General features: G+C 40.7%; 1 protein-coding gene and 1 long non-coding RNA gene across 3 annotated transcripts; both read left to right on the top strand.

Moving 5' to 3' along the window:
• The first annotated feature begins 5189 nt into the window (after nucleotides 1–5189).
• Nucleotides 5190–76714, top strand: LOC132404801 (uncharacterized). 2 transcript variants are annotated; one of them, XR_009515677.1, is made up of 3 exons: nucleotides 5190–5290; nucleotides 5453–5612; nucleotides 75708–76714. It is a non-coding gene; the product is annotated as an uncharacterized LOC132404801 (long non-coding RNA). The 2 variants fall into 2 exon arrangements; XR_009515676.1 differs by lacking the exon at nucleotides 75708–76714 and adding an exon at nucleotides 8938–13238.
• A 20701-nt stretch (nucleotides 76715–97415) lies between these two features.
• Nucleotides 97416–100614, top strand: LOC132404482 (uncharacterized). Its single transcript, XM_059988638.1, has 3 exons — nucleotides 97416–97667; nucleotides 98461–98682; nucleotides 100419–100614. Exons 1-3 carry the CDS (start codon nucleotides 97432–97434, stop codon nucleotides 100612–100614), a joined length of 654 nt encoding a protein of 217 aa, XP_059844621.1. The 5' UTR covers nucleotides 97416–97431.
• Nucleotides 100615–144179: the final 43565 nt, after the last annotated feature.

The raw sequence follows: 144179 nt of genomic DNA on the forward strand, positions 1-144179 counted from the left end.
ATGCTGGAAGATGGAATTAGGTTGGGTAGACGTAATGGGCTGAATGGAGTTCCATGTCATAATCGTTCTATGATTATAGGTTCCAACCTTTAGCTACCTTGCACTTCATTAAGTTATCCTGTTGCCCACTGGTGGAGTGAGATTCTGTGGCTCTTGACTAGGTGTGTATGAAAGTTAGAAAGAGAAGCAAAAGCAGCTTAATCACAGTACTCACCGCATCAGCACAATTTTTCTAAAGAGAGAACCACAGAGTATGAATCACTCTTTTTTTTTGGTTTTGTTTGAACCAACAAGTTTATCTCTTGTGAGAGTACTGCTTGTGCTTGGATTCAGTGGAAAGAGTAATAATTTCCACAGCCAGAAACTGGAAGGAAAAGATGTTCTATTTTAGTGTTCAGATTTGAAACTCATATCTTTTTCAATCCCTTACTTGCCATTGGAGATACCCACATGTATGACAAGTTATGTTGAATAATTGTGGCAGACAATGGTGTGTAGATGAGAAGCCTCATTTAGTTATCTCAAAGACTTATTATCTTATTGGATGCATAAATAAGCTCTGTTTACAAAATAAAAAGGAGGCCTTTATGGTCTTTTGGAGACCTTTTTACATACATTGGCAATTTTATAATAATACAGTTCTACCATAAATGGAAGAAATGAAATTCAGTCCTGGGTCCAAAGAATTTTCTAATTCCACTGTATTATTTAGCATTTACTATTTGTTACCGATATTTCAGTTCTATAGTTTGACAAGTTGCCTTGTATACTGTTTTATGTGTGAGCTCCATGCAAACAAGTAATTTCACTGCACCCTGGTGTATATGATGACAAAATAATCTGAACCTGAATGTTTTATGAGAGCATAATTTACTTGCTTTAAGACTGTGATAATTTTATATTGAAAGGTATGCGGCCCTATTTAAACATATCACATACTTAGGCAAAAGAGAACTGTAGAATGTAGAAAATCTTTAAAAAATAAAAGAGACCGCTGGAAATATCCAGCAGGTCGGGTGGTTTCTGGGTAGAGAGAAAGAGTTTCAGCTTGATAACTTTTCTCTGAAATAAAAGAAGGGATATTTCATATTGCAGAGAGGGAGGAGGATGTAAAGTACAAAAGGATACAAAGAGGGACCTAACATACAAATATTGATCATTACAGATGGAAGAGGATCACAAAGGCTTGTTCGCTACAACTGAACAGTCTGAAGAAGAGGCAAATCAATGGAAATGAATGAAGATGGATGAGAGAAGACTGTTGGAACTATGGAACAACAGGAATAAAATTCTGGAAATATCATATCAACTATGACAGGCAATAAGAGAAAAAAATCCGTTACCATTACAATCTGATGATTCTTTTTTCAAATAGTCCAGTTCCAGTTCAAATTAGAAATGCTGACTCTCTGAAGTTGTTGAATTCAATGCTGAGTTCTTATAATGTCTGACTGGAAGAAGATGGCACCAGTGAACAATGCGACCAAGGATGACATCTTCCAGATGATTCACAAAACTGCTCCTTTCACTTCTTTTACATCTTACTTTCCTTTCAAATGTGGTTCTGCTACGACTGGAACCTATGATCTGTGGCTTGTTTTCAGGCCGATCGAGCGATCTGGCACATTGCTGTCTCCAAGGATGTTCAGTGAGGTTTTGAGTGAAGTTCGCGGCCTCGAGATGAAGCACAAGCCCACAAAGAGCTCGATTTCTCACTGATCATGCCAACTAAACATCGATGAAGACTGAAATCATCTAAGTGAGAGTGGAAGGCAAACAGGTATTCTGCGCCATCTACCTGCCTCTCTCTGTCTGTTGCCAGAGGAAGGTGTCTGCGTGTGATAGTCTCTCTCTCTTCCTCTTGCTTGCCTCTCTGGGAGGAAGGTCCCTCATTCAAATGACCCTTTCACTCAAAGCTGGATGATTGTGCTGGAGTCTTGGGTCTTGGACAGGGTTTAGCTGATGCAGTTTATGAATTGCACTCTGTAATTCACATTATGAAGTGTTTCTTGCTTCTGGTCACTCTTTTATTGTTGCTATTTTGGGTGATTTTGATCAGGGAGGCCTGCAGAAAACAAATGACACAGTGCTGGATTGAAGTGAACCGAATGGCATTGAATATGCCTGGAATCTTTCGGTTTTGTGTTTTATCTTCTTTCATTTGTGTCATTTGCATGATTTTTTGGGGTGCATGGGGGGTAGGTTGATGTCTCCCTTTGAATGGGTTCCATGGTTTTCTTTGTTTCATGGCTGTCTATGGGAAGACAAATCTCAGGGTTGTATATTGCATACTTTGATAATAAATATACTTTAAATCTTTGAATCAAAATCTTCTAAAGTGAAATGTGCTTCTTTTGGAGTACTGGAAGAGGCCAAAGATTTAGGCATAGTTCCCTTTGCCAATTGAACATGCGAGGCTCTGTAAAGCAGCATTGTGAGGCTTCAGAGAGTGCTCCTGTGAAAGGATGTGATTGTACTGAGTAGGTGGAGTCTACATGTCTTCTTGAGGGATCTGCTATTTTCACAAGGGATTTTCCTGGGTGCTCCTGTTTCTTCACAAATCCAAAATATGTTCTTCATATTAGGCTTGTTAGCTACACTAAATTGCTGCAAGTGTAGGTCTTTTGATGGGAAAATTACATGCTGTTAATGGCATGTGTGAGAGAAGAGGTTGCAGGCAGGAAAGGAAGAGCAGGAATGGGATTGATGGGATTGATCTGAGAGCTGGTATAGACTCAATGAGGCACAAGGCTTCCTTCTATGTTGTAAGGAAATTCAAGTTCAAGTTTATTTTTATTCAGCCATACAGCTAAATGAAACATATTATTTAGCTGTACCTTGAAACATTGAACCTACAGCTAAACAAACAGGCGGCATGGTAGTGTAGCGGTTACTGTGACACCATTACAACTCTGCTCATTTCCAGAGTTAGGAGTTCAATTCCAGCACCTTTCTGTAAGGGGTCTCTGTACATCCTCCCTGTGGAGTAGGTGGGTTTTCCCAGGTGCTTCAGTTTCCTTGCACAGTCCAAAGACGGATCAGATAGGTTAATTGGTCATTGTAAATTTTCCAGGTGATTAGATTAGGGTTAACCGTGGTTGTGGGGTTGCTTAGGCAGTATAGCTCAAAAGGCTAGAAGGACCAACTCCACACAGTCTCACTAAATAAATAAATTAAAATAAATAAATAATAAAAATAACCAAATCTGCATTTGCTTTTCTTTTAAAAAAGTACATTTCCAAATGTGGATCTGTTAAAATGTTTTATAAAAATATTTATTAAACGTTGTTATTCTTTTTAAGATATTTTATTTTAATTACTGGTTAATTGATTTGGAAGATGTACAGAATTTACTTACTTCACTCAGTATAGATACATACTGTGTGCTCAGAATTTTCTGATTTAGAAATACCTGCTTTGTAGTTTTCCTAGTTCTGTCACTCTTTATCAAAAGACTGGAAGCAACGAAGTCATGAAAATTGTTCAAAGCACCTGTCATAAAACAGCAGTCAGAGCTGCTGAACTTAAATAAAGTGTTTCACTACTCAAGCAATGATTGAGGAGCTAAGTTGTTAGTATTTCTGAATGAATCTGTAATAAATACTATGACTGCTTTCAGCACAAATTATTAACTTATGATGTTAACAGTTTTTTGTTTACCAAAGATGCTACCATAACTGAGGCAATTCCAGGATTCTCTTTTGTGTCAGAATTCTACGAGACCATAAGATATAGGTACAGAATTAGGCCATTCAGCCCATCGAGTCCACACCACCATTCCATCATGGCTGATCCCACTCAACCCCATACACTTGCCTTCTCGCCATATTCTTTGATATCTTGACCGATCAGGAAACGATCAACTTCTGCCTTAAATATATGCATGGACTTGGCCTCCACCGCAATCTGAGGCAGAGCATTCCACAGATTTACTACTTGCTATTTAAAAAAAAAAATTCCTCCTCACCTCTGTTCTAAACAGTCACCCTTCAGTTTTGAGGCTGTTCCCTCTAGTTCTGGATACCCCCACCATAGGAGACATCCTCTCCACATCCACCCTATCTAGTCCTAACAGGAATCGTCCTAGTAACAGGAATGTTCCATATTTCACTGAGGAATATCAACATTATTTTCATCTGAGCGAAAATGTTCTAACAAATCAATTTTAAAGAGTGTTTTGCTAAATTTGAATTCTACATTCTATCACAAATGCTTTATTATAATGAGTAGACACAATATGCTATGTGTATAGAGCATGCACATCAAAGTGATCACAATCCAATATCCCTGCACATGTAAGTACAATGCATAAAATGGTGGTGATTTTACAGCCGTTCTAAAACCTGTCTTGCCATGCAGCATCCACCTTGCCTAAGCACTTTGCCCGGGCATGCCTGGGCAAGACAGAAAACTTTTCAGCTTACGTTGTGGGCAACATTTTAGTTGACTTATGAAATGAAATAACAAATATTGGTGATTTTTAAAAAATGGTGTGTGATAGAGAAATTTCATGATGATTTTCATGATCAGCAGCCCAAAATCCATTAGCTATACTCAAAAGTATTCAGGAAGCAAAATCCTTGTCCAGAGTTATTTGCAACAGCATAGTCTTAATTTTGCGAAGCTTCTGAGCTGGCTCCAGTATTACTTTTATCTATAGAGCAAACATTAATCTCTTTCTTTTTCCCTCAACCTGCTGTGCATTTCCACCAATATCTGTTCCAAAATATTCAAATTTATCTGAAATAATATCACATAAACAGAAAATAGATAACTCTTCAAATAGGGTCAGAGTTTAATCCATAAAAGGCTTTAAAGAATGTCAGTCAATAGAGATTATAACTCCAATCCAAAACAATGCCTTTCATCAAAGCATTGGCATTGCCTTGTCTTCCTTTCCTTTCATAGCAGACATACCACAGCCTTACTGATGTGTGAGGGCTGGTGGAAAACTGGAACTGCATTGAAGGTGACCTTGAATTTGTGTTAGTTCAAAGTTCAAAGTAAATTTATTATTAAAGTATGTATATGTTATATAATATTTTGAGATTCATTTTCTTGTAGGCATTTACAAGAAAAATAAAGAAATTCAATCGAGGCTGCAAAACTGTACCTGAACAGTCAATGTGTGATAGAAAACTCACTGCAAGTAAAAAGAAATACTGAGAGCATGAGTTCACAGTGCACTGTGAGAAAACAATGACTACCATGCTAGGGGCTTAAAGATGTAGTACATGAACAGAAGCACTATACCAAAAATACCTTTTGATTTATTTAGTGTAGATTGCATGTAAGGAAATAAAATATACAAAAGAGATTATGGATATTCTGGCAAAATTTCTGTCAAATCTGCTCAAATATTAACTGAAGATGTAAATCATTTGACAGTAATTGCTTAATTTTCAAGATCTAAATACAAATCATAAGACTACCTTGTTCTTACTATTAACAGGTTTTGAATAAGAATATTTGTTCCTTTTGGACTTGATGTATTAAGTCAGGATCAGCACGTCTTAACACAACATGAACCTGGAGCTAATTCAAGATCAGACTTGTGCAACCCACAACCTTCCATTCTCGGCAGTGGTGGTGTGACATAAAAGTACATTTCGGTAGGAACCTCTTCTAACTGTATTGATAATTCTTAAGTGCAGGAAAGTTGTGACAGACCGTACTTATCCCTTAAACATAATGCAGAGACAAATGCCCTTAAACAGAAGAATAAACCTTTGTTAGAACAAGTAGCTGTCAGCTTGGAGTTTCTTAGATCATTTCATTAAGCTGCATTCTGTGCCTTGGGGTACAAGGCAATTTGTAGACAATACTTCCAGTATAATTCATTGACTTTCATCTCTCATTTGTTGAATAGGAGTAAAACCGATAAATGTGTTTTAAAAATTTTAAATGAATTATACTGAACAAATAATTACATTTGTATACATAAATCAGGAAAATCTATCATATGAGAGATGATAACCTCACCCAATTAGGACGGCAAAACTTGTTACATGGGAAGATTTTGAAGATATCTTTCAGCAGAATAAACCTTTGAAACACTTGGTTAGACTTGAAAATATTATGTCTGTACAAAAATCCACCCATAGTCCTGCGATCTATTTTATAGTACACTAGATAGGTAATTAAAAGTTATGGATCTGAAATAACACTCTGCTTCTCCTCTCCTCATTGATGTCACCTGAACTGCTGTACAAACAAAATCAGATATATATACACCTTCTTCACAATTAGTTTTAAAACAACTTTACACATTTTTTGAAAGATCATGTTACTGCAGCATCAGAAAAGTAGCAACTGAGGAATATGGCAAACATGTAAAGCATATTCAAGAAAATAGAAATCCTCCCAATGGCGGCAACACAAACTGATTGAACTTGGTTATTCTAGGCGTCTATAGTCCTGTAATTATTAAGCACTTCAAGGAAATATATCTGTGCATGTATGTTATAACATGTGTCTATTCAAAATGTCACGCCAAATGTTTTAATCCATATAACATTTCAGGAGAAGTCAGCAAGGCTTTGTGTGTGAGAAATCGTTTTTGAGAAACCTTTTTTTTTGAAGTAATCAAATTGGTAGATGAGGATTCAGCAATAGATGTTGTCTATAGGGACTAGCAAGACTTTTGACAGGGTTTGGAAGGTTAGGTGCCCTGGAATCCAGGATGAGCTGCTTGTGTGGATTCACAGTTGGCTCAGAAGTAGGAAACAGATGGTGGCGTTTGTAGGTTGTTCCCCACAATGGAGCCATTGACTAGTGGTGTAGAGCAGGAGCTGATGCTGGGACTCTTGTCATTCATTATTTTTATAAATAATTTGGATGCAAATGCACAAGACTTGATCAAGACATCTGTGGAAGTAAGGATGACAAAATTAGGAGCTGTTGTTGATAGTGAAGGAAGTTATTGTAGATTACGGGGGGGGGGGATCTTGATCAGATGGGAAAGTTGGTTGAGGAGGATTTCAAAAACAGAAGCAAATGAATTTCAATACAGATAAGTGTGAGGTGATATATTTTGAAAAGTCAAAGGTGCTTCGGACTTACAGTATGTATATTATGAATGAAAGGGCTCTAGGGAGTGTAATGGAACAGGAGCACAATGTAAGGGTCATTGAAAGCCTAGGTAAACAGGACTGTGAAAAAGGTATTTAATGTACCGGCTTTCAAGGTACAACTACGATGCTGGGTTAGAAGGCTTTTCCCTGAGTCCTGATAGAATATTGCAACTGCACAGAAATTCTGGGCTTAGTAACAAAAGCTGTGCCAAAGTTCTAATTTCTGATTTGCTCTGCGGCATTTATTGAGTGCTAACTGGATCAGATATAAATGTGGCATTGAAGTGTAGATAACAAGGTTGGATGGTCTGATCTCAGGAGTGTACTTCTACTCCTGGTGTGTAGTGGAGACTGAGGACTGTACCACCAGTAGTAAGGACTGTAAAGATATCATCAAGGGAGATGGAAGACCACTTACAGGGCTGCTCTGAATTAGAAGACGGGACTATATTCATGGATTCATCTTCTAGTCTGAATGACCATGCTACAGTCATCACTGCTTTCATCAAGACCTGCCTGGATGAATATGTGTCTTTGTAAACACTGTAAGTACCAAAACCAGCAGCCATGGATAAATCACGATATCCACAGTCTGCTGCGGAGTATATCTGTGGCATTTAAGGCCAGCAATCCAGTGTCCTATAAGAGGTTAAGTCCAACCTACGGAAAACCATCATGAGAGCAAAAGGCAATTCTGTGTGAAGCTCGAGACGCAATCAGATGCACATCAGCTGTGGCAGAGTATGCATTCTATTACTAACAGCATAATTGTCAGTGATGGCTCACTCCCTGATGAACTCAATGCCTTTTATGTATGCTTTGGAAGGGAGAATAAAATTACATCTGTGTGAATCTCTACATCATCTGATGAACCTGTGATGCCCGTCTTGGAGGCCAATGTCAGAACATCCTTCAAGAGGGTGAACCCACACATAGCATCAGATTCTGATGGTGTGCCTGTTCAGGGTGTGGAACACTTGAGCCAACCAAATGGCTGAAGTTTTCAAGCACATTTTCAAACTCTCACTGCTGCTGTCAAAGTTTCCACCAGCTTCAAAAGGACACCAATTACCCTGATGTCCAAAGTGATCAGTGTCAGCAGTCATATCTATGGTGATAAAGTGCTTTGAGAGCTTGGCCATGGTTATGATGAATTCCTGTCTAAGCAAGGACATGGACCTGCTACAATTTGCCTACTGCTACACCGACCAATCACTGGTGGTCTATTTAAACCCAGCTCTCATTCACATTCCTTGTTCATCTATTGAACCAGCCAGCCTTCAGTTACCTTGCTGCTTTGCCTTGTCATGTTAAATATCTGTTTTCTCTTGTTTTATGGACTCTCGGGGCTTGTTCTTTTACAGTTTATTAGTTAAATCATCTCCGCTGCTCTGCTTCTGAATCAAATCTCCTCTACATTTTCTGACAAAATTAGGAAGAATGACAGTGAGAATATTTTGGAATGGGGGTACAGATGTCCGTTTTGCTTTACATTGCCAATCTAGATATTCCTTCTGCTATGCCTGGAATCACCTGGTCATGGTTGTAGTGATGCCACAGAAGAACATTGCTCAGAACATATAACCTCTTTACTTCTTTCAGGCTGTTGAGTTTTTTAGATCTATAACAGAACAGTACAGCCCTTCAGCCCACAAAGTCTATGCTGAGTATGTTACCAGATTAAACTGAATGTGATCTGTATCTCTCCATTCTCTCCATGTGTCTGTCTAAATGTGCTCCCTTGTCTGCTTCTCCCACCACCTCTGGCAGCATGTTCCCAGCACCCATCACTCTCAGTGTAAAAGAAAACTTATTGAATCTGACCTGAAGACTGAAATTAACTTCTGCCTTCCTCTCTTCATAGTCATGATCCTCCAGTTAGAACCCAGATTGGTTTTCTGGTTCTGAACTACAGGCCTCACTGGGGCACCATCTGTATTGTGTGCTTTGGAGAACTGTTCTGAGAGAAGTTTCTGCTGGAAATGTGAAGAGGCTGACCCTCCGTTGTGGCAAAATTGAAAGATCAAACAAAATTTCATTGGGAATACAATGATGACAGTAGAAAGAGAATATTATTACTGAGTGATTAAGATAACAGGCCATGAGTCAATAAAAAGATGAACCAAAAAAGAACAGATTTCAATTTTAAACATTACTGACGAATTTTGCATTTGTCATGCCAGCACAGGAATATTTGCTTCTTGTTTGTCTGCAGTGCAAGATCAGATTTTTATTCTATATATCATCAGTTACATGCAACATAAAATGCATGCCATTAATGCTCTTACAACATTCCTTTAAACTAATCTCACCAGAGCACTGGATCACTTTTTTTTTTAAACAGTAAGCATTGTCTGATTCCTGTGACAATCCAATTTTTGCTGAAGGCTGTTCTATTTGGTTAAAGTCATGTCCAAAAGAATCAAGCTTCAAATTGCTCATACTTGTGAATTTCTCAGTCAGGAAGTAACTCTTATCCCATCATTGTGCATTGGATTCCACCCAGGCTCTGAGTAAAAAAGGACAATGTACTGACATGCAATATCCAGTCACATTAATCCCTTTAGATTTTTGAAAGGCCCATAACGGTGTGCAACCAGCATCTTGCAAACCACTTGTGGTTTTTCTCTTGACTCTTTGAACACTTTGTTCAGATGCCCTGCCAATGACTCAATGAATGAGAAAGAAATACATCAAGCAGAGAAAAGTAAATTAGCCACTCCTTATAATGACATAAGGGAGTTACTTGGGTTTCAATGTGCAGTTAAATAAAATCAATCTTCAGGAAATATATCCTTTCCATGTCACCGCCACAGTTGCCAGGTTAATGTTAAACCTAGTGTGAGTGCAAAGTTCTCATCCTTTTATCTCAAATGATGGTGATCATCTTTATTTCAACATCACAAACTGTTTGCAAAGTTAAACCTTTGCCAAATACTATTTCTTAAACCGACTTTCTGCTGAAAAGGCATGGCGGGTAAATAATTAATTATAACTATAACATTTAATAAAATTATTGTGTGGCCAAGATAAGCTTCTGCCTCTTCTTCTGTTTTGTGAGCTGTGCCCCAGCACATCCAGAATCCTGTCAATTGCTTTCCCACTCATTAGCAATTGCATGCCTTCTCTCACTTCTTGCAGCTGGATCATTCTCATCACATAAAAATATAAATAAGATAATTTACACTTTGTTGCATTATGTAAAGAATTTTTTCACCCAAATTTCTATCAGAAGTTGATAAACGCCTGAGGTCTATGTGGAGAAATTAAGGGCGAGATTTTCCTTCTTACTGCAATAGTGGCACATTTTCCTGATCCCCTGCATCTCAGATGAGTCTGGATAGAATAGTTTGAGTATTGGTTGTGAAGTCTATTCCTTTTTCTATATATCTGTTCATACCCCTTCACCCCACCTACTGAAACTTTTCAGTCTCCCCTTATCTTCAATACTTCTATCTTTCACAAGCGATCATCTTCTGCTTTTTCCAGCATGAATTCACCACCAAGCTCTTTCCTTTCCCCTGTCTGTTCAGCAGTCAAAGGGCTCATTTCCTAGGAACATCTTGATTCCCTCTTCCATCAGCACAAGCATCCCTCCCTTTATCATGGCCCCATCCCATACAACTGCAGCATCAGTCCTTATAATTCCCTCTAGGGATGCAAACATTTTTCCAAAAGGAGCAGTGAATGCTTCTTTCAATGAGATTTACCCTATCTTCAATAATGGGGCATTCCAGAAGTAAATTGATGACTTGAGCTACTTCCTTTCAGCATTGAACTCTGATTATCATGCTCTAGTCTATCATAACTTTAGGCCACTATCCCACTTTCCTTGTGTGCTCTTGGCATATGGCCATCAATGCTGTTTCACTGAACCTCTATGTAACCTCAGAGTACAACAATTCATCTTTCAACTAGCTCCAAGCTGGGCATGTACTGTAATCTGGTGAATACATGTCTTAATCCTTCTCATTGATCAGAGGGCAGCCATGCATTACAACAAATTCTTTAATATTTGCAGTCTTTGGAAAGTTTAACATTTGCTTCATTATGCCTTAACCATTTGTTGCCAGAGGCTGGAACTTGTGACTTTTGTACTTCTGATTGCAATTCAGATCCACATCCTTTTCATGGGAAAGCAAATGATCAAAGTCCCATAGTATGGGAGAATTGAGAGGAGAATAATTTGCATAAGAAACCAAATACTGTGCAAGCCTCAGCCACAAATGCAAAGGAGGGCCCTGAAAAAAGGGGAGCAAGAACATTTTTTTGATATCAAGTAAATAGTTGGAAGCAAACCATTACACATATGTCAATGGTTTTGAATTGCTCAAATTGTTTAATTGTAATCACAATAGGAATACTGGAGTGCATGCCCAATGCCATATTTTAAAAGCAAAAATATTTTCATCTGTGTACAGTTCTTCCTATGGCCCTTAAAATTTGAAAGGTTCCAACCTTGACATATTAGAACAACTTACCTAACCCAAGAATAAAACCCCAATTGTACTGTAGCTGATTTATAGAAACCAATCAGCACATGAGTGCCATTACAAAGGCACAACAATGCCTCTACTTTCTTACTAGTGTGCACAGATTCAACATGTCATCTAAAACTTTGACAGACTTCTATAGATGCACAACAGAGTATCCTGACTGGTTGCATCATGGCCTGGTACAGAAACACCAATGTCTAGGAATGGAAAAGCCTATGAAATGGGATGGATTCAGCCCAGTCCATCACAGGTCAAGCCCTCCCTGCCATTGAGCACATCTACAAGGAGCACTGCCCTGTCACAAGGGGGACATGGAGACTGGACCCAAATGCAGGACGCAGGCACTGAAGTACTAGGGACAGGACAGGAACAACTAAAGGATAGAACAGATGGGGAGCCCATGGCATGCAACAGTGATGCTGGGGTTCAGGGAGTTCATGGCAAAGGCAGGACCTTGGCTAGGCTAAAGGATGGGTCTATGGGACAAGGAATACTGGGATAGCTCCCTGGGCAGGCCACATTACTTCTGGGCAGGGCCCAGCCTCCCAAGCAGAAACACAGGGGCCTGAACAGGATGCAGGGCACAACCCATCAGAAGCAAGGGGTAGGAAAGGGTCAGTCCTCAGGGCAGGCCACATAGCTCCTGTACAAGGCCACCTCCCAGGCAGGAACACAGGGACCTGAGCAGGTCAGAGGGCACCTGGGCAGGTTGCAGGGCACAACCCATCAGAAGCAAGGGGTAGGAAAGGGTCAGTCCTCAGGGCAGACCACATAGCTCCTGTGCAAGGCCACCTCCCAGGCAGGAACACAGGGACCTGGGCAGGTTGCAGGGCACAACCCATCAGAAGAGGGGTAGGAAAGGGTCAGAGCCCCCCACCAGGCAACAGCAGTCCAGCCTGCTTACCCAACAGAGGCAAGGGTTCAGATAAAGCTCAGTCCAGGGTGACTACGAGAACAGACTTACAGAACTAGGTGATTAACAGTGGGTACTCCAAGCCAGGGTCAAAACAGGATAGCCAGGCCAACAGCACAGCCAAGGCAAACCAGACAGAGCAGCAGGTGCATGACAAAACAGACCAGGACCAAACTCAGTCCCAGAGTCCCTTATATACACCTGCCAGCCGATAGGTCTCAGGTGCACCTCCTTAAGCCAGGATGATCCTATTTGGGCTTAAGGGTGAAAGGAGGGACAGCTACAAGACCCAGAGTCCGGAGTCTGTGGACCGGATCAAGACCCGGAATGTGGGCTCCGGACCGGACCATAACATGCCCCAAAAGAGCAGCATCTATCATAAAGGATTCACACCACCCAGGCCATACTCTCCTCTCACTGCTACCATTGGGAAGGAGGTACAGAAGCCTTAGGTCCCACAACACCAGGTTCAGGAACAGTTATTACCCATGAGGCACTTGAACCAGTATGGATAATTTCACTGAGCTCAACATTGAACTGATCACTGAACAAGGACTCTACAACTTACATTCTCAGTATTATTTATTTATCATTATGATGATGATTTTGTATTTGCACGTTGTTTGGTTGTCAGTTGTATGTTGTTTATCATTGATTCTGTTGTATTTCTTTGTTCTACTGTAAACACCTGCAAAAAAATGACTATATGGTGACATGTACAATATGTATTTTGCTAATAAACTTACTTTGACTCTGTCAGTGAATCATCAACCACTGAAAGAGCAAGATTTGCTGTTGAATTACTATACATCAAATTTTTGCTCACTAAATCAAATTTTTGAAGGGAAGGTTATATTGAACCAATGATCACAATAGATAAACATTAGGATTAATTTGCTTTTAACATATTTAATCTTCCCAGAGAATTCACTGTTATTCACCCCTTAAAAACAGGGATTCTTGTGCTAGCAGTCTATTAAGTTGCTCATTTGATGAGTCTATTATTGCTTCATCTACAGACACACTATTTATAACAAATCTGCCTTGATGACTTCATGAAGCCCAAATCTGCTCTTGGTGTGACCATGTTTGTACATATATTGGGTGTCCAGGTCACCAACTTCGATGTCCCCAAATCAGTGCAGGAAGATAAAATAAACTACTGAGCTCAACAACAGGTACTAAATAAAAAAGAACAGATTTAAGGCAAATTCAAGCATTTGAAAAAGGCACTCAGGCTTTTAACTGATGCAGTGGCAGGCACTGTTGGGATCAGGGTGGCCAATATTACTTTGTCTAAAAGATGTCATATTGCTCTAAAAATGGAGCTGGTAGTTTTTGGCATGAGAAAGCCTGCTATATTGAAATGACCATTTCATAGGGTGGCCATGATTTCAGTCCGGAGGTGTTTTTTAGTATGTTAATCCCCATTGCCACGTTGAGACAACTGAGGGGCTGTACAGTTAAATAGCTCATGTTAAACAGCAAAATTAAAGAGCTGAGTGTGGACCTCAGGAAGGGAAAGGAGAACATGTGCCAGTCCACACTGGGGGATCGATGGAGGAAGGAGTCAGCGGCTTTAAATTCCTGGTATTAACTTTCCAAACACAAGATGCCCTTCAGCATCTTTACTTTCTTAGGAGGTTAAGGAGATTCAGCATGTTACTGTACAGATATACTGTTGAAAGTGTCCTGACTGGTTGCTTCATGGTCTGGTATGGCAATTCAAGAGCAGTAGACTGTGGTTAACTCTGCACAGTACAGGACAGGCACATCCTCCCCACCACTAGGGAGCGCTGCCTCAAGAAGGCGACATCCATCATCCAAGATACGCAACATCTGGGCCAAATCATTTTATCACAGCTTCTGTGAAGCAGAACCCTGAAGTCTCACACCACTAGGTTCAAAAACAGCAACTTAACTTTTTACTGGAGTTTAGTAACACAATGACCACTTTGCACTAAAATGGACTTAGTCTAGTTTTTTTTTGTTCTAGACACTAGAATACTACAGCACAGTACAGGCCTTTCGGCCCTCGATGTTGTGCCAATGCATATATTCCTTTAAAAAAGTACTAAACCCAAGCGCTTTTCCCCAGGGCTGAAATGGCTAGCACGAGAGGGCATAGTTTTAAGGTGCTTGGAAGCAGGTACAGAAGAGATGTCCCTGGTAAGTTTTTTATGCAGAGAGTGGTGAGTGTGTGGAATGGGCTGCCAGTGGCGACGGTGGAGGCGGAAATGATAGGGTCTTTTAAGAGACTCCTGGATGGGTACATGGAGCTTAGAAAAATAGAGGACTATGGGTAAAGAGCAATCATGAGGAAATCTGCAGATGCTGGAAATTCAAACAACAACACACACAAAATGCTTGTGGAACACAGCAGGCCAGGCAGCATCTATAGGGAGAAATTTAGTTGTTTGCCTGTTCTCCATCTCCCTCTGGTGCTCCCACCCCCTTTTTTCTCCTGAGGCCTCCCTTCACATGATCCTTTCCCTTCTCCAGCTCTGTATCACTTTCGCCAATCACCTTTCCAGCTCTTAGCTTCATCCCACCCCCTCCAGTCTTCTCCTATCATTTCGCATTTCCCCCTCCCCCCACTACTTTCAAATCTCTTACTATCTTTCCGTCCGGTTAGTCCTGACAACGGGTCTCGGCCCGAAACGTCGACAGCGCTTCTCCCTATAGACGCTGCCTGGCCTGCTGTGTTCCACCTACATTTTGTGTGGGCTATGGGTAAAGCCTAGGTAGTTCTAAGGCAGGGACATGGTCGGTACAGCTTTGTGGGCTGAAGGGCCTGTATTGTGCTGTATGTTTCTATGTTTTACCAGTGAGTTTTACATCAGTAGTTGGTAAATTGATGGAAAAAATCCTAAGAGGCAGGATTTATGAATATTTGGAGAGGCATAATATGATTAGGAATAGTCAACATGGCTTTGTCAAAGGCAGGTTGTGCCTTACGAGCTTGATTGAATTTTTTGAGGATGTGACTAAACACATTGATGAACATAGAGCAGTAGATGTAGTGAATATATATTTCAGCAAGACATTTGATAAGGTACCCCATGCAAGGCTTATTGAGAAAGTAAAGAGGCATGGGATCCAAGGGGACCTTGCTCTGTGGATCCAGAACTGGCTTGCCCACAGTAGGCAAAGTGTGGTTGTAGACGGGTCATATTCTGCATGGAGGTCGATGATGTGCCTCAGGGATCTGTTCTGGGACCCCTTCTCTTCATGATTTTTATAAGTGACCTGGATGAGAAAGTGGAGGGATGGGTTAGTAAATTTGATGATGACACAAAGGTTGGGGGTGTTGTGGATAGCGTGAAGGGCTGTCGGAGGTTAAAGTGGGACATTGATAGGATGCAAAACTGGGCTGAGAGGTGGCAGATGGAGTTCAACCCAGATAAGTGTGAAGTAGTTCATTTTGGTAGGTCAAATATGGTGGCGGAATATAATATTAATGGTAAGACTCTTGGCAGTATGGAGGGATCTTGGGGTCCGAGTTCATAGGACACTCAAAGCTGCTGCACAGGTTGACTTTGTGGTTAAGAAGGCATACGGTACATTGGCTTTCATCAACCGTGGGAGTGAGTTCAAGAGTTGAGAGGTAATGTTACAGCTATATAGGACACTGGTCAGACCCCACTTGAAGTGCTATGTTCAGTTCTGGTCACCTCACTACAGGAACAATGCAGAAACCATAGAAAGGGTGCAGAGAAAATTTGCAATGATATTTGATTTGGGGAGTGTGCCTTATGAGAATAGGTTGAGTGAACTCGGCGTTGGAGGATGAAAGGTGACCTGATAGAGGTGTATAAGATTATGAGAGGCATCGATAGTGTGAATTGTCAAAGGCTTTTCCCAGGGCTGAAATGTCCAGCATGATATGGCACAGTTTTAAGGTGCTTGAAAGCAGGTACAGAGGAGACGTCAGGGATAAGCTTTTTAATGTAGAGAATGGTGAGTGTGTGGAATGGGCTGCCGGCAACAGTGGTGGAGGCAGATATTATAGAGTCTTTCAAGAGACTCTTGGATAAGTATATGGAGCTTAGAAAAATAGAGGGCTGTGGGTAACCCTAGGTAATATGCTATTATTTGGGCATACATCAATAATTCAAGGTAAGGAGTATTTATATCTCATTGGTGCGTTCATGTTTGGAGCTGATGGAACGCCGATGCTACATGAGGTAAGAGGTTTTGTTATATTACTGAGAGCAGCTCCCTCACTGATCTCAGCCCAAGTGATGAAGTGATTCTCATGGTTTTGATTCCACAATGGATCTAACTCACGACAGACTTCAAGAAATCTGCAATTTAATCCAGCTGTCGAGTTCCTTGGCAAAACTCGATATTGGTTACCCTGAAATTTGAAAAGAGGCATGGACTGTTCAAGCACTCTTGCCTTTTCTCCCATTCACTTCACCCATGGCTAACCCTCATTTCATTTCTAAATCTGAATGAATCCCATCTGTCTGCACATGATCTGATCTCTGTATTCCCTGTTTGTTCATGTGTCTCTGAGATGTTTCAATTGAATCTGCTTCTACCTCCTCCTTTGGCAGCTCATGCTAGACACCTAACACTCTCTGTCTCAATTTTATTTACTTCTATTAGGTTGTGCCTCAGCATCTTTTTTCTTAGAGAAAACAGTCCAATTTGTCCAACCCTTTCTTCTAGCTAATACATTTCAATGCTAGTCTCCAACTTTAATTGCTGAATCTTGTTTGTCTCTGAATTGGTCCACTCCTGATTTTTCAGAGATGAGGGTTTTAGCTTCAAGTGATATCTGTGTGTAAAAGTATTTCCATATTTCCTGCATGAAAGACATTCTGTAAGTTTGCAGCTAAAATTATTTTACCTGTTCCGGTTTCTTCACATTTGGAAATATTTCTTTCTGCATCAGATCTTTTATCCTTCTAATTACCTTGCCTGGGTTAGAGTGTAGATGACTAGAAACACTTGGTTATTCTGCTACATACCCAGCATCATATCTTATCCACACACATGACTGCATCTCATTTTCTGTTGCTGATAAGATGGCTAAAAGAGAGACACGCTGGAACCAGTTCTATTTCTGCACTGCCAGACACTGGCATCACTTTATTTCCAGGCTACAGATAATTTTTTTCTTGAATATTTATCCAAGATTACAAAGAGAGATTTCATCCTTGAAGTCAGTGGAATGGAATGTGGGGAGGTGAATATAACAGCTGCTGATAATATCACATGCATATAGTATTAGTTATCAAAGGCAACTTCTTTCATTGCCACTGAAACTAATATTTAGGTGCCTAAATTAAAAGAAAAAAGAACTTTAATCCATTGCTATTTATGTGTTTTCTTTTAGATTTCTAAGGTTATATTCTCTGCTATGGGATATCGCTGGGAACCTGGCTCCCCTTGTAAAATCAGAAGTAATAAGCCAGGGTGTCATCCTTGATTCCGATTTGAATTTTAAATTCCACATAAAGAAAATGACCATTTCTATACTTAAAAAATATTGCAAAGGTACATCTGTTTCTATCACATAACAACACTGAAAAACTAATTCACAACTTTATATCTAATTGACTAGATTACTGCATTGCACATTTTACAGGTCTTCCAAAGCAACCTATTGACAAACTGTGCAGTCCTGTGCAGGTCTGCAGCCTAGTGCAGTTTTTATTTTGTTTTACATAGTCTAGTGTAGTTTTGTTGTTGTTTCATGTAGCACCAGGGTCCTGGAGGAACATTGTTTCATTTTTACTGCGTACTGTAGCAGCAGTTTATGGTTGAAATGACAATAAACTTGACTTGACTTGAACTTCAACTCATTTAGAACACCACTGCTGGACTTTTAACTAAAACTAGAATGAGAGAACATATCACTCCCATCCCAGCTACTCTGTATTGGCTTCCTATCTCTTTTAGAATTAAATTTAAAGTTCTCTTACTCATTCTTAAAACTCTTAATGGTGTATCATAGAATTGTTTTCATTTTATAATCCTGCTCGAGCACTCAGGTGTTCATCCACTGGTCTTTTAAAGTTAAAAAATCTTCCTCAAAAGATAATTCGCATGTCAGCTTTTTTGAACTGTTCTCCTAAAGTGTATAATTAAATTCCTACAACAATAAGGGAGGCAGACTCAGTTACACCTGCTCAAAACTACTTATTTAACCTTCCTTTTAACTAACAACTTTTTGTCTTTTATTTTCATGTTTATTTTTTAAAATTTTGATCTAATTTTCATCTTTGCATTTTATTCCACTGTAAAATACTTTGAACTACATCGTCTGCATGAAAAGTGCTCTATAAATAAGTTATTATTGTCATTATTATTATTGTTATTTCCTAACCTTGAGTTATTTTGTACCTTGATGATTATTACTTTAATGTCCTCTTGGTTGGCCCCTCAATGACATGCTATTATTTTGAACACGACCCGGTGATTAGATTAGATTAGATTAGATTTAGATTTATTTATTAATCATAAGCACTTCAAAGCTTTTAGTGAAATATATAGTCTGTGTAAACAACTAACACAATCCAACAATTACTGGAGTAGCCCACCAATGCCACCACGTATTCTGACGCTAACAGTAGCATGTCCACAATGTTCAGCAGAACAACATACAGCCAACATACAACCTGCAATAACAACAAAACAAACCATTTCCCCAGCCCCCACCCACACACACAAATTGCCCTCCAAGCCCAGGACAGGCCACCTCCAAGCTCCCAACTATATTGTATCCCTGGGCTCAAAAACATTGGCCCTTTAATCTCCTGGCACACCAACACCAACCTATGGGCTTCAATCTTCGGGCTTCGGCCAGCAGACCTGTCAGCCTCCAGCTTCGACTCCCAGACTTGCTGATTTCGGGGCAATGACCTGCATATTCAACCTCCACACTGACTGACCTCTGGACTTTGAACCCAGGACTCGCCAGTCATGGGCCTCTGACCTCAGGACTTGCCAACTGATCTCAGGCCTCCAATCCCAGGACTTGCCGAGCTCGTGTCTCTACCCTTGGGAATTACTGGCCTCTGACCTTGGAGTACTCCATGCTGAACTCTGACATCTGGCTCCCTCCTCGAACTCATCACTTGTTACCACTATTCTCTCACTCCCCTCATTCCTGTCCCTACCCCTAACCAGATCCCAAACTTCCCACATAGTCTCCAAAAACAATCCCTATGAACCCAAAAAGCCAAGCCTGTGCCATGGTCCCGAAGGAGATTGTAGGTGACTGCCATCTTGGGTATCGGATTGGTATTTTTGAAGGATTACTTAACTAATAGAAGCTATTTGCATGACATCTTTAAGTTATTTATAGCAACTAGGCAATATTCAAAAAGACTAGAAGACAAGCTGGAATTTATTTTGATTTCTTTGAAGGTCAATTTATTTGCTTGTTTCCGGGTCACTGCAAAATCCTTCATGCATTTTCTTTCCAAAATTGCATGTAATCTAACAGAACATTGATATTTAATGCAGAAAATAGCTAGAACGCTGCTGAAGCAGGTAGTGTCAGATCTTATATTTGCAATTGCCTGATCTGATTCGTGAAATACTGGTACTGTTTAAAGGTTATAGTGATTACATAATAAAAGTCAATGCATTGTAAGGTGCTGGGAACTTCTGTACTTCAGTGAGTGAACAATGCACCAAAATCTACCCCGGGAGTACATATGGTGGGTGAACCTTCAGAATCAATGTTGCAGGGGACCGGCTAAGCCTGAAAGCATTTATTGGTAAATTAAACTGGTAAATTGGTTTACTGTTGTGACATGTACTGAAGTAAAGAGAAGAACTTTGTTTTGCATCCCATCATTACAACAACAAATTGAAGTAGTACATGGGAAAACAATAATAGAATATGAGTCAATTCAAATTGTTCATTGTCATTTAACTATATACATGTATATAATGTATATAATCATATAATGTATATATAAATGAGACAACATTTCTTCAAACTAGTGTATAAAGCACAGTAACACATGTAACATGTACACATGTATACATGTATAAAACACACGTAACACATGATACATGAAGGTACAGAGAAATTGTGCATAAATAACAAAACTGAAGTAGACTAATATTAAATATTGTAAGGTACAGAATAGATTAACCAGTGACTCTTTTAACTCACTGCGGCCAGGAGTTCAGAAGCCTAATGGCCTGGAGGAAGAAACTGTTTCTCATCCTGACCATTCCTGTTTTAATGCATCGTAGGCTCCTGTCTGATCATAGAAAGCCAAAGAGGATGCTGGATGAATGGGTGGGATCCTTAACAATACTAAGGGCTCTGTGTACACAGCGCTCCTGATAAATGTCCCTGATGGATGGTAGGGAGACCCTTATGATCCTCTCAGCTTTCTCACAGTCCTTGTAATGACTTGTAGTCCGATTCTCAGCTGCTCCGATACCGGATGGAGATGCAACTTGTCGGGATGCTCTCAAAGGCGTGCTTGTAAAACACAATTAAGATGTGGGGGGGGGGGGTCTTGCTTGCCTCAATCTTCTTAGGAAGTGGAGGCTGTGCCTTCTTGTTCAGGGAGGTGATATTAAGCGACCAAGTGACGTCATCTGTGATGTCAACTCCCAGGAACTCAATGCACTTAACTCCCTCTGCGGAGGAGCCATTCGTTCACCGAGGGGGATGGTTTGTATGCACCTTCCTTCAGGCTTAGGTTGTTCTTCTCACACCAATCACAGCTCCGGGGGCAGTGCTGTGTAATAACATGCAAAGCCATAACTAGGCAGATTGTGCGGGCTAGAGTCCAGCTTCTCATTCTAGGGGACTATTGACTAGTCTCATACACGAGCTTGATGCTGCCTGCTCTTAGGCTTTTGTACTTTCTGGCCGATGGGAATGAGTAGCAAGAATATCCAGGGAGGGGTCTTTAGTTATGTCGATGGCTTTACCAAGGTGGGGAAAAGTGTAGACAGTGTTCATGGAGGGGAGGCTGTTTATTTTAATGATGTGCTGAGTTATGTCTACAACTTCTTGCATTTTCTTGCAGTCATGGTCTGAGCAGTTGCCAAACCAAACTGTGATGAATCCAGATAGGATGCTGTCAATGGTACATTGATAAAAAATAGGTGGCAAGAAGTGTAAACAAAGTACACCAGACCAAAATTCCAAAAGATATTCATCGGTGTATGTGCAGAGGAGAGGGGCATATCTAGTAAGATGGCTAGTCTCTGGAGATTGTTTGTAAACTGTAATGCCACCTGATAACCTGAAGCTTTCGATGATATTGCTCTCTTGAACTAGTAGCAGAGCACAGAAACAGAGAAATACATTGTTGAAACAATATCAATAATGGAACCTCATCTGTAAGCTCTTATTGAGAAGATTTCCACTGAGAATGAATCATCAATGCAACATGCAGAGACCAGTATAACCATCAATCTCTCGAAATCTATGGTGAATATGTAATCTTATTGTATTGCTTGGACATTATGTTCAACCCTGTTGAGATAATTCAAAAAGTATGCCTTTGTGGCATAAAAATTATATCAACAAGAGACTCAGATGCCAGCTGGGAGTGGAAAAGGGAGCTGAGCCTTATTTGAGCATCCTTAAAGATAAAGAACAGTGCAAAACTTCTTCTCAGACCAAAGGGAAACATCATTTATAACAGCTTATGTTCAGTATCTTATATGCTACCTTAAAAATATGACCTCTCAATCACAAGAAGTGAGGGATGTGGTTCCCTGGTCAGTTACTAGGAGATATGCCTCATTTAATCATGTGGATTGGCCTCCAACACTGGAGGCGGAAGAGACTTGATGCTGGAATCTGGAACACCACACAGAACGCTGGAGGATCTCAGTGGGTCAGGTAGCATCTACAGAGACAAATCAACAGCCGACATTTCGGGTCTGTACTCTTCACCTGGATTGAAAAATAGAGGCTGCCAGGATTCAGTTCACAGTGAGGAGGAGGAGTGAAGAGAAAGGGAAGTGTATCGAAGTATTAAGTGCTATTCCATGATCTAAGCAATCTCACCGCCTCAAAGAAGAGCATTTTTACTCAATGAAGAATTCTTGTCTCTTTGACATTTTTGAACATCATTCGTCAGTACTTGTGCACACCCAGCATTAATTCAATTATCAGTGATTCACTCACAAAAGTAGCCATAGGCCAGTGAGGCACCAATGCAACAGAATGTTTCATAATGAACAGTATTGAGATTCCTTCCAGTTTTTGGACCCAAATCACCCATGCCCAAGTGGGGATGGATTTCTTTTTGAGGAAACTGGAAATCCAGCCATCAGTGCACTTGAATTTTCTTGGGGCTACTCCCCTGGAAATCATTACCCTTGGCAGGCTTGGCCAGTCCTTGGGCTGACAACGCTCAGTGGAATTGTAGCTAAGGACCCAGTGGCAGAGTGGAGGTGGTGGCATAGAATCTATATGATAGAATGAAGTTCTAATCTCTACGGGCATCATTTTGATATATGTGTAACAGAATATAGAATTTCAGTTAAACCCTATACTAGACATTCTAGTTGTTCTTTCACAAGACAGAGAGACCATTTTCAAGGTTTGCATTTACTGCTCAATATTTATTGCCCTTGGGACAGAAACTGTGAGCTGCCTTGAGTTTCTATCAACAGCGGAATGAAGGTTCTCCCATCCTGTTGTTAAATAGGGATTTATCTACAGTGAAGGAATAGCAAATTAATCTTTTTTTTCTGGGTGAAATAGAACTTGCAAGTGGTAGTATTCCCATGGCCTTGTCTCCCTAAGTGGTAGAAATTATAGACTTGAGAGTCGCTGTCAAAGAAGAATTGGTGAGTAACATTTTGCTGACTGCAATACATGTTATGGATTGTGCACACTGAGGCAATCATTCTCTGAAGATGGAGGACTGAGTGTATAAAGTTACAGATGGGCTGCTAATTAAACAGGCTGCTTTGTCCCAGATGGTGTTGAAGTTGCAGTTATTAGTGCAGATGGAGTTTTTAATAATATGTCTGACTGAGCAGAATTTGAGAAGGTAGGAGGAAGGTAACTCACTGTAGAATACCAAGTTTCAGACCTGTAGCTGAGACTACTCAGTTAAGTTTCTGGTTAATAGAGAGGCTCCAGGATGTTGATGATCGTGTGTTCTACCAATGACAATGCAAATGATGTTAAGGGGAGGGGGTTGGAAATGGTTATTAAAGATTAGCTTTATTTGTCAGATGTACATCAAAACATTGAATCATACAATTCATTGCATCATTTTGCAACAGATCATATCAGTGGGGATTATGCTGGGTAGACAGCAAGAATCATCACGCTCCCGATGCCAACATACCATGCCCACAATTCACCAACCCTAACCGTACATCTTTTGAAATGTGGGAGGAGACCAGACCCCTCAGAGGAAACCCACGAAGTTGTGGGAAATATGTACAAACATCTGTGGGAACGGTGAGAATTGAACCCTGATCTTACAGTCGGCATGGTAATAGCATTATGCTAACCTCTACAGTGCTACTTGCGACATGTTAGCATTGACTACTAAATTATCTGCAGAGCTACAAGTAGAACTGAACATTCTGCTATCTGTGAAATCGCGATTTCAGAAATAAAAACAAAAAATGCTGGAAATAGTCATTAAGACATCTGACCTTTCATCAAGTTAAAATGTTAATTTTGTTTCTCTGCAGATTTCTTATGACATATTGAATATTTCCAAAAGGATCTACTTTGATTTTGTATTTATAGCATATGAATTTTTTTAGCACAACTGGCAGGTGTGTTTACAGACATTTTTAATCTCTCCCTCTCCCAGTGCAGAGTGCCCTCCTGCTTCAAAACATCCACCGTTGTCCCTGTACCAAAAAATACCAAGGTAATGTGCCTGAACGACTGGCGTCCTGTCGCACTCACCTGAATAATAAGCAAATGCTCTGAGACGCTGGTCAAGGATTACATCTGCAGCATGTTACCACCCAAACTGGATCCCCTACAATTCCCCAACTGACACAACCGATCGACAGATGACGCAATAGCCACTGCTCTACACACCATCCTTGGACCACAGTTCAGCATTCATCATCATATTTCCCTACAGGCTCACCAAGAAGCTCAGAGACCTCGGCCTTCACCCTGCCTTGTGTAGCTGGATCCTGGACTTCCTGCCAGCAAATTGCCAGCTTGTGCTAAGAGTGTGCTCCCTCACCTCTGCTCCTCTGACACAGGTGCCCCTCAGGGCTGTGTACTAAGCCCCCTCCTTTACTCTCTGTATACCCATGACTGTGTCGCCACCCACAGCTCTAATCTGGTAATTAAATTTGCTGATGATACTACACTGATTGGCCTAATCTCAAATAATAATAAGGCAGCCTACAGAGATGAAGTCATCACCCTGACACAGTGATGTCAAGAAAACAACCTCGTCCTCAATGTCGCAAAAACAAAGGAGCTGGTTGTGGATTACAGGAGGAATGGAGATGGGCTAATCCCTATTGACATCAATGGATCTGGGGTTGAGAGGGTGAACAGATTAAGTTCCTCAGCATACACATCACCGAGGACCTCACATGGTCTGTATATACTGGGTGTGTGGTGGAAAAGGCACATAAGCACCTCTTTCACCTTAGACAGTTGAAGAAATTTGACATGGGCCCCCAAATTCTAAGAACTTTCTATAGGGGTACAATTGAGAGCATCCTAACTGGCTGCATCACTGCCTGGTATGGGAACTGTACCTCCCTCAATCCCAGGATTCTGCAGAGAGTGGTGCGGACAGGTGAGCTTCCCACTATTCAGGACATTTACAAGGACAGGTGTGTAAAAAGGGCCCGAAGGATCATTGGAGACCTGAGTCACCCCAGCCACAAACTATTCCAGCTGCTACCATCTGGGAAATGGTACTGCAGCATAAAAGCCAGGACCAACAGGCTCTGGGACAGCTTCTTCCACCAGGCCATCAGACTGATTAATTCAGGCTGACAAAGCTGTATTTCTAAGCTATATTGACTATCCTGTTGTATATAATATTTATGATAAATTACTATAATTGCACATTGCACACTTAGACAGAGACTGATCATAAAGATTTTTACGCCTCATATATATGAAGGATGTAAGTCAGTGGTCCCCAACCACCAGGCCATGGACCGGTACTGGGTCGTAAACATGTGCTACTGGGCCACGAGGAAACTATACGATTTGGCGATATGAAACGATATGAGTCAGTTGCACCTTTCCTCATTCCCTGTCACGCCCACTGTTGAACTTGAACACATGCAAGGTCATTACGCACGTGAAGTCATTACCCATGTGAGGTCATCAATCGCCTTAACGCAGTGACACCCTTGCGCCAGGGATCACTGGTTGGCCTTGGGAACTGGCCGCCTCGTGCGGACTAATGTTACTGGCCTGGAGTGCGGACAGATGGGCGCCGCCTCTAAACCTGTTTACCATACCGAATGTTCATGTGGAACCCAGTGCTAAAATATTCACAGATGACCTAATTCAGGCTCAGGGTTTCGTAAGTTACCTCACTACGATCTACTGAAAGTCATCCCTCGAGGCAAACTTTTGTCGGCCGATAGATCCTACCTACGGGGGGGGGGGGGGGGGGTGGCGGGCATGCGCCCTGTCACACTCCTTGCTCGATTGGTTGCTCTCTCTGGACTGCGACCGCCGCGGCCCCAGTACGGGGATCTCCGGCCCTTACCTTGTCCTCTCACTGTGTGTTGCAATGATTTTATATGTTCATACAAGGAAAATATGCACTGTGTGTTTAATATCCAAACGTTACTTAAAATGTTATGATGCTATTGACTTATAAGTGAGTTATAATTGACTTATCACTATATTCATGCAAGGAAAATATACGCTGTGTGTTTAATATTAAATTTGTTAGATAAACACTTTTAGAAACAAAATTGAGTGTATTAGCCACTTATAAGTGACTTATAGTTGACTTATCACCTATATTCTGGTCATGTTTAACACCCCTATACCCCCCCACCCCCGTCAGCTGGTCCACAAGAATATTGTCAATATTAAACTAGCCCACGGTGCAAAAAAGTTTGGTGACCCCTGCTGTAAGTAATAAAGTCAATTCGATTCAATTCAATTATACACTCCTTTCTGAAGCGACTAAATGGAGCTGACCGAGGGAATTGACCAGAGGAGATTCTGCTGAGTTGTATAAGTTTACAGATTGTTGCCCTTCAACAACATCACCATTTTCACTTGTGGAAGATATGCTACTAATCAGAAGAGAGTTTTCCTCATGGATTCCACTGACTCTAATTTTGCAAGGATTGCCTGCAGAGAATTGCCAGCAAGATTGCCAGCAAGAACTGTGGTAAAGTAAGACTACAATAGGCTCAATCTGGGTGGTCCTGGTAGACTTCAAACATCATCAATGAATATATTATTAGCCAGTGAGTACTGAATATTTTTACACAATATTTCTATCACTTTGCTCACAGTTAGCAATTGGGCAATGCTATTTGAAGAATAAGATATATTTCAGTTTGTCAGCTAGTAATGTGCTTATAATGGTACAGCTTGAATTCATTGTGGCTATTTCTGGAGCAAAAATAAAGTCATAGAGTTGTAAAAGGTAGAAGTGGCTTACCACCTATATTTGCCATCATACCCTATTATAACAATCCTGCTTGCCTGAAATAATTTCATATCCACCTATGCTTCAGTCATTCAAGTACCTATCCAGATGTTCTTTTACCATTTCTGCCTACATCGCCTACTTTAGCAGCTTATTCCACAAATCAACTACTCTTTGTATGAAAAGTTTGCCCCTCAGATCTTGTTAAACCTCCCCACCTTCTCATCTTAAACCTATGCCCTCTCGTTTTGGTCACACCTACCACAAGATATAGACTCTGGCCTTATCTGTGCCTCACACAAGTGTATCTAAGAATCTCAAAGGTTTATCTCTCAGCTTCCTTTGCTCCACGTAGAGTATTCATTCAAGACCTCACACACATCTTCTTCATCTAAGAAAGTATTCCCACATTTATATGTAAGTGATTCTCCTCCTCTCACCAGTTATCTTCTTGTTCTTTATGTATGTATAGAATGCCTGAGGATTTTCCTTAATTTTCCAAGGACTTTTCATGGCCCCTCTTGGATTTTCTAATTTCTTTCTTGCGTCCTTTTCAATCTATGACACACATCTTGGGAGATAAAAGCTGAACGTCGATCAATAATAGTTTCCCTTCTGACGCAGGCAACTTCTTATTTGCACCAACATGAGAAAATATGCAGATGCTGGAAATCCAAAGCAACATACACAAAATGCTGGAGGGGCTCAATAGGCCAGGCAGCCTCAAAAGAAAAGAGTAAACAGTTGACATTTTGGGCCAGTCTTCATGAATGGCTTTGGCCTGAAACGTCAACTGTTTATTCTTTTCCATAGATGCTGCCTGGCCTGCTGAGTTCCTTCAGCATTTTGTGTGTGTGATTTACTTGTAATACTTTCCTCTGCATGGCTTGGCGCTAATTCTGAACTTAATGGTCGTTTTTAGATAAGTGCATGAGTTATTATGGAATACATAAAATCTACAATTGGTACACCTTGAAAATCTCCACAAAATGTCTTCTTTAATGTCTTCTTTAAATATTACCATATTTAATAATAAGTTCAGTTACAGGTAGCAATAAAAACCTGTGAATCTTAGAAATAAACTTGATCTAGCCATACAAATCAAGCCAATAGTGAAGAATTTAGAAATCAGTATAGACTCTGAGCTAAATTTCAAATCACATCTTAACCATGTTATTAAGACTGCATACTTTCATTCAAGGAACATTGCAAGAGTTCAATTTCTTATTATATCACAAGATGCAGAAAAATTGATGCACACTTTTGTTTCAGCTGATTAGACTACTGTAATTCTCCTTTTTCATGATTTCTAGGAAAGATATAAATCAGATGCAGCTTGTTTAAAGTGTAGCAGCAAGAATCTTAACCAAAAAAAACGAAAATCTGAGCACATTTCGCCAGTTTTTGCATCATTGCATCATTTTTGCCTGTGTCTTTTAGGATTAATGTTAAGATGCTCTTAGATGTATATAAGGCTCTGAATAATCTAGCTCCTCTGCATATTTTGGAGTGTCTGTCCCCTTACATCCAAAATCGTAATCTTACATCTGCAGATATTGGTTTGCTTAGTGTTCCTAGAGCCAAACATGTAAGAACTGGTGATGTGGCCTTTTGTTCTTAATCACCAAAAATCTGGAATACTCGACCTACTAAGATACACCAGGCTAGTACTGTGGAACATTTCAAAACACTTCTGAAAGCCTGTTTTTTTAATTTGGCCTTCATATAGAATTACTTAAAGCTTATTAACATTGATTACAATAATATTCAATTACATTTTATTTTACATAATGTTTGTTTGAACTTACGATTTTTTTATTTTGTCTCATTTTTATGATTATATTGATTTATCTTTACAATCTAAGTACTTTGAGCATACATTTTAATATATGAAAGGTGCTGTATAAATAAAGTTATTATTATTAATATTAATTTGCTCTGATCACTTGAGCATAAATACTTATTTGTATTGTATATTTAATGAGTCACGTCTCCTAGTGCTGGAATCAATATATGTAATGTAGTTTCTTCTCAAATATTTTCCATCATTTTCTTATCATCCTCTGATTACAATGAGTTTCCACAGAAATTTTCTCACTGCTATTCAGATTTTCTTTGCTCTACAATAACATATAGATCATATTTTTCCCTGTTGAATAAATAGCAGAATCCTAACAAGGAGCAACAAGAGATTATGCCCTGCTCCTTCTTTGAGGTCAGATTCAAACATCAAGATAAATTTCTGAAAAAAAAATGAAGTGTGAGAGCCATTTATGCCCTCATGAAAATTAAAATAAAATGGTGGCCAGTTGTAATTCCAGTGGGGAAATTCTAATTGTGTACAGAATTTCTCATCACTTAGCTGCCTGTTCAAATATGTCATTACAACTGATACCAAAGGATGGAAGATATTAATTCTTGATATTTTGTGTGTGGTCAGTGATGAGAATCAAACTTAAGATCTGTCTCATGATAATTTATATAAATTCAGATTAGCTGTCCTTTGTGAAAGTGAGTCATAGCTATCCCACATGGCTGGTTCTTACAAGACTGTTGCACTGTGCTTTTGGACAGCCTGAGCTTACAGACAGAAAAAATATATTAAATGTGCTTACCATGTGAAAATAGCTGCAAAATGGAAATTCAGGAACTGGATGTGAATTTCAATATAATTGGATTATTCTTTTGTGTTTATAATTGCCAAAAACAAATAATGAATACGGAACAAAAAGGAATCGAAGGCACAGAGGCCCTAGGGTAGAAAGTTAGAAAGCCTGATAATAAACTTTCCACCCCTAAGCACCTTCTCCTAATCTTGTGAGAACACATTGAAGGGAGTTGTCCCTTTAAAGTTGTTGGAAGAATATTTCAAAATTTTCTCAACTATTAGCCACAGGGGAAATAGTAAACTTTGCCTGTGATCTCTGTATAGATTTTTACCCCCTTCACCTCCGTTGCTCCTGATGAGGTTATTGAGGGGGCAGCTAAGGCATTCTACAGTTACAAGAGTTAATCAGGCTAAACGTCAGAATTCCATGAGCATATCTTACATAGGGCAAGGTTCTTGAGGAACATAAAGGAATCAGAAAAGAATTAAGCAAGGAATTAGGAGGCCTAAAAGATGCCATGAAAAATCCTTGGTAAGTAAGATTAAGAAGAATCCCACAGTATTTTATACATATGTTGGTAGCAAGAGTATAGCTTGGGAAGTGGCACATTTGCTTGAGGACAAGGAAGGGAATTTGGGCAAGGTTTTAATGAGTATTTCACATTTGTATTCCCAGAGGAGAAAGAAATTGAAGATGATGAAGATCATGGAGGTATATGTTGATATTCTAGGGCATGTCAGTATCAGGAAGTAAGAGGCATTGCTTGAAAGGTATTAAGGTGGTAAATTCCCAGAGCCTGATGGAATATTTCTCAGGATACTGAGAGAAGAATGGAAGGATATGCGGTTTCATGAAGATATGGGTGGATATCTTGTTTAGCCATGGGCAAGATCCCAGAAGACAGGAGAATAGTCAACATTTTCTTTTATTTAAGAAAGGTGACAGGGATAATCTAGGAAATTGTAGACTAGTTAGTCTACATCAGTGGTAGGCAAATTATTAAAGAAGATTGACGGTGGCAGGATTTACTTATATTTAGAAAGGCATGAACATTTTAGGGACGGTCAACACCATTTTGTGCAGGAGATATCCTGTCTCGTAAGTGTGACTGAGATTTCTTAGGACGCGACAAAGATGATTGACTGAGTATGCTAGTGCATGTGGTTCACATGGACTTTATTAAAGCACTTGACCAAAATCCATCATGGTGGGATTAGGTCACAAGTCATCCATGCTAAATTGGAAAATTGGATGAAATATTGGCTTAGTCATAGAACATTGAGGAGAGTGGTGGAGGGCTGCTTTTTTGACTGGAAGTCTGTGTGACCTGTAATGCTTTGCATGGATCACTGCTGTAAACCCTGTAGTTTCCATCATATATTAATGATTTCAATGAAAATGTGGGTGGTTTAATTAGTAAATTTGTAAATTACACAATGATTTGTGGGATTGTGTATAGCGAGAAGGGATGTCAAAGGATACAGCAGGATTTAGATCAGTTGAAATTTTAGGCAGAGAATGGCAAATGGCACTTAATCAATTACAGCCTCCCAGCTTCTGACAATATTCCCATTCTCCCCTGTCTCTCAACTGCCCATCACCATTTCCTCCTCCATCTATCACCTGCCAGCTCCTGCTCATCCCTTCCAACTATCTTTTTATCTTCCCTCTTCCTTCCAGTCCAGATGAAAGGTCTTGACCTGAAACATCGACTGCCCCTTCACAGATGCTGCCTGACCTGCTGAGTTCCTCCAGTGTTTTCGTGTATTGTAACACAAATCAATAGTGTGGTCAAGAATGCATACAACATGCTTGTCTTCATAGGTCAGCATTCAGCATAGATTGCAGCTGTATAAACTATTGATTTGGCCATATTTTGGAGTATTATGTGCAGTTCTGACAACCACATTACAGGAAGGATGTAGAGGCTTTGGAGAGGGTGCAGAAGAGGTTCACTAAGACATTTCCTGCATTGGAATGTACTAGCTACAAGGAGAAGTTGGATAAACTTGGATTGTTTTCCCTGGAGTACCTCATGAGTACATAAATTACAGATAGGGTAGATAATCAGAGTTCCCTTCCCAGGATGCAATTGTCAATCACTAAAGGGCATAGCTTTAGGGTGAGAGGGGAACATTTTAAAAAGATGTGCAATGGAAGCATTTTTACAGAGAAAATGGAATCTGCAGTAAGGGGAAGAGTTAGAAGCAAATACCACAGCAACATTTGAGGGGCATTTAGACAGAAAGACAGACAGACAGAGAAGAGAGGGATACAGCCCATGAGCAGGAAGATGGGATTAGTTAGATTGACTTCATTATGTGATTGACTAGAGGGCATATTCCTGTGTTGTACTGCTCTTTGCTCTATGTTCTATCTCTCAGTGCAAAGTAGACTGTGATTATCTCTGTGGAAATTTAGAGATTGTGTTTCTCTGGTAATGATCACCACTATCATTGTTTCAAAGATGGCATAAAGATGTTTTACATAAATCAATATATTTCAAATGTTTTATCCCCTCTCTTCAAGGAGTAGAGAGAAGATAGCTGCATAAATGCATTAAATGTCCAACTAATTCAAAAAAAAGTACTAGCCATATATCTGCACTGAATTTTAAATAATTGTACCGGATTATCTTTGTTTTGTACTGAGCTGTGCACTGCTGATTTTCCCTTGGGACTCTAAATATTTGAATTAATATTTTAATCAAAATATATCACGTGGTAGCTGCAACCTTTTTTATTGTGGATGATCACAATATAAATTTGATATTTAATGGTAAGGTAATGCAGGCCAAGATATTCTTTTGAAATGCTTTCATTTCACTGATATTGCTTTGTTGGATCTGCAGAGTAAATACACACATAAATAGAGTTACTGTGCCTCTTCTGGAATGTGATACAGAGAAAGAATGACACTGAAGAAATTTACAAATTTAAATTTGGCACTCAGCTGCAAAGATAGAAAAGTTGAAAGTCTAGCTGCTTTATTTTTTTTATTAATGGTTAAAATTAATTCACGCCATTAACCGCCAAATGGTGAAAAAGCCAAATGGAAAAAATGATAATGTACATTTGATTCTCAGTTACTAAAATCTGAGTGAATTTATCAAATATTTGAAATAGTGATATTTGTTCCCTCAGTTAGCAATAAAATCCAATTTACTTTTCTGCCAGGAATTTCATTACCATTGTTAGTTCTTATTGGAAGGGACTTAAGGCTGTCAAATAGGATGTACAATACATTCCTTAATGGTAAGTTTCTCACCATCCAACACTGACAGATTTCTTTGTAGCAAATGGAGGAACTCAACAGGTTGAGCAACATCGGCAGGAGAACAGAAAGCTTGTTGGCCTAGAAATTTGAGTTAATTTGATTTTGCATAACTTGTTGGAAAATTGATCTTACTTAACTCTTGGCTAACCCTTGGTTAATGCCTCCCAAGGCAGACAAATGCAACCAATAGCACAACTTAGTATATTTCAATCAAAGTGTTGGGCTAGAATCCTAGTCAGCTCTGACCCATTCCTATCTTCAATCCATCAGTTCACACTGTCTCCCAGATAATCTCCCGTAATCCCCAGAGAACTTTGTTAAGAAGACAGGGGCTATCATCAAGAATCCCCACCATCTGGATAACACCCTCTTCTCACTGCTACTATCAGGCAAGAGGTATAAAAGCCCAAAATTCCATACCACTAGGTTCAGGAATAAATTCCTACAAACATGAAGTTCTTGAACCAACCTGCATAACCCTAACACCACCTCAGTAGTAGAACTCCTCTTGCACTACCATGGACTTGAACTTTTTTGCACAAACTACTTGTTTTGCAAAGTCCTTTTCTTCTTCACTCTGTTGTATGACTAAATTATCATTTATGTTCTGTGTGTTGTTGTCTGAATCTATGTGTCCGTGATGCTGCTGTAAATAAGCTTTTCATTGCACCTATAATTGCTGCACTTCTGCACATGACAATAAACTTGACTTGTTCTTAAGCACCAAACCTATTTCCTTCTGAAACCAAAACCTTCTTCCACCACTTTCTACCCCATCCACCATCACCCGTTCCCACCATCACTCCAGGACTTCAATCTCTGAAACCTTGAGGAATCTGATTCCCACTTCTCTGGCTACTTATCTGATCACTGCCCCTTACACAAGGCCGGTGTTCTTCTCTCTGTTCCCCTTCACATTGCCTGCTCTCATTTACAAACCCCATTTCCAGAAAAGTTGGGATATTTTCCAAAATGCAATAAAAACAAAGATCTGTGATATGTTAATTCACGTGAACCTTTATTTAACTGACAAAAGTACAAAGAAAAGATTTTCGATAGTTTTACTGACCAACTTAATTGTATTTTGTAAATATACACAAATTTAGAATTTGATGGCTTCATCTCCCTGCTTTGGGAAAGGAATAGTTTCATATTTCAGACAAAGTGATCAACACACAGAATCAGCGATGGCAGATTAAACTCCCACAGTCTACAGTACACTGCACTGTAGTGCTTTTGATGAACTCAGCAAACACGCCAGGGAGCAGTCTGAAGCGTCAGCTTGTAATGAACTTGAAACAAGGTCGTAGATTTAACCTGAACAGTGCTAATTGCCAGTAGGTTAATACGCCTGCAATATATGTCATGTTTGGATCTTTGCACATTGACCCGATGATATTCTGCAGTGAGTTATTAAGATGTGATTTTTGAAATATCACGGCCATCACTGAAACATAAGTGCTCTGATGAGAAAATGACCAGATTCCAGGAACACAATAACAAACTGGTGGTCTTACAGATTCTGAAAAGTACTGCTGAGGATGTGAATATATTCAAAGATTGTTCAGTTCCCTTTCACTGCCTCAGTTATTAACAGGAACTGAGTAACCACTTTCCCAACTGAACTGTAAAGGTGGTGGGTACTCTCGGCATTGAGTGTTCTTCACAATAACTGCTGCATTCTGCATAGGTCACCAGTTTGTAAAGATTGATTCCTTTTTGATTTTTTTTCCTTGAACAGAATGCAGACTGAATAAAATTTGAACGCAGTTACCATGGTTCTGAAGCAATCACTGCATCACCTTTCATATTTGGATGACAACAGATCACTTTAGCTATACTGTCAATCAAATCAGAATAATTCACTAGGCTGACTTCTGAAAAAAAACAACAGTTTGTCTTTGTTTTCCACAAGGCTGTGACACAGTTTTTTTTGCTACTGAAAAATCATTACTCACTTCTGTGAACGTTGAATCTCACAAGCTGCATGGCTGAAGTTGAAACTGGACCCTTGACTTCCTGTTTCACTGGCTCCTTTACCTTTACTTTTCAGAGAAACTGTTTGTTTGGTTTGTTAGTGAACTACAGATAGAATAGAGTTTATATGTTTAGGAGAGGGCAACCAAAACTGGGGTTTGATCTCTCCTCTGCATTAGACATAGTTTGAATACATTCTTCAAGATAGAAGCAGGGGATTAAGACATAGGAGCAAAATTAAGGCATTCAGCCTATTGAGTCTGCATGCACCGTACACCTGCTTTCTCGCCATATCCTTTGATGCCCTGACCAATCAGGAAACTATCAACTTCCACCTTAAATATACCCACGGACTTGGCCTCCACTGCAGTCTGTGGCAGAGCATTCCACATATGCACTGCTCCTGGCTAAAAACAAAAATCTCCTTACCTCTGTTCTAAAAGGTAGCCCCTCAGTTTTGAGGCTGTGCCCTCTGATTCTGGATACCCCCCACCATAGGAAACGTCCTCTTCGCATCCATCCTAGCCTGGTGAATGATGCACTTTGGACTGCAATTTGTGCACCCCCCCCCCACCCCCGCATGAGTTGGTAACATTACAGGGAATTTGTTGGCAAAACAAGAGATCCTGCAGATGCTGGAAATCTAGAGCAACACACATAAAATGCTGGAGGAACTCAGCTGTCAGGCAGCAGCTATGGAAATGAAGAACGTCTCGCTCCAAGACTTGTTCAGGAATGGAAAGGAAGGGAGAAGATGCCAGAATAAAAAGGTGGGGAAAGGATGATAATTGAAGATGATAAGTGAAGCCAGGTGGGTGGGAAAGGTAAAGAGCTGTAAAAGAGGTAACTTGATAGGAGAGAAGAGTAGGTCATGGGAGAAAGGGAAAAAAGAGGGGGACCAGGGTTAGGAGTCAGCCAGATGAGGAAAAGATATAAGGGGCCAAAGTAGGAATAGAAGAATGAGGAAGGGGAAATTTAAAAAAATTCTCAAAGAAGAAATTGATGTTCCTGCCATCAGACTAGAGGGATTATGAGGTGCTGCTCCTCCATCCTGAGAGTGGCCTCATTATGGCAAATGAGGAAGCCATGGACTGACATGTTGGAACAGGAATGGGGATAGGAATCAAAATGGATGGCCATTGCAAATTTCCACTTTTAGCAGATGGAGCAAGGTTGTTCAAAAAAAGCGGTCCCCCAGTTTACGTCGGGTCTCACTGAAGTAGAGAAGGTCGCATCAGGAGCCCCGGATACGACAGACGACCCCAACAGATTTGCAGATGAAGTGTTCCGTCACCTGGAAGGATTATTTTGTGCACTGAATGGAGGTGAGGGAGGAGCTGAACGGGCAGGTGTAGCGTTTCTGTCAGTCGACGCAGGTCAAGATGGCACCTGAATACACTGCTCCTTCGGTTGACATGGTTAGACCATGAAATCATATATATTACACTTCTTCTCTCATCTTGGATGTGATTCTGGGAATGTTAGAGCATGTAATTTGCTATTGGGAGATCATTTGGGTGTTCCGGAACTCTGCAGTTGAAACATTGAGGCAAATTCCAAAGGTAATTGTTCTGCTACTGGGGAGGGGAGAGCCTGCTGGTGTGCCCGGAGAATGTTACCCTGCTCTTCTACAGTTTGGATAGCAACTTGGACTGATGACTTTTTTCAGTCTTAAAGTTTTTTTTATATTCTGTATGATCCACCCAATCTTTCTCCTTTCTTTTTGTGCGGGAGGAGGGATTTGGGAGTCAATGTGTCTGTTCCATTTTGGTTATTTTTTTTGTATGGGGTGGGGGGATTTGGGGGTTGATTTGCCTCTCTGCTTTTGTTCATTTTTTGTGGGCGGGGGGCGGGGTTGGATTTGAAGGCTGATGATTGTGCTGCCTTTCTTGGTTTCATGGCTACCCAGAGAAGTTAGAAATTTAGAGTTGTATACTTCGATAATAAATGAACCTTTGATGCACCATCAATAACTCTCGGAGATGGGAGGTGAATGATAGGCTTTTATTAGCAGCAAAACAGTGCACGGCATCTCAGATACTGAGGGAGGAGCAGTGCCCCAATCACCTTTATACAGGCATCTGTGGGAGGAGCCACAGGAGCAGTCAGCAGAGGGGTATGTCCAGACAGGTATACATAGTTTACCACAACCTTTGAACCTTTGAACTTACAGGGATAAATGCCAGGAGGGAGATCAGTGTGGAAGGTTGAAAGGACATGGAGGGAGCAATCCCTATGGAAAATGGAAAGTCAGAGGGAAGAAAAGATGTGTTTGGTGGTAGGGTTCCATTGCTGGTGGAAGTTGTGGAGAATGATATGTGGGATGGAAGAGGCTGACGGAGTGGTAGGAGAGGACAAGAGGAACTCTATCCCTGTTAAGATGGCAGGACAATGGGATGAGAGCAGATGTCCACGAAATGGTGGAAATGTGGGTGAGGCCAGCATCAATGGTGGTCAATTTGTTGGAACACTTAGAAGTAAGAAAGAAAAAAAAGTTAAAACACAAACAATAAAATTACTTCCACTGCATCTTTGAACTGTGCCTTGCCAATGCCAGAGTGCCTCATTTACTTTAATATGGCATCTTTTGGGGTCACAGGTCAGCCCAATGCTCCTTATGAAGAGTTTTGAACCTTGTCATCATGCTTCTGATGCAAGAGCTGCTGTATCCAGTTGATGCAGAGCAAATTCCCAAAAATAGGAAATTGATATTTTCCTACATCTTGGTTATTGTTGATTTAATTTGAGAGTCATTATTAGACAGGAGAGCAAGGGTAATTTCCTGCTTCTTGAAATGTGCTAAGGGATTAGTTAATATGCTGTATCTGAGAGAACAAATGGAGGTTTTGGTGCAATGTCTCATCTGACACGTTTCAACATTTCCTTAGCATAGAGGCATAAATTGTTGTGACTAACTAAAACTGGACCACACAGAAGCTCTAACTTGGAAATATCCGAGTCTTTATTCACACACAGACCTCCAAGAGAGAGCTCGGGAGCATTCAAGAGAATCCCACTCTCCTGACATGAGGTTTTATGCTTCTTTAACACAAAGATAACAATAAATGATTTGCAGGAATTACTATAATCACCTAATTAACTTTAATATTTTGAATATAGTTCGAAGTTCAAACTTCAAAGTGAACTTTTTATCAAAGTGCATATACATTACCATGTACAAACCTGAGATTTGTTTCCTTGCAGGCGTACTCAGTAAATCCAAGAATGATAATAGAGTCAATAAAAAAATCGTAACCAACTAGGCAGACAAATAAACAATGTGCAAAAGACAACAAATTGGGCATATACAAAAGATAAATAGTAATAACATGCAATAAATATGAAGAACGTTAGATGAATCGTCCTTCAAAGTGAGTCCATAAGACCATGAGATTTAAGAGCAGGATCAGGCTGTCTGGTCCAGTCATGTCTGATCCTTTTTTCCCTCCTCCGCATCCTATACCTTTCGGTAACCTTTGGTGCCATGTCCAATCAAGAACCTTTCAAAAGTCCATAGGGTGTCGAACAGATCAGTGGTAGGGCAAGTAGAGCTGAATGAAGTTATCTCCGCTGGTTCAAGAGCCAGATTGTTGAGGGTAATAACTATTCCTGAATCTGATGGTGTGAGTCCTGAGGCTTCAGTACCTTCTTCCTAATGGCGGCAGTGAGAGGAGAGTATGGCTTGGGTGGTGGAAGTCCTCGATGGTGAATGCTGCTTTCCTGTCACAGCACTCCATGTAGATGTGCTCAACGGCGGGGTGAATTTTTGCCTGTGATGGACTGGGCCATATCCATTCCTTATTGTAGGATTTTCCATTCAAGGGCATTGGTGTTTCTATACCAGGTTGTGATGCAACTGGGCAATATACTCTCTACCACACATCTACAGAGGCTTGTCAAAATAGTAGATGATATGATGAATCTTTGCAAATTTCTAAGGAAGCAGAGGCACTGCTATGTTTTCTTTGTAATTGTGCCTACCTGCTGTGCCCAAGACGGGTCCTCTGAAATGATAACACTGAGGAATTTAAAGTTACTGATCCACTCCACCTTTGATCCCACTGTTATGTTTTGTAGCTCCAAAGATAAAGATGGGAGCCCAGGAGAATATGTCTTAGTTCATCTTTACTTTAAGTGAGGAGCATACGTATGATGTGGTGGTTTAATGATACACAAAATGCTGGAGGAACTCAACAGAGCAGGCAGCATCTACGAAAAAGATTAAACCATCAATGTTTCAGGCGAAAACTGTTCATCGGGACTGGAAAGTGAAACTGGGAGGACAGGAGGGGTGGAGTAAAGAGCTGGGATTGATTGATGAATGATAAAGAGCTGGAGAAGGGGGTGTCTAATAGGAGAGGGCAGAAGGTCATGAAAGATATGGAAGGGGAAAGAGCACCAGGAGGGTGGTGATGGGCAGGTACGGAGATTAGATGAGAGAAGGAAACGGGAATATGGGATGTCAGTCCACCAGAAAAAGCGGGATTGCCTAGTGGCCACCCATTTCAATTCTACTTCCCACTGCCATTCAGATATGTGAGTCTAAAGCCCCCTCTACTGCCACAATCAGCTTGGAGGAGCAACACCTTATATTCTGTTTGAGTAGTCCAACCTGATGCCAGGGACATTGATTTTTTAAACTTCTGGTAATTGACCCCACTCTTCTTTCCCCCCCCCCCCACCACCGTGTATGATGCAAAGCGTTTCCAGGGCTCTCTTGAGTAGAGAATCCTAAGGTTCAGCATCCCCTTCCCACCTCTGTTTTGAAAAGCTAGCCCTCTTTAATAATTCTGACTCCAAGATGGATCTTGAGCCATTGACGTTCCTGACATGGAGTGACTCCCCATTGACAGCAGAGAGGGTGGCTGCAATGCTTTCTGTTCCTCACCCCAGGAGAAGCAAAACAACTTGTCCTTCCTTTTCAAAGGTTAATTTTATTATCAAAGTGTTCAACTCTGAAATTGTTCAAATCTCTGAGTAGCCATGAAACCAAGAAAGCAAAGAAAGGCAGCGTGATCATCAATCCCCAAATCCCTCCTTCCGCACAAAGAAAAACAAAACAAATCAGGCACATTGACCCCCAAATCCTCCTCCCCGCACACAGATAAAATGAGAAGATTGGGCAAAACGAACACAGAATATAAAAACTATAAAACTGAATAAAAGAGTCTATACTCCAACTCCACATGTGAAACATAGAAAAACCTGGGCAACACTCTCCAGGTTCAGCGACAGGTTCTACTCTCTCTGGTACTGAACAACCGATCAAAAGGCAAGCAACTGGCTCTGCATTCACTTCAATGCTTCAACCTCCCTCCTCGCTTTTATCGGCAAACAATGGAAGCACTGATCGACAAAATAGAGCTCTTGCACTTCATCCTGCCGCTATGAGGTTCTGCCTCCTGGAATCAGAATCCTCACGGAGACTGCAGAGCGCCGGAACACCCAAACGTTCTCCAAACTTCCGTACTTGCCTTGACATTTCATTCACCCTCGTCACTTTATTCAGAGAACAGAGGAAGCTATAATCACCGAGATGGGGTCAAACATGGGCTCAGGTGCCATCCTGCAGCCTTCTCGCCACAAGGCTCACCCACGCAGCCACCCTCTCAGAGACTGCAGAGTGCTGAAACACCCAAACAATCTCCAACCAGCAAATCACAGACTCCAACAGTTCCAGAACCACATTCTAAACCATATATAACTTCTGACCATATTATAACTTCCAATACAACATTGTCTCCCACAGAACTTACTAAACCAATGTCTGCTTATAACCTGAGCAAACTTGCTTGTACCTTGCTTGAACAAACTTCGACCTCAAAAAATATTAGAAGTCTGATATGCAAGTTCCTCAAGCAGACTTACAGCGAACAATTACAGAAAACAATGGCAGTGAGGATGTAGCTCTGCTTTGTACAACAAATCATAGTTCATTTCCAAACTGCTTTAATTTTTTTTCATTTCAGAAGCTCCATGAAAAGATTAAAGCGGATCTTGCTCTGACTTTCAAGTTGACGCTTGACTTTCTCCAGTTACATGGATGATATTCAAGAGCTGTCACTTCCAGTGTATTTTTACTGCAGCCATATTTTCTTTAAACTGGTATAAAGATAGGTAAAAGATATACAATATTTAATATGTTACTAGGTGCAGAGAACCTCTATCCTATAAGGGTAAAGCTTCTGGTTTTCTTCCAGGCTAACACTGATACTTTATGGAAATGCTTAGAAGAAAAGAAAGCTATATATATTGTTTGAACTGGTAACCATTACAATTCCATCACCACACATCTCAATCAGAGATTTTCTTCATGGCACAGCACGTAACATAATCTGAAAACTGTAACTTTGCAACTCATTAACACCATTCCCCATAATGCCTCGCCCAGCTGAAAAATGACATTGATGTAATTAGAGAGAACAGACAACACAGTTTTAGAGTTGATACTGATTTGTAAAGAGAACATGCCATATCTTCATGAATTCCATTTGGTTTTCAATATCGATCTGTCATTTCCTGTAAATTTAATTGCATTGCTTTCCATTGTGTATGTTACAGTGCTTTGAATTCTGTTTTAAAACTAATGTAATATAACCACATCCTCCATATACTTACAGTGACAGCTCTGAGAAGCATTATGGGACATCTTTGCTGGAATCACGGTCTTTTGAAATTGAAATCAGTTTGAATTTATTTCAGTTTCAGAGGGTATGGAGTTAACAGTAATGGTTTGTTGGATAAGGAAATGAAAATATATGATTATGAGAGATATGATATTTATGTATAATTGCCAAAGTAAAGCAGAGCAACAGGAATGTGCCAAATCTGTTTTTAATACTTTGGTTTGTGAAGTATAGTATCAGTACATGCTATGCACAATTTAAAAAAATAATTTAGTCCACAGTTCCATTGCTCTTTGGTTCATTGATGGTAAGTGTTTACAGTGATAAATAAATACCCAGTTCAGGCTGCTCTCTGCACTGTGAGGCTAACCTCTCAATTATTTTGCCTAACAGTTGGAGAGGCAGCAACTATTTCTCAACTTTGGGAATGAGATAGAATTTAGTCTGCTGAGGTTTACCATATACTAATGTAGCTCTTTGTTATTTCAAAGAAAACAGTGAACAAATGATTGCTAAAATAGGAAAGGAACACTTTATCTATGCACAAACCTATCCAGTATTCCACTGCTAACTTTGAAATTTATTTTTACTGCATTTACTTGTTTCCCAAAGAAAAAGTATTAACTTTCTGTGCATGAAGACTCCTCTATTGTTATTGTGTTAGCAAACCTTGCAAACAGATAGAGCAAACACTCAAGCTGATAGACAAGATCATTGCAATCTTTCTCTCCTGCTCACAGTGAGCTCCACCACTTAACTCCATCAAACCAAACATCAATCACATCACAATGTGGGCAACTGGCATCAGCTTCTCTTTGCCGAGGACTTAATGGATTAAAGGGGTCTTGTGTAAATTTCATCTGACTGGATGGCATAGAATTATGAGGTACATCATGGAAACATTCTCTTCTGTCAACTGAGTTTGGACAACCCCGATTTTATATTAATCTATTTTATTTTTTTTCTTCTCTCACTCAACTTACCACACATCCAAGAAGGGGTATAGCATACTTGTCTCCATCGATGGGTGCACTGAGTATATGAATCAGGAATTCATGTGGCAACTAAATGAGGCCTCACTTGGAGTATGATGTACCATTCTAGTCACCATCTTGCTGGAAGGATGCGTTGGCTTTAGACAGCATACAGGAGAGGATTACCAGGATGGTGCTTGGATTAGAGGGCTTTTGCTCTAAATGAGAGGGTGGACAAACTTGAGATGATTGTTTTGTAATGTCAGAGACCAAGGGGAGACCTGATGGATGCTTATAAAATTCTGAAAGCTGTAATAGAATCATAGAAACATAGAAAACCTACAGCACAATACAGGCCCTACGGCCCACAATGCTGTGCCAAACATGAACTTACTTTAGAAATTACCTAGGGTTACTCATTGCCCTCTATTTTTCTAAGCTCCATGTACCTGTCCGGGAGTTTCTCAAAAGACCCCATTGTATCCGTCTCCTCCACTGTCACCAGCAGCCCATTCCATACACTCACCTTTCTCTGTGTAAAAACTAACACCTGACATCTCCTCCGTACCTACTTCCAAGCACCTTTAACCTGTGCCCTCTCATGTTAGCCATGAGTTAGATAGGGAAGGCAGTCTGAATCTTTTTCCCAGAGTAAAGTGTCAAATTTTAGAGGATATTTATTTAAGGAAAGTTTATAGGTGATGTGTGGGGCAAGTTTTCTTTTACAAAGAGAGAAATGGGCTGCCAGGGGTACTGGTGGAAGCCGATATGATAGTGACACTTAGGAAAATTTTTGGTAAGCACATGAATATGCAGAAATTGGAAGGATATGGATCATATGTAAAGAGAAGAGACTTACTTTAATTTAGGATTGTGTTTGGCGTAGACATCATGGGTTGAAGGGCTTGTTCCTGTGGAGTAATGTTCGATAATTGGTCTCCCTGACAAGGAAAAGATGTGTACTACATTGAGGGAGTGTAGCAAATATTCACTGGACTGCTTTTGGGGATTGTTGTTGTGTCGTATGGGAAGAGATTGAAGGACTGTGTTCTGTACTCTCTGGAGTTAGGAGTAATGAAAAGTGATCTCTTTGAAATTTCTGGGATTCTCACGTGGCACTATGGTGTGGATGCAGGGAAGGTGTTTCCCCTGACAAAGAAATATGGATCCAACAGTCACAGACTTGGAATGGAAGAGACCATTAAGGATGGAGATGAGAGGATTCTTCACTTCAAGGACCATGAATCTTTTCAATTCTCAACCTGGGACATCTGTGAAGGCTCCTTAATTAATTTCATTTAAAACTGGGTCATAGGTAGCTTCAGCACAGAAGCAGCCACTTCAGTCTATCTGGACCTTGCGAAACAGTTATTCAGCCTAGTCCCATTGACATGCGCTTGGACCACAGCCCATCATACCCCTCCATGCATGTAATTATCCAAACTTATAGAGTCATAGAGAGAGATCAATAGATTTAGGAGATTATGGGAAGTTCAGGGATAGTTATGGAAATTTGGCATGAGGTAAATGATCAGCTAGTATTTTGATAGATAGCATAAAAGACAGCCAGGGTAAATGGTTTACTTTTCCTCTTGACGCTTTCCTCTGAAGTCTCTTGCAGGGTTAAGAGAGGAGATAGAAAGACATTTAGAATAGGTGAGCAAAATGTCCAGGGAAAGGAATAATATTTTCCTGCAGCATAAGTAGCTGCTGTTTGGTTGGCACTCCATGGAGGAACACCTATGGAGTCAGGATATCTTGCAGCTTTCCCTGCCACGGTCAGGCAGCCTGGAAATCATGTTGACATGAATGAATTGTGTTGATTTATGAAAGCAGATATGAATCCCCATGGCTATAGGTCGTGACAGTTTCTCGGTTAATGCACCACCAAATCCCCAAGGCTGCCTGGAAGGATCTGGGTCTGTAAACAATGATGCCTGTCAGTTTAATTGCCACAGATAAAGTGGATCTGTGAAGAGAACTGATTCCACATGCCGCAGTGCTGCAGCTGGCAGGGGCGCCCAAAGGCAGCTTCAGAGAAACTCAACCATCAGACATGTAAGTCCTCAAAGGTCTGCCCACAGAACCCAGGGTGGGCATATATCCTCTACCCATTTCCTGATTCTGATCTCAAAATGCTGTGTTGCTGTACATCCATAGTGATGGCACTAAGTGTCATTTCCATGGACAAAGTCACGCCTTGCCCATGGTTGTCTGACTGTGGACTTGTAGATAAATAGTTCAAGCACCGTAACAGAAAACAAGAGGGAAGGGAGAAAAATTATAAAGGAAAGCTCTTACATTAATTAAAAAGTTTAAAGGTTTAAAAATTCCTTCAAATCCAGTGAGCAGTAATTGATAAAAAAAATAGTAAATGCTGGAAAAGAACTCAGCTGTTGATCTTTAACTACAGCTTGATGAAATGGCAACATGTCGTTTTTCAGAGATTTGGAGGGATACAGTTTTGTAAATGGGTTCTGATGGAACATGGTGTTATTGATCAAGTGATCGAAGAAATCAACTTTCAGTGTAACAAGCAGTGAGATCCGCTGAGCCAGAAATTTCCTTCACCTTTTTCAGAGCAAGGACGCTGTGTGCTGAAGATAACCAGGTAATTCAAGACTGAGGTGGATGTAAATTCAGATTTCCAGTGTTAATTTCCATTTCTCTTTCTGACTCATGGAACAAATGCATAAAATTGATGACGGATGATTAGGAATCTGTTAGACGAAATGAAAAACCAAGATTCCAAACTGCTGAGCTAATATTCTTACGAGGATTTGTCTCATAAATGTCTACAGTGGAGTTGCATATAAAAACAAGACAAAATAATTTGTGGAATGTCACAGGTTACCAAGCGCTTCAGACTTCATCAGGCAACTTAACCCATATTTGTCCAGTTTTTCAGTGCAGCAGGAAAACAGACACTGGTTGAAGTTTGTAAGGCTTTGCAAGTTTTATTCATCCCCATGTTACTTTGCTACATTATTACAGTTCAATTCAGACAGAATCTGATACACTGATAGACAGACAGACAGACAGACATACATACTTCATTGATCCTGAGGGAAACTGGGTTTTGTTACAGTTGCACCAACCAAGAATAGTGTAGAAATATAGCAATATAAAACCATAAATAATTAAATAATAATAAGTAAATTATTCCAAGTGGAAATAAGTCCAGGACCAGCCTATTGGCTCAGGTGTCTGACACTCTGAGGGAGGAGTTGTAAAGTTTGATGGCCACAGGCAGGAATGACTTCCTATGACGCTCAGTGTTGCATCTCGGTGGAATGAGTCTCTGGCTGAATGTACTCCTGTGCCTAACCAGTACATTATGGAGTGGATGGGAGATATTGTCCAAGATGGCATGCAACTTGGACAGCATCCTCTTTTCAGACACCACCTTCAGAGAGTCCAGTTCCACCCCCACAATGTCACTGACCTTTCGAATGAGTTTGTTGATTCTGTTGGTGTCTGCTACCCTCAGCCTGCTGCCCCAGCACACAACAGCAAACATGATAGCACTGGCCACCACAGACTCGTAGAACATCCTCAGCATCGTCTGGCAGATGTTAAAGGACCTCAGTCTCCTCAGGAAATAGAGACGCCTCTGACCCTTCTTGTAGACAGCTTCAGTGTTCTTTGACCAGTCCAGTTTATTGTCGATTCGTATCCCCAGGTATTTGTAATCCTCCACCATGTCCACACTGACCCCTTGGATGGAAACCGGGGTCACCGGTGCCTTAGCCCTGCTCAGGTCCACACCAGCTCCTTAGTCTTTTTCACATTAAGCTGCAGGTGATTCTGCTCGCACCATGTGACAGTTTCCCACCGTAGCCCTGTACTCAGCCTCATCTCCCTTGCTGATGTATCCAATTATGGCAGAGTCATCAGAAAACTTCTGAAGATGGCAAGACTCTGTGCAGTAGTTGAAGTCCGAGGTGTAGATGGTGAAGAGAAAGGGAGACAGGACAGTCCCCTGTGGAGCCCAGTGCTGCAGACCACTCTGTCTGACACAGTGTTGCAAGCACAAGTACTGTGGTCTGCCAGTCAGGTGATAGTGCATCATCCTTAGCTCTCTTAAATGCAGGTGAATTTTAAGACGTTTAGTTAAACAAATCCAATTAACAGGACTGCTGCAGACCCCATTAGATAAGGATCTAGAAATTCTGTGCCACAAAAATGCACCTTGAAAGACATACTGACATTCCTTACAATCATTAAATGTTTGTATACTGAAAGCAAATGTGTCAACACATAACTAGGTTAGAAAAACAGGTTCTATTATAATTAATGATGCCACTTATTGGAGTTTTGCACATTTTACATTTGAAATAGCAAAGCATCATTAATAAGGATGTTAACTGTTGGGAACTGTAAGAAGATAGTATTAAGTGTATTTTCTCTGGTTGAGAAGTTTATATGCAGTTATATTAACGCTTGTCCATTGTGCAAATATCATCATTTGCAACATGTTTCTGTCAATTTTGTCAAAGAAAGTTAAAATAAAAGGGCCCCATTACCAGCAGGAACTCTTTCATCCTTATTATTTGTGAAATTGCATAGCCCTGTACGATACTTCCATTCTGTGGCATGTATATGATAAAAGCAATATCTGTTTTTTTGGCCCAGTAAGCTCTTACAACCAGCAAGGGGATTATGACAAGATAAGTTTCTCTTGCTGATGTAGATTGGGGAATAAATATTGAAATGACAATACAAAGCACCACAGTTGCTCTTCTTTGAAGTAGTGCTGAGAGATCTTTTAACATCCACCCGAAAGATTGTTCTTCGTCAGGAAGAGTTCCTGCTGATTGGAGGGTGGCTAATGTTGTCCCACTTTTCAAGAAAGGAGGGAGAGAGAAAACAGGGAATTATAGACCGGTTAGCCTGACGTCAGTGGTGGGAAAGATGCTGGAGTCAATTATAAAAGAGGAAATTACGACACATTTGGATAGCAGTAGAAGGATCAGTCTGAGTCAGCATGAATTTATGAAGGGAAAATCATGCTTGACTAATCTTCTGGAGTTTTTTGAGGATGTAACTATGAAAATGGACGAGGGAGAGCCAGTGGATGTAGTGTACCTGGATTTCCAGAAAGCTTTTGATGAAGTCCCACATAGGAGATTAGTGGGCAAAATTAGGGTACATAGTATTGGGGGCAGAGTACTGACATGGATTGAAAATTGGCTGGCTGACAGGAAACAAATAGTAGCGATTAACGGGTCCCTTTCGGAATGGCAGGCTGTGACCAGTGGGGTACCGCAAGGTTCGGTGCTGGGACTGCAGCTGTTTACACTATACATTAATGATTTAGATGAAGGGATTAAAAGTAACAGTAACAAATTTGCCAATGACACAAAGCTGGGTGGCAGTGTGAAATGTCAGGAGGATGTTATAAGAAAGCAGGGTGACTTGGACAGGTTGGGTGAGTGGGCAAATGTATGGCAGATGCAGTTTAATGCGGATAAATGTGAGGTTATCCACTTTGGTGGCAAGAACAGGAAGGTAGATTACTATCTAAATGGAGTCAAGTTAGGAAAAGGGGAAATGCAACGAGATCTAGGTGTACTTGTACATCAGTCAATGAAAGCAAGCATGCAGGTACAGCAGGCAGTGAAGAAAGCTAGTGGCATGCTGGCCTTTATAACACGAGGAATTGAGTATAGGAGTAAAGAGGTCCTTCTGCAGCTGTACAGGGCCCTGGTGAGACCCCACCTGGAGTATTGTGTGCAGTTTTGGTCTCCAAATTTGAGGAAGGACATTCTTGCTATTGAGGGAGTGCAGCGTAGGTTCACAAGTTTAATTCCCAGAATGACGGGACTGTCATATGTTGAAAGATTGGAGCGACTGGGCTTGTATACACTGGAATTTAGAAGGATGAGAGGGGATCTGATTGAAACATATAAAATTATTAAGGGATTGGACATGCTGGAGGCAGGAAGCATGGTCCCGCTGATGGGTGAGTCCAGAACTAGAGGCCACAGTTTAAGAATAAGGGGAAGGCCATTTAGAACACAGATGCAGAAAAACTTTTTCACCCAGAGAGTGGTGGATATGTGGAATGCTCTGCCCCAGAAGGCAGTGGAGGCCAAGTCTTTGGATGATTTCAAGAGAGAGTTAGATAGAGCTCTTATAGATAACGGGGTCAAGGGATATGGGGAGAGGGCAGGAATGGGGTACTGATTGTGTATGATCAGCCATGATCACAGTGAATGGTGGTGCTGGCTAGAAGGGCCAAATGGCCTACTCCTGCACCTATTGTCTATTGTCTATTCTGAAAAATAACACCTCAGACAGAACAGTATTCTCTCAATACTGCATTGAGGAGTGACAAACTTCATTTGTGCTGATTCCTTTGCAATGACTCACAACATTCTGATTTAGGATGCTAACCAAGAACAGACAAAAAAAAAATAGGTTAAGCAACCAGACACTAAGATCCAACATGAAACTATATCACAGAAAAAGAAATCTATTGTAATTGGGATTTTAAAAAAATCTATAAATAAGTTATGAATGCCCTGTGTGCATAGTGTATTTCTGTTTGAAGCAGCATAAAAGTGATTGAGTCATAGAAGGCTCAGCTATTTCTGTCCAGTAAAACTGACATCTAGCAATTTTGATAATTTGACTTTATAAAGTTGTGGTATTCCTTTGAACCACTTAAAATATTCAAGGTTCTTAATATTCATGCTTTAAATTAGTGGTTACACCAAACACAACCACATACCGTTCTAAATCAATAGTGTAAAATATGAAATGTAAGGAAGGTTTAATGCAATGAGACTGACATTTTCAAGATGGTATATTGTCTATCTGAACTAAATCAGTGTGAATTCAAATGTCATTGATCAGGAACAGCATGCTGTGATGCTATTTTAAAGGATACCATTACCACAGAAGGGAGAACTGTTGATACTACTTTTCTTCTTGCAAGCTGCCTACCAGAAAAGCTGATAAATTCTTTCTTTTTTGATATGAGAAATCCTTATTTTACACGATGCCTGTGGGGATTCGGGTCAGAAGATTCACTGGAGCATTAACCATGGCGGTGACCAGTGAGAGCCTGCATATAGCTTTTCTCTTCAAACTGCTGATTTAAAGCATCAAAGTACTAACAAAGAAGTTGTGCCATTCTCTGATCAATCTGTCATGTTGAGACATTAAGATCAAGGTCTGTGGTGGATCTTAGAAACCATAAATGCAATATCTTGGCAGGTGCCAGTGACTGTGTTTTCTACTATCCCAGTTTTCCTATTTTATGCCCTTGCATTAAAATCATATTCCCACTGACAACCAAGGAAGGCATTTTCTTCTCTATTGTAAAATCTGGTCCAGGGAACTCAGCACAAGTATCTCAGTTAACACAGCTGGTCCCACGGTTAGGTTCAGTCCTAACCTCTGTTGCTATGGGCACAGAGTTTGTGTGCTCCCCCTGTGGCCATGGGGGTTTCCACCAACATCCGAAAGGCATGCAGGTTGGTGCATTAATTGGCCAATTTACATTGTCCCCAGTGTAACGTAGATGATCAAATTTATCGAAAAATGGCAAGAATTTATGGGGAAAATTATTGGGGAGCTGAGATTACTTTGTAAGCTGAAATAGATTTAATAGGTTGGATGAATATGTCATAAAGAAATATGAGTAATCCATTTCAGATGACAGAGTAGAGCTGCAAAGCCTTGTCTTTTGAATGAACTGTCAGCTCTGAGAAGTATATAAAAATCCATTTAATCACTGGTGAAGTTCCTTCTAAAGTCCTGGGCCAAATACTTATTTTAAGTTACTTACTATAAATACAAAATAAATTACCTACCGTAGTCAGTATATTAACCATGTTTAACTTCCTGACTGCAGATTGATTGTTCCATATCCAACATGCTTGCAAAACAGCAGAAGGAATATGGTGTAATCCTACAAGTAACAGTTCTGATTAAACCTTTGCAGCCAGTTTTGAACAGTGGTGGATAATTAAGCAGCAAATGAGGAGAGGAAGCTCCAACCAGCATCCCTACCCTCAGCTGTACTGAAGCCCAATAAACATAAAATAAGGCATCTGCAGCCTTCTTTGGCCTGAGTAGTTGATGGGATGATTCACTTTAGTTGAGATCATCATCACAGAAGTCATCTTCAGCTAACCTTGGCCATTCCACATGAAGTGAAAAGGTAATTAAGAACATTGCATACAGTAAGGACCATGGGACTAGAAAATCTCCTGGCTGGAGTACCCAAAACCTATGCTTTTGCCAAGATGTCCCAGTGCAGTTAGAACAAATGCACTTATCTGAAAACACAGGGAAATTGTCCAGCTATGTCTTGTCCAAGATAAATAGGACAAATCCACTCCAATTAATTACTGCTCTATCAGCCAGCAGTCATCAAGAGCGATGGCAGGAGTTAGAAAATGGATATTTACTCATGAATAGCCTGCTCACTGATGCTCAGATACAGTTTATCAGGGCGACTTAGTTTCAGGCTCATCACAGACTTAGTCCACAATTGACAAGAGCTAAATTCTAGAAGAGAGGAGAGAGATTTGATAACAAAGCAGCACTGGATTGTGTGCTGTCAGGGAAGTAAATACTGAAGGCAATAGATAACAAATAAAACTCTCCACTCGTTAGTGGGATAACTCATCTAAAGGAATATTATTGTTGTTGTTGAAGGCTATTTATATCAGACCAGGACGTTGCAGCAGGAAGTTTTCAGGACAAAGTACAAGGTCCACGAATCTTCAATTGTTACACCTATGACATTCGTTCAAACATTCACTCAAGTTATGCTATGTGCCTGTAATACTGTAAGTTTTACCTTTACAGACATGTAAGACCATAAGTCCATAAGATATTAGAGCAGAATTAGGCTATTTAGCCCATTGAGTCTGCTCCGCTTTTTCATCATGGTTGATCCATTTTTCCTCTCGGCCCCAATCTCCTGCCGTTCCCCCTTTATGCTCTGACCAATCAAGAATTTATCAACCTCTTTATTAAATATACATAAAGACATGGCCTCTACAGCACCTGTGGCAATGAATTCCACAGATTCACTACTCTCTGGCTAAAGAAATTCCTCCTCATCTCTGTTCTGAAAGGACGCCCCTGTATTCTGAGACCTCTGGTCTTTGACAATGCTAGCAGAGGAAACATCCTCTCCACGTCCACTCTATCAAGGCCTTTCACCATTCGTCAGGTTTCAATTAGTTCACCCCTCATTCTTCTGAATTCCAGTGAATACAAGCCCAGAGCCATCAAGCGGTCTTCATATGACAAGCTGTTCAATCCTGGAATCATATATGTGAACCTGTTCTGAACCCTCTCCAGTTTCAATGCATCCTTTCTATGGGGCCCAAACTTGTTCACAATGCTCCAGGTGAAGCTTCACCAGTGCTTTATAAAGATTCAACATTACATCCTTGCTAATGTACTATGACAATAAACTCAATATTGACTTTGACTAGACTTTGTTCATTGATGATTGTATATTGCAGAAATTCTCAGGAACTCCTCAGGAAGCGGGCAAGGATTGCCAGAAGCAACAGAAGGCATACCCAAAAATGAAGAAATACCAATCTAATGGGGCTGCATTTTGCAGCTTAATGAACAACAAGTACAATTTGTAATAGAGCTGAACAACCTCACAGCCAATGGATCAAATCAAACCACTACAGGTTTACCATATTCAGTCATGAATGCTTTGAGGAAGAATGATCCAAGAACTTCAGTAGCGATAATGAGAACCTTGAGAACATCAGGAACACACAAGAAGCCTGTGTTAGCAGTGGACTGAATTGACTACCAAACTATCGCAAACTACCCACCTCTTGCCCCATCTGTAGAAGAGTCTTTAGTTCTGACATTATCTTCATCAACCATCTCCAGGACTGGAATGAAAGCAAATCATCCTGAGGACTACTTGAGAAGGGAAAGAAAATTCATGTTAGATAATCTTTTTAAAGGTTAACTTAATTTGTCACATATACATTGAAATATATAGCGAGATGCGTGATTTGCATCAAATAAAATCAGCGGGGATTGCACTGGGCCATGCTTCCAGAGCCAACATAGTATGGCCACAATTCACATATCATAATGATGTATATCATTATGATCATCCTGAGGTATATGGAGGAATTTAAGATAGGGGGTTATATGGGAGGCAGGGTTTAAGGGCTGGCACAACATTGTGGGCCGAATGGCCTGCACTGTGCTGTATTGTTCTTTGTTCTATGTTTTCTAATCTGGAATATGGTAGGAAACCAGAACAGCCACAGGAAACTCAGATGGTCATGGAGAGAATGTACAAACTCTGTAATGACAGCACTGAGATTTTCCTTTTAAATAAAGGATCTGAATCATGTATGTTGGACTTCCGGAGTACTTTGGAATAACTCAGGAATAAACTTTTAGATCCAGCCAAATCTTGAAATGCTGTCAACATGATAATGATGTGGGGCATGTTACTAAGGGTTTCAGTGGAAAATACTAGGGTAGTAAGAGTCTTACCATCTGTAGATCAGCTAAGCGCTGCTAATTATGCTTCCATCTGAAATGAAGACCTCACATTTTGCATGCCAACAGAAAAATTGCCACCAGCAAAGTGAGTAGCATATGGTGATCTACATCCACTTTGCTTGAATGGTTTTCATTGATATTGAATATCATTCCCTGTCCCATTGGAGAAGGATCCAGTTGTACTTGGAGGAAACGGGACATGGCTGACTCCAAAGGTCCTGTCTAAAGATATTGCTTGTCCATCCACCACAATGGTTTAATTCAGAGGAAGTCAGCCTGGATGCTGAGAGCAATCATCCTGGCTGTGGTATCAATGTGTCACAAAAGTTTTGTGTTTGTGCCTGTAATGGGAATACATGGCTTTCATATGGGATATGGAAGATGTGCCTATTTATTGAATGGACCAACAGAAGTGGATTGGTAACGACGATGCCATTGGATAGGAGCTGACTTCTCAACTCCTGCCCTGAACTAGCATTACATAGAGGGATTAATGCTATCCAATCAACTGCCCAGATATCATTAACTAGCTATCAAACTTCACATGTAACAACTTTAAATGGCTCTGTTCTGCTCTTGCTTGCTGTAGGCTAACAAAAGCAATCGCCTAGAACACCCACATACATTTCTTCTTTGGTGGTCCCTTGGAATTGAGGATGACTTGTTTTCACTCCACTCCATGAGTTATGGTGATGGATGAGGTCAGTGTTCATCCCACAGACGCTGCAACAGGTGGGCAGGAGGTGATTGATGGAGCAAGTGTCTGGGGAGCTTCGAAAATGGTGCACTCAATTCATCATGCGTGCTTGTCTTTTCTGCATCCTTGACACAGACTCAGGGTTCGCAGTGTCACTCTGTATGCTATTTCTCTATTTCACCATGATTCCTACAAATCAGTGGGGATGTTTCACTCTTTGAAGGAGGCTTGATCTTGGAACACAGACCTTGGACTTGGAATAGAATATGTGTTTTTGGAGTCTGGTACCGGACATGGAAACTACATGGTCAGCTCAACAGAGGTGATTACTCTAAGTGTGACTCAGACTCATTGTTGGGTCATTCAACAGGACCCCAGAGAGAATGCTGGCATTTCACTTCTCCTGCCAATGTGTTTGGACAATTTTGCAAAGGTTGTATTGAGGTAGCAAGAATGGTACAGAGTAGCATAAGTGCTTATTGATTATCAAATAATCAGGCTGGAGACAGAGTCAGAGGCATTCTTCAAAGTGTTCCGTCTATTGGGTGTTCACTGTCTTTTCGTTCTCAATAAGTTAGTCTCTGTCACTCAATTCTTGGGTCTTAATAGTTTGAGCCTTTGGGTCTTTGGACCAAAGATAGCCTTGGAAGCACTGAAGAGCCTGAGGAATTCAGAGTTATTAAAGATTTAATGAACCCTTTGAAACCAGTTTTCTGTTAGACCTCAATGTTTATATGCCTGGAGAGTTGTTTCATTTCCTATGGTGGAGTTTCCCATCCAAGAATACCTTGAGTTTGCAGTTAATTAGCTCCTAGATCTTCCAGTCGCTCTCATTGCACTGGTCCTTTTTTCCCTTTTGTAGAGGAGTAAAGAGTCTCATGCCTGGTGCCAATTATAATAAAACTTGGGGCACTTTGGACACCTGAGGGTTGTGATTTATCTAAGAAGTGATTTTTGGTAAGGTTGTTGAAACACTGGTATTGATTTTCTTTTGATTTTGTGGCAGGTCAATAGAGATAAAAGAATGGATTACACAGTGGGTTCAAATGATGTGGGCATCATTGTGATCTACTCTGAAGATAATATAATCTAACAAGTTCCAAAGCCTGGATTTGCAATTTTACCATGAAGTCTGGCGATGTCCTTTAGAATGAAACAGAGTGTTTGTTGGATCATGACAAGATAGTAGTCCAGGCATCTTGTCAGGAAGACTCTGCAAGAGTTAGCTTCCCTCTATTGTCTCCTTTCTGATCACATGTTGCCAGAGGGTGAGTCTCTTCTAACACTCACACTGAAGTTGCTCACTTTATCCCTCATTGTTTGTTCTTGAGACTGGAGTAAAAGATTTTAGAACTGAGGTAAATACACTGATGCCACATTCTGTATTAGTGTGAGCTGAAATGTCATGAGGTGCCCCATTATTTTATGAGGGGATTCATTGAGACAGCCAACCAGCTCATTCTTGGTAGCAAGCCCACAGCAGGAATGTGGCGCCCCAATTAGATTGACACCTCCAGAGGAGGTTGCACCCATTACATAGTTTCTTGAGCTAACCATCTTCCCTCACAGTGATGATATTGATGCCACAGCAAACTATGCAGTCTTCATTCCTGACAAACCTGCATAAATTGTGTTGGATGTATGAACAGAGCAGTGCCTGGGTATCCTGTAATGAGAAACTCACCAACTGGAAAGTGGAAAGTCTTTCCCAGTGTGCAAAATGCAAGTCAAGACTGGCTGGCTGAGTTCAATTCCAACTGCACTTTGGTAGCTCAATATCAAACACTGAAGTAGGTTTAAGAGGATCTCGATCGGCTAGGTACTGGACCGAAGATTGGCAAATGTTTGAGATATCCAATAACAGTGAGATACTGCATTATAGGAAGTCATACCAGGTAGGACTTTCACCTGGGACGCTGTTGTAGAACAAAGGGACCCACAAGTACAGGTGGAGAGTTCCCTGCACAGGTAGTCAGAGTGGTGAAGAAGATATACCTTCATCGCTCAGGACAAAGAATTTAGGATTGGGACTCCCATACTGTTAAAGGTCTAGATGGGTTAGAGTTTGTGAAATGTGTTCAGGAAAGTTTTCTACATCAATATATAGATGAACAAACTAGGGAGGATGCAATATTAGATCTCCTATTAGGAAATGAGTTAGGGCAGGTGACGGAAGTGTGTGTAGGGGAACACTTTGGTTCCAGTGATCATAACACCATTAGTTTCAACTTGATCATGGTTAAAGATAGATCTGGTCCTCGGGTTGAAGTACTAAACTGGAAAAAGACCAAATTTGAAGAAACGAGAAAGGATCTAAAAAGCTAAGGGACAGGTTGTTCTCTGGCAAGGATGCGATTGGTAAGTGGGAGGCCTTCAAAGGAGAAATTTTGAGAGTGCAGAGTCTGTATGTTCCTGTCAGGGTTAAAGGCAAAATGAATAAGAATAAAGAACCTTGGTTCTCGAGGTATATTGGAACTCTGATAAAGAAGAAGAGAGAGATGTATAACATGTATAGGCTGCAGGGAGGAAATAAGATGCTTGAGGAGTATAAAAAGAGTAAGAAAATACTTAAGAAAGAAATCAGGAAAGCTAAAAGAAGACACAAGGTTGCTTTGGCAGTCAGGGTGAAGGATAATCCTAAGAGCTTCTACAGGTATGTTAAGAGCAAAAGGATAGTAAGGAATAAAATTGGTCCTCTTGAAGAACAGAGTGGCCGGCTATGTATGGAACCAAACAAAATGGGAGAGATATTAAATGGGTTTTTTGCATCTGTATTTACTAAGGAAACTGGAATGGAGTCTATGGAAACAAGGCAAACAAGTAGGGAGGTCATGAAACTTATACAGACTAAAGAGGAGGAGGTGCTTACTGTCTTGAGCAAAACAGAGTAGATAAATCCCCAGGACCTGACAGGGTATTCCCTCGGAACTTGAGGGAGACTAGGGTTGAAATTTCAGGGGCACTGGCAGAAATATTTAAAATGTCGATATCCACGGGTCAGGTGCCAGAGGATTGGAGGATAGCTCATGTAGTTCCGTTGTTTAAAAAAGCCTCAAAAAGTAAGGCGGGAAATTATAGGCCAGTAGTAGGTAAATTATTGGAAGGAATACTGAGATAGGATCTACAAGTACTTGGATAGACAGGGACTTATTAGAAAAAGTCAGCATGGCTTTGTGCATGGCAGGTCATGTTTAACCAATCTATTAGAGTTTTTCAAGGAAGTTACCAGGAAAGTGGATGAAGGGAAGGCAGTGGATGTTGTATACGTGGACTTTGACAAGGTCCCGCATGGGAGGTTAGTTAGGAAGATTCAGTCACTAGGTATACATGGAGAGGTGGTAAATTGGATTAGACATTAGCTCAATGGAAGAAGCCAGAGAGTGGTAGTGGAGATTGCTACTCTGAGTGGAGGCCTGTGACTAGTGGTGTGCCACAGGGATCAGTGCTGGGTCCATTGTTATTTGTCATCTATATCAATGATCTGGATAATGTGGCAAATTGGATCGGCAAATTGGATCAGCAAATTTGCTGATGATACAATGATGGGAGGTGTAGTGGACAGTGAGGAAGGTTTTCAAAGCTTGTAGAGGGATTTGGACCAGTTGGAGGAATGGGCAGAAAAATGGCAGATGGCGTTTAATGCGGACAAGTGTGAGCTATTGCACTTCGGAAAGTCAAACCAAGGTAGAACATACAAGGTAAATGGTAGGACACTGAGGAGTGCAGTAGAACAGAGGGATCTGGGAGTACAGATACATAATTCCCTAAAAGTGGCATCACAGGTAGATAGGGTCGTAAAGAGAGCTTTTGCTACATTGGCCTTTATAAATCAAAGTATTGAGTATAAGAGTTGGAATGTAATGGTGAGGTTGTATAAGACATTGGTGAGACCGAATTTGGAGTATTGTGTGCAGTTTTGGTCACCAAATTACAGGAAGGATGTTAATAAGGTTGAAAGAGTGCAGAGAAAGTTTACAAGGATGTTACTGGGACTTGAGAAATTGAGTTACAGGGAAAGGTTGAATAGGTTAGGACTTTATTCCCTGGAGCGTAGGAGAATGAGGAGTGATTTGATAGTGGTGTATAAAATTATGATGGGCATAGATAGAGTGAATGCAAGCAGGCTTTTTCCACTGAGGCCAGGGGAGAAAAAAAACAGAGCTCATGGGTTAAGGGTGAAGGGGGGAAAGTTTAAAGGGAACACTGGGGGGGCTTCTGCACGCAGAGAGTGGTGGGAGTGTGGAATGAGCTGCCAGATGAAGTGGTAAATGCAGGCTCACTTTTGACATCTAAGAAAAACTTGGACAGGTATATGGATGAGAGGGGATTGGAGTGATATGGCCCAGGTGCAGATCAGTGGGACTAGGCAGAAAAATGGTTCGGCACAGCCAAGAAGGGCCAAAAGGCCTGTTTCTGTGCTTTAATATTCTATGGTTCTAGGAACTAGGAAGATGTTGGTGAATCCACACCTGGAGTACTGTGTTCAGTTTTAATTTCTCTAATATAGGAAAGATTTCAAAGGAGATGTACAAGATTGTTGGCAGGACTTAGAAATATAGAAGCACAAAAAACATAAAGTACAATGCAGGCCCTTCGGCCCACAAAGCTGAGCCGAGCATGTACTTACTGAAGAAATTACCTAGGGTTACCCATAGCCCTCTATTCTTCTAGATAGAGAGATAGATAGATAGTTAGATACTTTATTCATCCCCAAGGGGAAATTCAAGCTCCATGTACCTATCCAGGAGGCTCTAAAAAGACCGTATCACATCTGTGTCCACCACTGTCACTGGCAGCCCAGTCCACACACTCACCACTCTCTGCATAAAAATCTTACCCCTGACATTTCCTCTGTACCTACTACCAGGCACCTTAAAACTGCACCCTATAGTGCTAGCCATTTCAGCCACGGGAAAAAGATTCTGACTATCCACATGGTCAATGCCTCTCATCATCTTATACACCTCCATCAGGTCACCTCTCAGCCTCCACTGCTCCAAGGAGAAAAGGCAGAGTTCACTCAACCTATTCTCATAAGGCATGCTCAACAATCCAGATAACAACCTTGTAAATCTCCTCTGTACCCTATCTATGGTACATTGTTCCTGTAGTGAGGTGACTAGAACTGAACACAGTACTCCAAGTGGGGTCTGACCAGTGTCCTATATAGCTGCAACATTACCTCTCGGCTTTTGAACTCAATCCCACGGTTGATGAAGGCCAATGCAGGATATGCCTTCTTAACCATAGAGTCAATCTGCGCAGGAGCTTTGAGCATCCTATGGACTTGGACCTCAAGACCCCTCTGATCCTCCACACTGCCAAAAGTCTTACCATTAATGCTATATTCTGTCATCATATTTGACCTACCAAAATGAACCACCCTGCACTTATCTGGGTTGAACTCCATCTGCCACTTTTCAGCACAGTTTTGGATTTAATTGATGTTCCGCTGTAACCTTTAAAAGCCCTCCACACTATCCACAACACCCCCAACCTTTGTGTCATCAGCAAATTTACTAACCCAACCCTCCACTTCCTCATCCAAGTCATTTATGAAAATCAGTAGGGGTCCCAGAACAGATCCCTGAGACACACCACTGGTCAGTGAACTCCATGCAGAACATCACACATCTACATCGACTCTTTGCCTTCTTGTGGGCCAGCCAATTCTGAATCCACAAAGCAAGATCCCCTTGGATCCCATGCCTCTTTACTTTCTCAATAAGCCTTGCATGGGGTACCTTATCAAATGCCTTGCTGTAATCCATATACACTACATCTACTGCTCTTTCTTCATCAATGCGTTTAGTCATATCCTCAAAAAATTCAATCAGGTTCATAAGGCACAACCTGCCTTTGACAAAGCCATGCTGACTATTCCTAATCATATTAAGCCTCTCCAAATGTTCATAAATCCTGCCTCTCAGGATCTTCTCCGTCAACTTACCAACCACTGAAGTAAGACTCACTGGTCTATAATTTCCTGAGCTATCTCTACTCCTTTTCTTGAATAAAGGAACAACATCTGCAACCCTCCAGTCCTCCGGAACCACTCCCATCCCCATTGATGATGCAGCAATCATTGTCAGAAGCTCGGCAATCCTCTCCCTCATGTCCCACAGTAGCCTGGGGTATATTTTGTCCAGTAGCAGAGACTTAACCAACTTGATGCTTCCTAAAAGCTCCAGCATATCCTCTTCCTTAACGTCTACGTGCTCAAGCTTTTCAGTCCACTGTAAATAATACCTGCAATCGCCAAGAGCCTTTTCCATAGTGAATGCTGAAGCAAAATCTTCATTAAGTACCTCTGCTACCTCCTCCAGTTCCATACACACCTTTCCACTGTCACACTTGATTGATCCTATTCTCTTACATTTTATCCTCTTGCTCTTCACATATTTGCAGAATGCCTCGTGGTTTTCTTTAATCCTGCTTGTCAAAGCCTTCTGATGGTCTCTTCTGGGTCTCCTAATTTCATTCTTAAACTCCTTCCAACTGGCTTTATAATCTTCTAGATCTCTATTATTACCTAGTTTTTTGAACCTTCTGTAAGCTTTTCTTTTCTTGTTGACTAGATTGTCAACAGCCTTTGTACACCACAGTTCCTGTACCCTACCATCCTTTCCCTGTCTCACTGGAATGTACCTATGCAGAACCCCACACAAATATCCCCTGAACATTTGCTTCATTTCTGCCGTACATTTCCCTGAGAAAATCTGTTCCCAATTTATGCTACCAAGTTCCTGCCCGATAGCTTCATATTTCCCTTTACTCTAATTAAACTCTTTCCCAACTTATCCCTCTCCAATGCTATGGTAAAGGAAATAGAATTGTGTTCACTATCTCCAAAATGTTCTCACACTGAGAGACCTGACACCTGACCAGGTTCATTTCCCAATACCGGATCAAGTACAGCCTCTCCCCTTGTAGGCTTATCTACGTATTGTGTCAGGAAACCTTCCTGAACACATCTAACAAACCCTACTCCATCTAACACCTTTGCTCTAGGGAGATGCCAGTCAATATTTGGAAATTAATATCTCCCACCACAACAACCCTGATATTATTACACCTTTCCAGAATCTGTCTCCTCGATGTCCCTGTTACTATTGGGTGGTCTATAAAAAACATTCAGAGTTATTGACCCCTTCCTGTTCCTAACGTCCACCCACAGAGACTCCGTAGACAATCCCTCCTGACTTCCTCCTTTTCTGCAGCTGTGACACTATCTCAGGTCTGTAGTGCCACACCCCCACCTCTTTCGCCTCCCTCCCTGTCCTTTCTGAAACATCTAAAGCCTGGCACTTGAAGAAACCATTCCTGCCCCTGAGCCATCCGAGTCTCTGTAATGGCCACAACGTTATAGCTCCAAGTGCTGATCCACAATCTAAGCTCACCTGCTTTGTTCATGATGCTTCGTGCATTAAAATAGACACATCTCAAACCATCGGTCACATCCCTTCTCTGTCACCTGCCTATCTTCCCTCTTGCACTGTCTCTAAGCTTTCTCTATTTGTGAGCAAACTGCCCCTTCCTCCGTCTCTTCAGCTAGGTTCCCACCCACCCCAGCGATTCTAGTTTAAACTCTCCCCAATAGCCTTAGTGGTAATTTTAACCACACAAACCTTAAGTCAGTGCTCCCCAAATACCAAAAGTATGTGGACTTTGCAATGAGAGGGGAGAACGCATTGGACCTGGTTTACACAAACATTCCCGACGTGTACCGGGCAGAGCCCTGCCCCCACCTCGGTTACTCAGAGCACATCTCTGTTATACTAATCCCAGCATACAGACCGCTGTTCAGGCGCTCCAGACCAGTTCAGAAGCGGGTGAAAACCTGGCCAGCAGGAGCCATCTCTGCTCTTCAAGACTGCTTTGAGAACACTGACTGGCACATGTTCAGGGAGGCTGCAACCGATGGCAACTCTACCAACTTAGAGGAGTACACAGCATCAGTGACCAGCTACATCAGCAAGTGCATTGATGATGTTACTCTGTCCAACACCATCACTATACGTGCCAATCAGAAGCCATGGATGACTGCGGAGGTGCGTGTGCTGCTGAGGTCCCGCGACTCTGCCTTCAGATCAGACAACAGGGCAGCTCTAACAACAGCAAGGGCCAAACTGTCCCGAGATATCAGAGGGGCAAAGTGTGCACACGCCCAGCTAATCCACAGTTACTTCCAGGACAGCGGTGACATGCGACGCATGTGGAAGGGCATCCAGGACACACCAATTACAAGACAACATCACCTGACTGTGCAGGTGATGCCTCCCTCCCAAATGCTTTGAATAACTTCTATGCCCGGTTTGAGGTGGAAAATGACGTGGCGGCGAGGAAGTCCACCCCTCCTGCGAATGACCAGGTGCTGTGACTCTCCGTGGCCAACGTGAGAAGAACCCCAGTGCAGGGTCAACCCACGGAAGGCTGCTGGACCAGACAACATCAGAATCAGAATCAGAATCAGACTTTAATCGCCAAGTACCTGTACACATACAAGGAATTTACTTCCGGCAGATGTTGTCTCTCTGCTAATAACAATAATAATATAAATATAAATGAAAATATAGATTATACATACAAGTAGTGCAATCCAAGTAATAGTTAGCTGACAGTTAACCGGCTGTTAACTGCTCAGCAAAGTGACCGCAGTAGGGAAAAAACTTCTCCAGTTCCTATTAGTCTTAGTCTGGAGGGATCTGAAGCGCCTACCAGACGGAAGCAGTTCAAACAGTCCGTGCGCAGGATGGGAGGAATCCTTTATGATGTTCCCCGCCCTCTTCTTCAACCTGGAAGAGTACAGGTCCACAATAGAGGGCAGGGAGGCTCCAATGATGCGCTCGGCAGTCCTCACTGTGCGCTGTAGTCTGGTTCTATCCTGCTTGGTGGCGGCTCCAAACCACACAGTGATGGAGGTGCACAGGACAGACTCAATGACTGCAGTGTAGAACTGCAGCAGCAATTCCTGAGGCAGACCATATTTCCGCAAGAGCCGCAGGAAGTACATCAGCTGCTGGGCCTTCTTCAGGATGGAGCTGATGTTCTGCTCCCACTTCAGATCCTGAGAGATGGTGGTTCCCAGGAACCTGAAGTTCTCCACGGTGGACACAGGGCTGCCGAGGACTGTGAGGGGGGACATAACGGGGGGATGTCTCCTAAATCCACTATCATCTCCTTCGTCTTGAGCGTGTTCAGCTCCAGATTGTTCCGACTGCACCAGAGCGCCAGTTGGTCCACCTGCTGTCGATATGCAGACTCATCACTGTTCTGGATGAGTCCGATGACGGTGGCATCATCTCCAAACTTCAAAAGCTTCACATAGGGGTTGGAGGAGGTGCAGTCATTGGTGTAGAGGGAGAACAGCAGTGGAGAGAGGACACAACCCTGGGGGGGTGCCGGTGTTGGTGATTCGAGTATCCGAGGTGACCTGGTAGAGTGCTCAGAGGATGTGCAGACCAGCTAGCAGATGTTCTCACTGACATCTTCAACATCTCCCTGAGCAGTGCCACCATTGTCCCCGTGCCGAAGAAGTCTTCAGTGTCCTGCCTCAATGACTACCGTCCCATTGATCCATCATCATGAAGTGTTTCGAGAGGCTCGTCATGAAGCATATCAAGACCCTGCTGACCCCCTCACTGGACCCCCTGCAGTTTGTGTACCGTCCCAACTGCTCAACAGATGACACCATTGCCACCACCTTCCACCTGGCCCTAATGCAACTGGTCAAAAAAGACACATATGTTCGGATGCTGTTCATAGACTTTAGTTCAGCATTCAACACAATCATCCCTCAGAAACTGACTGGAAAGCTGAGCCTACTGGGCCTGAACACCTCCCTCTGCAACTGGATCCTAGACTTCCTGACTGGGAGACCTCAGTCAATCCAGATCGGGAGAAGCATCTCCAACACCATCACACTGAGCACGGGGGGCCCCCAGGGTTGCGTGCTCAGTCCACTGCTGTTCACTCTGCTGACCCACAACTGTGCTGCAACACGCAGCTCGAACCACGTCATCAAGTTCGCCGATGACATGACCGTGGTGGGTCTCATCAGCAAGAACAGCGAGTCAGCTTACAGAGAGGAGGTGCAGCAGCTAACAGACTGGTGCAGAGCAAACAACCTGTCTCTGAATGTGAACAAAACAAAAGAGATGGTTGTTGACTTCAGGAGGGCACGGAGCGACCACTCCCTGCTGAACATCGACGGCTCCTCGGTAGAAATCGTAAAGAGCACCAAATTTCTTGGTGTTCACCTGATGAAGAATCTCACCTGGTCCCTCGACACCAGCTCCATAGCAAAGGAAGCCCAGCGACGTCTCTACTTTCTGCGAAGGCTGAGGAAAGTCCATCTCCCACCCCACATCCTCATCACATTCTACAGGGGTTGTATTGAGAGCGTCCTGAGCAACTGCATCACTGCCTGGTTCGGAAATTGCACCATCTCGGATCGCAAGACCCTGCAGCGGATAGTGAGGTCAGCTGAGAAGATCATCGGGGTCTCTCTTCCCGCCATCACGGACATTTACACTACATGCTGCATCCGCAAAGGAAGCAGCTAATGAAGGACCCCATGCACCCCTCATACAATCTCTTCTCCCTCCTGCCGTCTGAGAAAAGGCTCTGAAGCATTCGGGCTCTCACAACCAGACTGTGTAACAGTTTCTTCCCCCAAGCTATCAGACTCCTCAATACCCGAAGCCTGGACTGACACCTTGCCCTACTGTCCTGTTTATTATTTATTGTAATGCTGGTACTGTTTTTGTGCACTTTATGCAGTCCAGTGTAGGTCTGTAGTCTAGTATAGCTTTCTCTGTGTTTTTTTTTATTGCATAGTTCAGTCTTGTTTTTGTACTGTGTCATGTAAACCATGGTCCTGAAAAACATTGTCTCATTTTTACAATTCACTGTACCAGCAGTTATGGTCGAAATGACAATAAAAGTTGACTTGACTTGACAAACCTCCCTCCCAGGCTATTGGTCCCCCTCAGATTCACGTGCAAACTGTCCTTTTTGTACAGGTCACACCTGCCCCAAAAGAGATCCCCAATGATCCGGAAATCTGAATCCCTGCCCTCTGCTCCAATCCCTCAGCTACACATTTATCCTCCACCTCACTCTATTCCTATACTCTCTGACAGCCAAAGTTATAGCTGGAGGTTGGGTAGGCTAGAACTTTATTCATTGGCGTGTAGAAGACTGAAGTGTATCAAATCTTGAAGGGCATAGATAGGGTGAATGCACACTATCATTTTTCCCAGGGAGAGGGAATCAAAAACGAGAGGGCAGAGATTTTAGATGAGAGGGGAAACATTTAGAAAGGACCTGAGAGGCAACTTTTTCCTTGTGTACGGAACCAGCTGCCTGAGGGAGTCGTAGATGCAGCTGTGGCAACAACATTTAGAAGATACTTGAATAGGTACATGGATAGAAAAGGTTTAGAGGGCTATGAGTCAAATGTGGGCATATGGGATCAACCTGGATGAGCTTCTTTGTCAGCATGGATAGGCTGACAAAGAAGCTGAAGGGCACATTTTCATGCTGTATTGCTCTGTGATTCAATGATGACTCAACCTGTTTGACTGTCTCCTTCTCCGTCTCCCTGAAATATTCACTCCATTTAACACCGATGATATGCAACTGCTATGAAAAGCACCAAAGCAGCTCTATTGGGCTTTTTCAGTAGCACTTTCCTTAGTTGTGAACTTCACCGCAGAAGGATCAGGAGAGTTATGTTTGATTGCCAACACCTGCAAATTTCCTTCCATGTGAAACACTAACCTGACTTGAAAATAAATTATATTTCCTTTATTGTCGCAGGAATAAATTCCTGGATTTCCCTAACTAACAGAAGTGTGGGAGTACTCCAGCCACCAAAGGCTCCAACAGTTCAACATCAGTTTTTAAAGGAAAGTGAGGGATGAACAATAAATTATTGCTCTGCTAGCAGTGCCTACTAACAGCAAATGAATTAACAAAACAAGTGGCTTTCTCGTTGCAGTTTTCCCCACTTTCATGCTGGATCTCTCCTGAATACTCTTGTTTTTTTTCTCTCTCTCCAGTACAAGTATTATCATCGAGATGCAAATGAAAAGTAGGTGCTGGAAAATTGGAGCTATTGCTTGGGTTGGTGCTTCCTAAAGATCCCCAGCTGCTCTCTGCATTAATCCATCGTAGAGTAACAAGCAATTTGTAAGACTGATATAAGTCAATGCTCATTAATGTAATTTTCTTCCTCCCTTTTGGTAGACTTTAACTAAATTCTCAATGACAGTAAAATCACAATCCCTCTATCCCTGTACGCGGGTGGATTATCTGATTCTGGGCCTCCATGTCTCAGAAAGCACCTAATATAACAAGGCTGCAAAAACTATTATTAAAAAACAAACTAAAACTGATAGGCAGTGCAAGAATTTGTATCAAATGCTTTTTTATTATTCTCTTCCATCTATTTCAAGATGGCATACTATGACTAATCTCCTTTCAGATGCAGAAGTATTTTCAAATTGCAGCATGCCATTCTATCAGGAACAAAGAAAATTACTTATTCATCACGCCGTAGCACATTCTTGATCTATGTACACAGGAAAGAACATATGTATATTTGTTGACTTTGTTATAAAAGCCAATGGTTTTAATAAAACAATTGCAAAGGAAAGATAACTTATAATTAATGTATGCTGGATAGTTTGAGTTTGTGTGCATTACCATTATAGCAACAATGATAAAATGCTATTTCCTCCATTTTAGAACAGCTATATTGTTTAATCATTGTCTGTGAATGTTGGCACTAAATCCATAATGCAAAATTCTTACTTAGAACTTCAGAACGGCAGATACTTCCCTATCTCAGACTTTTGATCCTACTCCAAAATGCAGGCTTTTAAAATCTAATCATTATTCATTATGATTTGACTAATCTAGTTGTGCTCTCTTCCATTTCGTAGATATTTCTGACATTTCTTATTTAGCCTCATGAAAATTAAAGGGGTGAATTAGTGGTAAGAAATGCAGAGTTGATATTTGACAGTAAAACCAACTGCTTATTTATAAAATTCTGCATGGCATTTACGAGATCTGGATGCACATTTTGTCTCAGTTTAAGTATTTATCAATTAAACACCGCTGCTGCTACGCATAGAATGAACATTGCTGAATTTGTTTTGGCACAGATTTAACTGCACTGGAATGCATTTCCATGGCAGCAGTTTCAAAAATATTTGCATCTACTGTATACAGGCAAAAAGTCATCACCTTCAAATTCTCTTCAAATGTTGCCAGCAGTTTTAAAGCTCTTTGTTCCCTTGGAGATTAAGCATCTTTGAAAATCCCATAACCACTGCTAAAATTTCAGAAAAAATATATAGATATATTACTGTGGAGCTTGAAGTAGTTATTCAAAGCTGCTTTACTCTTAAGTGCCATAAATTAAAGAGGAAGGAAATTAAGTTATTGTTATGTCAGTGCAGAATTTGTGCTAATATTCTTTCCAGAGAAGCAGTAAGTTAATTTGAAGCATCCTCAATGTCATATTTGGAAATGCCTGATTAAGGAGACATGAATAAATTAAAAAAACATAATGCCTGTCCAGTATTACAACCATCCCTTTCATTGTACTTACAGCCAGAAGGGCCCACACATCCAATTATCTCATTTGTTACCTGTACAATAACTCCACATCATTTGTAACCTTTAATAATCAGAATCAGATGACTTTTCAAAAGGCTCTAAATTTTCTTATTCCATCTGATGCACAAACAATTTATTCTACTTTGTAATTGCCCATTTACTGAACTTCTCATTTCCTTTGTGTTGAATGTAACTCATTTCTTGAATTTTGTGTGCAGCCTGTTTCCATTTTGTCAGAATTATTGAGGTTGAAATTCCCTTTGAGCATGTAAGCAATCAAATTCATATGTAGGCCAAAAAAATATTAAGATAAAGGATTGGTCGTTATCTTGTAAGAGAGACAATGGTGCCAGTGACAGCTCTTGCTCATTCATAGAGTCATGGAAAAGTACAGCACAGAAACAGGTACTTTGGTCCATCTAGTCTGTGCTAAACCATTTCAACTGTTTACTCCCATTAATCTGCACTGGGACCATAGCCCTCCATATCCTACCATCCATGTACCAATCCCAATTTCATTTAAATGTTGAAATTGATCCCACTTACACCACTTGTGCTGGCAGCTCATTCCACACTCTCACAATCCTCTGAGTTAAGAATTTTCCCCTCATATTCCCCTTAAACTGCACATCTTTCACCCTTAACCCTGGTTATAGTCCCACCCAACTTTGGTGGAATAAAACTGCTTGCATTTAGTCTATCTATACACCTCATAATTTTGCATACCACCACCAAATTTGCTCTGTCTTCTACAGTGCATTCCAAAGAATAAAGTCTTAACCTTTTCAATCTTTCCTAATAACCCATGTCCTCCAGTCCCAGCAACTTCATTGTAAATTTTCTCTGTACTCTGTCAACCTTACTTACATCTTTCCTGCGGGAGGGTGATGAAAACTGCACACAATACTTGAAATTGGGCTTCACTAACGTCTTATACAACTTCAACATAACATCCCATCTCTTGTACTCACAACTTTGCTTCATGAAGTCCAATGTGCCAAAAGCTTTCTTTATGACCCAATCTACCTGTGGCAGCACTTTCAATGAATTAAGGACCTTTATTCCCAGATTCCTCTGTTCTATAGCACTTCTCGGTCTCCTACCATTCACTGTGGAAGACCTACCCTGATTGCTCCAACTGAGGTGCATCACCTCACACTTCTCTGCATCTTCCATTTCTCAGCTATTTTTCCAGCTGGTCCAGATCTCACTGCAAGCTCCAATAGTCTTCCCCACTGTCCACTAAACCCCAATCTTGATGTCATCCATAAATTTTCTCATCCAGTTTACCACATTATCATCCAGATCATTGATATAGATGACAAACAATAGACCCAGTTCCAATCCCTACAGCACACCACTAGTCACGGCCTCCTGTCAGAGGGGCAACTGTCTACTACCACTCCCTGGCTTGTCCCTCAAAGCTAATGTCTAATCCAGTTTACTACCTCATCTTGAATGCCAAGCGATTGAACCTTCTTGACCAACCTCTCATGTAGGACTTTGTCAAATACCTTGCTAAAGTCCGTGTAGACAACAGCCACAGCCTTGCTTTCATCAACTTTCTGATAACTTCCTCAAAAAACTCTATAAGTTTGGTTAGACACGACCTAGTATGCACAAAGCCAAGCTGACTATCCCTAATCATTCCATATCTATCCAAATACTCATATTTCCGGTTCCTTAAAATATTTTCCAATAGCTTTCCCATTACTGATGTCAACTTACCAGCCTATAATTTCCTGGTTTATTGTTAGATTCTTTTTTAAAAATTGGAACAGCATTAGCTATCCCTCAATCTTGCAGTACATTACCTGTCGCTAAGGATGGCTTACATATCTCTGCTAGGCTCCCTGCAGTTTCTGCACTTGCCTCCCAAAGAGTTTGAGGGGACTCCTTCTTAGGGCTGGGGATCTATCCACCTTATCTTGCCTCAAGACACAACACCTCCTCCTCTGGAATCTGCATAGGATCTATGAAGTCAGTACTGCTTTTCCTCACGTCTATAGACTCTGTGTCTGTCTCCTGAGTAAATACAGATTTAAAAACAGTGAGGATCTGCCCCATCTCTTTTGGCTCCATACATGGATTATCATTCTGATCTTCCAGAAGACAAATTTTATTCCTTGTTATTTTATTTTTGCCCTCCTGATTTCTTTATTAAATGTTCCCTTGCATTTCTTATAATCCATAGGAACCTCACGTGTTCCTACCTGCCTACATCTGTATGCACCTCCTTTGTTTTCTTAACCAGGGCCCCAATAACTTGTGAAAACTAAGGTTCCCTAAACCTGTTATCTTTACCTATTATTCTGATAGGCACATACAAGCTTTGTACTCTCAAAATCTCATTTTGAAGGCTCCCCACATTTGCCAGAAAACTATCTGTTCCAATCTACACTTGCCAGATCCTTTCTGATACCAATGAAATTGGCCTTTCTCCAACCTAGAATATCAACCCACAGACCAGACCTCTTTTTCCATATTTACTCCAAAACTAATGACATTAAGATCACTAGATGCAAAGTGTACTCCTACACAAACTTCTGTCACCTCCTCTTTCTCATTCCCTAATAGCAGATCAAGTATCGCACAGTCTCTCACTGGAACTTCTATGCACTGATGAAGGAAACTTTCCTGAACACATCTGACAAAGTCGATCCTATCTAGTCCTGGGAGTCCCAGTCAATATGTGGAAAGTTAAAATCACCTACGAGGGGTGATTGATAAGTTTGTGGCCTAATGTAGAAGGAGTCAATTTTAGAGAACCTAGCACATTTATTTTTCAACATAGTCCCCTCTTACACTTCCACACTTAGTCCAGCGGTCGTGGAGCATACTGAACTTGGAGCTCCAGAAAGTGTCTGCATCAGGGATGATTGATAGGTTTGTGGTGTAAGGTAGAAGGAAATGAGTTATTAACTTGAAACTTTCTGCATAATCACTCAAAAAGTTTAACTGCACGTCACATAACGAGAGCTGTATAAATCATCTCCTTCTAACTTAGGCCACAAACTTATCAATCACCCCTCCCTCGTACTATAGCTAACTTTATGTTTCTAGCAGCAGACTGCAAACCCTCTGCAAATTTGTTCCTCTAAGTCCTGCGGATTGCTGGGTGGTCTATAATATAGCTCCATTACACACTCGTGATAGTAACTGGAATACAACATTATTTACTTTTATGTTGGGGTGTTGGCTGCATTGTTGAAATATTAAACACAAGAGATTCTGCAGATGCTGGGAATCCAAAATGATGGAGGAAGGAGCAAGTCAAGCAGCATCTTTGGAAAAGAATAAGCAGTCAATGTTTATGGCTGAGTTCTGAATTGCTCCAGCATTTTGTGTTTGCTGTTGTAATACTTCTCCATTTGATATTCAGGTGAAGCCTTCTGTGGATATCAAGGTAGCAACATGGTTCTGCTGGCTGATTGCTCTGACCTTCTCATTGGGGACTAGCTCAGACACCATGAAATCTATCCCTGTGCTTTGTCTTTTTCGATTGTCCTATTTCTAACAGCAATAAATATAGTTGAACCCATGCCAGGAGGAGCAGCCATAATGCTGCGTAGCACAGGCTCATGGTTACATTGTGGAACTTGGCAAGAAGTTGCAACTTGTACTGTTTGGGAGTGGTTAAGGATATTTTCAATCTTTTTACTGCTACAGTTGGAGGTTCCCACCTGCTTCAAACGGGCGACAATCTAACAAGTGCCCTGCATGAACTTCCTCAATGACTATCGCCCTGTGCGTTTATATCTACTGTTATGGAGTGCCTTCAGCGGTTGGTCATTACCAGAATCAACTCGTGACAAAGCAAGGACCTTGACCTGCTACAATTTGTCTATCACCACAATAGGTCTACAGCAGATGTAATCTCACTGCCTCTCCACTTGGCCTTGGACCTTCTGAACAACAACAATTCAACAAACAGCTGCTGTTTATTGCTGTTTAATATTGAGTAGAGCTCAACATTCAATACCCTCAGTTCTAATCAACAAGCTGCAGGTTCTAGGCCTCTGTACCTCCCTCTGGAACTGGATCCTTGTCTTCCTCACTGGGAGGCCACAGTGTGTGCAGATCAGAAATAACATCTCCTCCTTGCTGAAAATCAACCCTGGTGCCCACTGCTTTACTCTGTCTACACCTGTTTGAGTGTGACACAACTCAGATGCCATCTTGAAACTTGCTGATAACACAACTATTGTTGGTAGAATTTCAGATGGTGATGAGGAGGCGTACAGAAGCAAGATAGATTATCTACATGAGTGGTGTCGTAGCAACAACCTTGCACTCAACATCAGTAAGACCGAGGAGTTGATTGTGGATTCAGGAAGGGGACAGGCTGTGGCCCTCATCAAGGGATCAGAAGTGTAAAGAGTGAGCAGTCTCAAGATCCCGGGTGTCAACATCTCTGCAGATCCACCCTGAGCCCAACATATAGATGAATCGCAAAGAAGGCACGACAGCAGCTATATTTCATTAGGAGTTTGAGGAGATCTATTATGTCACCAAAGACTCTTGCAAATTTCTACAGGTACACCATGGAAAGCACTCTTCAGCAAACACAATTCCACCACACACTGACCGTATTACATTCACTTTACATTAATCCCATTTCCTTTTCTTTTCTTAACATGCTGAAAATATCTATCCCTTCTCCTCCCGATTCAGATTCAGACATTCACCTATACCAGAGAGAACTTACAGTGGTTAACCAACCTTCCAATCTGCCTACCTTGGTGGAAGGAACTGAAGCACACACGGGAAAGCCAAGTAGTAACAAGGAAAATGTGCAAACTCCACACAGAAAGCATCTGGGATCAGGACTGAAACCGGGGTCGTTGGTGCTGTGAAACAGCAGATCTACTAGCCCTCAACTGGTTAGAATCAAAAGTTGGGAAAGAGACTTATATCTCTACAAGAAGATCTGTGTAACTTTCCCACTATCTAGTATTACACATGACAAGTAGAAAAAGTATAAACCTGTTAAATCCAGTCCAATTAACTTAAGATCAAATTATATGAAGCGGTAATCTTTAGAAAAAATAATCTGAAAAGTATTAGTAGATTCTTTGACAAGCATGATTTATTGATGACAGAAAGTACAGGGTGTCAAGAGCAAATTATCCACTTGTAGTTTACATTTTGTTTTTCATGAATCAAAAACAATGACATTGTGTGTGGTTTGTGATACTAATCAGCTGATGCTGAATCTGAATGTTAGCAAAGATTAATACTGCTGTTTGACCAACACAATTTTTGACTTCAGAATTTTAATTAAGCTTTACATACCGTCCTTACACACCTGGAGAAGAAGGATGCTTATGTGAGAATGCTGTTCTTGGACTACAGTTCAGCATTCAACAACATAATTCCATCCAGGCTCAACAGGAAGCTCAGAGACCTCGGCCTTGATCCTGCCTTGCACAGCTGGATCCTGGACTTCCTGTCAGATTGCCTGCAGGTTGTAAGAGTGGTCTCCCTCCCCTCCAACCCTCTGAATCTCAATACAGGAGCCCCTCAGGGCTGCATACTGTCCCCTCCTTTACTCCCTGTATACCCATGACTCTATCGCCACCCACAGCACCAATCTACTAATTAAATTTGCCAATGACACAACATTTATTGGCATCTCAAACAATAGCGAGGTGGCCTACAGGGAAGAAGTCATCTCTCTGACACAGCGGTGTCAAGAAAACAACATCTTCCTCAATGTTGCAAAAACAAAGGAGCTGGTTGTGGATTACAGGAGGAATGGAGACAGGCTAACCCCTATTGACATCAATGGATTTGGGGTTGAGAGGGTAAACAGCTTCAAGTTCCTCGGCATCCACATCACAGAGGACTTCACATAGTCTGTACACACAGGCTGTGTGGTGAAAAAGGCACAACAGCACCTCTTTCACCTCAAATTGTTGAGGAGGTTTGGTATGGACACTAATATCCTAAGAACTTTTTACAGGGGCACAATTGAGAGCATCCTGACTGGCTGCATCACTGCCTGGTATGGGAGCTGTACCTTCCTTAATCACAGAACGCTGCAGAGAGTGGTGCGGACAGCCCAGTGCACCTACAGTTGTGAACATCCCATGTTTCAGGACATTTACAAGGACAGGTGTGTAAAAAGGGCCGGTAGGATCATTGGGGACCCAAGTCACCCCAACCACAATCTATTCCAGCTGCTACATTTGGGAAACGGTACTGCAGCATAAAAGCCAGGACAAACAGGCCCCAGGACAGCTTCTGAGTGTACTCTATATTACATTGACTGTTCTATTTATTATAAATTACCATGATTGCACATTGCACATCTAGACAGAGACGTAACATAAAGATTTTTACTCCTCATGTGCATGAAGTATGTAAGAAATAAAGTCAATTCAATATTAGGTGCTAGGGTTACCTGATTTCTGCTGCATTTAAAGAGCAACACAACATCAATTTATTTTGCAACTGCATTGCCCTACTAATTGCATGTTGCATCAATGAAAAGCAACAATCAATCAATATATGGTATTAACCATGCAAGTAAATCACTCATACTCAGTGATGTGTTCAACTGAGCTTCAGAGATTCATTCACCATAGAAAATATTATTTAGCCTCTCATGAGGGTGCCAGCACTTGGGAAGAGCTTTCCAGTTCGTTGAAGGTGACCAGGCTCTCTTCTCAGTGCTCTGAAAGCTTTTCCTTTGCAAGTCACCAGATCCATCTTGATCACTACTAATGAATCTGTGTCCATTCACCTTCCAGCAGTGCATTCCACATCATAAATTATTGCTTATAAATATTCTTCATCTACTCACTGCTTCTTTTGCCAGATGTAAGGGATTTTTTTTGCTCACTTTTTCTCTCTCATTTATACATCTTGGGACTAAATAAATCAAAAAGGCTTTGGATTGTTGTCCTTAATTACATCTATAATTATTTTGATTTTCCACAGGAAAAAAAAAGTTGTTTTCCTTGGTCTTTTCAGTAAACCTCTGAAGGCAGCTAATGTTTGTATTGCCAATACCAACGTGGAGATATTTTGTGGTTTTGTTTTATACCTACACTATAAGTCAAACAATGCTGCAAAGGTAATTGATTACACATGATGTTTCACCACCACTGTAAAGGGCCAAAATTAAATAAGCATGCATTGCACAGTATGTTAATGACGAGCCCTAAACTGTTCCTCTTGTAATCTATAGCAATACAGCAGATGTGTTCTTGGACATTTTGATTTTCCCATTTCATTTGTAAACACATTCAAACATTTTTCAGTCACTGGGGTTTATGTCTAACTTGATTGAAATTGAAGTGCTGTTATGATCAACTTGCATGGGACCTTGTGCAGCTGGGAGTTATTCCCTGTGCCCTGGCTAATGTTAACCCGCTTCTCAACATTTGCCAAAACAGATTATTACACTGCTGCTTTTGTCACAATTAGCTGTGTGCAAATTGGCTGCAACATTTCCTATGTTATAACAATGGCTACATTTGAAAAGCACATCATTGCTTGTAAACTGATATGGAATGGCAAGTGTTTTAGATACATTAGAGAATAATTTTTGACCAAGGCATTGGGGGCTAAGTTCCCTGCTATGGAGGACTTGATACAAGTATATTTAATTCTGCTTGTATGGAGCAGGAAGTCTGGATGTCTTCAATTTAAAGTAGTCATCAGGTAGGCAAATTGGGAATTCAGCAGTAACGTTATCACACAGAGGAAAGTATATATGTGAAAAGCAGAGCAGTGGCAAGTTTAAGCTATATCTGTATTAGTTAGACAACTTGTCCTCATCTTGGGTCATTTTAAGTGATGATTTAGTTGCATTTCAAGTTCTCTTTATAGCTTTATGTCATTAGTTATCAGTCAAGCCTCTCCATATCATCTCCCCTCCACTTTTCTCATATGATCTTCACTCCCTACCAACTTCCTTCAGGTTTCCTGGATCTCTTCTTAATCCACTACTCCTGGATACTTTTCCTCTGCTTCCTGGCCAAGGTTATCCCTCCAACTGCTTGATTCCCTTTCCCTAAACATTTCCTCAGCTTCCCACCAACCTCGCCGTATTCCCCGATCATCACTCGTTGACATTTACATCCATACTCCAGCAGTTCAATAATTCAGCTCAGCAGCAATCAGAGTCAGAATAAGACACATTATCACTGAAATGCTTTGTGGCAACAGTATGGTACAGGGCATAAAAATTACTATAAGTTGGAAAATAACTATATAGTGTGAAAGATGAATGATGATATTGTGTCCATGGTTTCACGTATTGTTCAGAAGTGTGATGGTGGAGGTGAAGAAGTTGTTCCTAAAATGTTGAGTGTTTGTTTTCAGGCTCTGGTACTTCCTCCCCGTTGCTAATAAGGAAAGAAAGTATATCCAGGATGGTGAGGGTCCTTAGTGATGGATGTCGTCTTCTTGAAGATCTTCTGAGTGGTGGGGTGTGTTGTGCTCAAGGTGGAATTGGCTGTATCTACAACCCTCTGCAGCCTCTTGTGATCCTGTGCACTGGAGCCAGCACACAACTCTGTAATGGATCCTGTAAGCATGCTCACTACCGCACCTCTGCAGAAAGGAGCATCAGGGATGGGCAATGGATACCGGTCTTGCCAATGACACGTGGTTCTGGAAGAATAAATGAACCGATGAATAAATAAACATACAGGAGCAGCAATGTGCATCCATCTCTGAGCACAGAAAAAAAAAGCAAACCGACAAGCAGGCAAGCAGGAAAAGGTCCCAAAAGGGTTCCTGATCATCTTTCTGTAATCTTTCTCTCTGTCTTGTTCTCCCTGAAAATCATCTCCCACCAGCACACTCCTCCACCTGCCTGCAACTTATTCCCATCATTATTCCTGCATTCTCACCACCCCCCCCACCCACATTCACCCCATTATGGTGAAAGATCATGAAAGAGAGCCCATTGTGCACAATTCTATAGCAATGTTAAAGATTTAACAGTGGTATGAGAATTGGGTGAAGTAGAAAATGTCAAGTTCATGGTCACTCATCAAACTGGTGTTGCCTTTGCATAATGTTACTAGACAGAATGGCATAATGTCATCTGAGTAGCTTGGTGAAAAGAAAAGCTCAATGTGCAACTCTGACGGTAACACATGAAAATATGACCTGAATAACATCCGGCCATTACTTTATGGATTACAATGGAGAGTTGATTATCATGTAATAAATACTTTGATAGAACTATCAAAATCTATCTACAAACTTTGATTGTGTTGTATTAATAGCTTGTTAATATTAACAGGCTATATCTATTATGGTGACTAAACACTAAAGTATTTCAACATTAGCCACAAAATTTAAAATAAATGTATATTACAACATTACTTCCTTCTGAACTTTTTTCTTAAAGCAGTCCATAGTAAGAATATGAAAGCTATCTGGCATGATATATAGCTCATTCTTAATACTGGCATATCTATATCCGGCCTCTAACTTTAAACCACCAGTTGTTTAAACCGATAACAGGTTGCTTGTGTTTCACAACAAAAATCAGTTTAAATTTCAACATAATTTGTAGATGTGAAATGTGTCAATATGATCAAACAGAAGGTGGTCCTGAAGCCTGTCGGAGTATAATCAGGTTAACTCGAGGGCAAAACTAAAGACTGCTTGAACAATGGATAAACCAAGCAAAGGAGAAATCATTTCTCTTACCGTCAGTTGTGCATGATGAGCTGAGCTTTGAAAGTCAGTGACAAATAGTTTGAGTTTGTTTTCTGCATCCCCCATCCACAGACCCAAAAAAAATTGAACCAATTAGCTACCAAACCATAGTTTTCCAAGAATGTTTAAATAATAACAGATTTTAACGGGGCAGATGTACATAATCTGTTTCATTCATCCTAGACAAAAAAACATAATCTCAGAACTAGAGCCAAACCAATCTGAAGCAATTGTGGAAGCAGATTTTTTTCTTCACAGAGGGTCGTAGGATTCCGCAAATATTCCCACAGCTGTGGAAACTGCATTGGTAACATTTTTGAAGATTGAGACTGATAATTCTTTGTAAGTAAATACAAGAGACTTTGGAAAAATTTTGATATATTGAGCTGAGCTTCTGACTACGCTTAACCTACTTAAATGGCTGAGGAGGTTTGAAATATTCAAAGCCCTGTCCCATTTAATGGAATCTTTTCTCTATACCTTGGCATTCCTGGTTGTGGACATCCATGAAGATTATATTTTCATTTTTTCTGATGGGAGTTTCTTCGGAACACACTATTTGATGTTCCATAGCAAAGAAAACATCAAAATAGAACAGTACAGCTGTGGACAGGCCATTCAGCCCAAAATGTTGTACTGATCCTGATGCCAATTTACAGCAGATGTCCTCTTTCTGTGTATCATCTATCGCCCTCCATTTTGTCATGATCATGCATTTTTCTAAAAGCCTCTGAAACTCCAACAAGCTGCCTTTTTCACTACTGCCCCTGGATACCTCTGCATAAAAAATCTTTCCCCTCACATTGCCTTTAAACTTTCTCTCTCTAACCGTAAAATAATGTCCTCTGATGTTTAATATATCTACCCTGGAGCAATGTTTCTAACTGTAAGCCCTTTCTATGCCTCTCACAATTTAAAATTCTCTATCAGGTTTCCCCTCATCTTTCAACCTTCTAAGAAGAGCAACACAAGTTAGTCCAACCTTTCCTTACATATAATTTCTCCTTTCATTTGACCTCCCAAAATGCAACATGTCACGCCTACCCAAGTTAAACTCCATCTGCCGGTTCTCTGAACACTTCTATAAATGATCAATATCCCACTATAATCTTTGATGGTCTTTTATACTGTCTGCAAGCCAATTAATCTTGGTGTCATATGCAAATTTGCTAATCCACCCATCTACATTTTCATCCAAATCATTGACATACCTCGACAACAGAGATCTCACCATTATCCATATGGTCATGGAGCTTCAGACAGAATAAGAGCCCTCTACCCCTACTCCCTGCCTTCTGTGGACAAGCCAGGTCTGAAATCAAAACTGCAATTCACCCTGGATCCTGGGCATCTTTATCTTCTGAATCAATCTACTATGCAGGACCTGCTCAAATACCTCACCAAAGTCCAAAGTAATAAAATGTACTCATCAGCTCCTTTGTACGTCCTCAGGAAGCTCAATTGTTTGTAAGGCATGCTGTGTCATGCTCAACACCATGCTGACTGTCCCTGAGAAGGCCATGCCTTTTCAAATGTGCTTAAATTCTATCCATCTGCAAGTTCCCCACTAGCTTCCCTACCTCTGAGATGAGGCTCACTAACCTATATCTGAATTATCACTATTTTCTTTCTTAAATAAAGGCACAAATGTTGGCTACTCTCTAGTCCTCTGTGACATCACCTACTGCTAGACAGGCAAACAAAATCAAAGGTATTGTGGAGCAACACACACAGAATTCTGGAGGGACTCAAGCTGGTCAGGCTGCATCTATGAGAGGAAATAAACAGTCAACAATTTTGGGCCAAGACCCAGCTGTCTGACCTGCTGAGTTCCAGAATTTTGTTTGTTTTGCTCCTGATTTCCAGCATCAAGAGAATCTTTCGTGCCAAAAGGAATTGCTCTAGATATACCATTGCAGTTCATTAAAGATGAACAAAACTAAATTGATAGAAATACTTAGCAGGTTGGGTAGCAAATACTGAGAGAGGAACACAGTTAACAGTTCAGCTCCATAAGCTAGTATGTAGATAGTCCAAGAGGAGGGATATTGCAGGACTTTAGGGAATGTAGCCTGGCCAGTGGGGGAGAGTTAATGAAACAGCAGTTTTTGAGAACAATGCTGTTTGTTTCAAACGCACTTCTCACAGGGGAGAAGCCAAGTCATGAAAATAAGGTGCTAATTGGGTGACAACCAATTTTAGGATCACAAGACAGAACCTGGGAAAGAGGACAGGTATCAGCTACTTGCAGGTAGGTCTACATCCAGCAAGTGAGTGTCATTTGAAAGTAAAATAGCGAGAGCTCAGAGCCACCACAATACCATAAGGGTGAAAGGTAGGGGTAGTAACACCAAGGAATCCTTGGACAATTATAAAATTGGATGCAAATGACAGTCACAGAGAACTGAAAACAGGGTGAACCTTTAGCACTTTAGAAAGTGATAAGGCATTTGGGTTTGCCAGCCCCATACTGAAACCTCCTCCTTTCTCAGCCTGCTTTCAGACTGTTCTTGGTGGAGTTAGTCAGTGAAAGAGTAGAACCTATTAGAGACCGAAATGACAATCTCTGTAGGTGATGGCGAGGATGCCGGTGAGGTTTTAAATGGCTAGTTTTCATTTGTGTTCATTAAAAAGGACTTTGTATTAGAGAATTCAGGGAAGGGATCATGGTGAAATTCCAGAATTAAATGTATGAAGAAAGAGATATCAGAATTTCTAGAAAGCTGAAAGGCAGATAAATCCCCAGGCCTAGTGTGATGTGTTTCACGCTGCTATAGGAGACAAGGCGAAAGTCTGCTGACGACCTGACTTGTGGCCAACAAGGTGTTAAAAAATGTTGCTTGCTCCCTAAGTGAGTTGTTGGATGACTATGTGGTAATTTTATACAGAAGTGCAGTTATGATAATCTGATAACTACAGGCCTGTGAATCTAACATCAGTGGCAGGAAAGTTATTGGAAAAAGGTCTGAAGGATAGGATTAATCTACACTTTGAAGGGCAAGATTAATCAAAATAGTCAGTGTGAATTTATTGAGGGAAATCTTGTCAAGTTAATTTGACTGATATTTTCTTAACAAAATGTATTGATGATTGTAATTGATGTAGTTTGTTGATGAATGGTGGTTAATTTAAATGACATGAACTTGAGTATGACCTTTAACAAGGTCCCAGATAGGAAAATGGTGCAAAAGGTAAAAGTCACTGGGATGGTTGGCAAAAAGGGTCAAGTATTGCCTTGGTAACAGGGTGATGGTGAAAGGTTGTTTTGTGACCAGTGGTGTACCACAGGGACCTTGCTGGAATCCTCAATTTTTGTTGTGCACATTCGCAATTCAAATGTGAAGAATATTTAGAAGGCATGATTAGTGAGTTTTCACATGTCATAAAATGAGGGCTATCATTGATAGTGCAGAGGACAATCTTAGACTACAGCATGATACTCATCTACTGGCAAAATGGGGAGAACAGCAGCAGGTGCACATTCACTTGGCAATTATCAGGATTACATTTCACTGGGGGGATAGAACATACAGTATATCATGAATGCCAGGGCCTAAGGGAGTACTGAATAAAACAGGGACCTTAGGGAGAAGTTCAAGGGACCCTGAATGTGGCAACTCAGATAGTTAAGGCAGTTAAGAACGTAATACTTTTCTTTAGTAGCCAAGACATTGAATATAAGGTCAAGGAAGGTTGGTGCAACTACATCAAGCAACTGGAGTACAGTTTTGTCACAATGCTGTGGGAAGGCTATGATTACATTAAAGAATGTGCAACATTCTCACTATGTCATTACAATAGACAATAGACTATAGGTACAGAAGTAGACCATTTGGCCCTTCGAGCCTGCACCACCATTTTGAGATCATGGCTGATCATCTACTATCAATACCCGGTTCCTGCCGTCCCCATATCCCTTGATTTCCCTATCCATAAGATACCTATCTAGCTCCCTCTTGAAAGCATCCAGATAATTGGCCTCCACTGCCTTCCGAGGCAGTGCATTCCAGACCCCCAAAACTCTTTGGGAGAAGAAGTTTTTCCTTAACTCTGTCCTAAATGACCTACCCCTTATTCTCAAACCATGCCTTCTGGTATTGGACTCTCCCAGCATCTGGAACATATTTCCTGCCTCTATCTTGTCCAATCCCTTAATAATCTTATATGTTGCAATCAGATCCCCTCTCAATCTCCTTAATTCCAGCGTGTACAAGCCCAGTCTCTCTAACCTCTCTGCGTAAGACAGTCCTGACATCCCAGGAATTAACCTTGTGAATCTACGCTGCACTTCCTCTACAGCCAGGATGTCCTTTGTTAACCCTGGAGACCAAAACTGTACACAATACTCCAGGTGTGGTCTCACCAGGGCTCTGTACAATGCAAGAGGATTTCCTTGCTCTTGTCATTGCCTGGGTTGGATGTGTTTCACTTATGAGGAGAACCTGGATAGTTTTGTTTTCCAGTATGGAGTGATTTGAGAAAGCCTGTGGCCAGGGGGCCGAGGGTGGAGGGTGTTGGGGAGGGGTGAACCTGATGGAAGTATGCAAAATTATGAGGGGTATAGGACTAAACTCTTCTCCATAGCAATATGGCTACAATCAGAAAGGTAGAAAGTTTAGAGGGGAAAAAAGGTTTTCTGTCATCCAGTGGATGTTTGGAATCAGGATGCAATGCATGAGGGATGGGTGAATACAGAAAAATGCATTATTTAAGAAGTATCTGGAAAAGCGTTTGAATTACTATGGACCATGTGTTGGAAAATGGGATATGTACAGATGGGTGCTTGACATCACGTGCTAAAGATCTTATCTGTACTGTATGGCTCTATGATCTCTCATCAAACTGGAAAATATGTCTAAGGATACCTCCTAATTTGGTGAGTATTTCTATTACTTTCTGTTTCACCTTTGGCTCTGGATCACTAACTCAGAAGTCAGACTGTTTGAGGAATACAATCTTCAACCTCTCCGATGTAAAAGTTATCCAATTAATTCTGTTCGTTAAAGTGTAAAGTTCACACTTCATATTTCCAAATTTAATCAATTAATTTTCTGAATTCTTTTCCCTGGATTTGTCTCATCAATGACATAAAATGAAGGTGAAAAAAAAAAGTGATGAGCTTTACTCCATGTTGAGATTTACATGCTTAATATTGGGTTACACTCAAATAAGCAAGGCTCAATTACTTCATCATATGTTGTCCACTATTCTATTGTGATGGATATCGTTGTGCTACGTGGCAAAGAGTTACATTCTGCAAAAAAAGTATCAATTTGTTCACATGCTTCTACTGGAAGCTCCTTTGTTGTTGTGCAGTAAACAGGGAGAGGTCACATTGTTAATATTTAAGGGGTCAAGATCCACAGGGAAGTTTGAGTAGCAGCTTTGGTAATCAATAGGAATATGATGAATTACAAATGCAGACTGGAGGCATTCTGTCAAATTGATTAGAAATCAGTAAGTACAGTTCCCTCATCCAGCTCTTTCATATTTCTTTATTGCTGTGAGCATTCTACACAAAATGGATTGATATTAGACTAATCCAAAGGGATCTCTGTTGGACATAATGACAAAAGAAGCATTGCTCTAACTGCAGAAATGTGTATTAAAACCACTGTTGTCACACAAAATTCCAAATATGTTATATAATGAAAAAAATTACATGGTGATGGAGCACGCACAGTTCTGTTCTCATGAGTTCTATTGATGCATCTTGGTCTTAACCTGTGTGGTGTTCACACTTTCTCCCTGAAACCACTTGGGTTTCTTCCAAGTCCACAGGTTTCCTCCTACATCCCAAAGACATGAAGATTGATAGGTCCAAGAAATTGTCCACTGTAAATTGTCCCTAGATCCAAGGTATTGAATCTAGTGATGAATTAATGGGAAAGTGAAGAGAATAAAATGGAATTACTATTTGATTAGTGTAAATGGATGTCTGATTGTAGGTGTGGTCTCATCAGTCCAATGGTCCTCATTCTATGCTCAATGACTCTATATTTCTGCCATTCATCTGAAATACAGTTATGTTTTTTAGGATTTTATGGAAATGGATTTGTACCTATAATTTGTGTGGTTAATTGCTTTAACATGCAAACATTAAAAATTCACAAGGATGGCCCCACATTACTGTGAAGCATGGCAATGGACTGAGAAGGAATTTACACCCTATCCTCATTGTCTGCAGGGGATACATTCCTCGTAGTCGACGCATAATGTGAAAATGCATAATGTGAATAATTATTTAAATGGAGAAAATAGGGATACATTCCACAGGGCTTCCTAAACATGCTTTTTTCTGTAATTTATTCACATTTTTGTACCAATACAGCGCAAAAGCAGTACCACAAGGCAACATTTGTATTATATTTCATCAACTTAAGGTAATATTCAACATAATAAATCATTGAAAGTTAACATAGTAGGGTGTACAGTACTCATCAACAGTGACAGGTGCATTCGCTTTGGGAGATGAATGGTTGTTGTGGTGTTGGGATCATATCAAGCACAGCAAAGGGTGAAGGAAGACTCACAGAAAAACTGCTGGCAGCAGGAGATGACACCAGTTTGAAGAAAGTGGCGAGGGTTGTTTGCTTGGCAGCATTTTGTTTTTCAGCATAAATTTGTAGGGAAGAAGAGTTGACGGCAGGGAATGACTGAAACGCTGACTCCATTCTCAACTTGGGTCCATGTTCATCGCCATTTGTGCCAAGTGTTCCGACTTCCACCATTCCCTCACTGTTGGTAAACTCCCGGGATTTTCAAAATCATCTATTGCTTGTAGCATCTGAGAGATAGTTCACCATAAAAAATATACGCCTTGAATATGGATCACATCTTGGTCGAGTGGCTGAATCAGCGATGTTGTGTTAGGTGGCAGGAAATGCACTGTTCCATTAGGATGAATGCTGTCCAAATGTTTAGGATGGGCTGGCACATTGTCAAGCAACAAAAGAACTTTAAAGGCAAGATTCTGTTCCCGGCAGTAGCGTCCCAGAGCTGTGTTACCTTCAGCTGATGCTGCGCCGTTTATAATTTCCAACTTTTTTTTCAAGTGTTAGAGCGGTTTTTAGCTGCTTGGCTGATGACCCAGGACTTGACATCGGATGCTTAGGAGGCATAGTTAAATATTTCAAGCACAAAATCACTGCACCGTAGGTAAATCCAATAAAAGTTTAAGAGCGCAAGTTCGCACATCCACACCTTGCCAAAACCAACACGAGACTGGTGGGAATGAGACTGTGAGGCATGCGCTCCTGACTTGTATTAGCGGGAAAGCGGTGCTTCTCGTCCCACCAGTGAGACTGTGAGGCATGTGCACGTGACTTGTATTGGCGGGAAAGCAGTGCTTCTCGCATAACTGTGAATCCACACGCATATAACAAGGATAAGGGTGTAGCTTGTATGAGCACTGTAGCATTAACTATATAAGAATGAGACCCTACAATCATGTTAAATCAAAGAAAACCACTGAAAATTCACCAGTTACACACCTCAGTGAAGACCCTTTTCTTCAGTGCCCCTTGTTTAACTAACAGTTAACTATGAAAAATGTCAGAAAGGCATCTAGAAGTTCCTAGTTCAGTTTCATGGAGAGCAGGATGTCAACACAAGTGTATTAGATAATGCACAAATGGAACAAGTGGTGATTTGCCAATAAAAAGGAGCACCATGTGCTCCAATTCCAGTGCAATAATTCTGTTGAATTCTTCCAAGATGCTATCATGAGAGAAATGCAGTTTGGTAGAAGGACACTTGCTGATTTTCTTTCTCTTTTAATGCAACCATGAAATGTCTCCCTGCCATTTCCTCTTTTCCTGCTCCTGACCCTTCTCTAAATCTGCCTGCATCGTGAAGGATGGATGTTGTAGTGAACCCTAGAGTTGAGGCTGCATGGCAGACACCAAGCATCATCAGAACTTTCTGAAGCAGTTGAAAGCAGCTTGCAGAATCTTTGTTTAGCAGCAAAGGTTCAGAAACAAACCTTTTAATGTTCCATGCACCAGTACTGCAGAGCAAGCTTAGAAAACAAATAGGAAAACAAAAACATACATTATACTTATAGATATGCTCGGTAATTCATTAAAACAAAGGTCTGCCTCTTTGAAGAAAATAAATCCAAAAATTAATCAATCCCATTCAGTAAAGATTTCCTTGGTCGTAATGATTGCAATTATTGGGCTTTGTGTTGAAAGCAACCAGACAATAGACAGTAAGTGCAGGAGTGGGCCATTTGGCCCTTCTAGCCAGCACCACCATTCACTGTGATCATGGCTGATCATACACAATCAGTACCCCATTCCTGCCCTCTCCCCATATCCCTTGACCCCGCTATCTATAAGAGCTCTATCTAACTCTCTCTTGAAATCATCCAGAGACTTGGCCTCCACTGCCTTCTGGGGCAGAGCATTCCACATATCCACCACTCTCTGGGTGAAAAAGTTTTTCTGCATCTCTGTTCTAAATGGCCTACCCCTTATTCTTAAACTGTGGCCTCAAGTTCTGGACTCACCCATCAACAGGAACATGCTTCCTGCCTCCAGCATGTCCAATCCCTTAATAATTTTATATGTTTCAATCAGATCCCCTCTCATCCTTCTAAATTCCAGTGTATACAAGCCCAGTCGCTCCAATCTTTCAACATATGACAGTCCCGTCATTCTGGGAATTAAACTTGTGAACCTACGCTGCACTCCCTCAATAGCAAGAATGTCCTTCCTCAAATTTGGAGACCAAAACTGCACACAATACTCCAGGTGGGGTCTCACCAGGGCCCTGTACAGCTGCAGAAGGACCTCTTTACTCCTATACTCAATTCCTCGTGTTATAAAGGCCAGCATGCCATTAGCTTTCTTCACTGCCTGCTGTACCTGCATGCTTGCTTTCATTGACTGATGTACAAGAACACCTAGATCTCGTTGCATTTCCCCTTTTCCTAACTTGACTCCATTTAGATAGTAATCTGCCTTCCTGTTCTTGCCACCAAAGTGGATAACCTCACATTTATCCACATTAAACTGCATCTGCCAAACATTTTCCCACTCACCCAACCTGTCCAAGTCACCCTGCATTCTCATAACATCCTCCTGACATATCACACTGCCACCCAGCTTTGTGTCATCAGCAAATTTGCTAATGTTACTTTTAATCCCTTCATCTAAATCATTAATGTATATTGTAAACAGCTGCGGTCCCAGCACTGAACTTTGCGGGTACCCCACTGGTCACAGCCTGCCATTCCGAAAGGGACCCGTTAATCGCTACTCTTTGTTTCCTGTCAGCCAGCCAATTTTCAATCCATGTCAGTACTCTGCCCCCAATACTATGTGCCCTAATTTTGCCCACTAATCTCCTATGTGGGACTTCATCAAAAGCTTTCTGGAAATCCAGGTACACTACATCCACTGGCTCTCCCTTGTCCATTTTCATAGTTACATCCTCAAAAAACTCCAGAAGATTAGTCAAGCATGATTTTCCCTTCATAAATCCATGCTGACTCAGACTGATACTTTTACTACTATGCAAATGTGTCATAATTTCTTCTTTTATAATTGACTCCAGCATCTTTCCCGCCACTGACGTCAGGCTAACTGGTCTATAATTCCCTCTCTCCCTCCTTTCTTGAAAAGTGGGACAACATTAGCCACCCTCCAATCAGCAGGAACTGTTCCTGAATCTATAGAACATTGGAAAATGATTACCAATGCGTCCCCGAAACAGATAGCAAGAACATTTACAAAGTATTGAGCATGCATCTGCAGGCTTCATTAACAGTTCATATTTCAAGGGCATTGGAGATCCCTGATGGCTGGTTGCTACTTCTTATCAATAATAGTCAGCACAAGACAGATTTACACACATTTTCCTATTTCCTACAAGTAGTCCAAGTATTCTTCTGGATGGAACTAGCAAAACATTTTGGAATTCATATTATGTTGGGTGATAGAAATCTTCTGTGGCTTCATTACACATTTGTATGTAATGTGTAATGTATGTATGTGTACATCTTACACAAGATGGATACAATACCAAAGGTTTGGGCCCATTTCCATGCATCCTTCGAGTTGTACACAAACAATCTGATTAATCGCAGACTTTGATAAAATGCATATTTGAGATTGATGTGGAAGTTCATAATCTCTTTCTGTACCATTAAAAGTGGAGATTATGAAAGTAGACTCGTCATTACCAGAGCAGCAGCTAGTTTGGGATCATTTCATTGCTCAAGAGATTTACAGTAGAACTCTATTAATCCAGCATGCTCAAAACTTTAGTGGTGCCATGCCGGCAGATTTTCTGGACTATTGGATTACTACTCCAACACAAAGTTAATTCTTTTGCTTTTGTTATACGTTTTTCAGGGAACCTAGCAAGTTTAAAGTGAGCAGTGGAAGTAATGCTCTAATCATTCTTAAGAGAGTACAAAGCAGAAGCAGGTACTTTTCAAGGTGTGGTTAGCAAGGTCAGATAAATAACAAGAGCATTGGATATGGAAGTGTGTGCAGAATCTGCTCTGCAGGAGAGTGGAAGGTAACATGGGAACTGGTGGCACGGGAATAGAGAAGAGATTGCATAAACCTCATCTTTGGAAAGTGGAAGAGAACATGGCAGCAGTCTTCCTGTTGAGTACATTGCCAAGCCACTGGGATTTTTAAATAGTCAGATAGTGGATCATCAGACATTCACTCTATTTAGTTATAATGGCTGGTAAATAACATTATCAGCCCACAGACCTGTGGTAAACTATGTATACCTGTCTGGACATGCCCCCTGCTGACTACTCCTATGGCTCCTCCCACAGACCCCTGTATAAAGGCGATTGGGGCACTGCTCCTCCCTCAGTCTTCGACATGTCGTGCTCTCTTTTGATCTTAATAAAAGCCTATCGTTCACTTCCAGTCTCCGAGAGTTATTGATGGTGCATCAAGACGGCTATCCTGTCATAGCCCAGACTGGAAACAACGATCTAATCAAGCTGAAGTCAAAGGCTCAAACTAGGTTGGTTACTGAGCACTCTGACAAACTTCTACAGATGTACTGTTGAAGGTATTCAGACTGGTGCCATCATAGACTGCTCTGGCAGTTTGAATGTAAGAAGCTGTAGGATGTAATGAACTCTTCCCAGTGCATCATGGCATACCCCTCCCTACCATTGGTAATACTGTATCTGGTATTCAGGAGGCAACTTCTATCATCAAAGTTCCCCACACTCTTGGCCATGCATCTTTTTGCAGCTACCATCAGGCCGGAGGCACAGACGCTGAAGTGCTACACCAGCAGGTTCAAGTACAGGTACTTCCCTTCAATCATCTGGTTCTTGAACCAACTGGCAAAACTCTTAAGACTTCAGCTTAACAACATTTTTTGTTCAAATTGAGTTCTTTCTTGTAACAATTGGGTATAATTTATGTTTATGTTTACATTTTTCTTGTGATTGCAGCTTATATGATGTGGTGAGCCTGTAATACTGCTGCAAGTCTGTTTTTCATTGCACCTGAGCATACATGTACATGTGCAAACGGCAATAGACATGACTTTGAATTTATATCTGCGATTAACACATACAGATTTCTCTTCTGCTTTGACACAGATTTGATTTAAAGTCAGAGTTCAAATTTCCGATATTAGTAATACTATTTATGGGGTTATATCCAATCAAATGCTTTCTAATATTTTTCTTTAAGATTAAGAACCAATCAACAATACTTAATATTATCTAAATGTTACTTTTGAAACTAAAAAGCAGCTAAAATAACATTTTACAATGTTACATTTGTAAGTCAAGTTATTGTTTTTAAAATTCAGATGAATATAAAAGAATTCATCTTGAAAGAATTAGACAACTCAAAATTTAGCTGAAAACGTAAAATCAATATTGCTAAGAGCACTTAGCAAATCGATTGACCGCATTTTAAACAAACTGCAATGGTTCAGCTACAATATGTGCTCGGTCCTTTTAAGAAAGATTATATAAGTTAACACTTTATCATGCTATCAATAGTTCAAAAATACTTTTTAACCAGTTGATTAATTCTCAAATGATGTGATGTATAGACCCATAGGGCAATCAGTCTGTGTAATGCACCCTGGGAAAAAAAACAAATCAAAACTAATCATTTGGTGATGATTGTCGGTTGAGGGAGAATGGCAGGATGACATATTGCTCTTCCCTGTTGAAGAACGTTAGTTTTCACTCAGACATAGCGGGCTGAATCATCCTGGGCCTGGCTCCCAAAGGCTGAGATGCCTTCACATCAGACTCTACGAATGGGTCCAGATTTGGATGCAGAGTATTGGGTAATCTTACCTTTTGTTTAGTGGAGGGGACTCCGAGTAGCAGCAAGCACTCAACAGTTGGATACCTGTGTCACTTGGTATTGAAAGACTTTTAAATATCTCTGGCATTGAATGTATTTAAAACATTAAAAATCTGCATATGTGGAGGAAAGTTTTTCTGATTTGTGTAAGCTTCCTTATAACACGTAAGATAACTAAAATTATTTCAGTCAAGTAAAAACACCAAAACAATTAACTGTACGTAACTGGACTTACTTTCTATGCAGGCTCAACAAATTCGGCTTCACTAGAATGAAACCACGGGCCAGATGAGACGTTTGTCCAAGATCTTTCCTTTACACTTCCTTCCAGATGAGGCGAATCTGCTCGAGTCGTGTATTGTATCCAGCGCTCCTGATCTGGCCTCCTCTGCGCTGGTCAGATCCATCATAAATCGACTTTTTTTGGTCTTACAGTTCTTTTCTATTTTGTGTTTAGAAAATCACTGAATCTTTCTTGTTGTTTGGGGGTTGAAGTATCTGTTCTGTTTTTGTTGGCTTTTGTGTGGGGAGGGGGGATTTTGGGGTTGACAATCGTGCTGTCTATCTTTTCTTTCGTTGTTTCATTGCTACTCGGAGAAGAAGAATTTCAGAGTTGTAACACTTTGATAATAAATTAACCTTTGAACCTTTGAATTGGGAACCACTTTGATGAGCACCTCCACTCCATCCACCACAAGCAGAAATTCCTGGTGGTCAAAAGTTTTAATTCTGATTCCCATTCTTGTTTCAACATGTCTGTCCATGGCCTCCTGTTGTACTACAATGAAGCCACCCTCAGGGTGAGGGAGCAACACCTTGTATTCCGACTGAGTAGCCTCCAACCTGAAGGCATGGATATCAATTTCTCCTACTAGTTAAAAAGAATATTTCCCTTCCCCTCCTCTCTTCTTCCATTCCCCACTTTGGCTTTTTACCTCTTCCACCTGCCTATCGCCTCTCCCAGCTCCAATCCTCCTTCCCTTTCTCCTCTCCTCTCCTATCACATTCCTTCCTCTCCAGCTCGTTATCTTTCCTACCCACCTGACTTCACCTGTCACCTGTAGCTATCCTGCTTCCCCTCCCAACAACACACACAAAATGCAGGAGGAACTCAGCAGGCCAGGCAGCATCTATGGAGAAGAGTACAGTTGACATTTTGGGCCGAGACCCTTCATTAGGACTGGATAAAAAAAAGATGAGGAGTCAGAATAAGAAGGTTGGGTGAAGGGAGGAAGAAACAGAAGGAGATATGTGAAACTGGAAGGGGGAGGAGTGAAGTAAAGAGCTGGGAAGTTGATTCATGAAGGTGAGTAGGGGATAATCTGATAGGAGAGGACAGAATTGAATTGACTATTCCTTACATCCTTCACATAAATGAAGAGTGAAAATCTTTACATTATGTTTCCATCTGAATGTGCAATGTGCAATCATAGTAATTTATAATAAATAGAACAGTCAGTGTAATATAGAGTACACTCAAATTAGCGTGAATTCTTTAGTCTGATGGCCTGGTGGAAGAAGCTGTCCCGGAGCCTGTTGGTCCTGGCTTTTACGCTGTGGTATCGTTTCCCAGATGGTTGCAGCTGGAATAGATTGTGGTTGGTGTGACTTGGGTCCCTAATGATCCTACCGGCCCTTTTTACACACCTGTCCTTGTAAATGTCCTGAATCATGGAAAGCTCACAACTACAGATGTGCTGGGCTGTCCGCACCACTCTCTGCAGAATCCTGGGATTGAGGGAGGTACAGTTTCCATACCAGGCAGTGAAACAGCCAGTAAGGATGCTCTCAATTGTGCCCCTGTAGAAAGTTCTTAGGATATGGGGGTCCATACCAAACTTCCTCAACTGTCTGAGGTGAAAGAAGTGCTGTTGTGCCTTTTCCACTACACATCTGGTGTGTACAGACCACGTGAGGTCCTCAGTGATGTGGATGACGAGGAACTTAAAGCTGTTCACCCTTTTAAAAACAGATCCATTGATGTCAATAGGGGTTAGCCTGTCTCCATTTCTCCTGTAATCCACGACCAGTTCCTCTGTTTTTGCAACATTGAGGGTGTCAGGGTGATGAATTCTTCCCTATAGGCTGCTTCGTTATTGTTTGAGATAAAGCCAATCAATGTAGTGTTGTCGGTAAATTTAATTAGCAGGTTGGAGCTCTGGGTGGCGATAGTCATGGGTATATAGGGAGTAAAGGAGGGGACTCAGTACGCAACCCTGAGGGGCTTCTGCATTGAGATTCAGAGGTTTGGAAGTGTGGGTGCCCACTCTTAAAACCTGCAGGCAATCTGACAGGAAGTCCAGGATCCAGCTGCACAAGGCAGGTCAAGGCCGAGGTCTCTGAGCTTCTTGTCGAGCCTGGATGGAACTATGATGTTGAATGCTGAACTGTAGTCCAAGAACAGTATTCTCTCATAAGCATCTCTCCTCTCCAGGTGTGCAAGGACGGTGTGTAGTGCTGAGGCTATTGTGTCATCTGTCAATCGGTTGTGTCGGTAGGCAAATTGTAGGGGGTCCAGTTTGGGTGCTAGCAAGCAGCAGATGTAATCCTTGACCAGCCTCTCAAAGCATTTGCTTATTATTGATGTAAGTGCGACAGGGTGTCAGTTGTTCAGGCATGTTACCTTGGTCATTTTCGGTAGAGGAACAATTGTGGATAATTTGAAGCAGGAGAGGGAGAGATTAAAAATGTCAGTGAACACACCTGCCAATTGTGCTGTGCATATTCTGAGTACTCGTCCTGGGATGCCCTCTGGTCCCGCAACCTTGTGACTGTCCACTCATTGGAAACATCTGCGTACCTGAGCCTCTGAGTTGACCAGGTCGCAGTTTGTAGCGGTGTCTTTCCTCCAAAGCTGAGGGTTAGCAACATCGAACAGAACATAAAATCGATTGAGCTCATCTGGGAGAGAGGCCATGATGTCGGCGGCACCACTACGTCTGGCTTTGAAGTCTGCAGTGGTATGCAGCCCTCGCCACAAGTCATATGTGCTATTCATTGTGAATTTTTGACTCAATCTTGTCCCTATATTGTTGTTTTGCAACCTTGATAGCTTTGCGCAGATCATTGCTGCTTTTCTTGAGCTCTAGTTGCTTGCCAGCGATGTTATCTCGCTGTCACGTTGTAAGTGCTGCTCACACGGAGTTATTGATCCAGAGTTTCTGGTTTGGGAGGACCCTGATCGATTTCTGGGGGACAAAGAAAAGTGGGAGGACCAGCATATGGAGGTGATGGGGTTGGTATGGAGATAAGGTGAGAGAGGGAAATGGGAATGGGGAATGGTGAAGGGTGGGGGGGCATTACTAGAAGTTCAAGAAATTGATGTTTATACCATCAAGTTGGATCCTACCCAGATGGAATATAAGATGTTGCTCCTCCAACCTGAGACTATGGACTGACATGTCAAAATGGGAATGGCAAGTGGAATTAAAATGGGTGGCCACTGGGACATCCCGCTTTTTCTCACAGATGGAGTGTAGGTGCTAGGCGAAGCAGTCTCCCAATCTATGTCGGGCCTCACTAATATACAGTAGGCCATACCGGAAGCACTGGATACAATAGATTTATTTTTTGTCATGTCACACCAGACAGTCAGCCATTCTAGTCTGGCGTGTGGTGTCAGGATTGGTCTCCTTTCGGATTAATTGGATATGAATGTTCCTGACTTGACCCTTTTTTTTACGAGTTCGAGTGTCTAGCTCGACGCTCAACCCAGCATGGATGGAAAGCGTGCTTGGGGGTGGCCTGACTTGGATTTGAACTCGGGAGCCTTCGCTCTGGAGTCTGGCGCTGATGCCATTGCATCAGCAGCTGGCCGATACAATAGATGACCCCAACAGACTCACAAGTGAAGTGTTGCCTCACGTGGAAGGACTGTTTGGCGCCCTGAATGACAGTGAGGGAGGAAGTGTAGGGGCAGATGTAGCATTTGTTCTGCTTGCTCCTTCCCCTCCTCTCATCTTTTTATTCCAGCACCTTCTCTCTTCCTTTCCAATCCACAGGAAGGGTCTCCTCCCGAAATGTCGACTGTTTATTATTTCCATTGCTGCTGCCTGTGCTGCTGAGTTCCTCCAGCATTTTGTGTGTGTTGCTTTGGATTTCCAGCATTTGTAGAATTTCTCATGTTTCTGATAAAAAACGGAGACCTTTCCAAGTAAAATTTCAAGCCTTAGAACTGATAAGTCAGGAAATACATCCAAGTCAAAATACAGACCCAAGCTGGGAATTTCAAAGGGAGCAATATTATTAAAATAATGCTCGCTCTGAACGTGTCCAGCAGCAGGTAATTCTCAGGACATGATCTAATTTCCTGAGCTATGTTGAAATTTGGGTATCACAGGGTATGACATCATTTTTCATGCATTTGCCATAGATGTCGTACAACTAACTGGCACATTCACCATTGTAACCAGAATTCAGGAGTGGTGTAAAATAATTGAAATTGTATTCCATTCCAACTTATTTTTACATGCACATTGATTTCTACGTCACCAATTTTTTTTTAAATTCTTAGTTAGATCGACCCTTCCCCAATCAACAACAATTTCCTATTCTAGCTACAAAGTCGTGTAAATGGATCTAGTCAGCTCACTGCTGCTACATTCTGCTGTTTGTTGACTGCAGATTCTCAGCTCATGTGTCATCTGCAATGCTATTCGGGATCTTGCCTGCAACCAGAGTCTACTGAAGTTCATTACTAACATGGCATACAAATACCTCTCAAATTATCATTGCCTCAGTAAATGCTTCTTAATAGCAAATGTGAGAAGCTTTGACTTTGCAGGTTATGTGGCTCATGCTGAATATAACTGTATTAAGCTTATCGCTTAAGGTGTGTCAAGCCCCTGCTTTATGCTGGTGATATCAAATGAGATCAATCAAAAAAAATTCTATGCAAAATATAAGTTATTTCATTTAAATGTGTCATTTGCTCTCTGCATACAATGTTTTTATGATGCCACAAAATGTTAATAATTAACAGAAACTGTGACAGTACTGAAGAAGATTTCTCCTTGCAGGACAGATGCAGTATGCTGCATTCAAATGAGGGTGCAAACACTGAATATATAAGCTATTATGATCTCTAAAACTTAACCTTTTACAATAACATAATCAATGAAATTACAGCAAGTTGTGGAGGATGGAATATATAGATTAGTTCAGAGAAGCTCAGAGCACAAACATCACAATGTTCCACTCTTGCTGTTCCATTACTAAGGCAGGAAACTTCTCCTCTTGCTGAGAATGCTAAAATGAAGGTTAATATGTGTTATGGAACCCAACATGAATAGCCAGTGTCGCTTCAGATCATTTGGGCCATGTTTGGTAGAGGACTGAAATTTCAGCACAGATATGTCATTGACTGATTAATTTAGAAAATGGTAGAATAAGGACACTTCCTCCAAAACTTAATTTTCCTTTCAGAGAATACTGTGGTCAACAGCAATGAATAGTGGCTCATTCCTACCTTTCAACGTAACTATAGTTTACAATCTGAACCACTGGCATTTCTCACTGGAGCTGAGCCAGGGTCACTCGTGTGTAGGATGCAGGAGAGCAGGCTTTTTAAACTAACATGGAAAGCACTAACAGTATATCTAAGAATAGTCTTTATAAATCAAGCAGCAACAAAGCTCTTTGAATGCCCTTGGTAATGTTTGGAGAAAGAGTGCTTCATAGAGCTTAATGCATGTCAGGCTAAAAGAGTCTTTAGCTGAAGCATGGTGTTTTAAACTTCAACACCGACTTAAAAGTCATCCTGCATGTTGATTGACAGCATAGCTCTGTGGACGCTTTTCAGACCTTAACTACCTGCACAGGTTGTAACATCCTTACTTCTAGGCATAACCTCATAATTGAAAGTTAGGCAAAACTGAAGAATTATTTCTACGTGCAAAGCATAACTTTAGAACTCATTGCCACAAGTAATAATTGATATTGACAATTGACCAAATACTAAGTTAAAATCTGTGAATGTTAGGATTTTATTAAGCATAGAATTTCAAAAATCAGAGGTACAGAGGGTCTTGGGAGTCCTCATGCAGAATTTCCTAAAGGTTAACTTGCAAGTTGAGTCGCTTGTAAGAAAGGCAAGTACAATGTTAGCATTCATTTCAAGAGAACTAGAATGTAAAAAGAAAGATGTAATGCTGACGATTTAAAAGGTATTGGTCATATGTACCTGGAGTATTGTGAGCAAGTTTGGATACATTATCTGGGAAAAGATGTGCTGACATTGAAGAGGGTCCAGTAGAAGTTCATGGGAATGAAAAGGTTAACATATTATATAGCTCATTTGATCACTTTGGGCCTATACTCGCTGGAGTTTAGAAGAATGAGGAAGAATCTCATTGCAACCAATCAAATATTTGAAGGTCTGGATAAAGTAGATGTGGAGAGGATGTTTTCTATAATGGCGGCTGCGGGATCCAAGGGCACAGTCTCAGAAATGAGCGAAGTTAATTTAAAACAGAGATGAAGAAAATTTCTTTCACCAGAGGTGGTGAATCTATGGAATTTATTCCCACAAATGGCTGTGCAGGCCAAGTCTTGGTTTATTTAAGGCAGATGTAGATAGGTCCTAGATTAACTGGAGTGTAAAAGGTTACTAGTGAGGAGGCAGAAGAATGGGGTAGAGGTGGATAATAAATCAGCTCTGCTGGAATGCTGAAGCAGACTCAATGGGTTGAATGGTCTAATTCTGCTCCAATGTTTCTAGATCTTGTAGTCTAATGTAAAGGATTTGTCATGGTCCTGCCTGGCTATTCCCTATCTCGCTCCTATCTCCTTGATTGTGCCTTAATTCCCATCATCTGATTCCCCAATTGCTGCTAGTTCAATTAATTACAGCACACCTGGTTCCCATCAGGGAATAGAGGATAAGAACTCTGGCGTCACAGCCACGGGTCGCCAGTTCGTTTGTCAATTCCAGTGAGTGTTAACCTTGTTTCCTGATCCCTTAGGACTGTTAGTTCTAAGCTCAGCTCCATTCTGTAGAGATTCTACGAAAACCTCGTTTCGAGTCTAGACTCCCCTGGTTATCACTTCCACGTTTGTGACTGTGCTAGCATCTCTCGACCCTGTGTCCGTGCCTGTGTCCTGCACTTGGGTTCGTCCCCAGTCCCTCCCTTGCAACAGAATGAACTGGCTAAGAGTGAACCCAGCAGACAAGAACCTCCTACAACAGGCCCTCCCCAGCCAGGGCTCCCTACCGGGCTTCCATGATCAACTGTTCAGAGAGGTCATGGAAAACCATGCTCTGTCGGAGAATGTAAAGAAGGTCACTGAGCAGGTTGACCGGATATCTGCTCTCTTTACTTTGTCCCTTCCAAGAACCCAGTCTGAACAACTCACACTGCCTGTGATGAAAACACCAAGAGATCTGCATGTACCCAGACCAGAACCCTATGCTGGGAACCTAGAGAAATGCCGGACTTTCTTACTGCAATGCTCCTTGGTTTTTGAGCAGCAGCCATGTACGTACACCACCGACAGATCGAAGATAGCGTACATCTTGGGGTTATTGTGAGGGGATGCCTTAGCATGGGCCACCGTGATCTGGGACAGCCAGACAGAGACCTGTTCTTCTTTCTCCACCTTCGTTTCCGAAATGAGAAAGATCTTTGAACATTCCTTTTGGGGTAAGGATGCCACTAAGTGCTTACTGACTTTCCATCAGGGCTCATGAAGTGTAGCCGAATACTCCATAGAGTTGCAAACGTTAGCGGCCGCCTCAGGGTGGAATGACAAGGCGCTACAGGAGGTATTTCAACAGGGTCTCTGTGACAAGATAAAAGACGAATTGGTGTCGAGGGATGACGCTAACAGCTTGGACTCTTTGGTCTCACTAGACACCAGTTTAGATAACCGACTTCGAGAGTATCAGAGAGAGAAAACTGGTCGCCCAACTCCTTGGGTCACCCCCCCCCCCCCCCCGGCCTGTTTTATTATCTTCAACCAGCCCTAACCTCTCTCTCCCTTCCGCTCCTCACAGAGCTCCTGCTCCGACCGTTCTGGTGAGTCCGACAACACTCCCTTCAGTCCCCCAGACCTGGATGCAGATCCAAACTACTGTGAACTACCACCAAAAGTCTCTGCCTCTATCCTCCTTGGTGGACTCCAGTGCCAAGGGAGATCTGTTGGAAAAGGACATAGCCTCCCAGGCCGGAATTCCCCAGGAACCATTAAGTACCCCTCTGGAGGCCCGGGCGCTGGACCGAAGACTTCTGGCTCGGGTTACCCACTGTACACCACCTCTGACCTCGATTCTGTCTGGAAACATCAAGAGCAGGTACAATTTAGTCTAATCCATTCTCCTCAAGCCCCTATAGTTCTAGGATAGCCCTGGTTGAACCACCACAATCCCCACATCCACTGGTCCACTGGGAGGATAGTCATCTAGAGTCCATTTTGCCATGCCACCTATCTGCTATTGGCTCTGTCCCCTAGGGAGGCTATTGAGACCTCACCTGTCCTGGAACCCCTCGACTTGTCCAGAGTTCCACCAGAATATCATGACCTGGGACAGGTATTCAGCAAACAACGGGCTCTTTTCCTGCCTCCACACCACCTATGCGATTGCACAATTGACCTTCTCCCTGGGGCCTCTTTACCCACCAGTCACCTGTATAACTTGTCCTGACCTGAGAGAGAAGCCATGGAGAAATACATCAGTGAGTCCCTCGTGGCGAACGTTATTCAACCCTTCTCCTTCCCGGTGGGTGCAAGGTTCTTCTTTGTGGAGAAAAAGGATGGGTTGCTATGTCCCTGTATTGATTACTGAGGCCTTAACAACATAACTGTTAAAAACTGCTCCTCATAAACTCAGTGTTTGAACCACTTCATGGAGCCTCCATCTTCTCAACGTTGTACTTTCGAAGCGCTTACCACCGAGTCAGAATTGGGGAGGGAGGTGAGTGGAAGATGGCATTTAATACCCCACTAGATCACTTTAAATACCTGCTTATGCTGTTTGGCCTCACCAATGCCCCCGCTGTTTTTCAAGCCCTGATTAATGATGTGCTGAGAGACTTTATTAACTGTTTTGTGTTTGTCTACCTTGATGACATCTTAATATTCTCCAGCAACCTCCAGAAACACATTCATCATGTCTGTCAAGTCCTACGAAGACTATGGGAAAACAAGTTATTCGTGAAGGTAGAGAAGTGTGAATTCCACGCCCCCTCAGTCAGCTTCTTGGGCTATATCATTGAGAGTGGGCAAGTGAGAGCAGATCCTGAGAAGATCCGGGCAGTAGCGGAATGGCCCAGACCCCTGACCCGCAAGCAACTTCAGCGTTTTCTCAGGTATACGAACTTCTATTGCCATTTTATCAGGGATTACAGTTGGGTGGTGTCAACTTACCCTTACCCAACTTACCTCCCCTACAACACCTTTCTTTGGGACTTTGAGGCCAACTCGGCATTCACTGAATTGAAGAGGCATTTCATGTCTGCTCCCATCCTGGTCCAACCGGACCCCTCCGTCAATTCATTGTGGAGGTCGATGCCTCTGACTCTGGGGTGGGAGCAGTTCTGTCCCAACGTTCAAATTCTGACCAGAAGCTTAATTCCTTCTTTTCTTGCATTTTGCTGTCCCCCGCTGAACGAAATTATGACATGGGGAACCGGGAGGCACTGGAGGTCAAGCTAGTGTTGGAGGAATGGAGTACTGGCCGGAGGGGGCAGAACACCCGTTTATCGTCTGGACCGATCATAAGAATCTTGGATATATCCAGACCGCCAAATACTTGCACTCCCGCCATTGGGCATTATTTTTTGGCTGATTCGAGTCTACTCTCAGCTACTGTCCAGGGTCTGAGAACGGGAAACTTGATGCGCTCTCTCACCCATACTATTCCAAGGAGGGCACTTCCAGCCCGGAGACTATACTCCCACCATCCTGTATGGTGGCAGCCCTCAGCTGGGAAATAGAGTCCATAGTAAAAGAGGCCCAACGTGATGACCCTGACCCCGGCAACAGACCTGCCAATCGCCTTTTCGTGCCCGATTCCATCAGGTCTTGGTTCTCTAGTGGGGGCATACATCTCGGTTCGCCTGCCACCCTGGGAGTGATCGGACGAGGGGTCAGTGTGGACATGGTGGAGGATTACAAATACCTGGGGATACGAATTGACAATAAACTGGACTGGTCAAAGAACACTGAGGCTGTCTACAAGAAGGGTCAGAGCCATCTCTGTTTCCTGAGGAGAATGAGGTCCTTTAACATCTGCCGGACGATGCTGAGGATGTTCTACGAGGCTGTGGTGGCCAGTGCTATCATGTTTGCTGTTGTGTGCTGGGGCAGCAGTTTGAGGGTAGCAGACACCAACAGAATCAACAAACTCATTTGTGAGGCCAGTGATGTTGTGGTGGAACTGGACTCTCTGACGGTGGTGTCTGAAAAGAGGATGCCGTCCAAGTTGCATGCCATCTTTGGCAATGACTCCCATCCGCTCCATAATGTACTGGTTAGGCACAGGAGTGTATTCAGCCAGAGACTCATTCCACCGAGATGTAACACTGAGCATCATAGGAAGTCATTCCTGTCTGTGGCCATCAAACTTTACAACTCCTCCCTCAGAGTGTCAGACACCCTGAGCCAATAGGCTGGTCCTGGACTTATTTCCACTTGGCATGATTAACTTATTATTATTTAATTATTTATGGTTTTACATTGCTATATTTCTGCACTATTCTTGGTTGGTGCAACTGTAATGAAACCCAGTTTCCCTCGGGATTAGTAAAGTATGTCTTTCTGTCTGACACTGTCCCTCCTGAAAAGACACTTTTGGTGGCCTTTCATGGAGGCAGGTACCCGTTCCTATGTCTCTGTATGTTCCATCTGTGCCTGCAGAAAAGCCTCCCACCAGCCACCTGCTGGATGTCCCCTACCTGTCCCTAGTCATCCTTGCTCGCACATAACCCTAGATTTCATCACGAGACTACCCCCTTCACATGGAAACACCACCGCACTCACCGTGGTGGACCTTTTCTCCAATGCTGTGCACTTTGCAGCCCTCCCTAAACTCCCTTCTGCTCAGGAGATCGCAGACCTTCTCGTCTGCCACGTCTTCCACCTCCACGGAATTCCTGCAGATATCATCTCCGATCAGGGTCCCCAATTCATTTCACAAGTCTGGAAGTCCTTTTGTCAAGCCCTGGGTGCCTCTGTTAGCCTGTCATCTGGCCTCCATCCACAGACGAATGGGCAAACAGAAAGAGTCAACCAGGATTTAGAGGCAGCGCTACGTTGCATAACAGCCAACCACCTGTCTACCTGGAGGGACCACCTTGCATGGGTAGAGTGCGCCCACAACTCTCTGGTCTGTACCGCCACTGGAAGATCTCTTTAAGGATGCTCTCTGGGGTACCAACCCCTGCTGTTTCCTGCACAAGAAGAGAAGATTGCGATGCCGTCTGTTCAGGCCTATATCAGCCGGTGCTGCAAGGTCTGGGAAGAGATACGCACAGCCCTGCCCTGTTCAGCAGACCTCAATCAGAGGACTGCCCATCAACGTCGGACTCTGGCACCTGAGTATCGACCTGGGCAGAAGATGTGGCTCTCATCCAAAGGCATTCCTCTCAAAAATGAGCCCAGGAAGCTCACCCGTCGCTTCCTGGGACCTTTTGAGGTTGAAAGTATCATTAACCCCACAGCAGTTTCACTTAAACTACCCAAGTCTATGCATATCCACCCTACATTTCACATTTCCCAATTAAAACCAGTTTCCGTCAGCCTTTGTGCCCTCCAAACGAACCCCCTCCACCCGCCTGAATCATCGACAACCACCCGGTGTACACCGTCCGGCGGTTACTGGAGGTGCGTTGTCGGGGCAGGGGCCTCCAATATCTGGTCAAAAGGATATGGCCCAGAGGACCGTTCCTGGATTCCCCACTCCTTCATGCTGGACCTCTCCCTCATCCGTGACTTCCATCGGGACCATCTGGACAAGCCTGGAGGATCACCTGGATAATCCTGTGGGGGGGGGGGAGGTACTATCATCGTCCCGCCTGGCTATTCCCTATCTCGCTCCTATCTCCTTGATTGTGCCTTAATTCCCGTCGTCTGATTCCCAATTGCTGCTAGTTCAATTAATTACAGTACACCTGGTTCCCGTCAGAGAATAGAGGATAAGAGCTCTGGCATCACAGCCACGGGTCGCCAGTTCGTTGGTTGATTCGAGTGCATGTTAGCCTTGTTTCCTGATCCCTTAGGACTGTTATCTCTAAGCTCTGCTCCATTCTCTAGAGATTCTACGAAAACCTTGTCTTCGAGTCAAGACTCCCCTGGTTATCTGTTTTACGTTTGTGACTGTGCTAGCACCTATTGACCCTGTCTCCATGCCCGTGTCCTGCACTTGGATTTGTCCCCAGTCCTTCCCTTGCAACAGGGTTAGGGTAAAATCAGGTCAGCAAAGTTAGTTCCTGGATCAGATATAACATATTTTAATGGCAGTACAGTTTCCATATGCTATAGATGATACCCTTTTTGTTAAGACCTACTTTGATAATACATTTTGCATCAGGTTTGTGTGTATTGGGAAAATGTTGCAAATCTGAATTCTTCTTCTCAGGATTTGGGCATAAGGTAATTGATTAACTCACCTGAGATATCCAAACAGCCAACTTTACAAAGACAGTTCCATTTGTTTTACCGTAAATGTCTTCAGATTCTGGAAATCCGAAATAAAATGGAAAAAGTTAGAAATATTCAGCAGATCAGGTAGCATCTGCACAGAGAGAAATCTTTCAAATCAATGAGATTTCATCAGGACTTCAGATTACTATTGGAAAGTCATTGAACTATGATTACTGTTTTCCCTCCCCCAACTTCACCTCACACAAAAACAAGAATTTTTGTGAATTTCCCAAAAAAAAAACAGACATTGAATAATATAAAATCCAAAATGTTTTCAAGGCTGATAGAAATTTATAAAATCCTTTTGCATGCTGAAGTTTTAGATGAGTCTCAATTTTGACATAATCATCACTAACATTAACTACAAAGCTCAATCTGAAAATTTGCCTGATTCCACTTGGTGCCAAGCCAACATTTCAAAAGACCCATCTGTGAATTTTATCCTCTATGAATCCTTACATAAATGATGAATCATGAGAGTGTAAAAGCACAGAAAGAGATTGAATTCCTAAAGGGTAAAAGATCATAGTAATTTGTTACTATATCTACCTGCTGGTACATTAGGAAATTCTCCAATTGAATTATGAATCACACAAAGATGATCCACATGGAGAAGTCATTCATTTACAACAAGGTGATTGGAGTATGAAAGAAGTTGTGTGGAGATTTTACTCAGATTTTTGAAGTTCAGTGTAAATGTTTACTCTGTGTAGTGAAAGATAGATACACCTGTTTTGGAATTGGTGCTGTGTAGATTCATTAGTTTGATTATTGAATGCTGAGGTTGCTCTGTGATGAACAACTGATGAAGATTGAGCTACCTTCATGTCAGTTTTATAAGAATAAAAGGAATCTCATTGAGATGTGGTAGGTTTTGAGAAAAACTGACAATGGAGAAGACAGGATGTTGTTTCTGGCTGGAGAATCATGAAGTTGTAGATTATTACAACAAGGAAATGGGCCCTTTTGCTTAGTTGGTCCATGTTAAACACAGTATCTTCCCTGCTAGTTCCAAATGGCCACATTTGGCCCATAATTCTCCAGGCACCTCCCCTCCATATAACTATCCAAATGCCTCCAAGTGCTGCAACTGTTCCTAGCAGCTCTTACCATTGCCCTCTGCATAAAGAAGTTGTCCCTCTTGTCTTGTTTAAATCTCTCTCCTCTTATCTTAAATCTGTGCCCTCTAAGTTGAACTCTCCAACCCTGGAGAAAAGACTATGACCATCCACCTTATCCACACCATACATGATTTTATCAACGTTTATGAAGTCACCCCCTCAGTATCCTGCACTCAGGGGATAAAGATCAAGCATGATCAACCTTTCTCTTTCAGTCAGATCCCCAATCTCTTCTGCATTCTCCACAGCTTAACAATCTCCTTCCTACAATGGGGTGACCAAAACTGTACACAACACTCCAGTTGTGGCTTCACCAATGACATATATAACTGCAACATAATGTCCCTACTCCTAAACTCGATGCCCTGACTTGATCCTTGGAACCATGGACTACTTATCTTGATATCATAGTAGGAGAAATACTGATACCCTATCATTAAGGAGAGAATAATAGGCATTTTAGGAAGAAGATATAGGATTGGGTAGAATCAATATAGATTTATGAATGTGAAATCAACTTCGGCAAATCTGTTAGAATTTTTTAAGATTTTACTTGTCAGAATAAATGTGCGTAGGGACCTGTGTATTTAAACTTTGAGAAAGTTTTGCAATTATTAACCAAAATTAGAGAACCCAGCTTTAAGGGTAATGCACTGTCATCTCAGGGTGGCTTGGTTAATGAACAGAAGTAACTGGCTGGAATAAATGGATGTTCAGGTTGTGACTAGCCAAGTCTGTAGAGGCTTGTGCAGTTTATGGAAGATGGAGATTAAATAGATTTATAGGTTTTAAGGAAAGGATTAGTGCAAAGAGAAGGAGAGCTGAGGTAAAAGTTTTGCCATATGGTTATTGAATGATGGAGCAGGAATGAAAAGTTTCTATTTCTTACATTCTTATATTAAAATATATTTGAACTGTATTAAAGATTCCAAATTAATACTCTGGGAATATTAAGTATAACAGGCAACTATTCCAATGATACGAATCTTTTAGGGATTTGCTCTGCTTTTGTATTTACAAACTGATACTGTATATCACAACTGTAATGTGTGTACCAGAGAATATACTCTATTAATCGTCGCTCCTTGCTTGAAGCTCTAAAACAACTTAGCAACAATTTGGTTCTATACGGCATTTTTTAATATGGTGAACTGCTGCAAGACACTTCACAAAAACATAGCAAGACCAAAATGAAGGGCTTCAGGCAAAGAAATTAGATATTAGAACCATGAATTAAGACATAATGAAAAAAGGTGAGTATTGAAGATGGTAATAGAGGGAAGAATAATATCCAAGCATTTGCCCCTATTAATAGAAGATACTTTGCTTAGGGCTGAAATGAAAGTTTTCAAGATCAGAATGAGAGAAATGGTAGATTTGAGGTGGTGTACGTAACAAAGGAAATTATATATGTTTACGGCTCCAAGCAAAGCAAGTAAGGTTCAAAGGCTTATGAAGATACAAAACACATAAAATTGAATATCAAATCTGATTCAGAATTTAGATCTATACTTCTCATTTTGTGTGTGTAGAAAAGAGGGAAAAAATTGAAGATTCTTTTGAATGATTATTGAGGCTTTTGTCCTGTATGTTGAGCATACATATAACCATATAACAATCACAGCACAGAAACAGGCCATCTGGGCCCTCCTAGTCTGTGCCGAACCCTTAATCTCACCTAGTCCCACCTACCCGCACTCAGCCCATAACCCTCCACTCCTTTCCTGTCCATATACCTATCCAATTTTACCTTAAATGACACAACTGAACTGGCCTCTACTACTTCTACAGGAAGCTCATTCCACACAGCTATCACTCTCTGAGTAAAGAAATACCCCCTTGTGTTTCCCTTAAACTTCTGCCCCCTAACTCTCAAATCATGTCCTCTAGTTTGAATCTCCCCTACTCTCAATGGAAACAGCCTGTTTACGTCAACTCTATCTATCCCTCTCAAAATTTTAAATACCTCTATCAAATCCCCCCTCAACCTTCTACGCTCCAATGAATAGAGACCTAACTTGTTCAACCTTTCTCTGTAACTTAATTGCTGAAACCCAGGTAACATCCTAGTAAATCGTCTCTGCACTCTCTCTAATTTATTGATATCTTTCCTATAATTCGGTGACCAGAACTGCACACAATATTCCAAATTTGGCCTTACCAATGCCTTGTACAACTTTAGCATTACATCCCAACTTCTGTACTCAATGCTTTGATTTATAAACGCCAGCGTTCCAAAAGCCCTCTTCACCACCCTATCTACATGAGACTCCACTTTCAGGGAACTATGCACAGTTATTCCTAGATCTCTCTGTTTCTCTGCATTCCTCAATGCCCTACCATTTACTCTGTATGTTCTATTTGGATTATTCCTGCCAAAATGTAGAACCTCACACTTCTCAGCATTAAACTCCATCTGCCAACGTTCAGCCCATTCTTCTAACCGGCATAAATCTCCCTGCAAGCTTTGAAAATCCACCTCATTATCCACAACACCTCCTACCTTAGTATCATCGGCATATGAATGATAAAGTTTAACAAAATAAGGTCTCAAGCGCAGAATTGAATCTGGAACTCAGAAAGACCTAACGAGAGTTTGTTAAATAATTGATAGTCATTTAAAATGCCCCTGGAGTTGTAAGTAATGAAATTGCAATATATTTAGTGGCTAATGCTTTGATGTTGATATTAAAGAGAATATTTACATAATAACTGGAGCTATCTGGACCTCCTGTACCAGACTCTCCAGTGTCGCATCATAATCCACATTTCCTCTGCAGTAAACTCCAAATCATGCTGCAAGGTGCCTTATCATGCCAGCTGGAGCTGGTGCAGGGAGATGAAAGTACTGCAGCAGAGAAATTATATCCAATCAGGAACTGATTTCCGAACCAACAAATATCTTTGAGACTCTTCCAGTTAGGTTCAAATTGTGACAATAAGCAATTAGGACCAAAAATTGCATACTAAATCCAGGCTGTCTGATGGGCCAATGTTATTAATTACTGCATATATTTAGCATATATTTTCATTGGCTAAGTACAACCTGTTTGTTTTAGTAAGTTGAATAGGGATTGAGCATTGCTTTGATCGAGGACTTAAATTTGTGTGTGTGTATATATATATATATATATATTTTAAAAGAAATTACCTAACATGCAAGGTCTGTCCATTAGAGACATAGAAATTACATCTTAGAAACAGACCCTTTGGCCCATCTAGTCTATGACAAACTTCTGACTAATCTAGTGGTTCCGTAACCTTTTTGGTTTATTGCTGCCTTAGTACACATTAGTAGTCCAACTATTCACTACTTCATTGCTTGTTCACCTTTCAATGAGACGGACGGGCTTTGTGCATTGATACCAGCTTCTCAACATCAGGCTGAATGTCAGTCAGAAGCGGTCTCAGATCCATATATTCAGTAATATATGGTCTGTTTCGATGCAAGAAATTGGGCAATTGCACTGAACCCATGCTCCTCTAAATATGATGCTGGAAAGGCAACAAGGAACGTTTTGAAATTGTTCCCCAATGCAGGGTAGTATTCAGAAATTCCTTTCTACCATCAAAAGTCTTGATTTGATTTTTTGAACCTCAGCTTCAGCTCAAAGTGATTTTGTAGTGAGATCAGTTCTTCCTTCAACTTTCCTATTAATTCCTCATTGCAAGTGTTCAGGAATGGATTTATTACCCAATCTGGAATTTGGATTGAGAGAAGATCCTGAAATCTTTCTGACATATGGCCAAAGTATACTTGAAGATCATCATCTGGTATTCTTTATTTCTCTTCCAACTCAGAGGCTCAGAAATTGGTAAAGGTCATAACTACCAGAGTTGCACTTAAATAGCATTAACTTGGACAGAAATGTGAAGACCGATTTAACTTTGGTAAGATTCACATAATTTATTTGTAATTGAAGATTAATTTCATTAAAGTTTATGAAAAACTGACAAATTTGCAATGCCATGCCTAATATTCTAGCAGCTTTTAATGATTTGTGCAGCCGACCGCTTAGGTTTTTTGTGACCAAGTGTTATCTGTGAATTATAGTGAATGGTAAATATGTTAGGTACAGCTTTTATTCAAGAAAGTAATAACCCCACCGTGGTGTCCCTTCTGTTGCACAAGCAAGAATGTTGATGAGTGGAATGTCCCTTTCTTTGAAAAATTGCTCAACAACACAAAATATCGACTCCCTGTTTGTACACGTTTCTAGTCCTCTTGAAAATAACAACTTTTGAGCCATGTTTTCATCTTTTATGAAGCGAATGTAACCAAGAAGCAAAAAAATTGTTGCCTGATAAAGTTGTCTCATCCAACTGCACAGCACAGTTTGTCATCCTGAGCACGTAGCACAATTTGTTTTCCACATGATCAGATATTTCATCTATTCATCTTTGAACAGAGTTGTTGCTGAGTGGAATCACTTTAATTATTTCATCTGGTGACATATACAATACTGTACTCAAAACCTTCCTTACTGCTGTCAGAACTTCTCCAATTGTACGGGGCTTTCCAGATTTAGCAATCAGCAGTGAAATGTATGAAGCACAAAAAACATTACTGTTTTGTTCTGAAGTGCTGGCAACCATGTTTTGAAGTGTCTTGGGTTTCTGAAAGTTTTCATAAAGTAACTGAAAATAAGACAACTTCTTGTTTGCTTTATCAGAGTGTACTCTCTTCAAATGGATATTTTTATTGCTTCATTAAAAATAATCCTTTTCACACAACAGACACATTGGCTGCAGTTGGTTGCTTGGCGATGGTATAAACCTGTATTTCAGATACTCTACAGTCTACTGCTTACACTTTTTACATTTGCACTGCTTCTACAATTTTCATTATCTATTAACGACCACTGTCAATCACCTGTTGTTTAAGTCCATCCTCAAGCACTACGATCAATAAAGGGGGAAATAATGATGTCATCATAACTCAGGAAACTCTGACTGTCTGCCTAACGGTATATAAAGTGGGGCAGTGATAGCTCAGGTGGGCCATAGACTACAGAAATGTGGACAAGACCATTCTAAAGCCAGATTCTGAACTGTGCCCCATTGAATGACATACTATAATCCACAGGAATTGTGTCACTGTGTGATTAAAGAATGGAAATCATGCTAGCAGTGTGATACAATATTGAATGACAATAATTCATGGGACAGGCCCAGAATAACACTATTTCTTCAGTCCAGTGTGTTCATAATAAGCCAAACACAGAAGTGTCACATTGCTCCAACAACTACAACATGCTTCGCGCAAAGTCTAAGAGAATGGTGGGTTTGTCAAGATATGATGTAAATACATGATAATTGTTATTAGTTATAAGGCACTGAGGATCAAATGCTTGTAATAAATAATTCATTTTTTAAATTAAGCCTGTAAGCCCTCAGCATCCCCTGTTGTTACTGTTATGAATGTGGAGCAACTCTGAGGGGCCAAAGGGTGTAAAGTCACCCCCTCCTTTTTGAGATTTGCAAGATCGCTATTATTTCCTGGGTCTGAGATCCAGGAAATGAGAGAGATACACATCATGTCAGTAAAAAGTGAGGGAGACACAGGATCACAGCAAAGGCAGTTGTTATAGACAACGCAGAATACACAAGGTGGAATGTCTCCTAACAAAAAGCGGAACGGAACCACTGATTACTGCTATTGTCTCTTGGAGAAGGAATTGTGTATTGAGTACTGTACTATTCATTGAAACCTCTCAGGGGACAACCAGAGTGGTCTGGTTGAGGGATTGCATCATCCCAACCTGATTGACATCTGAGACCCCGTGAGTGAGGATAAAGGTCGGGTCTGGAGAACACCCCTCAGACACACCAGGAGAAACATATGAGACTGGTGGGGGGCTTGTGTATGTGTCCATCCTTGCCTGGGTGACAAGTCCTCCACAGAACGGTCTAGCTAAACAACGGATACAGATCAAGAACGTACCAAGGAAAGTCGGCAAGTTAGTCTTCTATTTCTCTCTCTCTCTAACAGTTGCAACACAGCAACAAACAAACAAAGGCTGCAGCCTGTATGAACTAAAATGAACTTTAGATTTCCATCGGACAATACATTATCCCCTAGACAACGACAGAGCTTATTTCTTATTGATTATTATTATACCCGCACTTCTAGGTTTAGCATTGACGGCGTATATTATCTGTATATTTGCATTGATATTATTTTTGTGTATTTTTGCAAATAAATACTGTTAAAAATAGTATCACCAGACTCCAATGGATGCCTCTATCTTTGCTGGTAAGTAACCCAGTTACGGGGTTCATAACACTACCGAGTGCTCCGCCACCACCCCTTTTATATTCATCAACTCCAAATGGTGGTTCCATATTGCCCACTTTGGGAACCACTGGCCTAGTCCCATTGCCCTGCACCCAACCATAACTCCCCACACCCCTTCCATCCATGTACCTATTCAAATTTCTTTTAAATGTTGAAATCAAACCTGCACCCATCATTTCCACTGGCAGCTCGTTCCACACTCTCGCAATCCTCTGAATAAAAAAGATCTCCTTCTTGTCCGCCTTAAACATTATAGCTTTCACCCTTCAACCATGACCCCTCGTTCTCAACCAACATTGGCAGAAAAAGTCTGTTTGCATTTACCATATTTATACCCTACATAATTTTGAATTCCTCTATCAAATCGCTCCTCAATCTCATATGCTCTAGAGTATCAAGTCCTAACCTATTCAATCATTCTCTGCAAGGTTAGTCCTCAAGTCCTGGCAACATCTTTGTAAATTTTTCGCACTCTTTCAATCTTATTGACATCTTACCTATAGGAAGCTGACCAAAACTGCACACAATTCTCCAAATTGGGCCTCAATAAAGTCTTATACAACTTCCACGTGACATCCCAACTCCTGTGCTCAATACTTTATAACAAAAGCTTTCTTTACAACCATCCCCACACGTGACACCATTTTCAAGGAATCATGGATCTGTATTCCCAGATCCCTCTGTTATAGCACACTCCTCAGTGTCTACTGCTCACCGTGTAAGTCCTACCCTTGTTTGTCCTCCCAAAGTGCAATACATCGCACTTATCAACATTAAATTTTATCTACAATTTTTCAGCCCATTTCAGCTGGTCCAGATCCCACTGCAAGCTTTGACAGCTTTCTTCACTGTCTACTACAACCAATGTCTAATCCAATTTACAGCCTCATCTTGAATGCCAAGTGACTGAACCTTCTTGCCAACTTCCCATGTGGGACCTTGTCAAAGGCCTTGCTAAAGTGCAGTAACTACAAATGGCTAAGGCCAAAACCAATGTAATTTGTTTTAAAATAGGATGGCCAAATCTACACAGCACTCAACATTGTTTGTTCAGAGACCTCTGCACATTCATCACCATTTCCTTGCTTTTCTGTTTGAGGCATTGTCCACAAAACTGAGTTTATTGAGAGATATTTATTGAGAAGCTATATGGTTTATGAATAACAAAATGAAGAAATAGAAAATTTAGATTGTGGTTTGCCATTGCAAAGTTTGCAGCTAAATATTATTGCTAAGGTAAATAACAGAAGTTCACTTGAGAAAATACTTTGTAATTGAGAGCAACATGAACAAGCATATCTTTACTCTGATATTTAGGGGCTAGCACAAAACATATTCAGTACTGCTAAATACCTTAATAATATTATATTAATAAACTATGTAGTGTATAAATATTTTAGTGCAATGCTTTGATCAGAAATAATGTGATTGGAAGTAAATCAAGAAATGCTGTGGCCAATAGCAAATATAATTTTATTCAGGGAACTTAGAAGTAAGCAAACATGAACAAATACACACAACGCCTAAATAATGAATCAGAATATGAAAGAGAAAACACACTGGATCCATTTTTGACTGGGGACAGATACATAATCAATACAGGTGTTTTGGAATTGGCAAGTATTTTTATTAACCCATATACTGAGGATTTTAAAGCAACTTTGAACCACCAAACCTTACACCTAAGCACTCTATTCCACTTTCACAATCTGATTAGCTGTCTTAGTTCACTGTCAGAAAGGCAATACTTCCGACTAGTTAAGGGGTTAACTGATTAGCAGTGAAATGAGTAAAAAATGAGTAAAAATGAGTATTGTGGATCTACAGTATTTCATAACCCACAGAGTAGGGATTATTCAGTTCTTGAGCATATTTGAGATGGTGATAGATACATTTCTGAACAATGAAGAAAACAAGGGAATTAGTAGAAAAATAGGAAAATTGAGCGCAGATTATATTGACTGACAGAACACAGTCAAGAGCCGATTTGCGTTTCTCCTGTTATTTGCATTTATTCTGTCAAATTTTACCTGGTAACTCTGCTATAAAGTTCCCTAGGACTGTTGTGCTACATTAATGCAGGCTATTAACATTAGTTCACTTTAAGCACACAACTAACTTAAGGGAATTAATTCACGGATAAAAGATCTGAGCCTTCAGACAGACAGTCAGAAATTGTAGGTTTAGCCTCGATATTGTTCAGTTTGAAGGAGTAATGACCCATTGAGAATCTAATGGCAGGCTTTTAATTAGCACTGGAATAAGCAGGATAAAAGAGCTGGAGAGGTGATTGGTGTGCAAAATGCTATTTCTAAATTATATTACAAAGTATGTGAAGGGACCACTCAGTCCCTGAAAGTAACCCTTTCAATTCCATTACCAACTTATCCCCTGTAACCCTATTCTCTCTAAATGGCCCATCACCTTTCACCTAATTGTCTTAGTACTGTAGGACAAATGTGCTTTAACCAACTATGATGCCAACTGGTACGTATCGGGATCTGAGAGGAAACTGTAGTACCAGGGCAAAACTGATGGGAGTCATAGCAAAAATGTGTAAATTCCACACAGATAGCACTGACCACAGATTTCTGGAACTGTGAGGCAGCAGTACACAGAGCTGAGCCATTGTGAGAGTGGATATTATCACCAAAGACCAGCTCCTGGGTGAGAAATAGGCTGGGGTTAATGATCAATCCTTACAGAGCCTGGAGGTGATAATGCAGGAAGGGAAATCAGCTCTAGGAATGTTCTCAATGCACTTGAACAAATAGAAAGTCGGTATTTACACCCCTTTGGAACTCCATAGCTAAGTATAGATGTTAAGTGGATAATATATTTAACTGCATTGAATTGTTTGGATCAGTCACAGAGGACAACCAGTGCAATCAGGAGAATTAGTAAAAGATCCATCCTTTACTGATCTAAAATATATCTATTAGGAAATATATTTTCTCAGTGATTCAAATGCAGCAGGGAAATTGAAATTGTCAAAATCTAGTGAAAATAACAATTTGGTTTATACACAAATACAGAACAATGAAAAATAACCATCACGGATTTTCGAGACCCATTCCAACGGATGCACATGGTCAGTGCTGTGAAGTAGCAAACGAAGTGTAGGAAAGCAGTATCAGTGGGAAAATATGTGTATACTTTCACAAAATTCCTACTTGAATAAAATGAACTAGTTCAAAATCTACAAGATGCAATTTGTCAGATGTTCCAGAAATTCCATGAACCATGTGCTATTTGTAACAGATATAATTAACATTTAGTGCTGCAGATTTTAATCTATGAACATCAGATACCAAACAATTATCATTAGCATGATAGACGGTGAAATGTTCTTCGACAATACTCTGCACCATTGCATTTTTACCACTGTTGCTTACGGTGGTGAATGGCGAATCCAGTTTCCATCTGCACTTCATATTAACAAGTTCAGATTCTGACTCAAATCTAATTTGAGTAATTCAAGTTTAACTGTTATTTGAAGTAGAAAAATCTTGACGATCGTTCTCCCTGTACTGATGAGCAACCAATTTCTCTATCAAGAATTGCAATGTAGCTACTCAACTGCTTGTTAAGAAGCTGAAACCTGTGATTAGAATTGCAGCAGGGGAAGAAGAGATACTCATTTCTTTTACTTCTTCATTCCTTACATGCTGTATCTTTCTACAAATCACAATAACTATACCCAGATTTTAATCTCTAGTATATACCTTTCTGAGGACCAAGATATACTCTTAATTTATGTACCAGGCTCTTAAGACTCAGACTTGAATCCCAAGCGCTAGCTTAGTCCATCTTAGGCTGAATCAAAACTAAAGTTATTTTGTTATCCACCAAATAGAGGAAATGAATCAGGGCAATTCCTGGGATGTCTGTTGCTGATGGAAAGTCAGGATTAATGATGTAATTGAACATTTGAGGTTGCTATGTAAAGTGACAAGGACAGTTTCACGGTATAAAGCAAGAATGATGTCATGACAGAGTGCATAATAAAACTAAAGCAGAAGTGTGATAGCAATAGTTAGTAAGAACAAATCTCGTGCGTTAAACATAAATAGTCTAGCTTAAAGGTAAAACAAAGTGCTGGAGAGATGCATCTGATCCATCTGTATTTTAATTGAAAATGAAATAGGTTAACATTTCAAATAGACATTCTTCAGCAAAACATACAATCTTTTTATTTATTCGCACTGGGTAAAATTAAAGTCACTGAAGAGATTAGGGCAAAGGAGGTTTTACACTGAAAACCAATATTCTTGAGCTGGTTCCCAGTTCTTATAGTGTTAAATTTATTTTCTGCACATTGATAGCAGACTACTATCATGTAAGCATATTGAATATTTTGATCATTTAAAGTAATTTTCTGGGGTGATGTTTGACCACAATTTTAATGGTCCTCTCATTCCTTCCCTACCCAATCCCTCCTTGGGAAGTTTTCTCCTTGACTGAATTACAAGGGCATGCGAAAATATTTCCTTTATCATTCTAAGCATATTTACCACCATTTTTCTCAGCATCACATATTAATTGAATTCAATATATGGATTTATTCTAAAGTCCTGAGGATCTTTTACTATCAGTTAATGACCATGTGTTCATAAAATGCCAATGTTTCTCCTAATTTCTTATTACATGTAATTCCCTTTGCAATTTTCATCTCCCCTTCCCTATTTCATCTTGTTTCTTCTCCATGTCTTATCAGATTCACTGTGAGCAGCTTTTCCACAATTATTCATGATGGGGAAAGGGTTTGGAGGAAGTTTGATTTGGTTATCATGTTGAATAAGGTCTTCTGTGGCTTCCAGCTGGGTACAGGTAATGATTATAACTGATGCTTCAATGACAAACTCTGCTATCTTCATCAGCATCATCCCTGAAAGCACTAGATCCTTTTTTTGGTTAACATGCTGTTAACCTCATACCAGTACCTTAGCAGCTGGTTTCTCATCACTCTCAATTTTTCTGTTTGTCAGTATTCAAATTGGTCACTATGGAGAATATTAATTTTGTTTTAGGAATTAGCTCCCATCTTTCTTTGAATACAAAATGTTAAATTTAAATGAAACTCTAGATACAATCAAACTTCAAAGAATGCAATTTAAGTTATTAAGCCATTAAGGGCTTTCTCTTCTAAGTCCTTCAGTTTTGGGAAGTGGATAGTTTCCCACTGTTATTTTCTCCTGAAGATGCAGATCGTACTTTAGAATGCTTTAGGAGAATGGAGTGTTTCAACTCCATATCCCTTCAAAATTTCATCTTGACTATCGGTAATTTCTAATATCGAGGTTTCCAGACATTGCTTTCTCAGCTCTTCTGCTACTGGCATTGTTTCTTATCAGTTACTCAAAAAAAATCTTGCAGATTACCATTGCTAGTTTTATTGAAACATCTACCATATGGCTTAGCTAAAGAGTGGGCTCCCATTAGAACATGTCAAATGGCTAATGAAGTTACTTAAGTTGGCTGATTTCTTTCAACAATGCTTTTTAAAAATTCCTTTAGAGGATATAGGCTTTTATCACTCTTCACTATTCTGGAGACTACATAAAGTAGGCACCTGAAATCTTTGGAACAATACCACCAATGATCCTCATGAAAGATTTCAAGGATCAGCTAGAAGGACAGACTCACTAAAACCAGCGTACTGGAGGAGGCCAATATCTACAGCGTCTCCACAATGATAAAGCAATGCCGATTCTGACAGATGAGTCATGTCAACTGGATGCCCAACTCCCATCTTCCTAAACAGAGTTTTTACACTCGGTTGAAAGAAGGCCAACAAGCCCCTGGTGGGCAAAGAAAATGATTCAAAGATAATATCAAAATCAGCCTGAAGTAACTCAATATTACATCCAAAAACTGGGAAGACATTGCACTCAATCAATGTGCCCTGAGGAAATCTGTTCACAGGGGAGCTGTGCTACATGAGACCTTCCTCCACTATGCCACAGAGTCCAAGCGGCAGCTGCAAAAGGAGAGACTGAACAATCAAAAGATCCGATCACTAACCACAGCCATCACTTACAGATGCCCATACTGCACCAGAATTTATGGATCCCAAAATGAACTCCATAGGAGCCTGAAGATCCACCAACAGATAACCTTTAGGGGAACATCTTACTGAACTTGAATGATTACACCTATTCTTGAGAAGATGATGGTAAGGTCTACAATTCCATTGGGGAGGAAGTTCCAGGATATACTCAAGTGATGAAGAAAGGAGAGCAATACATTTCCAATCAAGATGGTATAAGACTTGAAGGTGATTCTAAAGGAGGTGGTGTTTCCATGTGCCTGTTGATCCCCTCTTTTCTAGTAATTGGATTCAGAATATGCTGTCAGGTAGACCTGAGCAAGTAACTCCAGCTGAGTTCATAGATGTTGTGATGATAGTGGAGGGAGTGGTTGCTTAAAATGATGAATGGAGTACTAATTAATTAGACAACTTCATCCTGAAGGGTATAAAACTTGTTGAGTGTTAATACAGAACTCAATCAGACAAGTATATCATTGTGCTCTTTAATTTTTACCTTGTGAGTAGGCTTTTTGGGATGTCATCAGCAGATATATACTCAACCACAGTATTTTAGTTCCTGCTTCAGGTGAAACTCTGGTGAACAGTGAGCCCCTATGATTTTGAAAGTGGGAGATCTGTGATGGGAATTTAATGTTAAGTGCAGGGCATTAGACTTTCTCACATCGGTGATTTTGAACTCCAGGCCATGCCTGATGGCTACCAAGACCTTGCTGCAAGCAGGCTTGGGCTGAGACACTGAACTAGGACTGAATATTGTGCCATTGCCAATAAACAGCCCTGTTTCTTGATGATCCAAGAAAGGTCATTGAAGATGGTTGGTCTGAGGACACCGCCCTGATGAACTCATGCAGTGACATGCTGGGCTGGTTGATTGACTTCCAATAACCTTGCCCATGTTCTTTTGTATTCAATATAGAATTATGGAATCATAGAACACTACAAAACCAAAACAGGCCCTTTGGTCCATCTCATCTGTGCAAGACCCTTAATCTGCCTAGTCCCATCAACCTACACCTGGACCATAGCCCTCCATATCCCTCCCAGCCATGTACCTATCCAAAATTCTCTTAAATGTTGAATTCAAAACTGCAACCACCAATTGCGCTGTCAGCTGGTTCCAAACTCTCATCACCCTTAAATATTTCAAAATTTTATCCTTAACCCATGACCTCCAGTTCTAGTCTCAAACAACCTCAGCTTGCATTTACCTTATCTATACCCCTCATAATTTTGTATACCTCTATCAAATTTCCCCTCATTCTCCTACATGCTAGAGAATAACATTCTATCCTATGCAAACTTTCCTTATAACGCAGGTCCTCAAGTCCTGGCAACATTCTTGTAAATATGCTGAAGACCATTGGATTTTCTCTTTGGTAATGCCTATTCAATTTAGTTCTGCCTGACTCCTTGATGCCACAGTCTTGGTTCAGCTTTGGAATTCAGCTTTTTGGTCTGCAGCTGGGTGGTCCTGGTAAAATCCTAGCCAGACAGTTTGATCATGTGGTGGTGGGGGTGGAAGTGTAATTTCTATCTGATAGTACTATCAATGAGTTCCAATGAGTAGTAACTAAGAGTGGACTTGTTAGGTGGGCAGGCATTATGGTATGGAATGGATTTGTTCTACATTTTTGGAAAGTACCTTTCAAGAAGATATATAGGAGAAAGATATCCAGCTACCTGAGTGATGTCACAGCAACAGCCTTGTACTCAATGTCAGTAACATGAAAGAGCTGATTGTGGACTTCAGGAAGGGCAAAATGAGGGAACACGAACCAGTCCTTATCGGTGGATCAGAAGTGGAGACAATGAGCAAATTCAAATTCCTGGGTATCAAGATCTCTGAGGAACTAAACTGTTCCCACTATATTGATGCAGCTATAAAGAAAGCCAGGCAGTGGCTATATTTCATTAGGAGTTTGAAGAGATTTGCTTTGTTGCCTAAAACACTCAAAAACTTCATTAAATGTACTGTGGAGAGCATTTTGACATGCTTAATCACTCTCTGGTATTTTAGGAGTGGGTGGGGGTGAGTGAGGGCTACCGCACAGAATGGAAAGAAGCTACAGAAAGTTGAAAAAGTAGTGAGCTCCATCTTGGTTATTAGCCTCCATAGTATCCAAGATATCTGCAGGGAATGGTGCTTCAGAAAGGCCATATCCATTATTAGGACCCCCATCACCCAGGGCATGCCCTCTTCTCTTCGTTACCGTCAGGAAGGAGGTACAGAAGCCTGAAGACACACTCTCATGGATACAGGAACAACTTCTTCCCCTCTACCATCTGATTCCTAAATGGATATTGAACACATGAACACTACCTCACTTTTTTTTAAATATATATTATTTCTGGTTTGACTATGTTAAATATATTTAATACACATATACATACTTACTGTAATTTATTTATTTTTCTTTCTATTATCATGTGTGGCATTGAACTGCTGCTGCTAAATGAACAAATTTCTTGACACATGCCAGTGATAATAAACCTGATTCTGATTTTGAATGATTTCAAAAATATTTCTATGTCCTAACAATATGTTTACTTCAAAACTGCGCACGGAGAAGTTCAGAATCATTGAATATACCAGGTGCACTCAAATCAATTTAATGATCAATGGAGGGACTAGTAAAGGTAATTCTTGGTATTATGAGAAGTGGAAAGGAAGCTGTTTTCCTTCAGGTTCTGAAGGTCATCTGGGTCAATGCCATGCCAGGTTCCTCCGGTCTGTAGTGGAAAGGAAACCAGGGATTCAAAGTCCCAGCTTTCCTTTTTTTCTCATAGCACTTAAGCAATGACCTTGGATGTGATATTTTTAAAAAAACAGCAATAATTTCTGCATCGAGTTATTGGTGACGTTAAGAAAATATGTAAGCTTCTTTCGCCAAAAAATGGTGCCTTCTAAAAGACATATCTCGGGCAAATATGATTCAAAGTGTCTCATTTCACTGGCTTGATTATAGAGTATCACAAGAAGAGAGGAATCTCCAAATTACTATTTTTTGGCAGGCTACACTTTAATAAATAAACTTTGATTTTTGCAGCATTGAAGTTACAATATTTGAAAGCATTTGTATTTTCTTCACATATCTGTAAATTATAGAGTACTTATCCAATTATTTTATTTGAAAACCTCCCAATGAAATCCTGTCATTTTGCAATTAACAATTAGTTACAACACTTAGGCTAATGGTATGTTATATTGCTTTTCCATAGAAAAAAGGATTTTCAAATGAAAGAAATAAAATAATTTACATCAAATTTCTTCCATCAAAAGTGAAATGCTCAGAGATTGCCCACTATGTTTTATAATCCTCCTAACTTTCACCCTCCACATATATTCCCTTTAGTTTTCTCTGTCACTCCCCTTTCTCAGCTACTTAAAACTTATTTGATATCTAACATTACTCAGTTCTGAAGAAAAATAATTTGACCTGAAAATATATTGTTGTTTCTCTCTCCACTGGTGCTGCTCACATGTAAGTATTTCAACCACTTACTGACTTAATTAAATGTCCTTTAGTCACAGGTGTTTACTCACCAGCCATATAACTTAAACAATTCTATTTCTGCTCGCACTCCAGTTCGAAGAGGGGAGTGTGTTTCTCTCCATCCTGTTCTTTGTACTGTCCTCCTTGCTTTCTTATGAGCTCACTCTATGATCTTTCCATATACCGGGGCAATTTACAGTGACCAATTAACCTGCTTACCTAATTCCAGTAGGACCTGATCATAATAGAGTGGAAAAATTTGAAGAACTTTGTTGCTCATAGATTAACAATTACAATAGACTTTTGTGGCTATAAGATTGGACAAGTAATCTTATATGTAGCATGTGGTGCTCAGTAGAGCTTCATTTCATGACTAGATGGCAGAATTTGGTATTGGTATTTGTTTATTATTTTCACATGTACCAAGATACAATGAAAAGCTTGTCTTACACGCTGTTCATACAGATCAAATCACTATACAATGTATTGAGCTAGAATAAGTTAAATCAATAACAATGCAGAATAACGTGTTAAAACTACCAAAAATTGCAGCGCAGAGCAGACAAATGATAATTACAAGGTAGATTGTGAGGTCAAGGGTCTATCTTATCGTACAAAAGGTCCATTCCAGAGTCTGATAACACTGGGATGCAAGCTGTTCTTGAGCCTGATGGTATATGCTTTCAGGCTTTTGTATTTTACCCTCAATGGGAGAGGTGAGAAGAGAGAATGTTTGGCGTTCATGGGTCTTTGATTATGCATGTTGCTTTACTGAAGCAGTGAGAAAATTAGACACAATTCATAGATGGGAGACAGGTTTCCATGATATGCTGAGCTGTGTCCATAATTTTTTGCAGAGCAATTGCCTGACAGAATGTTTTCAATTATGTATTGATAAAAATTGATAAAGGTTAATGGGCCTATACCAAATTTCTTTAGCTTCCTGAGGTAATAGTCAAGTCAAGTCACTTTTATTGTCATTTCAACCATAACTGCTGGTACAGTACACAGTAAAAACAAAATAATGTTCCTCCAGGACCCTGGTGCTACTTGAAACAACACAAAACTACACTAGACTACCTGAAACAACACAAAACTACATTAGACTTTAGACCTACACGGGACTACATAAAGTGCACAAAACAGTGCAAGACAATACTTTCATGGACATGATGCCTATGCAGTTGGACCAGGACAGGCTACTCATGAGTTCATACCTAGGACCTTAAAGCTTTCAACCCTCTCAACCTCAGTACTGTTGATACAGACAGGAGCATGTAAACAAACCCCACACCTTCTGAAGTCAATGACCAGCTCTTTTGCTTTCTTAATATTGAGGAGAAAGTTGCAGTCATGACACCACATTACTAAACTCTCTACGTCCTTCCCATACTCTGACTCATCTTTATTTGAGGAGTGGTCCACTATGGTGGAATCATTTGCAAACTTGTAGATGGAGTTAGAGCTGAATCTTGTATGCAGTCATGAGTGTACAGGAAGTAGAATAGGGGGCTAAGGATGCAACCTTATGAATATAAACATGATTATTTATTTCTCACCATCACTACATAGATCATATTCTGGTGAAATGTATCATTCAAATGTAATAAACTACTTACAATTTATATTCCATTAAAATCAATGGATGAGATAGGACTATCCCTTCAAAAATTCAGCCATCCATCCATCAGATTACCAGCCAAGAGGTAACTAGACTTTCCAAGCCCTCACCCTACTCTTCTGGAAGAGAAAGAAAATAAGGTGTAACATACTTTCTATTTGCTAGTTATGGAGGAAATAATGATCAGGAATTGGGTGTTAACATGTCTATCCTAGGCTCAGCACGTTGATGCAATTATCTAGAAGGCAGACCAGCAGCTACAATATACCTCATAAGGTGTTTGAGGAGATTTGGTATGTCATTAAAGACTCCAGAAATATTTCTACTGATGTACTATGGGAAGCATTGTAACTAGTTACATCACCATCTAGTATGCAGGAGCCACTGCACAGGATTGTAAATTCTATCATGGGCAACTACCGTGGGCACCGTTCATGGGCACCGTTGAGATATCTTTAAAAGGTGATACCTCAAAAATGATTCCTCAGTGATAATAATAAACCAGTTTCTGATTCTGATTCACTGTCTAGAAATTGGAGACAAAGAGACAGCAGTTGTGGAATCTGGAGTAACACACCAAAATGCTGGAAGAACACCCAAAGGCTTTTTAAAAATGTTTCGAGGTCTAGAAATTGCTCCATGCTATTGACATTAATATAGCACAGATGTCCTCCCAAACAAGGATTGTGAAATTTGCACAGCAAATGAAACTTTAGCTACTGATTGCAGAGAGGAAAATACTGGAAATACAAGAGACCTAAAAATCCAAGATGTAGACTGCAATGGGCAATTCCTCTTGTAATCATGTGATTTTGCATAAACATAAAGATGACAAAAACCTTTTCACTGCATTATGTCATGGGAAATCAGTGGCGCTTTGAAGATGGATGTATGAAACTTCGTGCCGTGGGCTACTGAGTTCTGGATTAGCTGTCATTCATGAGGAATGAAACTGTGAAGGTGTACGAGGGGAGCTACTGAAAGATCAATTTTTAAAGTAATGAAAGTATGGCCGAGGCTTTCAGCATCAGGCAGGATTGGTTGAAGTTCAAGCAATCAGTGTTCCTGAGATGACTAATGCTGTCTAGGTGATGGATTGAATGTGGTTAGAGGCTCAGTTCATAGTTAAAAATAATGTTGAGATTGTTTACCATTGGATTCAGCTTGAATGGATTGTCATCAGGTCAGGCAAAGTTAGGGCTACAGTTATGAGATGAATATAATTATGATGCAATTTTGCTGGTCTCAGGCCAAATGAAGCTTTGGAATATGCAAGATGTGATATGTGCATTTAATGAATGGTTCTCAGATAAATATGGAGAAAAAGTTAAGACATTTGAGCATGAATACAAAAAATAAACACAATCATCTCCAAATCTAGAATTGGCATTCAGGATTAGTAATAATTAGTAATTATAACTGTCACAGATAATTTTTTATTGAGAAGGACTTCAATTTCAGAGCTACTCTTTACATACTGCCATTAGACCTTTAACATTCATAATTTTACATAACAATTTGAAATGAATGTTGAAGATCAAATGGCCATTAAATAATGGACAGAGGCATGATTTTGTCTTGATTCTTCCCTTCACCTATCACTATGATTAACCTGCCAACATTTCCACTTTAGTTTGTGCACAGTAAAATAATTCACCACACTGATGCATTTTGAACTTTTGGCAGACACAATTACTTTCTTCTCTGAAATTTCTACAATGCATTATTTGGTTGAGCAGATTAAAAATAGCTAGCATGAAAATTGTGCAATAATCTTTGCATTCTGTTCTTGGAAAATTAATATATGCTTACAATTACATTTAGTACTATATATCAGATGTCAGCAATCAAGGCTGATCAAACTAATAAATTTATTATCACTCTGAAATCTGCCTTCAGATTCAGATGTTAAAAAAATCAGGAGTTCATTAACTTTTTTGTTTAGCTATAACATAATTATGACTGTAAAAACATTTGACATAGACAGAGAAATTGTAAACTTGGCTATATGGAATCATCAGTTCATTACTATTTTTCCTTCAAATTACTGCAATAGAGAAAAAAATTATTACTTAATTTTGCACCAACATACAGATTTATACTGTTTCCTCCCATTCTTCTTTTTTATTTTATTCCTAGTTTAGTAAAATGATATTGTGGATTTAGATTAATCAAAAATCTCACCATTCTGTGGTAGATATAGACCCTGGTTTTCTACTTTATGGCATAATCCCTGGAAATCAATATTCTTTCTCTGTTCAAACACGAGGAAATCTGCAGATGCTGGAAATTCAAACAACAACACACACAGAATGCTGGTGGAACACAGCAGGCCAGGCAGCATCTATAGGAGAAGCGCTGTTGACGTTTCGGGCCGAGACCCTTCATCAGGTCTCTTTCTCTGTTCCAGCTTTTCCCATAGTCATTACTATGGCTGAATACAAGTGGAGTAGTGTGATCTAACTAGAGGATTGTACAATTTGAACACGACTTCTGCAGGTTCTGCTCTGGATTGGTTGGACATGCCTAAAATTTATGACATCTAGCTATTCTTTAGACTTGTCTTCTCCCAAGTTTATGCCATTCATGGAATGCTAAACTGCATGTTTCTCTTTTTATCAAACATGTGTATCACTTGCAGTTCCCTTGCTGGTAAATCTGTTTACCCACTCATTTGTTCTGACTTTGGAGTATAACCTATTGCGTTATGCCCTTTGATTCCAATATTGCAATTGACAACATTGCCTAAACAGAGTAGATGTGGAAAGGATGTTTCCCATGGTGGGAGAGTCCAGGACGAGAAGGCACAGCCTCAGGATAGAGGGGCACCCTTTCAAAACAGATGCTGGGAGACTTCTTTAGCCAAAGGATGTTGAATTTGTGGAATTTGTTAACTCATGCAGTTGTGAAGGCCAGGTCATTGGGTATATTTAAGGCAGAGATTGATAGGTTCTTGATTGGACATGGCATCAAATGTTATGAGGAGAAGGCCGGGAAAAGCAGTTGAGGAGGAGATAGAGAAAAAGGGTTAGCCATAATTGAATCGATGAAGCAGACTCGATGGTCCAGATGGCCCAATTCTGCTCCTATGTCTTATGGACAAATTATTTTGAAATGCACCATTTCTTTATATAATGGTGGTTTATGTATATAGAAATTAACATGCTTAAGCTTCACTGCACATGTGTAAAATGATATTGCAAGTTGATAACACAATAACCCTTATTCAGTAATGATTAGCTCTTATGTATGAATTAGCTAAATTAACATGCAGAATGTGTTTCACATCTCTCACACTGGTGACCCCTATGTAGAGTGAGAGAACATTCTGGAAAAGGTGCCAATGAATCATTTGCTTCAATTCAGGCAATGTTTTAATTGCATGAAGTTATACTAAAAACAAATCCCTAAATTATGCCTTAATATACACTCACAATAGATACAATTGTTGTTCAACATTCAATACACTGATAAATAGGATTTTCTTCAAAAGCAGCTCTTGACATAGGATTCTTGCAGACAGAGAGAAGCATTATTGACAATGTAACTAACTGCCACTGGTTGATATTCCAAATGAAAGTGGTATATAAAAATGGCAGATGAAAATGTCTATGACAACAAAAAGATATCAAAAAAGATCTTAGAAAGCCAGGATTTTTATATTTGGAATGTAATTATGTATTTCAACTTGCGATGGACTACAATTCAATACAATGTTAGGTTGCGGGCTTTATTCGTCTCTTGCAAGTGGTTGTGGATTTTAATCTTTCTTACACTGTAACTTCCACGTTTATATTTTTCAGCCTTACTTTTGCCTCTTACTGATAATAACTGTAATAAGGTTGAATAACAAGATATAATTTCCAATAATTCTTTTGGCAGCAGAATCGTGTCTGTGGAGTGAATCCTTCATCAATTGGGAGAAAAGAAATTTGCATTGGGAAAGTGAGCTGCTGCAGCAAGTCTACTTTTTGTAATTTTCTGTGGGAAATTAGATTTTTCTCTTGGTTTGTCACTGACAAAATTGGTACAAGCTAAAAGGGAAACAGCATCAAATTGGTGCAGTGGACAATTGAAAGTTTTTATATCTCTTCTGGTCACTCAACAATGGCAGTATAATAAACATGCTAAACAGTACTTTCTCCAAATTACTTTCTAAATGTATGCCATTGAAAAAGAAGAATGTAACATTTTTCTCTGAGTGATAAATATAAAAATTCAGAGCATAGGTGCATGCTTGGCCCTCTGTCCCTGTGCTTTCTTTGAAAGAACTTTCTTATTCGAAGATGACTGGGTGTATGCATGGCTATAACACTCCAAACAGAGATTATATCATGGTGATTTCCACTGTACAACATAAACAATTGCCCTTTTGATTAAGATGTTGTTAACGGTCACAAAACTTTTGTTCTAGACTCCAGACTGGGATTATAGGCAGAAAGGGATTTTAGCATAGGAATATTTTCCATCATATGGGAGTCTTCAGACAAGGTAAGATAGAAGACAAGAAGAACTTTCACAGGGATCCATAAAGAAATGGATTAAGTTTAGATGGTGGTCAATTAAATATCTACCTGAAAAAATTCCAAGAAGTTCACAATGAAGCTAACTAGAGAAAAGGAGCTTTTAAGATTATTTTATGAATTGTTCCCTCAGCCATAAGAAGTCTTCTAGTGTGATATCTGAAAGTGAACTTGGAATTTCTGAAAATGGAAAGTCATATCTGTAAATATTACCCAGCTGAAGAGGAGGGAGAAAGGCTGAGCTGAAAAATGCATTACTACCTATCCATAGCATTGAAATAGCACTTTTGGCCACTATGATGCTGGTTATGAATGTCGTAAAGTTTGAGAACTTCAGTTACATCTTCCCACCTACAACAATAGTTATAATTCCTCCACTTCTCTAATATACAATCACAGAATGCAACTCATTTCACTTTTTAAAATATAAGTAACAAATAATATGGTGCTACAAAGTGTATAGTATGTTATCCCTGCAGTATCATTGATGTTTAATGGGAGAGTAAATAAATAAGTAGAAAGAAAATCTTTAGACCTTCTTCTCTGCAATTGTAGGAATTATCCTGCACAAGGTTTTGACGTAAACTTCAATAATCAATCAGCTGCATGCCATCATGTATCTTTAATGTTGATTTAAAAATGCTTTAGAAAGATGCCAAAATTTAATGTAATTGTTTAAAAGCAAGAACAGTTTCCGACTCCTTCAAGTATTACCATAGAGATTCAGAAGAAACTATCTGAATTTAATACTGCTACCAACTGAGAGTTCATCAGTCTGTATCTAAAAGGCACAAGCACACAAATCACCAGTGTTGTTTCAGCTACTATTGGTTAATTTATAATGGCTGCCTCAATGCTAGCAGAGGAAGGGGAGCACAGGAAGCCTGAAGGCACACATTCAGCGGTTCAGGAACAGGTTCTTCTCCTCTGTCATCCCATTCCTAAATGGCAATCGAATCCATGAAGGCTAACTCACTTTTATTATTTCTGTGTTTACACTATTCTAATTTAACCATTTTATATACATATATACACTTACTGATTTAATGATTAACTTGTATTGCATCGTACTGCTGCCGCTAAGTGAACAAATTTCTTGACATATGCTGGTGATATTAAACCTGATTCTGATTCTGTGTATGCAGTATAGTTTTCTGATAGGTAACCTTCAGTAGCTAAAGGAAACATGTCCACAGAAGGGATATGTTTGGGGTGTGGGGGAAGCACATGAGGATTAGTCTGCCAATACTTCATTTTTCTAAATTAAGGGGTGGTTTACTTTGGCCACATTCTTATTGCTCCTCTCCTAATTGCTGACAAAAATAACTAGCAGTTTGCAATGCATTTTTTTGGCATCTTTGTCATCCTTATCATTTCTTTGTCTTCTTATACAACTGTGAAGAACGTTTTCAAGTTTCTGATGTATTACAGGAGCAAACAACTTCCCATTTAAATATGGCATTTAAATACAGCTCTTCTGGTTTCTAAGCCTTGAATATCAGTAAAAGTTGGCTCTTCTCTGTTGTTCTTCAGAGCAGCATAGTTGAATATCTCTCTACCAACACTTTGAATGCTGCCCAACAACTAATGTCATTTAGGTAAGATCAACCCTGAAAAAAACAATGTCAAATATGAAGATTTTGGGATAAAAATAAGTGACTAACGTGACGACACCCGGCAACCTGCACGAAATTACTTCACTCCAAGGAGGAAGTATATTAATCCAAACAAAATCACAATGTAACCATCTTTCAGAAATGCTTATAACAGGTAAGGGCAGTTTATTTTAGACACAGCCTATGGCATAATTTTTGAACATTCTTTCTTCTACTAATAGTACATCCTAAACTTTCTAAGTTTTAGATACTATTTAGAGTTTACAGTGTATATCAATGTTCTATAAAATTTCTCTTATTCTTTTATGCTCAGCTGTTCAGGAAGGACCTCAGCCTTCTCCAGTTATGTGCCAATTAGAGGTTACTATACTTCTCAAGGGATCAACATCCATCATCTTAAAGGTGGTTTGATAAAAGAGCACACCTTCCTACACATCAATTAGTCTGTTTGTTAATATTGATCTTTTCTTTAATTTGTTAGACTAAGCACAGCTATAGGAACATTTTCCAAACACAATGAGCAATAAAACTGATATTGGCTTAATGAAGGGACTTACCCTGAAATATCGACAATTTATTAAAAGCTGCCTGACTTTCTGAGTTTCCCTTGCATTTTGTGTGTGTTGCACAAGAGTTCTAGCATCTGCAGGGTCATTGGCATTTAAAAATTATATTGTATTTGTGGTGAACTACATATACCTGTCTGGACATGCCCCCCCACTGACTGCTCCTCTGGCTCCTCCCACAGACCGTGGCTCCTCCCACGGACCCCGGTATAAAGGCACAGACCCTTCCTCAGTCTCCAGGATGTTGTGTGGTGGTTGCTTGCTGCTTGTGCTTTCTTCCAGCCAATAAAAGCCTATATCTCGCCTCACGTCTCCGAGAGTTATTGATGGTGCATCAGTGTTCCAGTTGTATAAGATATACGACAGAAGTGGTGAATACATGCAGTCTTTTTCCCAGGGTTGAGGAATCAAGAACTAGAGGATAGATTTAGGGTGAGAAGGGAGAGATTTAACAGGAACCTGGGCAGTAACCTCTTCCATAAACCTCTTTAATTCAGTAAATAAAATGTGCTGCCAGAGGTAATGTTTGAGGCAGCTACATTAACTATATGTAACAGATACTTAGACAGTACAGGAAAGCCTGGGAGGGAATGGGCAAACGGGACTATTTTACAATCATTGTCAGCATGGACCATTTAGGCCTATGTCCACACTGCATGACTCAATAACTTTATGAGAAATAATGATCAAGTGGTGTTATATGGAGAGATTTTGCCTGAAATTGGAAGATATGAGATTTAGAGGGACATAGAGGAAACACAGGCAAATAGTATGAGCTTGGGTAGGCATCTTGGTAAGCATGGTTGAATTGGATTGAAGAGCCTGTTTCTGTGCCAAATATCTCTAGCCTCTATAATTATCAAACACTTAGGAGTGAAATTCCTGCATGTGTTTGCAACAAATGACAGACAAAATTCCATCTTGATAAAGAGAGACATAAGACATAAAGAAATAAAACAAGTCCCTCCCTCTTGAGTTACAATTCAGTAGAAATGTGGCCAATATTTTACCTCAGTACCACAGTATTGTCCTGGGTAACTCCCATATACTTTGATTCTTTTAATACCGAAAACTATTAAATCTTCATCTTAAGGTAATGCAACGTCTGAATCTTCACACTCTCCCAAGTAAGAAAGTTCAAAAGATTTGCCAACTTCCGAATGGAGACAATTTAATAATCTAGTGAATCATTTCTGAATTCTCTTAATCACAAATATTTTCTTCTTTGGGTAGGGAGATCAGATATGTGCAAAATTTTCTAGACATAATGTCACCAGAGCACTTACAATTGGTGTAAATTGACAATATCCTTATACTAAAATATTCTTGTGGTAAAGACTTTCCTAATCACCTACTGACCCTGCATATTTTTCCTTTACAGATTTGTACTCAATGAAACTTAAGTCTTACGGAAAACAAACACTTTTACCATTTAAAAAATTCTGCTTTTCTACTTCTCCACCATAGTTTATTGACATCTCATTTTCCTACATTATATTCTATTTGCCTTGCGCTTGCATTTCCATGTAGTGTGTTTCAGTCCCACTGAAGCCTCTCTGCCAAGCCCCTCTACCTCATTCCCATCTAGTATAATTATTTCCAAAATTGGATATATGACATGTGATGTCCTCATACAAATTCTTCATATAGATAATGAATAACTGGGGGGTCAGCACCAATCCATGCAAGTTACTATAGGTTACAACCACCAAAATCCAAGAAATCTTATTTGTTTTTATCATCTCTTCTTTCTGTAAATTAACCAGATATTAATCTCCCTCAGTATATTAATAGCTGATTAATATATACTAATAATAGCTGATTAATAAGGCACATGACTGGTCACCAAACTCCATGCAAAATATGACTCACCTACAACCATTCTTTTCCTTTTGTGAGTAAGCCAATTCTGGATCCACAAAGCAAGGTCCCCTTGAATCCCATGCCTTGCTTCTGTCTGAATAAACCTTGCGTGGGATACCTTATCAAATGCCTTGCTGAAATCCATATACACTCCATCCACTGCTCTAGCTTCATCAATGTTTTTAGTCACATCCTCAAAAATTCAATCAGATTTGTAAGGCACGACGTGCCATTGACAAAGCCATGTTGACTATTCCTAATCATATCATGCCTCTCCAAATATTTATAAATCCTGCCTCTCAGGATCTTTCCATCAATTTACCATCCACTGAAGTAAGACTCACTGGTCTATAATTTTCTGAGCTCACTTAATTCTCTACTCACTTTATTGAATAAGGGAACAACATCTGCAACCCTCCAATACTCCAGAACCTCTCCCATCCCCAATGGTGATGCAAAGATCATTGCCAAAGGTTTAGCGATCCCCTCCCTCGCCTCCCACAGTAGCCTGGGGTACATCTCATTCAGTTCCGGAGGCTTATCCAACTTGATGCTTTTCAAAAGCTCCAGCACATCTTCTTTCTTAATGTTCATATGGTCAAGCTTTTCAATCCACTGTAAGTCATCCCTACAATCGCAAAGGTCCTTTTCTGTAGTAAATACTGAGGCAAAGTATTCATTAAGTACTTCTGCTATCTCCTCCGGTTACATACACACTTTTCCACTGTCACACTTGATTCCTCCTGTTCTCTAATGTCTTATCCTCTTGCACTTCACATACTTGTAGAATGCTTTGGGGTTCTCATGGCCCCCTTCTGGCTCTCCTAATTTCATTCTTAAGCTCCTTCCTGCTAGACCTATAATCTTCTAGATCTCTATCATTACCTAGTTTTTGGAACCTTTTGTAAGCTCTTCTTTTCCACTTGACTAGATTTTCAACAGCGTTTGTACACCATGGTTCTTGTACCTACCATTCCTTCCTTGTCTCATTGGAATGTACCTATGCAGAATGCCATGCAAATATCCCCTGAACTTTTGCCACGTTTCTGCTATACATTTCCCTGAGAACATCTGTTCCCAATTTATGCTTCCGAGTTCCTGCATGACAGCTGCATATTTCCCTTTACTCCAATTAAATGCTTTCCTAACCTGTCTGATCCTATCCCTCTCCAATGCTATAGTAAAGGAGATAGAATTGTGATCACTATCTCCAAAATGTTTTCCTTCTGAGAGATCTGACACCTGACCAGGTTCATTTCCCAATACCAGATCAAGCACAGCCTCTCCTCTTGTAGGCTTATCTACATATTGTGTCAGGAAATCTTCCTGAACACACCTAACAAACTCCATCCCATCCAATCCCCTCGCTCAAGGGAGATGCCAATCAATATTTGGGAAATTAAAATCTCCCACCATGACAACCCTGTTATTATTACACCTTTCCTGAATTTGTCTCCCTATCTGCTCCTCGATGTCCCTGTTACTATTGGGTGGTCTATAAAAAACACTCAGTAGAGTTATTGACCCCTTCCTGTTTTTAACGTCCGCCCACAGAGACTCAGTAGACAATCCCTCCATGACTTCCTCCTTTTCTGCAGCTGTGACACTAACTCTGATCTAAAGCCTGGCAGTTGAAGTAACCATTCCTACCCCTGAGCCATCCAAGTCTCTGTAATGGTCACCACATCAGAGCTCCACACTTTAAGCTCATCCACTTTGTTCATGATGTTTCTTGCATTAAAATAGACACATCTCAAACCATCAGTCTGAATGCGTCCCTTCTCTAACACCTGCCTATCCTCTTTCTGGCACTGTCTCCAAGCTTCCTCTATTTGTGAGCCAACTGCCCCTTCTTCCATCTCTTCAGTTTGGCTCTCATCCCCCAGCAATTCCAGTTTAACTGCTCCCCAATAGCCTTAGCAAACCTCCCTGCCAGGATATTGGTCCCCTGAGATTCAAGTGCAACCCATTCTTTTTGTACAGGTCACACCTGCTCCAAGAATCTGAATCCTTGCCCCCTGCTCCAATCCTTCAGCCACGCATTTATCCTCCACCTCACTCTATTCCTATACTCACTGCCACATGGCACAGGCAGTAATCCTGAGCTTTTGTTTAATAACCTCTCTGCAGCATTTAAAGGTCTTCTGAAAGTCCGAACACAATAATATCACCTTTACCTATTCTGCTGGTTTCAACTTCAAAACATTTTAAGAGCTTGGTCAAATATGTGGTCTGCATGGGCTTGTCAGGTAGGCTACAAGTGATATAAGGCCTTTGGCAAGATCTCAAATGAGAGACTGGCCCAAAAGTTAAGAGCCCAGGGATTTTGGGCAATGGACAAATTGGATCTGAAATTGTTTTTTTTTATAGGAGCCACTGGGCTGTTTCTTTGAATTGGAAATCTATGAGCTGGTATTGGCATTGGGGCTCCTGCAGTTTGTTATATGCATCAACATCTGGAGGTGAATATAGCATGTATGATCAGCAAATTTACAACAGAGAACAAGAAAATTGGTGTTGCTGATAGTGAGAACAGTGTTTGGTTGCAGAATGATATTGATGAGATGGTAAGATTGTGGAGCAATTATAAGTGGAATTTAATCCTGAACAATGTGAAGTGATACTTTTTGGGAGGATGAATAAAGCAAGAATATACACAATGAATGGTAGAAATCAAAAGAAATGAAAAACAGAGGAATATTCATGTATGTATAAGGATCCCTAAAGATAAAGCAATGCGATATCTGCTGTCATTAGACAGGGCATAGAATATAAGATATAAGTTGATTAGACTACTGTACAGATGCAACAGGAGCATTCCCACACAGTACTGACCAAGAACCTGAAAAAGCAACAAGTTTTTCAATTGGAGTCGTTGATTGGAGTACTGTGCAGACACAACTGGAGCATTTCCATGCAGTTCTGGCAAAAATTTTTGTCAGGAAACCCAGTCTCTATCAGACAGAAGTACCACCTAGTGGTGTGGTTACCATGGGAGCGGTCGTTGTCGGAGTAGTCTGAGACAAAGTAACAAGGCTTTGGCTCAACAGGGCTTCAGCGAGAACAGGCAGAGGCAAGATAGTTAGGTAAGATCATTTCTTATTTCTTATTGAAATCTTGAGAGAATAGGGGGCATGACTACAGAGCCAATGTTCTGTTCCGAGTGTCAGATGTGGGATGTGGGATTTCCGGGATGCCGCATCACCTTAGAGACCATGATTGGGAACTGGAGCTACAGCTCGATGACCTTCCGCTTGTGAGGGAAAGAGAAGCAGTGATAGACAGGAGTTACCGGACAGTAGTCACCTCAAGACTACAGGAGACAGATAAATGGGTGATTATCAGGAGAGGAAAGGTGAAATGTCAGATATTGGAGAGCATCCCTGTGGCTGACCCCTCAACTATCACTACTCCATTTTGAGTACTGTTAGGGGGGGAATGACCTACCAGGGAGAAGCAACAGTGACTGTACCTCTGGCACTGAGTTTGGCCCTGTGGCTTAGAAGGGTAGGGAACTGAAGAGGATGGCAGCAGTAATAGGGGACTCTATAGTCAGGGGGATAGATAAATGATTCTGCGGATGTAAAAAGGAAACACAGATAGCAATTTGCCTCTCAGGTGCCAAGATTTGAGATGTTTTGGGATATTTGGGATATGTCTACAATATCCTGGGGGTTGGGGGGGGGGTTGTGAGCAGCCAGAAGTCATATTGGTATCACCAACATTGGAACAGCTGAGAAGCAGGACCTCAAGGGTAGCAATCTCAGGATTGCTGCCTGTGTCACACAACAGTGAATATAGAAATAGAATGATGTAGGAGGTAAACGTGTGACTGTGTGACTGAAGAATTGAAGGAGGCAGGGATTCAGATTTCTGGAAAATTGGGATCCCTTCTGGGGCAGGTGGAACCTGTACAAAAGGGACGGGTTGCACTTGAATCCGACGGGGTCTAGTATTCTTGCGGGCAGATTTGCTAGAAATGTTGGGAGTGGTTTAAGCTAAGATGGCAGGGAGATGGGAACCAGTATGGTAGAGCTGTGGATGAGCCAGTAGGCTCGCAAGTAGATGATGGGTGTAATATGAGTGTAAAGAAGGATAAGCCAATGACTGGGTACAAATACAGACAGAGCAAAGATTTTCAATTGTACCACAGAGGCAAAATTCAAATGGACAAACAATGCAGAACTGGAAGTGCAGTGCTTAAGTGCGCATAGCATTCGGAATAAGACGAACAAACTCGTGGCGCAATTAGAGATTGGTCAGTAAAACACTGTGGGCATTGCTGAGACATGGCTGAAAGAAAGCCAATGTTGAGAGCTTAAAATTAAAGGATATACTTTGTATCGAAAGGACAGGCAGGAAGTTATAGGTGGTGATGTGGTACTGTGGTAAGAGATGCGATTATATCTTTAGAAAGCAGTGACACAGAAAAGATGAATCTTTGTGGGGAGAGTTAAGAAATTGCAAGGGTGAAAAATATTATGGGAATCATATATACTCCTCCAAATAGTCACCAAGATGTGGTGTTAAGATTGCAAAAGGAGTTGGTAAAAGCATGTAATAAGAGTAATGATGGAATTGTAATGGGGGACTTCAATATGCAAGGGGATCGGGATAATCAGCATGGTGCTAGGTCACAAGAGTGGTAATTTGTTGAATGCCTATGAGATAGCTTTTCAGAGCAGCTTGTGCTTGGACCTACTTGGGAAAAGGCTATTTTATATTGGGTGTTTTGTAATAACCCAGATCTTATTAGGGAGCTTAATGGAAAGGAACCCTTAGGAGGGTTCATGATATGATTGAATTCATACTGCAGTTTGAGGGGGAGAAGCATAATTCACATGTATTAGTAATGCAATGAAATAACGGGAATTACAGAGACATGAGAGAGGAGCTTCCCCCGGTGGATTGTAGGAGGATACTGGTGGGAATGATGGCAGAGCAGAGGTGGCTGATGTTTCTGGAGATAGTTCACAAGGCGCAGGATAGATATGTCCCACAAAAGAATTTGTTCTCAAATGGCAGTTGTAGGCAACTGTGGCTCACAATGGAAGTTAAGGACTGCATAAAAGCCAAAGAAAGGACATGTAAGGTAGCAAAAGTGAGTGGAAAGTTGGATGATTGGAAAACTTTTAAAATCCAACAATAAGGCAACAAAAAAGCTGTAAAAAAGGAAAAGATGAAATATGAGGGCAGACTAGCCAGTAATATAAAGGAGGATACCAAATGTTTTTTCTAGTTATATAAAGATTAAAAAGGAGGTGAGAGTTGATATTGGACCACTGGAAAATGATGCTAGTGAGGTAGTAATGGGGGGACAAAGAAATGGCAAATTAACTTAATGGGTACTTTGTATCTGTCCTTGCATCTCTAGCAGTGTGCCAGAAGTCCATGAGTCAATGCACAGTCAATGCGCAATACAAATCTAACACCTTATTACCCACAGTCAATGCGCTCTCCAAATCTAACACTTTTTTATCCTCAGACAATGCGCATTCCAAATCTAACGCCGTATTGCCCACAGTCAATGCGCAGGAGTGCATTGACTCCTGGGAGCAGGAGTGTTATTGCTATTACAAAGGAAAAAATGCTAAGTAAACTCAAAGGTCTTAAGGTGGTTAAGACACCTGGACCAGATGGACTACACCCATCTGAGAGAGGCTGCTGAAGAGATAACAAATGCATTGATCATGATCTTCCAAGAATCACTTGATTCTTGCATGGTCCCAGAGGAACGGAAGATTGCAAGTGTTACCCCACTCTTTAAGAAGGGAAAAAGGCAAAATAAAGTAAATTATAGGGTAATTAGTCTAACCTCAATGGTTGGGAAAGTGTTGGAGTCTATTATTAAGGATGAAGGTTTGAGGTACTTGGAGACTAATGATAAAATAAGTCAAAGTTAGCATGGTTTCTGTTAATGGAATCTTGCCTGACGTATCTGTTAGAGTTCTTCAAGGAAGTAACAAGCAGGGTGGACAAAGGAGAGGTAATGGATGTCATTTACTTGAATTTTCAGAAGGCATTTGATTCGGTGCCACACATGGAGCTGTTTAATAAGACTGAATCCTATGGCATTACAGTAAAGATACTGGCATGGATAACAGAATGGCTGACAGGCAGAAGACATTTTGCATTTTGGTAAAAGGAAGAATAGTGCAGACTATAATCTAAATGGGGAGAAAGTTCAAACATCTGAGGAGTCGTCGTGCAAGAATCCCTGAAGGTTAATTTACAGGTTGAGTCTGTGGCAAAGTAGGCAAATGCAATGTTGGCATTTATTTCAAGGGGAATAGAATATAAAAGCAAGGAGATAATGCAGAGGCTTTATAAGATATTACTCTGGCCACACTGGGGATATTGTCAAACAGTTTTGGGCCACTTTTCTCAGAAAGTTTGTGTTGTCATTGGAGAGGGTCCAAAGGAAGCTCACAGGGATGATTTGGAGAATGAAGTTGGTTAACATATGAGGAGCGTTTGGCAGCTTTGGGACTGTACTCACTGGAATTTAGAAGAACGCGGGGGGATCTCATTGAAACCTGCTGAGTGTTGAAATGACTAGATAGGGTGGATGTGAGGTGAATGTGAAGAGGGTGTTTCCTCTGGTGAAGGAATCCAAAACTAAAGAGCGCAGTCTCAAAATTTAAAAACATAGGTAAGAAGGAATTTTTTTTGAATCAGAATCAGAATCAGGTTTATTATCACCAGCATGTGTTCTGAAATTTGTTAACTTAGCAGAAGCAGTTCAATGCAATACCTAATATAGAAAAAAAAAGATAATAATAAATAAATAAATTACAGTATACATGTATTGAATAGATTAGAATTTGAACAGAAACAGAAATAATATATATTAAAAAAGTGAGGTAGTGTTCACAGGTTCAATGTCCATTTAGGAATCGGATGGCAGAGGGGAAGAAGCTGTTCCTGAATCGCCGAGTGTGTGCCTTCAGGCTTCTGTACCTCCTACCTGTGCCCTGATGAAGGGTCTCAGGCTGAAGCGTTGACTGCTCATTCGTACAGATGCTGCTCGACCTGCTGAGTTCCTCCAGCTTGTTCTACGTGTTGCTTCGACCACAGCATCTGCAATGTATTTTGTGTGTACCTCCTACCTGATGGTAACAGTGAGAAAAGGCCATGCCCTAGGTACTGGAGGTCCTTAATAATGGATGCTGCCTTTCTGAGACACCGCTCCTTGAAGATGTCCTGGGTACTTTGTAGTCTTAACCAGAGATTAGTGAATCTGTAGAATGTTCTACAACAGATTCTGGTGGAGGCCAAGTCCGTGGGTATACTTAAGGCAGAAGTTGTTCATTTCCTGACTGGTCAGGGCATCAAAGGATATTGTGAGAATGCAAGTGTATGGGGTTGAGTGGATTCAGGATCAGGCACGATGGGATGAAGGAGCAGACTCGATGGGCAGAGTGGCCTAATTCTGTTTCTACGTCTCATGTTCTAATGGTCTAAGAGCAGGATGGTTATGAGAACAAAAACATAAAACATTAATTAAGCCAGCCGCTGGAATATTCTGTGCGCTTCTGTTTAGAACATGATAGGAATTAAGTGACTGGTGCCTAGCTTGGAGCACTTTGGCTAAAAGTTGAGACCAACTTAAGTATAAAATATTATCCAACTTACTCATTCAGTTCTTTCCACAGTCTGTTGAATAGTGTATTCCTTCATCCCAAAATTCTAATTCAGCTGTAACATGAGATGATAAAATATTGTAACACCTCACTATTACTGCATTTTCAAGGTAATCTGGTTTTAAAACCCAGAACACACCTGGTTTCTCTGTTCTCAGTAAAAAAAGGATATTTTCTTTATTGAAGTACAGAAATATAACGTGCATTTTGTTCTGTGCTTTCGCATTAACTACCCTCTATATTTTTACATGCTCCCAATTCTCAATTAGGAAATGCACCAGACACTTGGAACAGCTGATTGTTTTGTGAGTCAAATGATGCAGAATCTGACTCATTGAAGAGAAATAATCAACGTTGGTAACCCTATATTCCTAATATGTGCAGCACAGATTTATAACTGCACAATGAATCTCACCTATCGCTGAATCCATTCGCAAGATTACATGATAGAGATCAGCTGATTACTCAGAGCAGGGAAACTAATAGAAGCCAAGAAACTTCAGATTAGATTGCAACAGGAACTCGACTGCAATGCCATCAAGCTTCCTTGTTATTGCTTTATCAAAAGCTAAAGAATAGAAATCCTAATCCAAACCAAAGCAATCCTTAAAATATTTTATACACATATATCAATCTTTTACTCTTAATTTTCATAGGCTATTTCTAGAAAATTATTTTTGTCTGTGTTGTTCTGGAGAATGCATATTTATTTTGCAAGCATTTGGGGGAAACAAAATCCCAAAGGAAAAGCTGTCAACTAAATATATGTTGGATAAAATACTTGGATATTAAGAAATTATTATTGATAATGAATTCCACAATAAAAGCTCATTATTCCTTTATGTCAGATTTTATACATTTTCTACTCATGCATGTGAGTTATAATATCTGAAGAGACCATGAAATGTGCCTACCTAGGAGTCTTTTAAATGTTCCAACTGTATCACCACCCCCAGTAGTATGTTCAAAGCACCCACCACTTTCTAGGTAAAAAAAGTTATTTACTCATACATCTCCCCTAAACTTTCCTCCACTCACCTTAAACTGATGCTGTCTGCTATTGGTCATTGCTGTCCTAGGAAAATTGTGCTGGCTGTCCAATCTCACTATGCCTCTCATAATCTTATACAGAGACTGGTGGAGTAACTCCTGCAGAGAGGTTCAAGCGATGAGTATACATCACACCTCAGGGGCTTCCTTGGATGCACTTCATGACCATAATTTATCCTGTGCCTTGTCATGCCTTTCACTCTCCTTGTTGTTGGATCTCTCTGTTGGTCTCATCCTCCCAGGCCGCTGGAACTGACTTCACAGGCTAGAGCAGACATGTCCCTATCTGGCTGGGGTATATAAGGCCCGCCGGCTACCCTCACCTGGTTTGGCCTGCCCGTCAAAGCCGTGTACCGGGGTGTGGCTGCTGCCGTGTGCAAATAGCTATTTGGAGCCACAGGTGAGAGCGGAGTGTGCAGTGGGACCCAATGGTGAGGAAGCTGTCCTAGAATGGACATGGCAAGCCCTTATATCAGAGGGCTACCCCTCCCTGGACACCCGATACACCCCTAGTTAATAACATATTAAAATGTCAATAGGCAATGCAGACAATGTGGGCCAAATGGCCTCCCTCTGTGCAGTAATAATTCCACGTTGAACTTTCAAGAAGTGTTGGAAGTGATTCAGCTGGAGCATACGCTTGTTGTGCAATAAGGGCATGAATACATGCCCTGTACAGGACGGTATAAGTGGGATACTTCTGAGAATGATGTTCTTCAGTCAAGTGGACAAATTCAATTGTCATCTTTTGATAACAGTTAAAGGTTAAAGATTGTCCAATATCATCATGGGCCCAGACAAAGTAAAGAAAGCAAAATTGATTTGGTAGTTAAGAGGGGTGAGAAAGGAGGTTGCATATACAATGTGACTGGCAAAGGAACTAGAGGTGACGTGAAGATGATCTATTTATTACAGTGTTTGATCACTGCTGAAAACGTAGCAAAAAGAAATTCGGTCAGAAAATGGAAATGGATGATACTCAGAGAGAGAGGAAAAGAAACAAAGCTAAAAGAAATTGCTGGGCAAAGGGATTTGCTCAATTGCTCTTGCAGAGAGCATCATGAGTTTAACTGTTTTTGCCTTTTTGGGCTCAGCACGTTGCAGGGAATTGCTGCTTGCTTCTCTGTAATTTGTTTTATGTCATATACACTACCTTTACTTGTCAGCCAGTTATTTAAATTATCTTTCAGTACCTTAGAGACTGGGTTGAAAAAGGCACTGAGACACATAGATCTACCATCTGACGTCCGCATGTTGACTCATGTCATCATCTGTATGGTACAATGTTGGCTGTACATTATTTTTGTAATTAATTGCATACAGTGCTGTCAATTTGCGAGTGATCAGCAAACTTGGATATCTGTCTTTATGGTCCATCATACAAATATTGATGAATAGCTTCCTGCATTATATGCTGACAGGACACCACTGGTCAAGACCTGCAAATTTGAGTACTTCCCAATTCCCCTGCTCATTCTCTTTTGCTGTTCATTTTCTTAAGAAGTCAATAACTTGCCCCAGTTTGATCAGCTTCAATGCCAGCAGAAACATCTAACTTTCCTTATACTTCTCCCTTATATGTTTCCCTTAGTTGTTATTTATGATTATTTGATCGGCAGTGGCCTAGTTGAGTGAGACATTGACTGAATTCCTTTTACTGATAGAAGACATGGTAGTGCGTATTGCTTGAATGATTGTGATTAAATGCATTAAAGCTGTGTGATGATTGTGTTAACTGATCTGCTACAATTAAATAGATAGACTTCAGATGTCATTAAATTTATTGGACTGGATTTATTGTTCTGTCTGAATTAAAGAATGCAACAAATACCTGGGCAACTACGTTTGTAATTAGATTCCATTTTACAGAAATAAATTTGGACTGTTACAGCTAAAAATTTCCCAAGTGGAAAAAATGTTAATTTGGTGAAATGCTGACAGCAGTTTTGCTGGACAGGAAGTTGTTGATCAAGCAGATTTGGCCTGAAGGTGAAGGTGAAAGGGAACATGTGAAGACAAAAGTAAGATTTAATCCAAATTATTAAATCCAGAGTGGCACTGGCATGAATGTGGTACTCCATATTGATGGATTTTGTTTCTGTAGATTCAGAAAGACTCTAGGAGGAGTAAACCTGTTTGCCATTATGAAGGGTTTTGCAGCTTGAGGAAAATGTTGCTGAGTTTAATGCTGGGGAGAGAACTGCAATAATGTCACAAGAGGTACTATTTCAGAGGACCTTCAGGTCTCTGGACCTGTATAATAATTACCCAGTTCCTGATGTTGATGATGAGAGAAAAGCAGAGAGGACAAAAATGGCACTCATTTTAAACAAAAGTTATTATGCTACTGAGTTCCTTATTTGGAGCAATGGGACTTGATGCCTAACATAATTGAGTCTTGACTGTGTGCTCTCTCCCACATACCATGATGAGAAGCAGAACCGTGGGTTTCTATTAGAAGGAAGAGAAGCCACGTGGGATAGAAGTCTTCCAGACTATTGCTAGATTTGTCAATGAAGCTCAAGGTGCGAAGTGATTTGGAGAAGTGATTAAGGCCTTGCCTTTTAATGAAAACTGTAATGCCAAAGTCCCTATGAGTCAAACAGGTTAAAATTAGATGGAAAAGAATAATGAAATAGAAAGAAAATTTTAATCCATTGAGATGGGTTGTAGAAAATAAATGCTGCAAAAGAATGGTTGAATTTTTACTTAGATCAAATCAGGGGCAGCATTCTCACAAAGTGGTTAAGTGTGTCACCATTGGATATTTCAAACAGCAAAATGGGAAGAAACACAGGATGGTTGAAAAAGCAATTTTGTGAACAGGAAAACAGTCTAAGTTGATGAGCTCATGTGGATATGGAAATACTCAGTTCCCTGCAGATTGGAGTAGACAAGAAGGATGCAAAAGAAAAGAATAATAAAAGGAAGAGCACAAATTGAGCAGTATTAATGGATTAGCCTTTAAATGGACAGGAAACTGGCAATGCAATCAAATCAGAGAAATGGAAACATTAGTAAGATTAGAGAAGCATGATGGTTAAATTTTTTCCAGGAACAGGATTTTGAAGCAGAAGTGCGGGAAAAAGTGTTCCTCATGAAATCTTAAGTCCAGCTGAAGTGGTTTATTTTCCAATGGGATCTCTGTCAAGAAGCTAGCCTGATTGTTGGGCCTGTCTCCCTTGAGAGGAAATATGTTAAACTGATTTTCCACATTACTTCAGGAACAGAATCACACTGCATGTGGTTAGAGTCACAGGTAGATTACACCAAGTATGAATAAATTGGGGGAAAGGGGAAGATGTCATGAAATCAAAACTTGCACAATAACAGCTTTTAATAAAAACAACAGAAGTGAAATTGGAGGAAGGTTTTCATATTGGGACGGTGTTGGGGAAGCACACGTACAAATGGCAGAATTACATAGGGAGGAGGTAAGGTGGGAGTTTTATGAAAGACAGGAATTGGGAGGGCACTTGCATATTAATAATTAAGAGTGGGAATCAGTTAACGGGCAAATTATGGAAGGTACCCAGTAAGTAGATAGGTATGGGTGGCAGGTGCATTTCCCTAAAGGACATTTCTGAATCAATGGTTTTTGTTACAGTTTCAGGTTTCACAGCCTTTTTGTGTCAGCAGCCAACCCACACATTGCCAGATTTAACAAATTCCATTTCTAAACATTCTAAGGTAGGATTTGAACTCATGTCCTCTGGATAATGAATCATCCATACACATGAAGAAAAGCACATAGATTTATGGAAGAGGTATAATGCCGTATAGACAGTGAGTTGAAATTTTATCATTAATCCAAACAAATCTGACTGAGCTCATTTAAGAATAGAGTACTGTACTGTATTTGTTGCTGTTTATTTTCATTAAAGGTCTACAGAGGAGTTCAAATAACACAATTTGTATGGTTTCTCTAATGTAAATGAACAGCCCTAAAGTGATTTATGGGAGTGTAATCAGATAAGAAAAATAACAACAAATTAAAGATATACAGGGGATAAATGATTATAACCATATAACAATTACAGCATGGAAACAGGCCATCTCAGCCCTTCTAATCCATGCCTTACTCTCACCTAGTCCCACTGACCTGCACTCAGCCCATAACCCTCCTTTCCTTTCCTGTACATATACCGATCCAATTTTTTAAGTTGGATAAAATTGGATAAAAATTGGATTAAAAGCTTGAACAAAATTATTTTAATTTTATTTTTATTTAGAGTTAGAGCATTGTAGCAGGGCCTTCTGGCCCTATGTGCTTGTGTGGTCTAATTAACCTACTAACCTGTATGTCTTTAGAAAGTGTGAGGAAATTAGTGCAACCAGAGGAACCCAGGAGATCACATGGAGAACTCCTTAAAGACTGTGTGGGGAATTGAACCCTAAACACTGGTGCTGTAAAGCACTACACTAACTGCTACTCTACGGTGCCACCTCTTTAACAGGTTCCCAAGAGAGCAGAGAGAAACAGAGTGGTGAGCAGAACCAGAGAGGGAATTTTAGAAGTGAAGACACAAGCGGCAGATGCAGCACAATTAAAACTTAGATGCACAAGAGGTCAAAGCAGCTGAAATGAAAAGTTTTTGGCAATTATGTCACTGCAGGAGGTAGTAGATATAGGGAGACATGGGGTCATATGTTTGAATTTCAGGTAGAGAATTTTAAATTGGAATCAGAAGGAACTGATAACTAGTTTAGTTCAGAGAACATATTAGAAATTATTCTGGGATAGTATATGGACAGCCAAAATTGGCATTCGAATTAATGAGAAAAGAACATAGCAGCTGGGTTAAGGCAAGGAGAAATTGTTATGGAGCTTAATATTCATGACTGGGACCCTGGCACTTTCATCACGCAGCTCCTGGACCCTGTTTTAATTTTGAACCACAGTGCTCTCTGTGCAATGCTCATGTTCTCCCTGTGGCCACACACAGTTTATCCTTTACTGTTCTGTTTTCCTTCTAACAAAAGTCATTTGAAATTAGCTCAGAAAATCCCCCCATTGGATAGTTTATTGTGGGGATATTCGGGAGGAGATTGTTAAAGGGGATGTGTGAGAGAATACGTTACCGGAATATATGTCTTAGAATAAGATTGTTCTGACAGCTGGCATAAACTCAATGGGGCAAATGGGTTCCTTCACTGTTTAAAGCCTTACGAGCTGATTTAGGTGGAGAAATAGTAGATACGCATTTCAGTTCAGGATTGAATAGGATGCTGAGGCTTTAATAGTTGACTCCAAATGAAGGTATTTGCTATGGAATCATGACAATGACATGGAGTTTATGCCGAGGACTGGAGAAATGGTTTAATTTTTTTTTAATGTTCTACTAAAGCAAATTGTGATGAGAGAGAGAGTGAGAAGATGCTGCGAGTGATGGTGAAGAAGTGGGCCGAGGGGTATAAGCTGGTGTTTGTAATATGTCCATACCTTTGTTTGGTGTTGCTGACCTGTTATCATGTACATTGTTACATTTGCTATCAGGTTAACCTGGGACAGGCCCTTTTTGTCTTCCTTGTTATCTTATATCTTTGATTTTTTTTGTTGTATTTTCATTTTATTTACATTGGAACTAATTGATATGATCTCTATTCATTCTGAAATAGATCAATTTTGAACTAAATTCACTTTCTAGAACTGAAGAGCTGCTTTCAATGGATTTAAAATATATTTCTCCAGAACATAGCTGCAGACACCTAGAAGTTTCAGCCAAATGCATTGTTAAAATTTCCCAATACAAGTGAAGTGACGATACAATTATTGTTAAAATTTACTAGTGTAAGTGAAATGAAATAATATTGCCATGGTTTTGCTGGCTTGGGAATTTGAGAATTTAATCCCAGTGGCAAAATGATTATATTTCCAAACCAGTACAGTACATGGCTTGAGATGGAACCTGCAGATGATAGCTGTCCACAGATACAGTGATTTGGGAGTGTGATTGAGGTAGTCTGGATAAATAGCTGCTGCTTATAGGTACGCATTGCAGTCACAGTGTGCTGCAGATAAATGTTTAAGACATGAAAGAGCTGGATATTCAGCAAGTTGTTTTGTCCAGGACGGTACTGTGTTTCTTGATCGTTGTTGGAGCTTCCTTCATCCTGAGATGCTGGGGGCAATCAGTAAGCCTCCTGACGTACCTTGGAAATGTTGGAAAGGATGTCAGGAATTGAGTTACTTACTGATGCATGCAAAGCAGCAACTTGTTCTTGTTATCACAATATTTACCATTGTGGCTAATCCACATAAATTGTTGGTCAATACTGACTGCAACAAAATGAAAGACATAACGAGACAATGCCA

The sequence above is a fragment of the Hypanus sabinus genome, chromosome 14, assembly GCF_030144855.1.
Source record: "Hypanus sabinus isolate sHypSab1 chromosome 14, sHypSab1.hap1, whole genome shotgun sequence".
Classification (NCBI taxonomy): Eukaryota; Metazoa; Chordata; class Chondrichthyes; order Myliobatiformes; family Dasyatidae; genus Hypanus; species Hypanus sabinus.

What these genes read in the sequence shown, in the direction of transcription:
- LOC132404482 (XM_059988638.1), top strand. Translation starts at nt 97,432, where the DNA reads ATGCAGATCCAAACTACTGTGAACTACCACCAAAAGTCTCTGCCTCTA. An exon ending in TCTGGAAACATCAAGAGCAG is followed by an intron (nt 97,668 to 98,460) that starts GTACAATTTAGT and finishes AATATTCTCCAG; the next exon opens with CAACCTCCAGAAACACATTC. An exon ending in CAACTTCAGCGTTTTCTCAG is followed by an intron (nt 98,683 to 100,418) that starts GTATACGAACTT and finishes CCTTCTGCTCAG; the next exon opens with GAGATCGCAGACCTTCTCGT.